Source organism: Narcine bancroftii, chromosome 12 (genome assembly GCF_036971445.1).
Source record: "Narcine bancroftii isolate sNarBan1 chromosome 12, sNarBan1.hap1, whole genome shotgun sequence".
Taxonomy (NCBI): Eukaryota; Metazoa; Chordata; class Chondrichthyes; order Torpediniformes; family Narcinidae; genus Narcine; species Narcine bancroftii.
Window position 1 is genome coordinate 11,550,900 of NC_091480.1, and position 121,896 is coordinate 11,672,795.

At 40.6% G+C, this 121,896-nt stretch overlaps 3 protein-coding genes, 1 long non-coding RNA gene and 1 other non-coding gene across 8 annotated transcripts; 2 read left to right on the forward strand and 3 right to left on the reverse strand.

The window, feature by feature from the left end:
• Positions 1-34,376: 34,376 nt before the first annotated feature.
• On the reverse strand, positions 34,377-34,448 carry trnat-cgu (transfer RNA threonine (anticodon CGU)). Its single transcript has one exon. It is a non-coding gene; the product is annotated as a tRNA-Thr (tRNA).
• Positions 34,449-45,793: 11,345 nt separating this feature from the next.
• LOC138747233 (uncharacterized) lies at positions 45,794-65,581 on the reverse strand. The gene is made up of 4 exons (XR_011347382.1): positions 65,376-65,581; positions 59,290-59,436; positions 49,917-50,045; positions 45,794-46,364 (listed from the first exon to the last, which is right to left on the reverse strand). It is a non-coding gene; the product is annotated as an uncharacterized lncRNA (long non-coding RNA).
• eri2 (ERI1 exoribonuclease family member 2) lies at positions 65,440-78,898 on the forward strand. 2 transcript variants are annotated; one of them, XM_069906264.1, is made up of 9 exons: positions 65,440-65,588; positions 69,313-69,377; positions 70,291-70,374; positions 70,692-70,819; positions 72,235-72,391; positions 73,774-73,874; positions 75,159-75,240; positions 76,583-76,671; positions 76,812-78,898. In XM_069906264.1, the coding sequence occupies exons 1-9, from the start codon at positions 65,563-65,565 to the stop codon at positions 78,183-78,185; spliced, it is 2,106 nt and encodes a 701-aa protein (XP_069762365.1). In that variant the 5' UTR covers positions 65,440-65,562; the 3' UTR covers positions 78,186-78,898. The 2 variants fall into 2 exon arrangements, with proteins under 2 accessions (XP_069762365.1, XP_069762366.1); XM_069906265.1 differs by lacking the exon at positions 70,291-70,374.
• A 1,584-nt stretch (positions 78,899-80,482) lies between these two features.
• acsm3 (acyl-CoA synthetase medium chain family member 3) lies at positions 80,483-98,529 on the reverse strand. Its single transcript, XM_069904862.1, is given in 12 exon segments — positions 80,483-80,579; positions 81,847-81,966; positions 84,206-84,232; positions 84,234-84,269; positions 84,272-84,305; positions 86,044-86,194; positions 89,974-90,163; positions 93,219-93,430; positions 94,955-95,165; positions 96,029-96,316; positions 97,035-97,191; positions 98,485-98,529. Coding segments are annotated over 10 exon segments (1,290 nt in total). The 5' UTR covers positions 96,284-96,316; positions 97,035-97,191; positions 98,485-98,529; the 3' UTR covers positions 80,483-80,525.
• Positions 98,530-98,858: 329 nt separating this feature from the next.
• thumpd1 (THUMP domain containing 1) lies at positions 98,859-120,178 on the forward strand. Of its 3 annotated transcripts, XM_069906267.1 has the most exons (5): positions 98,859-101,584; positions 109,020-109,227; positions 113,961-114,120; positions 114,792-115,040; positions 119,232-120,177. In XM_069906267.1, exons 2-5 carry the CDS (start codon positions 109,024-109,026, stop codon positions 119,612-119,614), a joined length of 996 nt encoding a protein of 331 aa, XP_069762368.1. In that variant the 5' UTR covers positions 98,859-101,584; positions 109,020-109,023; the 3' UTR covers positions 119,615-120,177. The 3 variants fall into 3 exon arrangements, with proteins under 3 accessions (XP_069762368.1, XP_069762367.1, XP_069762369.1); XM_069906266.1 differs by lacking the exon at positions 98,859-101,584 and having other exon boundaries at positions 108,790-109,227; XM_069906268.1 differs by lacking the exon at positions 98,859-101,584 and having other exon boundaries at positions 108,951-109,259; positions 119,232-120,178.
• The last annotated feature ends 1,718 nt before the right edge of the window (positions 120,179-121,896 follow it).

Sequence of the window (121,896 nt, forward strand, 5' to 3'; positions counted from 1 at the left end):
AGGGAAGTATGGAAGAAAACAACAAAACTTGGCTGCTTCACATGAGCAGGAACCACAACCATAAAACGTTTGGGGATGTCTGATTGACACTACCACATTAGTGCCACACTGGGGGAGTGCTGCATTGTCAGAGATACTAAACAGGACACTAAACGTAGACCCCACCTACCCACTCATGCGGTGCTCATCAGCACAAAAGAGAGAAGCTCTCCTGGTATCCTTCAACCATTACCATGAAACACGCTATCCTTTCCTATTCAGTAGAAGGGTCAGAGAGCATTTGGTCCATCCTTCACTATAGAATACAAATTCAGGGTTATAAGCCATCAGAACAACCCTTTGATGCTGTAGGATTATGCTGGACCACTCATCTCATTTGCCCACAATCGGACCAGATCCTTCTATGTATTGCCTGTAATGTCTGTCTGAGCATCATTTGAATGTCATAATTGTACCTGATACCACAACCCCACTGGTACCTTCTTCCTGATATTAACCCCTCTGTTTAAATAACTAACCACTCAGATCCTCTTCCTCTCACCTAAACCCTCTTTCTTTTGATATCCCTAATGAGGACTCTCTAACCTACCAATGCCTTTCATAATCTTACCTGCCTCTTTCAGATCACCCCAGAATCCATCCGTTCTCTCCCCAAATATAGGCCACATCCTGGTGAATCGCCTCTGCAACCTTTCCAATGCAATGAAGTCAGTGCTTTAATGAGCCATTCAGAACTGCCCCCAATGTGACCCAACTCATGTTTCTCTAGAACGGTCATTCTCAACCTTTTCCCAGCTATTCTGCAACCCCCACCCCCCACCAACACCCCATGACTCTGTTCAATATATATGGGTCCCCTTCCCTGTGACACAGTCATGTTTTGGTTTCTTCCGTACTTTTCTCCTACCAACATTAAAATACATTCTTTTGTTACGCGAGGTGAAAAGAAAACAGGGCTTTGACTTAAATGTGCTGCGGACCTCATTGAGAAAGGCTGCTCAACATCTCCATAAAAATTCAAATTATCTCTTTTTAGGTGTTGATCCACTATAAAAAATTTTTTTGAAGCTTAGTTGATTCGCATGTTTTGGGAGTGCCCCAAATTAGAAAAAAAATTGGGAAAATATTTTCCAAACTTTTTTTTTTTTTAAATCAAAATAGAACCCTGCCCTTTCAGTACTTTGTCGCGAACCAGATCCTTGTCTGTCTGCAACCCAGGAGAAAGTTTTAGCTTTTCTCACTTTGATAGCCAGACGAGCGATTTTAATGAAATGAAAAGATGACTCTTCACCTACTCATGCACAGTGGTTACATGATAGAATGTCCTATTTAAGCTTGGAGAAAATTAGATACAACATTAAAAATGGATTCAATTTGACTCGATCTGTTATGTGGAGGTCACTCTTTGATCCATATCTTTACAATTTTTACAAGTTAACCTTGGTTAGAGGGAGGGGTGAGGTTAGTCAGATCATTTTTTTTTCTAATTTTTTCTTTCTTTTTAAAAAGAATAAATACATAAATATGGGTTTATGCAATAGTTATCATGGATCACATCAACAAATAGTGAAAAATACCTTTATCTATATAAAGGATTTTCAATTTTGTTCCATTAATTTTTTTATTCAATATTACATTGGACACATTATGTGAACTGGATTAACTGCTAAATAATGCATAATAGAATCAGATATCTTAAGATGTGTGATGTGTAAATGGTACGATCTGTCGTACGCTAATTACTAAATGACGATGCATGTAGGTTTGTATTAAATCCAACAAAGATTTAAGAAAGAGAATGGCTGCTCTCGAACAACCAGTCTAAAACTCAGTGCAAATCTTCTTACATAAATTGAAACTTACAGCATTAATAGGATCGACTTGTTGATACACCGCTCTGTTTCAGCAGCGGATTTAATACTTTATGTTACACTAAAGAGACCAAGTTGCACTACACACGGCTACCAAAAATTGTACATGTATATTCCATGATGTAGTCCAATTACTTCTTTAAAAAATGTATTGCTACATGGATTTATCACATTTTATATGTCACACAAACTTTTGTCTCCATTAATCAAGAAAGGCACTTAGTTAGTTTTGTTCTTTAGCACTAGAAATTGTCTCAGTGACTTTGAATGTAATTATCATGTATGAGCATTTAGTTCTTTGAAAGCTACTTAATACTTTAGGAAGTTATTTTTAATCCCATATTTTCTCTGTGCATTTGCTAAGCAAATTATAAACAAGATGATGCCATGTTATCAGCATTTTCTGTATGAACTTTCCACTCCTCTGCTGGTCTTGTGTGCATGTACTGCACCCTTTGGAATGTCCTTTTGTTTAATTTTATCTCAACAGCACCTATTCACAACCTCATTTTTGGATATCCCTCTCTCCCCCTCTTCCCACCCCCCCCCCCCCCACCTTAGGACTCTGCTCAAAGTTTATGGTTCTCCTTCCCTCTGAAGCAGTCATTTTTAATTGGTTTCCTTCTATATATATATATATATGTAAATCTCTCCTTCTATATATATATAAATCTCTCCTTCTACATATATATAAATCTCTCCTACATATATATAAATCTCTCCTATATATATATAAATCTCTCCTATATATATATAAATCTCTCCTATATATATAAATCTCTCCTATATATATATAAATCTCTCCTATATATATATATATAAATCTCTCCTATATATATAAATCTCTCCTATATATATATAAATCTCTCCTATATATATATAAATCTCTCCTTCTATATATATATATAAATCTCTCCTTCTATATATATATATAAATCTCTCCTTCTATATATATATATATAAATCTCTCCTTCTATATATATATATATAAATCTCTCCTATATATATAAAAATCTCTCCTATAAAAATTTCTCCTTCTATATATATATAAATCTCTCCTATACATATATATATATATAAAATATCTCATATATATATATATAAATCTCTCCTTCTATATATATATATATATAAATCTCTCCTATATATATATATATATATATAAATCTCCTTCTATATATATATATAAATCTTTCCTTCTATATATATATATCTCCTATATATATCTCCCTTCTACATATATATGTATATATAAATCTCTCCTCTATATATATATATATAAATCTCTCCTATATATATATATAAAAATCTCTCCTATATATATATATATATAAATCTCTCCTATATATATATATATCTCCTATATATATATATATATATAAATCTCTCCTATATATTTATATATATATATAAATCTCTCCTATATATTTATATATATATATAAATCTCTCCTATATATTTATATATATATATAAATCTCTCCTTCTATATATATATATATAAATCTCTCCTTCTATATATATATATAAAAATCTCTCCTATATATATATAAATCTCTCCTATATATATATATAAATCTCTCCTTCTATATATATATATATATATATAAATCTCTCCTTCTATATATATATATAAATCTCTCCTATATATATAAAAATCTCTCCTATAAAAATTTCTCCTTCTATATATATATAAATCTCTCCTATACATATATATATAAAATATCTCATATATATATAAATCTCTCCTTCTATATATATATATATCTCTCCTATATATATATATATAAATCTCCTTCTATATATATATAAATCTTTCCTTCTATATATATATATATCTCCTATATATATCTCCCTTCTACATATATATATATATATATAAATCTCTCCTATATATATATAAATCTCTCCTATATATATATATATATATAAATCTCACCTATATATATATATATATATATAAATCTCTCCTATATATATATATATAAAAATCTCTCCTATATATATATATATATAAAAATCTCTCCTATATATATATATATCTCCTATATATATATATAAATCTCTCCTTCTATATATATATAAATCTCTCCTATATATTTATATATATATATATAAATCTCTCCTATATATTTATATATATATATAAATCTCTCCTATATATTTATATATATATATAAATCTCTCCTATATATATATAAAAATCTCTCCTTATATATATATATATAAAAATCTCTCCTATATATATATATAATCTCCTTATATATATATATATATAAATCTTTCCTTCTATATATATCTCTTCTATATATATAAATCTCTCCTATATATATATATATCTCCTTCTACATATATATAAATCATTCCTTCTATATATATCTCTTCTATATATATAAATCTCTCCTATATATATATATCTCCTTCTACATATATATAAATCTCTCCTATATATATATCTCCTTCTATATATATATATAAATCTCTCCTTCTATATATATATATATATATATATAAATCTCTCCTTCTATATATATATATATAAATCTCTCCTTCTATATATATATATATAAATCTCTCCTTCTATATATATATATATAAATCTCTCCATCTATATATATATATATATATAAATCTCTCCTTCTATATATATATATATATATAAATCTCTCCTTCTATATATATATAAATCTCTCCTATATATTTATATATATATATATATCTCTCCTATATATTTATATATATATATATATAAATCTCTCCTATATATTTATATATATATAAATCTCTCCTATATATATATATATCTCTCCTTATATATATATATAAAAATCTCTCCTATATATATAATCTCCTTATATATATATATATAAATCTTTCCTTCTATATATATCTCTTCTATATATATAAATCTCTCCTATATATATATATATCTCCTTCTACACATATATAAATCTTTCCTTCTATATATATCTCTTCTATATATATAAATCTCTCCTATATATATATCTCCTTCTACATATATATAAATCTCTCCTATATATATATCTCCTTCTATATATATATAAATCTCTCCTTCTATATATATATATATAAATCTCTCCTTCTATATATATATATATAAATCTCTCCTTCTATATATATATATATAAATCTCTCCTTCTATATATATATATATAAATCTCTCCTTCTATATATATATAAATCTCTCCTTCTATATATATATATATAAATCTCTCCTATATATATATATATAAATCTCTCCTTCTATATATATAAATCTCTCCTTCTATATATATATATATAAATCTCTCCTTCTATATATATATATAAATCTCTCCTTCTATATATATATATATATAAATCTCTCCTTCTATATATATATAAATCTCTCCTTCTATATATATATATATAAATCTCTCCTTCTATATATATATAAATCTCTCCTTCTATATATATATATAAATCTCTCCTTCTATATATATATATATAAATCTCTCCTTCTATATATATATATATAAATCTCTCCTTCTATATATATATATATATATAAATCTCTCCTTCTATATATATATATAAATCTCTCCTTCTATATATATATATAAATCTCTCCTATATATATATATATAAATCTCTCCTTCTATATATATATATAAATCTCTCCTTCTATATATATATATATAAATCTCTCCTTCTATATATATATATATAAATCTCTCCTTCTATATATATATATAAATCTCTCCTTCTATATATATATATAAATCTCTCCTTCTATATATATATATAAATCTCTCCTATATATATATATATAAATCTCTCCTATATATATATATAAATCTCTCCTATATATATATATATAAATCTCTCCTTCTATATATATATAAATCTCTCCTTCTATATATATATATATATAGAAATCTCTCCTTCTATATATATATATATAGAAATCTCTCCTTCTATATATATATATATAAATCTCTCCTTCTATATATATATAGAAATCTCTCCTTCTATATATATATAAATCTCTCCTTCTATATATATATATATAAATCTCTCCTATATATATATATATAAATCTCTCCTTCTATATATATAAATCTCTCCTTCTATATATATATATATAAATCTCTCCTTCTATATATATATATAAATCTCTCCTTCTATATATATATATATATAAATCTCTCCTTCTATATATATATATAAATCTCTCCTTCTATATATATATATAAATCTCTCCTTCTATATATATATATATAGAAATCTCTCCTTCTATATATATATAGAAATCTCTCCTTCTATATATATAGAAATCTCTCCTTCTATATATATATATATAAATCTCTCCTATATATATATATATAAATCTCTCCTTCTATATATATAAATCTCTCCTTCTATATATATATATATAAATCTCTCCTTCTATATATATATATAAATCTCTCCTTCTATATATATATATATATAAATCTCTCCTTCTATATATATATATAAATCTCTCCTTCTATATATATATATAAATCTCTCCTTCTATATATATATATATAGAAATCTCTCCTTCTATATATATATAGAAATCTCTCCTTCTAAATATATATATAGAAATCTCTCCTTCTAAATATATATAGAAATCTCTCCTTCTATATATATATAGAAATCTCTCCTTCTATATATATATAAATCTCTCCTTCTATATATATATATATAAATCTCTCCTATATATATATATATAAATCTCTCCTATATATATATAGAAATCTCTCCTTCTATATATATATAGAAATCTCTCCTTCTATATATATATAGAAATCTCTCCTTCTATATATATATATAGAAATCTCTCCTATATATATATAGAAATCTCTCCTATATATATATAGAAATCTCTTCTATATATATATAGAAATCTCTCCTTCTATATATATATAGAAATCTCTCCTATATATATAGAAATCTCTCCTTCTATATATATATATAGAAATCTCTCCTTCTATATATATATAGAAATCTCTCCTATATATATATAGAAATCTCTCCTATATATATATAGAAATCTCTCCTATATATATATAGAAATCTCTCCTATATATATAGAAATCTCTCCTATATATATATAGAAATCTCTCCTATATATATATAGAAATCTCTCCTATATATATATAGAAATCTCTCCTATATATATATAGAAATCTCTCCTATATATATAGAAATCTCTCCTTCTATATATATATAGAAATCTCTCCTTCTATATATATATATAGAAATCTCTCCTTCTATATATATATATAGAAATCTCTCCTTCTATATATATATATAGAAATCTCTCCTTCTATATATATATATAGAAATCTCTCCTTATATATATATATATATATAGAAATCTCTCCTATATATATATATATATCTCCTATATATATATATATATATATAAATCTCTCCTTCTATATATATATAGAAATCTCTCCTATATATATATGTAAATCTCTCCTATATATATATATGTAAATCTCTCCTATATATATATATATAAATCTCTCCTTCTATATATATATAGAAATCTCTCCTTCTATATATATATAGAAATCTCTCCTTCTATATATATATAGAAATCTCTCCTTCTATATATATATATAGAAATCTCTCCTATATATATATATATATATATCTCCTATATATATATATATATATATAAAAATCTCTCCTATATATATATAGAAATCTCTCCTATATATATATAGAAATCTCTCCTATATATATATGTAAATCTCTCCTATATATATATGTAAATCTCTCCTATATATATATATAAATCTCTCCTATATATATATAAATCTCTCCTTCTATATATATATATATAAATATAAATCTCTTCTTTTATATATATATATATATAAATCTCTCTCTCTTTCTCTCTCTCTCTCCCTCCCTCCCTCCCTCGCCTACCTACTGCATAAAAAACCATTAAAAATATTTACAATTTCAGTCATAAATTAACCTACAGCCCCAAGATTATGTACCGGGGGTGTAGGTTAATAGGGTGACATGGACATGTGGTCCACAATGGCCTGTTACCGTGCTGTATGTCTACATTAAAAATTAAAAGGTTGGCCACCCCTGCCTTAGATTCTTCATTAATCTCAGTTTCATTCAACCAAATGTAAAAGTATCAGAGGAACAGAACAGAAATTAACCTCCCACTAACGTCACACTCCTGGTCAGTTCGTAGATTGGAAATTGGAAAGTCACTTACAATAGCGTGGCTGCAACCCTCATCACTTGAACACAAATACTGCAATAATAGGACGAGAAAGCCCTCAAACAAAAACCCAAATAAAAGCAGAATGAATCCCTTCGAAGTAAAATGATGGAATCTTAGGACAATCAGCAGAGAAGAAACGGGACACCTGTGGGAACAATTACTGAATTATATTGACGCTTGACTGAGGGAGAAGGAGATTCAAGAAACAAAGCACGGATCAGTTTAAATTTTTGACAGGAGTCTAATTAGATTGACAGCAAAATTGGTTTTGGGCTCCTGATAGTAACTGTTTCTTAACTTATCTCCCTCAATAATCCAAAGGCATACATTGTTTCAAACTTCTTCAATTTGTGGTCTCCCTTCCATTGTCGCAAAGCAAGGTCATGATTTGCACAGAATTCTGTACCACACACAGTAATATTATCATTACATTTAATACAACTGGACTGAGAGAGCACTTTAAAATGAATTGTTCAGTGAACAAAAAAAGTGAAAGAAATAGAGGATAGCAATAACATGTTCAGACCAGAGTACAGCATGGACAGCTGAATCCAGCATCAATCTGCATTGTCTATTAATCCTCTTCACTGACAATTTAATTGATTCCCTGGTGCAAAGGTCATTTACTGCAAACTAAACTGGCATAATTTGCGACAACATCTGGGAACCTTCGCTTGGAAATGTACGCTTTCGTTTCTGCTTGTCGATGTTAAAAAAAGAGACAAGGTCTAATGATTATATTGGAAAATACAGAAGCGTTTAATTTCAAAGTTACCAAGAGGTACAAATTTGTAAACCATTCTGCTGCTTCTTTTATTAGCCTCAATGAATTTGCTAATATTTTAGTCTGCAGTTTTGCAATTAAGTATGAATACACCATTCATTGCAGAGTTCCACAAATTAACAAACTGCAGTCTCTTCCTGATGGATCGCCTATTTGAATTACACAATTTGATCACAGACCACATAGTATCAGCACATTTGGTACAAAGAGCCATTGGCAAAAATGGACCAATTTAATGGGCAGGGGATCCAAACAAAAAATAAAAGCTGCCATCTTGATTCAAATTTATTTACATTTTCTGTTCATTATATTTTGTGTTGAATTTTAAATAATTTGTAATATGTGCAGAGTCTCAAATGTAAAAATAATGACAACTCAAAACTTTGATCAAGTTGGTTTCTTAGTTTTGCAAAAAGTGGTAGGGTTAGGGTTAGGGTCAGGCAAAAGTTCAAAACGGCTGTAGGTCAATTTGGGCTTAATTTACAGCCGGTTACCGTGCTGTTGGTCTCAAGTTAAATTTTAAAAAGTTAAGACAAGGCAGAAAATTACTAAATATTAAAAGTCTGGTTCCTCAACAGGTCCTGCTTCGTTGGCGGGTGGCAGTAAATTGGGTGAAATTGTAAGTGTTATAAGTGATAATGTTTGGGTCATTATATTTAATTAATATGAACAAGTTATCAGTAATTGTTATCACCAGTAACATATTTTCCATGGAAATTACTGGCAACGTTTAATTTTACTTCTGGTTAATGATTGCACTTCTCTGACAACTATTGATAAACTATCTGGGCTGGAGGCAGCAACACTGACCCACCCTCTCCACAATCACACCAAGAAGCCCACACAACCCACTCTTCCCTCCAATTTTACTCTTAATGGAAATCACTGAACGGAGAACAGAATTCACTGACTAAAATAAATCTATGCAGCAACAACAAAACAAAATTCTACTTCCTTCCCACAATATTCTTATTAAATCCGGGTATTTAAATAAACAAATGCCTTGGCCCTAAACATTGACTGACCATGATGTTGCTTGACCTGCTCAGTTCCTCCAGTGGCAAGATTTTTAACATTTTGCATTTCTCTTGTATCTAAATGTATCTGTTTTACAAGTCCTATTTTGTTTTATTCCCAGATTCTCAAGTAGTTTAGGAAATAACACATCTTTGAGGGCAATCCCTTATCCTCGATAAAGGAGACTGCAGTAGTTTTGATTTCCTACATTTTAAACAGAAACACTGCATTATTTTTTTTGGCATTCCACAAATGCTGATTCATCAATTAAAACATTTTCAGTCGAGATAACCGACCAACTGAAACAGACACCCCCCCACTATTTCAGGACACAATCGGAGTTCAATGTGTCATTTGTAAAAAAAACACAAGTCCCTCGGCTGTTTAAAGGCGCTGTCGGATTTCTCCTGGTCCGACTGCAGAGCGAGCGAGAAGTTGGTGGAGTTTCTGCCCACTTTCACAGCACAGCCGATAACTGCAGGAACAATAAGGATTTTCAGGGGCATTATGATTGTGCAACGAAAAACACAACTGCCCCCAAAAGTCCCTGACTTTCCCTGCGGATTTGGGCTCCCGAGTTATCCCGACTGCTCGGGGATACTGTTAATCGGGATACATTGTATTTCAAAGGTTTGATCTGCTCCCGATGAGAGTTATTGAACCGCTGATGAGGGACTTAGTTCCAACCACACATTATAAACTATCTAATACAAGTTTGACCGGTTAAAGGGCTTGTTAATGTTCCAGTCTTCTGGCAAGATGACAGTTCCATCTTTCACCCCGCTTAATTAACAGAATTGGAAAAGGGGTTGCTTACCCCACACAGAAGTAGATCCGAATGACTAGAGGAAAACGCCGCACGGCGGGACCTTTTAAGAGGCGCAACAGAGCAACTTCCTCTTGCCGGGCTCGGGAAAAACCTACTCTCGGCGCTTCACGCCCCGAACTCCCTTTTAACCCTTTGCAGTCTGGAGATCTCGTCCACCTTCTGTCAACTCCCCGGTGGCCGAATGCGTGAGGTCTGGAAGCGGGACTTTGCGGGCCAGTTGGTTTGCGTTCAATCAATCTCATCTCGCCCTCAAAATCCCGCTTCTGGACTCACGGGCGAATCGTTCCCGGCTCGTCCTTCACAACTCCGACCGAGAGAGAGAGAGAGAGAGTCCTGCGGCGACCTCGGGCAACCTCGTCCCGCGCACGCCAAAGGGTCCGAAGCCAATCCTCCAAATCATCCCGCATGCGACACCCCTATTTCTGGAGATCCCTGGACAGAGCGGAACAAATCCACGTCGACTGAAGTCATTAAATCAGGCGAGCAGAAACCTCGATTGAACTTCGCCGGCGGTATTGCGAGCTCGATGCAGTTTGCACGCACGGATTATTTGTCAATGCTAAAGTCTTTTTGTTGGAAATATTTCATCAGTCTCCAATCATTTCAACCCCTTCCTTCCCAATCAAAATGGGCATCCAGCGGACCCGTTTCCAGTCTGGGATTGTCACGGGATTCTTCTGCTGGGGCAACAGCGGGGCGGCGAAGTAATTTCCCATGGAAAGGTCACATGTTGAATCTCACATGTTAATTTCACGTGTTAATTTCACAGCCACAGTTTTGTGCCCGGCGGTGCTTGGAACAGCGTTTAAGGTTTTTGAAAAATCAAATATTTCTGAACCAGCGGCGTTGGCCTCAGGGCAGTGTCTTCGTGTTTATAAGACTGGTTGAGAAATGGTGTTGCACCACAGAGCTGCTTTCGTAACTTCCCGAAGGTAGGAACTGAGCCACGCACGGGGATTGTGTCTGCTTGTTCAGTGCAACGATTGAAAGCGCACGCACACAACACCCACACGACAGTCCGACCGGGAAATGCGACCTGGAGAAGCTTTGACCCACGGCCAAAGGACCTCGAGAAGGCTGCTCCCTGGCTTCAAGAAATCTCACAGATTGGCATTACGGTCACGTCAATGTTCCCGTGTCTCCTGCAGCTCCTTCTCCGTCGCCAGTGGAACCACTTTGGCCCGACGACTTGAACGAATGCTTCCGTCTCTCCAGAAGACCACACCTGACCGTATCTCAGCCAAGGTCCTAAATGCACTTTCTTGAGCCTTTCGGGTTGTTATCATTCAAGGCAGATTTGACCCAAAAAAATAAAGCGAGCTCCTCACGACTTGAGAAGTTTGCGCTGTCATACCTCCCTCCCTGCCCCTCCCTCTTTCTCTCCCTTCCTCCCCTCTCCCCCTTCCTCCCCTCTCCCCCTTCCACCCCTCTCCCCCTTCCACCCCTCTCCCCCTTCCACCCCTCTCCCTCTCCCTTCCTCCTCTCCCCAACCCTCTCTCCCACCACTCTCCCTTCCTCCTCCCCCTCTCTCCCCTCCCCACCCCCTCTCTTCCCCCACTCCTTCCTCTCTCTCTCCCACCGCATCACACGAGTGATTCTCCAGCATGGTAACTCCAGACCGCGGTGCTTAAAGAACTCCTGGTTATTTCTTCGTGGTCTCAAAACGACCGGGGCCAAACACGGGTTAAAGAAAAAAGGGGGCGAGGGGAATGGAGATTAAAAATAAAACACCAAAAAACCTTAAATGCTGATGCTGAGATAATATCCTCCCTTCCAAGATCTGAACGGCTCGCCCTCTGCAATCCAGTAAAAACCTCCTGTTCTGCGAGGTCCTATGGGGATATTGTTGACTCGCTGTTGTCGCAAAAAAGAAGGAAATTTGGCAAAGTGTACAGAGGTGCCTTAAAGTCCGGATCGTACGAGAATGATGGGGTTTTTTTCTAGAAATCACCTCCAAATATAGTAACGCGGGAGGGGACATTCCTGGAAATGAGAAGACGTCAGGCAGAGTGGCAGAAGCTGCTCGTCCACTTCCCAAATGCGAAAGCCCCCTGTAGGTCAACTGCACTCTCCAAGCCACAACGCCCCTCTCTCTCCCAGACACATGCTGTACACACACAGCGTTATTTCCCGAATCGTCAATTGCGTCGCCACCCTTTACAGAAAATGTCCAGAGAAGACATGGATCCATCACCGCTATTATTTCTGAAAATGGAAACCATTTAAATATATGAAAACAACACAGGCACATCTAAACACCGTCAGCATTTGTAGAGAGAGAGAGAGAGAGAAGTGGAACAGTGTAAAATAAAAATCCGAAACGTTTGAGGTGTCGGCTTTTAAATAAAAGCAAAATACTGGAAATGCTAAGGTCTCACCAGAGGGAAAGGTTCTACAAAACTGTATTTTCCTCTTTGTGCCTGATTGGAACAAGTCGCAAGAAATCACAGCGTGTTCAAAATTAAAACTTTAAAGCTCTAGTGTTTATATTTTTCTGAGTTTGGAAAGTCCCCTCAGTATTTTTCGTGTGCGGTCACTATAGTGTGGAGACGGAGTGCAGGAACCATTGTGTACATTGTATGCTTCCAATTCCAGGATTTAAAGAGATGACCCAGCACGATCTTTTATTCAGACATTGGCGAAATAAAACAGGCCAGGGTTTTCTATCAAACAGTTGGAAGAGAACCCAGAGGACCCCAAAACCCAGCAGTAATAGATATTCACCAAGACAAATGGTTACTTCAACCAACATTGCTTTTAATTATCTTTAAATATCAAAACGGAATCACACTTTAACTTATCACGATTGACTTAACGAACCTAACTTAACCCCCTTCTAATTCTAAGCGAACATGTGTGTAATGTGTCCCAAGTTCAGGTCTCCACAGAGTTCCTTGATGTTTCTCTTATTTCAAGTGAAACATTAGACAGCCAGTCCTCTCCTCTTGCATGAACCACGAGGGCTTTGACCTTTGAACTAAGCACTCACAACCCGTCTTCCAAATGGGATTTTTCACAAGCTTGCCAGCTTGTCCTGTTCCAGTCCCAGCTGCTGCTGTTGACTGTAACACTGTAGAATTGATCTGTCTCTGAGAGAAAACCTGTTTGACTCTCTCTACTTGCAAAACCACATGACCCTCTGAGAACAGCAAGTTCCCCTCCAGACAATCTGCGGCTCCGACAAGTTCTTTTGTAAACAACAATCTATTAGTGAAGTCTCTTGGGCACTCTCCAAAGCTTTTGCAAAGGCTGTTGGCTCTGACATGTCTAGCATGAGCAGAGCTCCAGTATTTTAAATAAAATTTGTTTTAAAGACAGTGACCTACACTACAAAAACCTGCCCCAATTTATCTCCCAAAAACAAGATCACACTTTGATGTCTTTCGTTGATCTCATCGGATCTTTTCTGGACCCAACACACTAATGGCCTCACGTCAGCATCTTTACTTCCTCACTTATGTAAACTTCCTTGTGGAGGTTTGCATCACGGTCTGCTATGGGGACAGCAATACTCCTGAGCAGAAAGCCCTTCAAAAGGTAGTGGACACACCCCAGGCGAAACCCTTCCCATTATTGAGAGCATTTACAGGGAACGCTGCTGTCAGAGAGCAGCAGCAATCATCAAAGACCCACACCAACCAGCACACACTCTGTTCTCACTGCTGCCATCAGGAAAGAGGTCTGGGTGCCACAAGACTCACACCCACCAGGTTCAGGAACAGCTGCTACCTCTCCACCAACAGACTCCTCAATGACAAACTCAATCAGGGACATTTAAAAATTCTTCCTTATGCATTTGTTTTTTCTCTCCATATTGCACAGTCACTTTGTTTACATTTCTTTCTTTATTTTACATGTGTCTGTTTCTTCTTGAGTCCAGTTTTTTATACTATGAATAAGTGATTGAGAAGTTCAGTTTCCTCTGTGGGATGTGACTTGCTGAAAGAGGCAGAGATTGATGTTGATTTGTAGAATAGAGTCGTCATTTTTAATGGGAGCCATACAGCCCCCTGTATGTTGGGGGGAGGGAGCACGGACTGAAATCATAAAATATTTTGAATGTTTTTTTCTGCAGTCAGTAGGAGAGAAGTACGGAAGAAACCAACTAGACTGCTTCACAGGGAAGGGGCACGTAAACAGAGAAGAGTCCTCAGGAGGTCATAACCAAAAAAGATTTTGAGAATGGTTGGATTAGAGGAATTGTCACAAATAAAATCGATTTTACTCAAGGAGTGGAGGAACCCTCATCATATTTTTTTAAATGCCTGGATGAGGACTTGAGGAGCTGTGAACTTGCTGTTACGGACCAAGAGATGGGAGTCATGATGAGCCTGAAGACCTTTCCTGGTTTGCTTGGATGCATTGAGACAAATGACCACCATGTTTTTGTTTGTTTTTTTTTAGATTTAGACATACAGCAGGGTAACAGGAACTTCTGGCCCATGAGCCCACACTGCCCAATTGACCTGCAACCCCAGTTTGTTTTGGAGGGTGGAAGGAGACTAGAGCACCCGGAGGAAACCCATGCAGACACGGGGAGAATGTACAAACTCCTTAGAGGCAGCGCTGGATTCGAACCCGGGTCGCTGGTGCTTTAGTAGCATTGTACTAACATCTACGCCAGTGGTTCTCAACCTTGTTCTTTCCACTCACATACCACTTTAAGTATTCCCTCTCTGCAAATTGTATACTAGTTTTATTGCAAGTTAATTTGAACACAAGACTAAAGATTACACAAACATGCATTCTGGAGTTTAGGAAGACAATCTTATTAAAATGTACAAAATTATTTTGGGTCTTGACAGAGTAAATGCAGCATTAGTGTGTCTAGAACCAGACTCCTCAGTCTCAAGATGAAGGGTTGGATGAGAGAGAGTCGATGGTCCTTTTTCCACTGGTATCCCAGTTAATTGGCCGTGCAGTGTCCTGGGTTAGGAAGCCGCTTGTGCTGTTTCCACTGGGCCACCTTTAACCAGGACACTGGCTTGTTTTTCACTGAACACAACTCATCCCCGGGGACAGGAGAGTCTACCTTCAACCGCAAACTGGTGACTTTCTGCTGTCCTTTTTTCACTGGTTTAATTGGCATGCCAGCATCAACTGATGCCAGGGATATGAGTAGGGGTTGAGGCCATCAAATCCGGCATGATTTGATGCCAGCATGCCTACTGTTTTCTTTTTTCACTGGACCCTGTCCCAGTTAATTCCCCATTATTGAGAAGGTCAACAAAATATTACAGAAATACATTAATAAATTTGCAGGATGGTAAAATAATTGTTCAATGCAGATAAAAGTGATTCAATACATTCTGAAGGAAGATCATGGATGTCTCATATCCCAGGAAAAGTGGTAGAGAAATAATTTTGGCATGGTTAGGGTAGCGGTTAGCACAACACTGTTGAGACCAGCATCCAAGACCGAGGATTGAATTCTGCAGTGTCTTTAAGGAATTTATACATTCTGCCCATGTATGTGTAGGATTCCTCCTGGTGCTCCGGTTTCCTCCCATGCTTCAAAATGTACCAATTGAATTGGGTGCAATTGGGCGGCACGGGCTCGTGGGGCAAAAGGGCCTGTTACCATGCTGTATGTTAAATTTAAAATTTCAAACAAATTATTAAGAATTGTGACACATGTTGGGAAACTCATTTCAAAAAAAGATGTACCAATATTTGGGGTGATATCTCCAGGGATCAAATTGAAATGGAGGGAAGTAAAACTGAACCTGTATCAAACCTTAGATAGACCACTCTTAAACCATGTGACCTGCCCTGCTGGTTGAGCTGCAAAAAGGATAAAGATGCACCAGGGAGAAGGCTTACAAGGATGATACCAAGAATGTAAAAGAATGAACTGACAGGCTCTGTTTTCTCTTCAGAAAAGAAATTATTTGGCAAATCTTAAAAATGTTAAGGAGCAAACAGAATGTGTACGGAGAGAATGTGTTCTCACTTGGGAAAGGGCATAACTAGAGGCCATCGACATAAAGGTAGTCACTAAGAAATTAAAATTCAGAAAAATCTGAGAGGTAGAAATGTAGAGCTCTCTGGCACAGCAGATGCTTGAACAAAGCACAAAGCTCCACTGAAGACCACTTGGACAAGCACACAATGGGGAGGAGGGAATGGAGGGTGAGAGAAGAAAGCTTCAATGGAGTCCAATCCCAACACTGAGAAGGTAAAATGAATGGCCTCTGTCTCTTCCATTTGACCCATGCAATCTTCAGGGATGATGCTTCCCCTGAATTCCACATCTAAAATAAAATATATGCTCAAGTAAGAAGATTTCTCCAACAAGCATAATTGGATGAAGTCCAATTTGTAAATCGATGCCCACTATAAAGGAAGGTTGTCACAATTCTTTCACTGTCTCAGTGGTGATCTTATTTCAATTTCCTTACAGAAGTTTTTCCACATTGAAGCAGCCCTCAGGTAAAATTTGCTTTTAATCATATCCTGGTGCCACACTCTGGTACTGACATCACACCAGTCCATACCACTGCTCAGTTACGGAACGATGCACACTTCACCCAAATGCTTTGCAACTGTTTACATGCATTAAATAAAAGATCTGTTGCAAATACATTTTTTAGAATGACAAATATGTATTTTAACAAAAATATTATTTTTAAATCTCCCAGAATCTGCACTTTCCCAGTAAAATGTAGCATTGCTGCTCAAGGCTATTACATTTTATTTATTTCCAACTCCAGGAAATAAGTACCACCTCTTCTAAGAATATAAAGGAACAGCTCTGACAGTCTGTGGTCCCCTCAACACACAATTTGACAGTTTCATAGGAAGGCTAGTTGTTATCTATCGGACACTGGTAAATGAGGAATCTTTTTTTTATATTGGCATCCTGAGGGTGCAACATTTTACTGATATGGGGATTTTGAAGTCAGTATTCCCGGAAGAAAATTCACAAGCTAATCACAAGCCCGATAAACAAGAGGGACTCCACCAAGCGCGTGGGGTTTGGATCTCAGATAGTATGGACTGAGCCATGTTCCAAAGTTCGAAGTTCAGATTTATTGTCAAGAGTAAACTCGTGACATCACACAAAACCCTGACGTTCCTTTACCTGCGAGCCAGGCAGAATTTCTACTGATTCCTAGCTGTACATTGTTCTCAAGAAAAAGATACACATGCAAAAGTGAGAAATGTAAACAAAGAAAGAAATTGACTGTGTAATACAGAAAAAAAAAATTCAGTAATAAATAATGTGCAAAGAAAGTAAGGGTGAGCATCATGGGGGGAGGGCATTCATGGGTCATGCCCACCCACCTCCCCAAATAAGTTATTGTGCCCTCCACTCACCCACCTGCAGCACTGGATGATGCCATCAGAGGGGGTATCACCTAAATGACAGGGTTTCATCTTCACAAGCTATAAGCACACATTGGAGGGAGGGGGAAGTGTGACGGTGGCACGGAGGAGGTTCATGGCAGGTATACAGGTAAGGCACCCGCATTCTCCCCTCCACACTGCTGAGTGAGTTCTCAAATGTCAGTCTTGTACCCCCTGCCGGTCCCTAATGCCCGCCCCTTCCCCCCGCAATTAGACATTCTGATGCCGACTCTGCGAGTCCCTGATTGAGTTTGTTGTTGAGGAGGGGGAGCTGCTGTTCCTGAACCTGGTGGTGCGAGTCTTGTGGCACCTATGCCTCTATCCTGGTGGTAGCAGCGAGATCAGAACGTGGTGAATCCTTAATGATTGCTGCTGCTCTCTGACAGCATGGTTTCATGTAGATTTTCTTAATGATAGGGAGAGGTTTGCTTGTGATGTTCTGGGCTGTGTCCATTACCTTTTTTCAGGGCTTTCTGCTCAGGGCTATTGGTGCCCCCATACCAGGCTATGATGCAGCTGGTCAGCACACTTTCCACCACACATCTGTAGAAATTTGACAATGTTTCCAATGTCATACTAATCCTCCACAAACTCCTGAGGAAGTAGAGGCGCTGATGAGCTTTCTTCATGATGACATTAACATGTTGGTCCAGGAAAGGTCCTCTGAGATAGTGACTCCCAGGAATTTAAATTTGCTCACCCTCTCCACCCCTGGCTCCCACAATGGTCACTGGATCATACACTTCAAGTTTTCTCTTCCTGAAGTCAACAATCAGCTCCTTGGTTTTGGTGGCATTGAGTGCAAGGTTGTTGTTGGTGCACCATCCTGCCAAGGTTTCAATCTCTCTCTACTGTGGTATCATCAGCGTGAACTTCGGTTCTGAACATGCACAGTGTTCCTGACCTCCCAGAGACCATTTACACCAGTTAATTGTATTCAAGGAATGACTTTCTTTAGGACTGCAGCATTTTTTGTCAAAACATTTATTTTTCTTCAACCTGGATAGATTGTGTGGGCCGGGATAGAGAAAAGGAAAACTGACCTCAGTGGGAAAAGAAAATCCAGACAGATTATAACAGTGGTCACAAAATTTTTTTTGCATTGTTGTACATTGCCACCATCAGGGCTTGAGATACAAGGGAGGGTAAATAGAATGCGAAATAAGAGTAGGCCATCTGGCCTACATCATTTAATAAGATCTTGGCTGATCTGGCCTTGGACTCAACTTCACCTACCCGCTCCTTCCCCATAACCCTTAACTCCCCCTATATGTATCGATGAACGAACTCCGAAGATTGGGTCGTGTGTGTGCGCGCGCATACAGGGATATATAATACTGTATGTACAGTATATGTGTGTGCAACTACATATTGTAACAGATTATGTTATATTTTATATTGAATATAGATATGTTTTAAAGGAGATAAATTGTGTGGGGTTTTTAGTTAGGTCAAACACATCAAACCAGATCTTATTAAAAATGCTGGAGCTCTGCTCAAGCCAGACAGTCCAGGCTCCGAGTGCCTTTGCAAAAACTTTGAAGAATGCCCGTAAGGACTTCACAAGTAGGTGTTAATTGGACATGCTGTGGAGTAATGGATTATTGTTTTGGAAAGCAACAGATGAACGAACTCAGAAGATTGGGTCCGGTTCCGCAGTCTGAGTGCAGTTTGCTGTTCTAAGAGGGTCATGTGGTTTTCTCTGAGAGAGAGAGAGAGAGAGAGAGAGAGAGAGAGAGAATTCAGTTCTACAGTTCAGCAGCAGCAGGGACTGGAACAGGACAATCTAGAAAACTTGTGGGAAAACCCCATTTGGAAGACAGGTTGTGATTTTTTAGCTCAGCCTGGCCCCTGGTCAAAGCCCTTGTGGTCCATGCAAGAGGAGAGGACTGGTTGAATAATGTTTCACTTGAAATAAGGGAAACAGAAAAGGAACTCTATGAAAGAAAGAGGTCGTCATCTGGAAAACCCTGATGAGGCAAGTTTCTTTGGAAAGACACTGACGAGCTGAGTCCAATGAGCAACAAACCTCTCTCTGAAAACCGACAAGAACCTTACTGAACAGTAACCATTTACGTTTCAAGCATCAAAGCCTGGTGAAATTCATAAATGTTAAATTCCGTGCACAGTATAAGAATTGGCTGATACCAGTGAACTTGGAGGAGCGAGTAGTGAGATTGGACTGTGAATCAAATAACTTTTCTGAACTTAAACACATTACATACACGTGCGCTTCGAATTAGAAGGGGGTTAAGTTAGGTTAAGTTAATAGTAATAGGTTAGAGTTTTGTCCTGTTTTCATGTTTAAAGATAATTAAAAGTAACTTTTGTTTAAGTAACCATTTGTCTTGGTGAATTTCTATTGCTGCTGGGTTTTGGGGTCCACTGGGCCCACAACAGTTTGTATATATGTTTTTGTGTATATATGTACATTTATACAGTATATGTGTATAAAGCCATGTGACCATCTGCTCTCTCTCTCCCTCTCTCTCTCTCTCTCTCTCTAAATTGAATGAGGTGGAAGGAAACACCCAGGAAAGAAATCCTTTCCTGGAGATACACCTATTACTTCATTGAGTGAGAATGTCTTCATGCATAACTGTTAGGAAGGTGGCTCATTCACCTGTTCCTATTCAGGGTGAATAAAGCCCACTAATTTCAGTTGGGGCTGAACTGATACAAACGAGCAATTTATTAATCCATTGGTCTCTTACGTTTTTTGCATTCAAATTATACCAACGTAATTCTCTATTCCCATCTCTCTCTGGTTTTAATTAAAAAAAAAACAACAAAAAAAATTACTGATGCAAATCATCTACTTAAGTTTCTTCCAAGATATTGACATATCTCCAATTCCATTTACTCGATCAGCTACAGATTTTAACCCCTTCGTGGCTGCCGCTGTTTCAGGTCTGGAATGCCCTCCCTAACTCCTTCCTTCCTCTTTCGTTCTCCTCTTTTCTGAGGAATTCCTAAAAGCCTTTTTGCCTTGAAGAAGTTTTTTGGACATTGCCCTAATATCTCCTGTTCTTTTTGAAAGTAGTCCTGAGAAGTGCCTTGGGATTATTTTTCCACATCGAAGGTGCTAACAGTAAAATCCCTGCTATCTGGAATTCAAGCAACAGGCCAAAAAATAAAAAATAAACAGATTTAAAAAAAACAACATTTTTTTCACCAACCACACAACACACAATCTCAAGCAACTGGAAAATTCACTTATCCAGCATCTACCAGTCCCTGTACTGTATGTAAATGCATGCTTTTGCTTTTGAGAAGAGATGTCACCAAGTGGGCTGTTGCAGTGGGCTCCTGCGTCTTGGTGGGGAGGTTGGAAGATGGAGGTTGCAAGTGCACTTGTTAATGTTTGTGGCAGATGAAAATCCTTCTTGTCAGCAAGTCTGGTGTTTGTGGGAGGGGAGGAATGTCAGCCCAACATGTGGCTATTCTTGTCCTTGGCTGGGATGTTGATTTGGAAGCTGAATATTTTAGCTTGGCTTTTCCTGGAAGTAACCTAGGACTGCTTACGGTAAGCAAAAAGGCTGTATGCCATATGCAGAACTGCACCTCCCCCCACCCCCCCCCCCATCAACTCTCCGCCACATTTGTCGACCCGTACCCATTCTGCGAACATTCATTAGGCATGTAATTTTTAATCTCTTCCCACATCGTAGTATGTCCCAACCCAGTTTCATTCTGTGGAGCTGCATAAATGATGCTAAGTGTCATCTTCTCATAACCAAGGACCTCATGATCCCAAATCATGTGCCCAGCATGAAGTGCATTGAAATGAGTTCTTTAATGCAAGTTTATTTAAAGCTTTCAGAATTTGTCTGCAGTACGTTCAACACACCCAAACTGTGTAATTTCATCCCTTGGCTTTCAAGTGACAACTTAACCCTATCCAAGTTTGCTCTCGTGATCCATGACATTACTTGACCCCTCAAACAGCTTATGTTTGAAATGCAAGCAATTAATTATCAACTCACAAACAACATTTCAGTGATGATCTAATTGCAACTGTTATTGTACTAATGAGTGTAGCATTCCATTGAGCAGCAAAGGGTTAACATCAACTACTGACATTATTGGAAGCTGCTGAGTTAAGATTAAACAACATATTCCTGGGAAGTGATGCAATGTGACTATAGATTGTGAACATTTCCTTGACAAAAATACAACTTAGAAGTGACAGAGTGCCAGCAATGCTTATTTATGTAAGCATGGAATCCTGTGGCAATACCCCGATGTGGATCATTTACTTTTTATGAGAGCCCCTCTGGAATTAAAGGTAGCTTCACGTTTCACTGAGAATAAGAAATCATTCAAAGATTAACATGCAGTTAGAATGATTTTGAAACGTTCAAGTGGTGAAACACTTTACAGGTAGTGGATAGGATTATAAATGAAACAAACGTTAGCCCCTTTTATACCGCAGTGTTCCCGTAGACATGACCCGTCTTAGGAAGCCGGCTGAAGACAGGTAATCCACCTTGTGATTCTTTCACACAGCGCTTGAAAGGCAGATAAAACCCGACTATCAAGGGGCTATATAAATTATGCAGTGCCCATTATCATGAGATGTCCTGAATGTGGACATGGTTGCAGACTTCTGTTACTTTGTATCATGTTTACTCTTTGTGAGCATTCACAGAAATCACGGAAATAGGAATGGGAGTAGTCCATCCGGCCCGTCTTGCCTGCTCCATGATTCAATGACTGATCTGAGGAAAGGCTCATCTCATGATGCACAGAGGGTCTTAACTATACCGTCAGCACCAGACTGACCCTGTAGCTCAACACAACCCCTAGCCACATTGAGAGCCAACCTTGCTTCAATGCTATGATGTCTCAGGGTGTGAGGCTCCTAGATTTAAACACTTACTTTCTACACAGAGGTAACAGCAGGTTTGGACAATGCTAATTCCACAGCCAAAGGATCAGAAGAAAGTTGACATCCTACAAACCATGGGGTGAAAGATAATGAATGATTTTCCGAATGGAGATTCCACCAACAATCCCATCCTCAACCATTGAAGATCCCTGCACATCCAGCCTATGAGGATGAAGTATTTTCTATTTCATGGGATTGTTACCACCATGGACACTAATGACCAGCCATTCAAGATGTCATTAAGACATAGCTGTGCGGATATAACAGCATGAAAGTTATGCAGACTGGCACACAACATGTTGAAACCAACACACAGGAACCAGCTGCTCAGCCAGGGACACATACCAAAACAAACAACTTTGGTGATGGACGCCCATTGATCTGCCTGAAACATGTTGGATTTCCAGTGTAAGGAGATGTGTGAAAGTGAATGTGCCCCACTGGCCCATCCAAGGTTGAGGAGGACATGCTGAAAAACGCCATGAAGCTTGTTGCAGCCTCGGCAAAGGTTCAGTGGAAGGTCCACAATCTGGAGTCTTCTGGCGTTGAATACTGAGGGGCTGGGCCCAGGATGACAACCTCTTGAATATTTAACGGGCTTGTTGTTTAAGGAAATGTTGGCATGGAGAATATTGTGGTAAGAAGGTAGAGTGAATGTAGAGGGAGACGTGCACTGATTATACTTACTGTATCATCAATAAAGTTTAATTTTGAAATAAAAAATAGCTGTCCATCTTAGAAGGGTGCTCTAGTGCTAATCTAATCTAAAGTATCCCTGAGCAACTCTTAACCTAACTCCTGAGCTACCACATACCATTCTCATCATCCTTCTAAGTGTTATTGCTCTCTCGACCACAATTGCACCTTTTGGGAACTGGGCAGTTGCCCTAAACCCCTGTGAGGGATGGATGATATCATCATATACAAGCAGAAGAGATTTAGTTTAAGTTGGCACTGTGATCAGGACATTGGGGGGCTGAAGGACCTCTTCCTGTGCTGTCCTGTTCTCTGTTCCATGTTCTAATGACAAGTAAAACTTTCAGAGCTGTAAGGCTCTAAAACTGGGTCAAAAATAAATAAGAATTGCAAGTCAAATAAAAATATCAGCTCTCAATGAAGTACAGAGATTCAGGAGATGTAAATAACAAGAGAGCAATGGACCTGAAAACTCAAATCAAAACTTGAAAAAGCACTGGCAAAATATTTCCAACCCACAACACAACCAATTACCACTGCATTAACTGCCTCGCAATCATCAACAGGGAACCATCAATCTTGCCAATGAGCACTGGCCGACAGAACCAACATTACTGGTCAGCTAGTTCTATGATCAATGATTGACTCTCAGAGATAAAAATGAAAGAAGATGTCCTGACATTAAGGCATAGTAAATGTTTAAGTTTATTATAATATGACTGTATAAATACAACCAGATAAAACAGCATTTATCAGAATCACATGTACACACACACCACCCTCACTGGTGGACAGCAGCAACAGTTGGAAACATTTACATTTAGACATACATCAAAGTGACGGTCCCTCAGTCCCTTTTGACCCACGAGCCTGTGCCGCCCATTACACCCAATCGACCTATAAACACGGTACGTTTTGAACAGTGGGAGGAAACCAGAGCACCCGGAGGAAACACACACAGACACGGGGAGATCGTACAAACTCATTATAAGCAGCGCCAGATTCGAACCCTGGTGGTTGGCGCTGTAACAGTATTGTGCGAACCGCTACACTAACCATGCCGCCTTTTAGACATACAGGACGGTTACAGGCCCTCTCGGCTTCCAAGCCCGTGCCGCCCAATTACACCCAACTGACCTACAACCTGATGCGTTTTGAAGGGTGGCAGAACCCAGAGGAAACCCACGCAGATGGGTGGGTGGGGCGGGGAACATGCATGTTTTTTTTACATATAAATAATGTTATTTTTTCCATCATCAATTTTCATACTTACCTTCTGGAGTAGCTGTTCACACAGAACAAAATGTGTATAGACACCGCCACATGTTTAGATTAGGTATCTTACATGCAGTATTTACGTAGGCTGGACATGGGTCAACCTCGCCCATTACATTGTATTCATTAGCCCATTGTTGTGGGCCACCTGCAGGCAGTCCACAATAATGTCTGGGCGGGGTGGGGGGGGGGGGGGGCGAAGGTAAAATTTTGTACGGAAATTAGTCTCTCATTTCCATTCCGATCTTTTTACACAGACTGCATTCCAGGAATTTGGGAATAATTTCCCAGAATGCAGCGGCTGTGTAAAAAAATATAATAGAAAATCTTTAGCAGGATTTGAACCCTGGTCACTGGTGTTGGAACAGCATTGCACTAACCACTACCCTAACTGTGCCACCCAGATACATTTCTCATACATATTCATGTGGCTGTTTGGTGGAGGTCTATAATCAATGGAAAGTAGATGGATAAAGTTCACTTATCTACAAATTTTCAAGATCTTTATCCAGACCAAGCCAGTGAATAAAATGTCCTGCGTCTTGCAATCACCTTCATATTCACAAGCACAGAATATTCAGTGTGAATGTCTTCTAAAGCTTAAAGCTTGTCTTCTCAACACACAAGGGGTGTGAAAATTCTGTGCCTTCATTCAGCACTATTTGTTTCCTCAACAGCCCATATTGTATTATCCCAGGAAAACACCATTAAGTTGCTTCATTGATGCCCACCAACATAATGGGGCTGTCTTCAACTAATTCCAGCACTCTGCCCCATTTGCATCTCATCCCGTGGAAGTCCACAGCAGGACAAAAGGTCATAAGAAGTAACAACCACGTTCCAGAAAGTCAGAGATCATCTCAAACAGGAGACATGTCAGCCATCTCTTAAGATTTAGACAAATACTGTATGTTAACATGCCATTTCAGCCCATGAGTCCGTGCCATCCAATTTACACCCAGAGGACATCTGTACAAGGTGAAGGGATGAAAGTTTTGGGGAGGCTTCAGGGGGAAGTTTTTTTTTAATGCAGAGAATAGTGGGTGTCTGGAATGTTTTGCCAGAGGTGGTGGTGGAGGCTGGTACATAAGGATGATGTAAAAGACTTAGATGGGCACATGCATGCAAGCAAATTTAATTTTAGACATTCACCCAATTAACCTACAACCCGTACATTTTGAACAGTGGGAGGAAACTGGAGCCCCTGGGGAAACCCCACGCAGACACGAGGAGAACGTGCAAGCTCCTTACAGACAGCGCGGGATCCAAACCCCGGCCCAGTAAAGGCATTGTGTTAACCGCTACACCAACTGTGGCGCCCTCTAATGGTTCATCAACATCATGGAATCTCTGATCAGCCCAAATAATCTTGATGAGCAAAACACTTATTGAAATAAAGTGAGCTAACTACACTGGACGATGACGATTTTGCTTCCAGAACACTTGTGGGTCTATTTTAACGATTTGGGGCTGCTGATCATGAAAATCACTTAAAATTTTTCCTATCACATACTGTTTTTAGATATAACCTATTTTTGTGATGGCCTATCATATTTTAGTTCTACTTCAAGCATATGAAACCATAAAGTGCAACATGTCATTGAAAATTTATTTTCTGCATTTGCACTTGGACTTCTTTCCTGCCAATCTTGGTGCCGTCACGAACATGGTGAATAGTTTCATCAGGACATTGCAACCATGGAAAAGCAGTATCAGGGCAACTGGAATCCATCAGTGCTGGATGACTATTGCAGGACACTGACACAAGAGGCATCAGATGCTGAGTGCAAATGAAAGACAGCGGAAAAACATTTTTAGGTCAATTGAACTAATGTAATGTGTCAACATCATTATGCAATTAAACATGCTAAATTCAATTAAAGTTAATTTAATGTTTCTACTGCTTCCAATGTGATACAGCAAACTGGAAATTATCTTTATGTTCATCCTAAAGTTGTCTATCATAATCCCTGATTTTTTTTCAAGAAGCAAATGTTTTGAAAAGATTTGGACATTTAGACATAACAGCATGGTAACAGGCCATTTTGGCACAAGAGTCCATGCCACCCAATTTACACCCAATTAACCTACACCCCTGGTACGTTTTGAATGGTGGGAGGAAACTGGAGACCCCAGGGAAAACCAATGCAGACATAAAGAGAATATACAAACTCCTTACAGGAAGCGCCGGATTTGAACACCGGTCCCGATCACTGGCGCTGTAAAAGTATTCCGCTAACCGCTACACCAACCGTGCACCCCAGTGGCAGTACATCAATGGTATTAGCTGTGGCATACAGATTTCTTCAGCAAAAAGATTCAAGGACATCACTTTTCAATTTTTTTTTCCTGGAAAAATGGATGGAACAGAAACAATCTTCCTGGAACGTTGCAACTTCTTAAAATTTCATGTAATGAAACATAAATTAAATTCATTGTATCCAGTTCTAGTTCTTCAGTATTCTTGTCTAAAATGACACAAATTCTTAAGATTTTGCATCAATTTTAAAATCTTTTATTCACACTTAAAATATTAAAGAAACAGAAATTGGAACCTTGAGTAAAAAGAAAGAAGCTGGAGGGACTCAGTAGAGAAAAATGATCGGTCATCTCTTCCGGAAAGGACAGTCAAATGAAAATCTGGATCAAGGGTTGAGGCATTAACATAGATGTCAATATGGGTTGATGATGAAACAAGGTTGTATTGAATGAGGGGATTCACAATGAATATCCTGGTCTTGTGAACATGAAGGTGATTCCCAGACATTTTATTTATTGGCCTGGACTGGATAAAGATCGTGAAACATTGTAGATAAGTGAACTTCATCCATCAGGATGACTTTACAGTGATGGACATGGCTAAGGAGACCTTTCCATATGACCAGAAGACAGAGGAGTAGAAATAGGCTATTCAGCCCATCAAGCCTGCCCTGCCATTCAATCATGAGCTGATCCATTTTCCCACACAGCCTCACGACCCAGAATTCTCCCCATAACCTTTAATGCCTAGGCTAATCAAAAACCTATCAACCTCTGCCTTAAAAACACAGCTATCTCTGGCTACATATTTCACAGATTTACCATCCTCTGACTAAAGAAATTCCTCTGCATCTCTGTTCTAATCAGACGCCCTTCAATCCTGAAGTTGTGCCCTCTTGGCCTAGAAAAGTGGTTCTCAACCTTTTTCTTTCCACTCACAAACTCATTGAGTTTCCCAGGATGGTGAAAGATATCGTAATTGTAGGTGGATAGTTCAATTCTCCACCTCAATATCTTGTCATTCTTCATTTTACCTCCACTGCTGACTACTGAACATGAATGCAACTTCATATTGGTCAGTTAGCAGGGTAAATAGTTTATCAGCCAGGTAGCGTCTTCAGTGTTGCGCTGCTTTGACAATGGCTTGGGTCTCCTTCTCGACAGAGGTGTGTCAAATTTCGGGGCCCTGGAGGGTATGGGAAAAGAAAACAACCGGTCTGCCTGCCTGGTTAAGGGTAGCAGCCAGAGTGAAGTCTGACACATCCCTTTCCACCTGGAACGGGGAGGATTCATCCACAATGTGCATGGTGGCCTTGGCAATATCTGGCTTGATGTGGCTGAAGGCTGCATGGGCCTCTGGGATCAGAGGAAAAGAGGTGGATTTGGCGAGGGGCAGGCCTTGCCTGCATAGTTAGGGACCCACTGAGCAGAGTAAGAGAACAAGCCGAGAAACCTCCTCAGGGCCTTAAGGTTGTGGGGGAGGGGAAGTTCCAGGACTGGGCGCATGTGGTCAGGGTCTGGACCGATGACTCCGTTCTCAATGACACAGCCAAGGAAGGCAAGGCGGATTGTGCAAAATATGCCTTATTGTACATGACATTGAGAAGCTTGGCAGTTTGGAGGAGTTTGTGAAGGTTGGTGTCATGGTCCTGCAGGTCGTGGCTGCAGATGGTGACATTTTCGAGATATGGGAAGGTGGCCTACAGCTTCTACTGACCTATCTTGTGGTTCATCTCCTGCTGGAAGACCGAGAACCCGTTGGTGATGCCGAAGGGGATCCGCAGAAAGTGATTGAGTCGGCCATCCTCCGGGCAGAGAGAGAGCTGTTGATATGCAAACTTCAGGTTGATGGAAGAAAAGACCCGATGCTGTGTGATTTGGTTCACCATATCAAATACACAGGGGAGGGGGTACGCATCTAGTGTTAATCTATTAATGGTGTGTCTGTAGTTGATGACCATCCTGTTCTTCTCCCTGTTCCTCACGACCACCACGTGCTCTCGTGCTGGCTTCAATGATCCCCTCATTAAGTAGCTGCTGCACCTCCACCTGAATAAAGGCCCTGTCCCAAGATGGTGGTGCCTGGGGCAAACATGAGGCGGCTGCATTGTCGGCTGAGTTGCCCTTCGTATTCTGAAGGGCCATCTCCAGCGTACCTGCCAGCATGACTGCTCTCCACAGGCTGAGCTCCCCTTGCCCCAATAATCTTTGGTGGATGTAATTTGACTGAACATAGGCATCCCTGATAAGGTCCTCCGTGTACTCTGTAGTCGTCACGGCCTTACATTCACAGGCCCTTCCAAGTTCATAGGGCCCGGAGGTACTCAGCGTTTGACTCCACGGGTCATTGTTTTTGGGTCACCAGGAGATGCCGGCCATTAATCTTTCACAGGTACTGATCATCCAGTACACCAGGGTGCTGACTCAGGAGTGCAGTACCTGTAATTTGTTGGTCTCTGACCACCTGATGGCTGAAATGCCTGTAGGAATTCCTCAAAACAGAGTTGGTAGATGCCTCCGGTGATTGTAGGTTGATTTCCACCTTCTCTGGCTTCAGGATCTGCTCCATTATAGCAAATAAAATTGATGCAAATAATGTCTCCAAAAGTCTGAATTTGAGCAAACTGAAGGGCTTTTATTTGTTATAGAACCCATACTGCTCGACTGTCCTGCACTGGGGAAAGGGCTGTGGAACAGTCACCCTTATTCAGGAGCTTGTAAGAGGAGCCACAGGTACAGTTGGCCAATGCGTGTGCCCCAACAGATAAATATATACATACAGTGGTTTACCACAAAGGGATATATTGTGATAATAGAAGATAAATTTCAAACTGTCCATAAAAATCACTAAATTCTTGAAAGTGCCATACCATAAAATATTGAAGAGGGATGAGGTTAAGAGTATATTCCATAAATTGATCGAAGGAGAATGCGACCTGTAACAATACAAGATTCGACTGACTGGAGCCAACGACTCAAGTGAGAATATCAAAGCTACTCAGTAAAACCACAGACAGTTTACAAATCCATCAATAATATGACTGCATGAATCTTTCCTTTCCAGAAAAGAGAGAGCAAGTGTATTATATGCTTAACATATGCACATGTGCGTAGGGTGTATGAAGTGTGTGGATTAAACAAGCTGCATGGATTTTAGTCGTTCTGCATGAATCTTGGTGATTCATTATACTTTCTCCATTAGTTGCCATGAGAATACAGTGAAACGTAATTCCCTCTGACGAATGACCCATGACCCAATCAAAAACCAGTGAGAAGAGATGACAGAAACATAGAAAACCTACAGCACAATACAGGCCCTTCGGCCCACAAAGTTGTGCATGACATGTCCCAACCTTAGAAATTTCTGGGCTTACCCATAGCCCTCTATTTTACTAAGCCCCATGTACCTATCCAAAAGTCTCTTAAAAGTCCCTATCATATCCGCCTTCACTACCGGCTTCCCATTCCGTGCACCCACAACTCTGCGGGAAAAAAAACCTGACCCTTGACCTCCCTTCTGAACCCAGTCCCCATCACCTTAAGCCCTGGGAAAAAAGCCTCTGACTACCCCCACGATCAATGGCTCCCATCATCTTATACACCTCTATCGGGTCTCCACTCATCCTCCACTGCTCCAATTTCAAGTAACTTGCTCCCTTTCTACCCCTTTCTCTTTCCTTCCCATCCATTCAGGTCCTCTCACACACACCCTTCTTTCAGCCCGAACCCAGCCCCCTTTTTTACTCTTTTCCTTGATCCTTCCTCACCTCTATCTGCCCATCACCCGCACCCTTTCTCTTTCCATCCAGCCACCTTCTCTCCTTCCCTTGCTTCCACCAATCACCTTCCTTTCACCACCTTTGCTCTCCTCCCCCACTCTCCTGGCTCCCCTTGCCCTTCATCCCCATTTACTTCCACCTATTATTCTTCTACCTCTGTCTCCCAACTCTACCCCACCTAGCTTCATCAGTCCATCATTCTTCACGTCTCCCTTCTGGTCTACTCATCACCAACTGTCCTTTCCCCCCTTGCTTTAAAACTGCCCTCAGAGTCTTGAAGTGGGGTTTCAACCCATTACATTGACTGTCCATTTCCCTGTCCGATTTTCTGGGTTCATCCCACAGTTTGTTTTATTTTAATTTAATTTAGACATTCAGCATGGTAACAGGGAATTTCAGCCCACGAGCCCTGATTAACCTACACGAGCCCTAATTAACCTACACGAGCCCTAATTAACCTACAGCCCGATACGTTTTGAACGATGGGAGGAAACCGGAGCCCCCGGGGAAAATCCACGCAGACACGGGGAGAACATACCAACACTTACAGACAGTGCGGGATTTGACACTGTAACAGCATTGCACTAACCACTACGCCAACTATGCTCCCCATATGACTTCTGGGAAGAATACAGAGGAAATTCACCATGATATTGCTGGGATGGATTGCCTCAGTTACTGGGAGACATTGGATATGCTGGATATATTTTCCATGAAGAAGGAGGAACTGTACCTCATGATGAGGGGAAAATCTCTAACACTCAGAAGTAAACTGTCCCCTTCTACAGAGGTATCTATAAACAGAAGGCTTGGGTTTAAAGTGAAGAATAAAAGGTTTGGAAAGGATATAAATAATGTTTCTCACCCAGAGGGTGGTTGGAATCTGGAACATACAGCTTCAGAGGGGTTAAACGAGATCCTGGGGTTAAGTGCAATACAGAAATATGCTGGAGAACCTCAACGGGTCACATAAGCCTCCAAACCTGAGGAAGAGTCAAGGCCCTATACGTTGGTTACCCTTCACTTCCTGTAGATAGTGGAGTTCATTGTGTATTGTAACTTCAGAAGGGTTTCTGGCAGAAATTCACACAACATAGATTTCAGATTTATTGTCAGAGTACATACATGACATCACATACAACACTGAGATTCTTTTTCCTGAGGGCGAAAAAAAATATCCTCAACTTATACATGTAGACAAATAAAGGTAAACAAACTAACTGTGCAATACAGAGAGGATTTTAAAAAGTGCAACAGTAAGAAGGGCTCAAGCGCTTGAATTGACTCTGCATTGAAGGTTACAGACTAAATGCTGGTCAATAGGATAAGTCCATCTGCATGGATAGGAAGAGCCAAAGGGTCCATTTCTATGCACGACTCCAGTTAAGCGCAAGGAAAAAAAAACTGCATGGACGAATATTAAAAATTTAATAAATCACATGCGAAAAAAACAGAAATAAAGTTAAAAATTGGAAAGTGCTATGCCAAAATTTAATTTAATGCACTGGATTGGAGATTTAGAAATATAAGAGTGTATGTTCTATAGGACTGCATGTAATATTTTCGCATTTAAGCAAAAAATACTAGTTTTCGCTTACTTCTTCGTGGCGGTCAGATGCAGTGTAGTGTCTACTTTCTGAAATTAAAGGATCTATTTCTACCACCTGTAATATGGAGGAACAATTTCCCGTCTGGGCACTCTCCAACCCAATGGCACTAACATCGACTTCTTCGGTTTTTGCTCGCCGACCCTCCGTTCTCCATCCCTTCCCTTTGTCTCGGGCTTCTTTCCTCTTGCTCCCCAAACCCTTCCCTCTGCATTCACAGAGCCGACCCTCCTGCTCCTGTTTGCCCTCCTGCTCCTGCTTGCCCTCCTGCTCTTGCTTGCCCTCCTGCTCCTGCTTGCCCTCCTGCTCCTGCTTGCCCTCCTGCTCCTGCTTGCCCTCCTGCTCCTGCTTGCCCTCCTGCTCCTGCTTGCCCTCCTGCTCCTGCTTGCCCTCCTGCTCCTGCTTGCCCTCCTGCTCCTGTTTGCCCTCCTGCTCCTGCTTGCCCTCCTGCTCCTGTTTGTTTGCCCTCCTGCTCCTGTTTGCTTGCCCTCCTGCTCCTGCTTGCCCTCCTGCTCCTGCTTGCCCTCCTGCTCCTGTTTGCCCTCCTGCTCCTGTTTGCCCTCCTGCTCCTGCTTGCCCTCCTGCTCCTGTTTGTTTGCCCTCTTGCTCCTGCTTGCCCTCCTGCTCCTGCTTGCCCTCCTGCTCCTGTTTGCCCTCCTGCTTGCCTTCCTGCTCCTGCTTGCCCTCCTGCTCCTGCTTGCCCTCCTGCTCCTGCTTGCCCTCCTGCTCCTGTTTGCCCTCCTGCTCCTGCTTGCCCTCCTGCTCCTGTTTGCTCTCCTGCTCCTGTTCGCCCTCCCTCCCTTATCCACCGATTGCCTCCCGCCTGTGGGGAGTGTGTCCCGTCCCTCCCCCCCCACCCCCCACCCCAGTTCGTTCCGGGAGCCTACCCACACTTGGTCCTCATCGCTGGTGAGGGACCTTTACCCCGTTTGACCTGCTGAGTTCCTCCAGCGTTGAAAAATATTTCTAGCCTTGCAGAGCTCAGTCGTTCAGGTGCGTCGAATGCGGTCTCCAACAGCTTCAGACCGGTGGCTCGAAGTTCCAATTGCCAAAGTTTAGCAGGGCTGGCGCGCGCTTTCGACCCTCTCTGAGGGTGCCCACCTGAACTGACAGATCACCACGAGCAGAGCCAATGGTCCCGAGAAAGATTTCTTTTAAAAACGGTGAAACATCGACTTGCACAAAGGAGAATTGCACAGTGCAAAAGGTGCTCCCAAGAATGTTTTGTCCGAAGCTCCACCCCAAGTCATTCGATAATGTGCCAGCGGAACACGTTTTGTGAAGGAATTCCAGATCACTTTCATGAAGTGGCGGAGAATATTCAAATCTCTATGTTGACCAGCACATCCCGCTCAGCCCCTGTCCCAGTCCCAGATCGGATCAGGAGGTTTTCATGGCTCATGTTCATCGTTCAACCCCACCTCGAATATTTTCTACTCTCTGAAGTCAATAAATTAGTACTTTGTGTGATTAGTCAAACAAAGAGGAAAGTTTAAAAGCCAAATCACAAGTTGGGAAACTTTCAAAAGTTTGGAGAACTTGGCTTCTCTCTCTCTCTCGAAACGATAAACTTGTCTAATTAGCGTTGGGCCGGATTGGCAATAGTTGAATTCTTCACTCGTCCGGATGCCCGAGTTTATGATCTGCCGTGAGACTAAAAATCAATTTAATTCCACGCTCCGGAGGCGACCCCCACAACGGGCGGACGCTGCAGCAACTTTGCTGGGCTTTAAAATGATCGCTGGTGAGTCCTCAGGCACGGACGGGGTTCGAACCCGCGATCTTCGGTTTACGAGACCGACGCCTTACCACTTGGCCACCGCGCCTGCGCTTTAAAAAAATTAGAGCGTCTCACTTCTTTCCAGAGCGCAGTGCGAAACGTCACCTCTAGGGTGCAAATTTATTCACTGAGTTACTGGGCATGCGCCTAGGAGCTCCCATGAATAATAGCCACACATCAGGAAGGAGATCTTGTTTATCCTGTCTGTTCAGTGCAGGAACTGAGGTTTCAGCCCCACTTTTGGTGCAAGCCTCATCCTTGTTGTCAATGACATGCCACCTCTCTTCCAACCCCCAACATGAACTAGAAGGCAGAACAGGAGGGGGTGAGGGGGGGTTCAGTCATCCTCTCCAGTCCAACACAACCATTTTTTTTCCCTCAAAGTCCTTCCCATGCATCCAATAGGCTTTAAATGCAAAACTTTCTTGATGCACTTTAAAAAAAAACCAACCCCACAGAAGAAAGAGCAGCAGGACCATGTCCTTGGGACTCACAAGCTTGCACTGCTATTAAACGAGTTGGTGGATGACCTTCTCCCACAACACTACTTTCCTGACATATCTCAATCTCCCTTGATGATGAATGTCCAGAAACCTATTGACCTCCACTATGAATGATCCCCCCCCCCCCACCCCACCCCCGAAAGCACCTAATAGCCTGAATCTCAGAAGATAAGCAGGCGCAGGACTAGTCAGTATCTCAATATCCCTTGATGACTAATGTCCAGAAACCTATTGACCTCCGCTATGAATAATCCTTGGAGGGGGAGACCGGCAGGTGCTGTAGGTTTCTGTGAGGGGCGCTGGACAAAGGTGGCGACTCTGTCCACCTTACAGTAGACAAAAATGAATGAATTTCATGTATGTTACAATAATGGAACCTTCATGTTTAGCTGGGTCACTGGGAATTCCAAACATGCACCCCCCCACCGAGCGCAGAACTTTCTCCTCCATTCAGTAAGTGTTTTGAGAGGGTGATTCCTAATCAAAACACCTTAGCCAGAGGAAGCATTAGCCGCTTTCAGGTGCTTGGACGCAGATAATGCGCCGGTAGACGCGGCTAGGGAAGAGCAGCTGGGACGTTCAGGTGGCCGCGGAGAAGACGCCTTTCTTTCACCTGAACATGCCAGCTGAAGGTGAGCCATGTTTGAGCAAACGCCGGCTCCTGTGGACCGTGACTGTAGTCCCACTGCTGCTTTCAGGTGCAACGGGGGATTCTCCGAGCTGGAGAATATACCTACAGGAGGAGGGTGCTCCTCCTGGTAGGGTTCTCTACTTTCAGGTGGCCACTCAACAGCTGCATTGGGGTAACATAGGCAGCTTTACAGTTCAGTATTCTGGCCACCTGAAAGAGGTTATTGTCTGTGTACCTTGCATGTTCAGCCTTCAAAATTGTTTGTTTCAAATGAGGTCACCTCTCATTTTTCTAAACTCCACATAAAGACCCCATTTATGTAATCCCTTCTCACAACTTTGCACTTCCAAGTATATCCACTTGAAAAAGGAGATCGGAATCCTGGTGTGAGAAGGTGCATAAAGGGGGAGAGGAGGGAAGATTTAAGTAAGGTTTGGCCATGTACCATGATTGATAGAACCCAAAGAAATATTGAAGAATAAAATGTACAAATGCATCGATCGCTGAAGGTGGCAGCACGGGTATTTTGGGTGGCAAAGAAAGCACTCAGGATAGTTGCCTCCATCAGCTGGTGCGTAAAAAATGTGTGCAGTTTTGGTCACCCCTCTATAGAGAGAACAATATTGCACTGCAGGGGGAACAGAGGAGACTTCACAGGATATAAACACACAGAAATGCTGGAGAAACTCTACCGGTCTCACAGCGTCAATAGGAGGTAATATATATTACTGACATTTCAGGAATGAGCCCTTCTTCAAGGTATAAGCAAAGAGAAGGTAGGTATCTTGTGGACTCCTCTACATCGGAGAGACTGGGTGCAGACTGGGAGATCATTTGTTGAGCACCTGGGCTCTGTCCTCCGCAAATTCGTGGATCTCCCAGTGGCAATCCATTTCAATTCCCCATCCTATTCTTTGCTGACATGTCTGTCTGTGGGCTCATGCAGTGCCAGACTGAGACCACCTGCAAATTGGAGGAACAATTGATGGGGACCCTCCAACCAGATGGCATTAATATCGACTTATCCCGTTTCCATTAAACCACTTCCCCCATTTTCTTCTCCCTGTCTCCTACTTCTCTCTTTCTCTCTCTTCCCTTTTCCTTCTGTCTCCTTTCACATAATGCAGACATAATTTTTAAGATGAGTTATGTGACAAATAGAATGCTCACAATTCATTTCATGCGAACATATATACTTATATCTGAAAGCAGCCTCAAGGACCCCCACCACTTGCCCTCTTCACTCAGAAAGGAAATAGAGATCCTTGATCAGAAATATCATCTCCTTCTCCCCGTAGATGACAGGTGATCTGCTGAACATTTCTGGTCTTCTGGTCTTGGTTTGATAACGAGCGTTCTGCGAGCAGATGAGGCACAACTGACCGTGAGGTTTCATCTTTGTGAAGATACAACTGTGGGTTGTGTATGAGGTCAAAGCTCTCAGCCTATTTACAAATCAAATACAAGGACGTATTTTGAGCACGTGTTAGGGTGGCACAGTTAGCATAGCCGCTAGCATAACACTACAGTGCCAGTGGTATGTGTTCGAATCCAGCAGCGCTCTCTGTAAGGAGTTTCTACATTCTACATCCCCGTGTCTGTGTGGGTTTCCTCTGGGTGCTCTGGTTCCCTCCCACCTTTCAAAACAGTTATAGGTTAATTTGGGCAGCATGGCCTCATGGAAGGGCCCTGTTACCTATGTTGCGCCCATGCAACAGGCGAACTGGCTCACAGAGTCGCGGGCAAGTCCGTGGCAGATCTGACTGTGAGAGCTCCAGGTGCAGGGCAAGCCCACAGCCTGGCGGCTGATGTCATAAAGGTCCCGGAGTCGCAAACATCATGGGGTTCTAAGGGATTTAAGTGCACACGAGAGTTCTATTAAAGTCAGTTGGTTCAACTCACTTTCGACTTTGCGTGGTTTTTTTCTTGTTGCGTACCTTGTGCAACTACAAAGCCTAAATTTAAAAATTTAGATTTTCCATGTGTCTATATCAATGGTTCTCAACCTTTTTCTTTCCACTCACATCCCACTTTAAGTAATCCCTATGCCATTAGTGCTCTGTGATTAGTAAGGGATTGCTTAAGGTGGGATGTGAGTGGGAAGGGAAGATTACGAATCACTGCTCTAGACCCAATTATTACTGAAATTTTTTGCTTGAGAAAAATGGTCATTGGACCATTTCCTTTGGAGTGATGAAACCGTGCACATAATGAGTCAATTAGGTGTAATTAAAACGAAGTACTCGAGATGGCAGAGGCCGACAGCATCGAGTCCACGCTGATGAAGATCCAGCTGCGCTGGGTGGGTCACGTCTCCAGAATGGAGGACCATCGCCTTCCCAAGATCGTGTTATATGGCGAGCTCTCCACTGGCCACCGTGACTGAGGTGCACCAAAGAAGAGGTACAAGGACTGCCTAAAGAAATCTCTTGGTGCCTGCCCCATTGACCCCCGCCAGTGGGCTGATCTCTCCTCCAACCGTGCATCTTGGCACCTCACAGTTTGGCGGGCAGCAACCTCCTTTGAAGAAGACCGCAGAGCCCACCTCACTGACAAAAGGCAAAGGAGGGAAAACCCAACACCCAACCCCAACCCACCAATTTTCCCTTGCAACCATGTCTGCCTGTCCCGCATCGGACTTGTCAGCCACAATCGAGCCTGCAGCTGACGTGGACTTTTACCCCCTCCATAAATCTTCGTCCGCGAAGCCAAGCCAAAGATAGTGTTATAGATAGAGATACAAGAGCAGACAAAGGGATACCAAACTGCCAATTCTAAAATGTTCAGTTAGATTGGACTGAAGCTGATCATCCTCTTTCTCTTTTCAAAATGTACTTTTCTTAGCAGATGAATGACTGCATATTTTCACAGATATGCTTTTTTCAAACTCTAATGAACTGTGAACATGTTGCAAACATGCAGCAACATGATACAAAGCAGTTGACAATGGGAGAGGGGTAGTTTATTGAGATCTGCTCAAATACAGTCAATATTGGCAGCAAATTGGAATATTTTCTGCACAACATAACCTAAAATTGGCAAGATGTGGACTCTAGGCCATTGGAATTTCTGACTTCTGACCAAGAGAACATGGTGTCACAATTTAATCCAAATGCACTTGGATTATTTTCAAACTTGAAACATTTCTTTATACATTTTTAAAATATATATACCTTTAAGCAGCTTCCTTGGCTCAGTCGCAGTTGTTGGCAGAATTCAAGTGTTCTTGAAAGGAATGTGGTGCAGGAACGATGCTCAGTTCCGAACCATTCATTAAGGGTCAGTCCAATGGTATCAAAGCATCAGCATCTTGAGACCACATTGATCTTAAGAATGTTGATGAAACAGAATCCAGATCACTATATTAAATTTATAAAAATCCCACAAAGATAGAAATAAAGCTCCAATACAAGGACCTTGTTAAGTTTATTTTCACAAAATACCTAGTACAGTGAGCAGGTCCAAATCCAAGGTGGCATGTTTCCTTGTAGGTTCAGTATCATGCTTTTCAAGAAACCCAGCATATTCTATGAAATTTTCCTCAAGGTTGTGAAGCTATCAGAACTTTTCCTTAATGACTTGATTGTTTTATTGTCATCAATAGAGGATGAGCAAATGTAGGTTCTTGGGAGTCACTATCTCAGAAGATCTTTCCTGGAACCAACACTCCAATGGCATCACGAAGAAAGCCTCTACTTCCTCAGGAGTTTGCGGAGGAGTTAGTGGAGTTGTTCAAGTGAACCAGTACGGACTTGAAGGGCCGACATGGCCTGTTTCCGTGCTGTAAATGGTTATATGGTTATAAGGGTTTTAAAAATCTCAACTATTCTATCATTTTACAGACTGCCTTTTCTTAAAAGATCCTTCACCAATATAATCCAAGAAACCGATCTGCTTTGAATGTGTACATCTGTAGTGGCAAAAGGCAGGGGAGGAGCAGTAAACCAATATCACTGCCCTCTCCCACAACAATATCTCCATCACTGAGGAATAGCTCCATATGGCAGGCCATTCTGGGGATGAGAGAGTTAATAAATGAGGAGTGTTTGATGCCTCTGGGCCTGTACATGCTGGAGTTTAGAAAGATGGTGGCGACGGGGAGAAATCTCATTGAAACCTATCGAATGTTGATAGGGCTGGATAGAGTGAATGTGGAGGAGATGCTTATGTAGTGGGAGAGATGAAGACCGGATGATGCAGTCTCAGGAAGGGTGACCCTTGAGGACAGAGATGAGGAGAGATTTCTTCAGCCAGAGGCTGATATGTGGGAATTTGTTGCCACAGACGGGTATGGAGGCTCAGTAATTGGGTATATTGAAGTAGAGATTGATGGGTTCTTGGTTAGGAAGGGTGCCAAATGTTAAGGGGAAAGGCAGGAAAATGAGGTTGAGAGGATAAATACATCAGCCATGACCTGAATGGCAGAGCCGATGTGACGGCCAAATGGCCCAATTCTACTCGCACATCTGACACCAGAATCTCATAACCAACCCAAGTAAAGAGGGCACGTCACATAGTGATGTGGGGTTAGGACGTTAAATCCTGACCCTCCTGAAAATCTGGTAAAAAAATACTTTAAAAGTTATGAAACTTATATAAAAACACCTTTAAACATTCTCTGAATACCTTCTATGTACTCACAACTATGGGAAAAAGGAGGAAACTGCTGGAGGCCTACAACGCAAAGAAGACAAGATAAAATGGACAACAAGGCCTGCACCAACTCTGGAGCTGGGGACTAGCACCTCAGTTGTCCCCGAGATGAGTGGGCAGCTTCTGCTGCCACCACGAAGCACACTGCACCCGCTCAAATGCTAAAGTATTCTCTTCTTCTGGTGGTGGAGCAGGGCAAATATCTGGGCTTGCAGCAGTAGATTGTAAGGATAATGTAATCTAAAAAAAAGTCCATCTCTATAAAGAGCAGAGTAAATGAGATTTACTCTGAGCAAGGTATTTTCCACTAGGAATGCAAGAGTGGAGGAGTCAAACAACTCATAGGCTCTGAGTGAAACTTACAATCATGTAATAACCAAATTTGATTGTTAATATAATATTGCTACTAACCTGGATTTGGCTTGTCACTATATATAGGCTTGTTGATATGCACCAATACTCTTTGTCGTCAAATTGGATCAATTATAATTATTATATCATGTAAGTTTCTATTACAGCAACTACCAAACCTATGACCCGATAGCTGAACAGGACAAGGGCAGCAAATGAATGGAGGAACCACCATTTGCAAATTTGCGTCCAAATTTGAAAATATACCAGTGTACCTCTATTGTCATTAGACTAAAATCTTGGAACATTGAGACTCAGGTTGTTATTCTCGCACCATATCATGAGATTTTCCACCTCTTCTCACGTATTGAGAAAGTTTCTCTTTATTTATCTCAGAGGACTGAGTGCTTGGTGACAACTCATCAACTATGCAGGGCTCATGACAGTGTACAATCTCTGAGCAGCCCAGGCTTGAAGATAGTGAGGAGTTGACTGCTCTTTGAACATTTAGATGTCTTTTCCTCATTTATTTTCCATTTAGAACATTCTCAAATTTTCCATACATACAGTAAGACATCTAGTATCCGGCACCTCTGGGGATTGGTAGATGCCAGATAAGTGAATTTTCCGGTTGCTTGAGATTGTGAGCTGCATGGTTGACATACTGACAGTTAGGGCCGCCAATTTTAAACTTTTGTATTTTTTACCTATTTATTTTCCGCGATTATTTTGCTGGTTGCTTGAATTCTGGTTAATGGGGATTTTACTGTCATAATTACATGGCATTTGTGTCACTAAATGAGGCCATTATACTCTGCGTCTCTGATCCACACAAGCTCCTTCTGCTCTCCTTCATCCCAACAGCAAGAGTCTGGGTTGAGTGGCTGAATAACATCCCTCTTCCTACAAATATAATCCTATCATAATATCATAACTTTCTGCCAGATGCATTCATCCAACTTTCCCTTGATTGCAGCAATGACTTAAACTAACAGAAAAAATGATTTTTGTAAGATTAAAAAAATTCCAATGCAAAAAAAATGTCTGGGTGGTTCCCAAGATACACAACAGGCAAATTGGGGCCCTTGTTATCGAACTCAACAATGGAAAGTGGCAAACAAGGCTTGAGTTACAATTCAGATTCCTGGAAGGATAATTTCAAGCATTTATCCCTACAACCTATAAAATTTGAACTCTTTAAAGTAAAATTAATATCCATTTATATAAGGTCTTACTTTGTAAACTAAACAACCAAGTTTTTCCTAGAATACTATTCTCCATGACTTGGAGAGCTTTCCAGTTTTTCTGCCAATTTTACTTTTTTAAAATTTTAGACATACAGCATGGTAGTAAAACATGAAGGTAAGAGGTGAAGGTCACGTAATACTACATTTAGAAAGTAACATACATGAAATTCCTTAACTTTTGTCTGCAACGAGGCAGACAGAGGGTCGTCACTTTGTGCAGCCCCCCCCCCACTCACACCTGGGAGACTGCCTAGGAATACGTCTGTAGACACCGTGGTTGAAGTAAAAACACAATGCTGGAGAAACTCAGCAGGTCACTGTATTTTATATAGCAAAGATCAAGGTACATAACCAATGTTTCAGGCTTGAGCCCTTCATCAAGGTATGGAGGAATACACAGTAACAGGCCTTTCCGGCCCACAAGCCCATGCTGCCCATTTACTCCCAATTGACCTTCAACCCCCATACATTGAAGGGTTGGAGGAAACACATTGCGACACATGGAGAACTCTCAAACTCCTTGCACTAACTGCTACACTAATCGTGCCACCTTGTGCATGCGAGCTAATTCTCTGCAAATAGTGAATCTGCAAGTGGTGAAACCACTACTGTGCATATTTGTCATATGTAAATCACATGACCTTTCCTGGTTGACCCTGCTCTCACTGACCGGCTCATGTCTCTTCCCCTTTCTTCCCCATAGAGGTGGTCATGCTACAAGCCTGCCCCCAGTTCAAGTCCAGGTCAGTGTGAGCGACCAAGGGATGATGTCCAGCTCTTGCAAATAAAAGCCTTCCGTTTCAGCAATTTCAGTCTTTTTGTAATTGATCGTGCATCGCAGCAATCAAGATAGATGGAAGAAATAAATGAGCTAAATGCCACATCTTTTTGGGTTGCTCTTGCAAGGTAACTGGATAGAAACCTGCCATTTAGAGAAAGCTGAGTATGACCCAATACTCTGCAACTCCAACACAGCATTTTTAAGTATGAGTACACTTATGTATTAATCTAATCTAATAAACTAGTTTTATGGCTCCTTCAGTGTTTGAGAAAACTTTCAATATAAATGCACAGAAAAATGTCTGTGTGTTATTCAGAAATATATGGCTTAATTGCAATGATTTATGATAGAATTCAAGAATACTTTAACAAACTTGATTTGCTTATCTATTCACTGATAAAAAAAATTCCTTATTCTTTGCATCTTTTTATTACCCACAGAAATTACAGCTTCAATGTGTCTAAATGAGCTAAATTTCTCAGTAAGCTCTCCCAATGACAGGTGTTGCTGAATTCCAGCCACACAAACAACAGTCTGATTTGTAATGTTTTTCTCCAATTTTTTTTTAGGGTTCTGTCACAATCCAGGGATTTTTCTCCAAGAAGTCTTTGAATTTGAAAAGGTAGAATAAACTAGTTTTAATTATCTGTTATGTTATTTGGAACTATGGGAGATTTGCCAAATTTGGAGTATTGTGTACAGTTTTGGTCACCTAACTACAGGAAAGATATCAATAAGATTGAAAGAGGGCAGAGATTTACTTGAATGTTGCCCAGACTTCAGGAGCTGAGTGACAGGGAAAGATTAAACAGTTTAGGACTTTTTTCCTTGGAGTGTAGAAGAATGAGGGGAGATTTAATAGAGGTATTTAAAATTATGAAGGGTATAGGCAGTTAGGCTTTTTCCACTGAGGGTGGGTGAGATACAAACCAGAGGATATGGATTAAGGGTGAAAGGGGAAATGTGTAGGGGGAACTTCTTGACACAAAGACTGGTGGAACAAGCTGCCAGCTGAAGTGGTGAATGCAGGCTCAATGTTAACATTTAAGAAAAATTTGACAAGTACATGGATGGGACAGGTATGGAAGGCTATGGACCAGGTACAGGTCAATGGGATCAGGCAGAAAAATAAATCGGCACAGACTGGAAGGGCCAAAGGGCCTGGTTCTGTGCTGTAAAGTTCTATGGAAAATGAGCTGTACTCTTCAATTAAGTTTAAACAGATGGGAAGACCATTCCTTTTAGTCCACATTCTTAGTGTTTTGGAGAAAGTGATCGAGATCGAGAGCACTAATTCTACAACTGAAAACTCCCTCTTTCATCTTAATCAGAGATAAGTAGATTATTTGTGTGGTAAGAAACAACGCTTGATGGAAAAAGTACATTTATCATGATTCTAATTAAAGCGTGGGTCCTTTGGAAGTTCATCAAAGAATCCAGTTAAATACAAGGATCAGAAAACCATGCTGAGGGGTGAGGTAACACAAGCATCATTAGATTCATGTCAGAAGCATAGAGAGAGGAAGAAAAAAAAAACTTGTACCCAAGAAATTAACTTTTTTTTAAAAAAACAAAAGTTTACTCAAACTGCAACTACACTACAAAACTACAAAAACTCTACTCAGGACTGGATCTAAACATACTATTTGCACAGATGGAATTCACAAGAAGCCGTAAATCACGTTAACTGCCTTCATGGAGGCTGCCTGACTTGCTGGAGCTTTATCAGCATTTTCTGGTTTTCATTGAGATTTTCAGCATCCCGTTTTAAATTTTAATATATATCCTACAATGGCCGATATTTTCCTCCTCAATTCCCATAAAAAAACGCAAGACAGTTAGAAATGATTAATTAATTAACGTGTCTACTCATCAATTTGAAATTTTAGCAATAATAAGTTTTAACTCCTAGTTCAAATTTTATAGAGAACAGATGCAGTGAAAAAAGTGATCATATGCTTATGTTAAGTATAAAACTAGACAACATTTGAACTACTGTGCACAAGATAATTGATTCCTGTTCCCTTCATGTCCCGGGATTGTAGGTCAATTGGGTACAATTGGGTGGCAAGAGCTCGTGGGCTGAATGGGTCGAATGTATGTCTACATGAAATTAAATGAATGAGAAATCCAGCTACAATGTTTCCATTTAATGCTGTCACTTTCGGGAACTCTGTATTGAATCCGCATGCAAGGTTACAAAGGGAATGAAAAAGAAAAAGTCACAGAACAGCTTGATGTCCTTTTAAATCACTTCCTCATAATTTCATTCCCTTTGTTCTGGGCTAATAGGTATTGCTGGAAAATTATTATTTACAGAGCTCATTTCATTCTCAAGTTTTAAGTTGTATTTAGCAAATGAGGTCTTCTTTGGCTTGGCTTTGTAGACGAAGATTTATGGAGGGGTAATGTCCACGTCAGCTGCAGGCTCATTTGTGGCTGACAAGTCCGATGCGGGACAGGCAGACACGGTTGCAAGGGAAAATTGGTGGGTTGGGTGTTGGGCTTTTCCTCCTTTGTCTTTTGTCAGAGAGGTGGGCTCTGCAGTATTCTTCAAAGGAGGTTGCTGCCCGCCGAACTGTGAGGCGCCAAGATGCACGGTTGGAGGTGATATCAGCCCACTGGCGGTGGTCAATGTGGCAGGCACCAAGAGATTTCTTTAGGCAGTCCTTGTACATTAAGTTTAATACAGAAAACAGCAAGTTCTTACAAAAAGATAAAATTCAATGGATTTGACGAATCCTTTTCCCATAAAATTGCCCAAGGAACAAATGTTGGCCAAGAGATCAACACATTTTTCCTGCTCTCTTTTAAATAAACCTTTCCATAACGAACCGAGAGTGAAACCTTGTTTACTGTTTCATCAAAAAGATTGCACCCTCAACAATGTCGCACTATACCAGCCTAGGTTTTGTACACCTGACTCAGACAAGAATGCCTTTCCCGGGAAATCAAATTAGCACCAGTAACATGAAGGGTGAATTCTGGGTAATGAATGCGATATGGACTAGCAGATCAGCTGCAACCTATTTGAGAAGATGACATTTTGGATCTAGTACGTTGCCACAGAAAAGGGTTGAATAATAATCTTTCTGTGAAGGGATCCCAAGGAAATGGTGACTATCTTGTATGATAGGATTGTAAATTATGTTCATAAGTGATGCAGTTCAATCCAGAGTTTTTAATCTCAAGAAATAAAAATTGATAAACTGAAAAACTACACGAAGACAGCATGTCAGCTGACAGTCAATAATGATCACAAAGTGAAAATACAGCATTAGCAACAAGTACAGAAATATTTTAAGGCATGAAAATAAACCAGGAAAAGTTTTCCAACCATATTATATTTAAGGAAAATGTTTACGATTCCACTGCAGCCCTGAGAACTTTCCACTATTCAGCAAATGATGAACAACAACAAACAAGAGGAAAATAGAGAACAAGGCATCAACTGACAAGAAACAAAAGAAATCAGACTTTAAAAGCATCTGTCAGAAGGTACAAAGGAAAAGATTAATGAGACAAGCATGGGTTTGTTACAGCTGGGAGACAAGATAATTTATGGCAGACAGCGGCAGAACAATTAAACAATTCTTCAGGTCTGATTTCACAGAGGATACAAAAAAACTCGCAAGGGCAGTGGGATCTTGGTGCAGTGGTTGGTGCTGGTACTGCCTCAGAGACTTGGGTGCTCACAGTGTAGAGTTTTCATGCCCTACCCGTGGGCGTGTTCTGGTGCTTCAGTTTCTTCCGAAATCCTGAAGTTCTGCTGGTAGGTAGGTCGGTAAATTGGCTACTATAAATGTTCCCAAGTGCAGGCAGGTGAAAGGAGAAATGGAAATGAGGAGAGGGGGGTGATGATGATCCAGATGCAAAAGAAGAATGGGATTAGAGAGCAGGCAACACTAAAAAAATTTTACAGTACACAATGCACTAGAAAGAATTACGGCTCCCAATACACATCATTACCCGAATTGGTCCCGGAATGCCAGAAGTACAGTTTAGACTGCAGGCATTCTGGGAATTTTAGTAGGTCCTTTTAAGGAAAAAAGACAGGACTGGAACGACCCCACACCCCACCCAATTCCGTCTCCGTGCTTTTTCGGGAAAAAGGAGAAAATGTCCTAGAATGAAGTGGCTGTGTAAAAAACATAATTAATAAATATGTCTAATGCCTTCTAAAATACTAACGTTTCTGATATGATTCCTGCAGATTGGAGAGTGGTAAATGTGAATTCACTATTTTAGAAAGGAGAGAGTTAGAAAACAGGAAACATGGACCTGTTAGCAACCAACAGCATTAGGGAAAACGCTACAAACAAAAAAATGTGATATCAAAACACTTTGCAAATAATATGATTGAGCAAAGTCAAATAGATTTATTGACACCCATCTACAGTAATCCCATTTTTCTTTTGCTTCCCAATCACCAACACCCCTCCCCTCATTTCCATTTCTCCTTTCATGCTTGAATGCTTTGACGATATATCTGATAGATGATGGGAAACCAGTGGATGTGGAGCACTGGATTTTTCGGGCATCTTCCAATAAGGTTCCACACAGGAGGATGGTGAACAAGATTCAAGCACATGGAATTAACGACAGTATAATAGTGTGGGTTGAGAATTGGTCAATATTGCTAGAAAACAGGTTCCTCTCAGACTGATCTTTGGGGTTCCACTGGGTCAGCCCTTAGACTCCAACTGTTTAAAATATTAATGATTAATTTTGCTGAGAGGACTAAATGTAATATTTCTAAGTTTATTGATGGTTTGAAACAAAGTCTGAGCTGCAAGGAGGATGCAAATAGCCGGTCCATATTTCTTGCAACTCACAAGTATTTCCTGATGATAAGAGACGAGTTACCGTGAATATTTATTATCTATATTTTGTATTTATTCTTTTTGTAATTTATCATATACCACTATAGTTTTTTTCTTATGAAATACCTGTTTGGCTGCAACAAAAATTTTTGTACATATGTACATTGTTCAATGCATATGACAATAAACTCATTATCAGACTGGGAAACAATATTTATAAGAAACTTGTTGTCCTTGTTTATCTCATTCAAAGCTAGCATACAATTATGAAGGTGAAAGCCATGTTGGTCTTTATTAGAAGTGGATTTGAAGACAAGGGTAAGGATCCTTATTACAATTATATAAGCACTCGTGAGACCACAACTGGAGTACTGTGTACAATTTGGGTCTATTTGCCTACAAATGGCTTTACAGAGCAGGTACATCAGCTCAGGAAGGATGCTGTGGACTTAAGAGCATCAACAGAACCACACTACCTGGCAAGTTGAAGCTCTGGTGTACGCATTTTGGGTTCTTTCCACACCTCATGTGGTCATTAACCCTGTATGAAGTTCCAGTCTCGAACATGGAAAAGCTGGAAAGACTGATCAACTCATACATAAGGAAGTGACTTGGTCTTCCCAGGAGCCTTAGCAGCATAGGGCTTTAGGCAAAGGAGTCCTAGAGCTACCCATTTCCAGTCTTTCAGTGCGCAAAGGTAAGACTGGAGATGATGTTAACAGAGGTGAGTGATCCATTTGTAGCTCAAGTTGCCGTCATCCTGGATAATGGAAGGAAATGTTCAAGCATAGGGATATCGTGGGGGGAGTGCAGCAAGGGAGGAACGGTTTTGGTCTTGGGGCAAGTACATCAGCCTGGAACAAGGCAGCTCCATCTCAGAAACAGAGGTTTGTGACGGAGGAGATATGTCGGCAGGAGGAGGCAGCAAGCTATGCAAAGGCTGTTGCTCAGGCAAGGCAAGGGCAATGGACAAGATGGGAGGTGGTGGAGAAAAGGAAGATCTCCTGGAAAGAGCTGTGGGAGATGGAGACAGAGCGAACTTTACTATCATGGCTCAGACAACGTCTTGCCATCGGCCATGAATCCTAGCCAGTGATGTGGAGAGGACCGTACATGCTCCCTCTGCCTGACACTAAAACATATCTTGATGGGCTGCAAGACCAGCCTCATTCAAGGCCGAAACATCTGGCATCACAACCAGGTGCTATGGTGCCTTGTAGCAGTGCTGGAAAATTGGCAGATGGGTGTCAATGCTCTCCCTCCCCCTTCATCCCACTGGCCATTAACAGCATTTGTCCGGGAAGTTGAGGGTTAAGCCAGAATCGCCATGTCAAGATTAGACTCCAGGAAGTTAGATGGAGCACATGATTGGAAGATGGCAGCAGACTTAGACCAGAGGCTCTGGTTCCAAAATGAAATCATGGAAACCAGTTTCAGACTTTTAGCAGACCTTGAGCTGTGGTCGGCCTCACTCCATCTCATTTACATCATTGAACTTACAATGCCCTGGGAGGATGAAGTGGAGAAGGCCTATAAGCGCAAGAAACTGAGGAACGCTGAGCTTGCAGCTGATGTGCAGCAACATGGCTGGAAGGCAAGGGTCCGACCGGTTGAAGTAGGCTGCAGGGCTGCAGAGGATTTGTAGCCACGTTGACATCAAGGCTACTCCAGAAGTTGGGAGTGTGATGAAAGATACACCGACAAGCAGTCAAAGATCTCTCCAGAGCTGTTGAAAAGGATAGTCAGTGTCTCTGGATGAGGAGAAAGGATTCTATCTGGGCCCCTGAGAGAGTGAACGGCATCTAGGATGTGAGGCTGGGATGCCGGAATTCACTGCTGAACCCTCCGGAGGTGTCGTGGGTCTATCAGCGAAACACTGAGGAAGGAGAACTTGATAACCCAGAAGATGCCACCACTCACATGGCTTTGCTGTAGAATCCAGGCAGCAAGTCTCAGGAGTGCAATAATGGATATTAACATCTAGTCCTACATAACATACCATATCTCTGGGGGAAATAATGTGAAGATTTACTAGACTTGTTCATGAGATACTAATTATGGCATATACAAAATACATATTAGGGCTCTCCAAGGTCAATCTGGAGAGTTTGTATCCCTTGGCTAAAGTCTCCAGAACTAGGAGACCATAATTCAAAGTAAGAAATGAACAATGAGGACAAATTTCTTGATTAAGAAGGTGATGAATCTTTGGAATTATTTTCCTTCAAGGACAATAGAGACTCAGTCAATTATTACATTCAGTGGACTGCAGCAACACACTGTCAAAGACTGCCCCCTTTGATCTGTTCCAAGGCAGGTGGCCAATATTCATGTGACCATCTGTCATTGCCAGGCAATTGCATTAACATCTAAGTACTTATAAACTGTAGTTCTTGAGAGAAGATTAATGTCTAAGCGACAGATATTTTAATCCAAGCAATCCTTTAGTTTAATATATTGGCTACAATTATTACATGAATTACTAATGCACAAGAGGCTACTCTTGCTTTAATTACTGTATGTACCTTGTATGTTTCCATGGCAACGCTGAAGGAATTGATGGAACCACAATTTCTGAATGCTCTTTCAACAGACTTTCAACGGAAATCCTTACAGACCGGCCCAGCAAACACGTCTGACAATTTTTGTTTCATCTGTAAGAGAAATTTGAAAATGGAAAATAGATAAGACGTGTCAAGGAAGCTTCTTTGATGAAAGGCAGTGATCTCTGAACAAATGTCATCAAATACTTTGATGAAGGGCTCAAGCCTGGAACATCGGTGATGTATCTTTATCTTTGCTACATAAAGGACACTGTTTGACCTGTTGAACTTCTCCAGCATCGTGAGTTTTTTACTTCATCCGCGGTGTCTACAGAATTTTGTGATTTACTTCTGAACAAATGACAATCACAATGTTAACTTGCCTACCAAGAATTTTGGATTTGATGACAAAATTAGCATTTAACATCCATCATCAACTTCTCAATCAGTAAAGTTCTTCTGGTGAATGAGAGGTGACACAGTAAATGCAGATGTAGATAGATCTCCTGTCTTGGAGTCAAGAACCAGGGATCACAATTTCAATATAAATAAGCTAGCCTTTCTGGACAGAACTAAGAAGAAATACAGTAAAACCCCTGTTATCTGGAATTCAAGCAACCAGCAGCCTCAAGCAACTAGCCAATCCATGCAACTGGCAAATACCCTAGACATACCATTGACCAATTCCCTTAGGTGCTGGATACTGGAGGTTTTACTGCATCTTCATCCAGAAGGTGGCCAATATTCAAAATTCACCACTCAACAGATCTGTAAAGACTCAGTCATTGAGTAAATTCAAAACATCTAAAAAAAGGTCTATTAAGGAAACCAATGGATAAGTACAAGAAAGTGCCTTGAGGGTAGAAGATCAGCCATAATCTTATCAAATGGCAGATGAGCCACCAAGGGCTCAATGAACTCCTCATGCTTCAACTTATGCTCTTACCAGTGAAACAAAGATTATTTTGTCCAAAGCAGGACTTAGGGGTATTTTTCCATTTTTAAAAATCAGTTAAAAGCTAAAACATTCAATAATATTCTTTGAGGTAAAGGAATACCTATACAGCTTCAAGATATTCAAAATGACATTATGGTCAAAGAAACACAGTAAGTGCTGTAAAATAGATAATATGGTAACATTTTATGCACAGCAAGTTCCCACATAACCAGAACATTAAAATGCATTGCAATGACTTGCCCTACATATTTCAACAGCACTTCTCAAGCACATGATCTCAACCAAGAACAAGGGCATGCAGTGAACAAAAGCATTACCTGTACTTTCCCCTTCAACTCGCACCATATCCAAACTTTGAATTACATCACAGATCTTTCATCATTGCATGGTCCATGTCCTGATCTAATAGTGTGTTGGGAGTACCTTCACCATAATGACTTCAGCGATTCTGGGTGGCAGCTCACCACCACTATTTTAGAACAGAGAACATTACAGCACAGTACAGGCCCCCAGCCCATGATATTGTGCCGACATATGGAAGCCTAGTCAACAATCTAATCTTATCCTAATTCATACCTATGATTTTCTCCATGTGCCTGAGTATTTTGAATGCTCTCATTGTACCAGCCTCCACCACTAACCCCAGCAAAGCATTCGAGACACTTACCACTTCCTGAGTAAAAGACTTAGCCCTGACATCTCTCCTGAATGTTCCTCCACTCACCTTAAACCTACATACTCTGGTATTTGCTACAATACCAGAGGGCATTCCAAATGATTGTCAATTGGGGATGGACAATAAATCCTGGCTTTGCCTGACTCTTCAGATTCCAAAGTCCTTACAGATCGGCCCAACATACACAATGCACATCTCCACCAACTTCTGTTTCAACTGCAGAGAAATCTGAAAATATTATGAATAAGTGTCATTGGTATTGAGAAAGAAAGTGGATACGAGGCCAACCATCAGTTTAGAATGACTTTAATGGATGGTGGAGTTGGCTCAAAGTACTACACGAGTAACTCCTGCCCTTCATTTCTTATGTTTTTCCACATCATACTCCCACAGTGCTTCAGGGAAAGTGTTTCACTTCTTCCTATCAGTGATGATGAAGGCATGTCAATATAATTTATGTCAGGATGGTGTTGGAAGAGGAACTTGCTGTCATCCTGTGTGTCTATTGTAAATGAAACAAGTTGCTCCAGTAGTGATCAGTAGTTCATTGTAGTCCACTTCAGAACTCCGATTGTGGATACATAACACCTCCTCACTTGCCAGGAAGGCACAACAGCGACTGAACTTCCCGAGAAGACTGAAGTGGGCAAGGCCACCATCCTGTCAAGTTTCTACAGGAGCTCTATCAAGAGTGTCCTGGCCAGCTGCATCACAGTGTGGTACGGTTTTTGCAAAGCATCGGATCAGAGGTCTATCACAGGACCATAAGAGCACCATAGAAGATTACTGAAATCTCCCTCCACCACCACCCCCCCTACCCCCAATATCAATGAGATTTACTGGGATCATTGTTTTAAGAGAGCTTGCAAAATCTGTAAGGACTCCTACCACTCCGCACACAGGATCTTTCAGCGACTCCTGATGGGAAAGAGATGTAAAGTATTAGAGCCAGATCCAACAGGCGAAAGAACAGCTTCTTCCCATGGGCAGTGAGACTGCTGAATGACTAAAACAACTCCCCATGACTCTATTATAATTTTAATAATATTAATGTTTAATATATGTATATAAGACATGCATATAAGTTTTGTGAATCTGTATTATTTGTCTGTATGTGTGAATGTACGATGGACCAGAGAACACTGTTTTGTCAAGTTGTACTGTTACAATCAGATGACATATAATCATGAACTTTTATTTGTAGCCACAATGGGTTGGCAATTAATTATATTTATCTATTTCTATTGTGAATGCAGAAGGTACAATCTGTGGTGTAGGTTATAATAGTGCATTGAATTAATTGGACAGTATCCCCATTCCTTGATACATTGAACACTGAGTCAGACAGGAGAGCCAGTGGGATGGCATCATTGCCAATTAACACCCAATATTGTCATACCTTTGTTCCCATATATCAATACACCGGAATTCTCTTCCCGATAGTGTTGTGGGAGAAGTATCATTACAAAGCTGAAATAAAGAGGCCCATACTGCCACTGCCAATGAGGGGAAAGACCCAGACTTCCAATGAGGGGAAAGGCCCAGACTTCCAATGAGGGGAAAGGCCCAGACTTCCAATGAGGGGAAAGGCCCAGACTTCCAATGAGGGGAAAAGCCCAGACTGCCAATGGGGGGGAAAGGCCCAGACTTCCAATGAGGGGAAAGGCCCAGACTTCCAATGAGGGGAAAGACCCAGACTTCCAATGAGGGGAAAGGGCCTGACTTCCAATGAGGGGAAAACAAATCCCACACACAACTTTTATTAAAAATGTTATTAAAATCATGCAAGCAGCCAATAAATCTTTTCTGTACTGGGATGATGAAGATCACTTTAACATCTACTTACTTTGCTAATAACATAATTGAAAGCTGGAGTGGCCTCTTGAGGTTCAATAGTGAAAGCATATTGCTGTTCATAGCCAGATTAGACCATCTGGCTCTATATATTTGATTCTGGAAGTCTTGTGAATAAAGAAAGGATGTAAATTATAAGAAAGTCACTCCATTCACTATTTAATAGACAAATTATTTCTCATAATTGACTGATATGTTTATGCACATAATTTCTCAAAAAGTGGTCTGATGGATTTCTACTACTAAACAATGACTGCACTGCTATTTCTGTCTGTCATACCCTTTCATGCAGTTGTCTTATGTTGACTTTCATATATAGATCATTTTCAAATCTAGTCCACATAAGATGCGAAGTGAATTACACTTAAGGCAGTTGCTGGGATGTTGGCCTGAGTATACTGAACAACCTGCAGAAAACATATTCCATGTATGTTCAGAGACAAAGTGTTACATCTTAAATTTTTTTTTATTAGCAAGGAGTAAAATCTTCTGATGGATGATCACAATCTAGTCCAATGTTTGAGACAGATTGTGATCATCTCAACTTTGCTCTACATTAATGTGAAAAACTATATGAAAAGGCAACCCTTCACTAAAGATTTCAATTGGCTTCATTTCTGAGGGAAGTTTCCTTGCCATAATTGTTTCATTTTATAGATGGAAAAAACAATGTGTTGGAGGCACTCAGTGGATTGAGTATCATTAGTGAGAGAAAAAGAAGTATCATATTTCAAGTTAGAATCCTTCAAGATCTGAAACGTCAACAATTATTTTTCTTCCACTGACACCACCAGCCCATTGAGTTCTTCCAGCAGATTGTGCTTTGATCCCGATTCCTACATCTGCAGTTTCCTGAGTCGCGGTTTGTAGGTCTGCTACGCAGGGCTTCACAAGATGAGGAAACAGTAAACTAAATGCAACATAAAAACAAACTAATAGCATCCGTCAAATTAACGGAATGGCAATTTAGCAATCTATCTAATCAAAGAAACATTCACTCAGCACCAGTTCTCTGGACTCAGGCTAGTTGCTTGGAACCCTTTTGATTACTTCGCTTGGAAAACAGTGTATATTTCCCTAATCAAGTTTCTCCCATCCCACAGAATGTATATTTGTATAAGGATTGCTATTTTGCCCTCCTGACATTGAGTTTTTCAGCTTCCACACTGGGGTGGTTTAGTGCTTTCCTCTTCCCAACTCTGCCTACATATCTCTGATATCTTGGTTCTCTTCTTTGAGGTCATCTGGTCATCAACCTCTCCTGTTCCAATCATTGCTTTCCATTCTCTTCTTCAATTCTAGTTCCTGGCTTGGTCTATTAGCCCCTCCTTCCTTTTAACCCCTTTTACTCTCAGTATAGAACATGCCCAAGATGATTATGCAATGCCACAAAAATGTGACTATAAAACATTATGCAAAACTTATTTTTACATAAGAAATGCTTTGTTTTTGAATGGAAAGGTATAAATTATACAGGCACAATTCCAATGCCATCTACGAGTTTGCTGACGACACCACAATTCTCGGCAGAATCACAAACAGAAATGAGGAAGCGAACAGGAGGGAGGTAGATCAGCTCACTGAATGGTGTAACAACAACAACTTTGCGCTCAGTGCCAGCAAAACCAAGATGATTATGTACTTCAGGAGGAAGTCAGGGGAACTCATTGAGGGCTCAGTAGAGGGTAAAGAACTTCAAATTCCTCGGTGTCAACATCTCTGAGCATCTGTCCTGGAGTGTCCACGTTGTTGCAATCACAAAGAAGGCTCTCCAGCGGCTATACTTTGTGAGGTGTCTGAGGAGATTTGGTAGGTCACCGAAGATTCCGAAAACTTCTACAGGTGCACTGGGGAGAGCACTCTGGCTGGTTGCATCACTGCCTGGTATGGAGGTGCCAACTCTCAGGACAAGAATAAATTCCAGAGGGATGTTAACTTCTCCTGCAACATCACAGGCACCAGACTTCACCCCATCGAGGACGTCTACATGAAGCAGTGTCTTAAAAAAAGCAGCCTCTATCCTCAAAGACCCCCACCACCCAGGCCATGCCCACTTCACTCTGCTACCATCGGGGAAAAGATACAGGACCCTGAAGTCGAGCACTCAGCGGCACAAGGACAGCTTCTTTCCCACTGCCATCAGATTCCTGAATGATCAATGAATCAAAGACACTGCCTTACTTTTCATGCAATTTTATTGTTAATATTATTTTATCTTTTATAGTTATGTCAAAAGATGGTTACATGTATGTTTACCCTATGATTCTGCCACAAAACACCTAACCCTAACCCTAAACCTGTTCGTAACAATAAATCCTAATTCTGTCCTAGCTGAATGTTAATCGTGCCAGTGGTATGAATGAAGGCTCAAAGCGAAGAAAAATTTAAACTTGAGCTCCCAAGAGTCAACTATTTTAACTCCCCCCCCAACCATTTCCACAATTACATGTCTGTCCTCAGGCTCATCATTGTTAGGGTGAGGCTAAGTATAAACTGGAGGACTGCCTTAAATCTAATGGCATTAACAATGTTTCCTAATTTTATGTCACCTCCACCTAATTTCTCTGTTTCCATCTCTTCTTCACCTACTTCTGTACTCATTTTTCCCCTCAAACTTTTCTCTTCCACCCTCTTCCTAATGATCTCTTCCTCTTTCTGTCTTTCCTCCTCTCACATCTTCTGTCCTATCACCTCTGGGCCATTCCCCCAGTTTCATTCCTCCTTTATATATGTGATTTTAAAAATCTAATGTTGATCAAGGGCTTAGACTAAAAACAATGATTGACCATTTTGATCGATGGATGCGTTCTGACCTACTGAGTTCCTTCAGCAATTCTTTGACCGCTTCAACGAATTGTAGAGGGTTTAATTTGTTCCTTGTTTCCATGTCGAGAGCCAATATATCTTGGCTAATTATGATGGATGGAATGAACTTTTCTTGTGCGCAGAAATTGGAACAAATATGGCTTCACATTCTTTACCTCCTTGTTGGTTTTACATTTAATTTTATGCCAAGCTTCACAGCTTTCTTTGTTCCTATCAGTATTACCTATTGATCACTTAGATACACTTGTTTCAGCAAACTAGAGGGAAAAAATTACAGACCTACGGCTCCTAGAACGCTTCCACCAGCGTTGTCTCCGCTCCATCCTCAACGTTCATTGGAGCGCTTACATCCCTAACGTCGAAGTACTCGAGATGGCAGAGGCCGACAGCATCGAATCCACGCTGTTGAACATCCAGCTGCGCTGGGTGGGTCACGTCTCCAGAATGGAGGACCATCGCCTTCCCAAGATCTTGTTATATGGCGAGCTCTCCACTGGCCACCGTGACAGAGGTGGACCAAAGAAGAGGTACAAGGACTGCCTAAAGAAATCTCTTGGTGCCTGCCACATTGACCACCGCCAGTGGGCTGATATCACCTCAAACCGTGCATCTTCGCACCTCACAGTTCGGCGGGCAGCAACCTCCTTTGAAGAAGACTGCAGAGCCCACCTCACTGACAAAAGACAAAGGAGGAAAAACCCAACACCCAACCCCAACCCACCAATTTTCCCTTGCAACCGCGTCTGCCTGTCCCGCATCGGACTTGTCAGCCACAAACAAGCCTGCAGCTGACGTGGACATTCACCCCCTCCATAAATCTTCGTCCGCGAAGCCAAGCCAAAGAAAAACATGAGAACACAAGAAATACTGGAGGAACTCAGCAGGTCACACAGCACCCATAGGAGGTAAAGATATATCACCAATGTTTTGGGCCTATTGGTACCTTGAAGAAGGGCTGGGGCCTGAAACATTGTAAATAAATCTTTACCTCCTATGGGCGCTGTGTGACCTGCTGAGTTCCTCCAGCATTTCTGTGTCTTTACTGCAATCACTGCAGACTTTTATGTATCATTCCATAAGAAGACAAGTTTTTTTACTGAAGTCAAACATTTGCCTTGAGATATAAGCTTTTGTCTCAACAAAACTGCATCCACATTGAATAATATGCCCATTTATCTTCTCAAATTTCATTAATATATTTTTATGTCATTAATAATCAATGCAGGTACATCCATCACAAATATCAACCAAATAGAATGAACATATAGCAGCCAAGGTATTTAGATCTTTTTCAAGCCATAGTGTCAATAATGTTGGGTACAATACACTCTTTCCCTCACTGTTCTTACTCAAACATTGCTTTCTAGTATTAATGTGGCAGAAATAGCAATAAAATAATTTCTTAAATAATTTAGACATACAGGCCATTTGGGCCCACAAGCCCAAGCTGCCCAATTACATCCAGTTGGCCTACAACTCCCAGTATGCTTTGAATGGTGGGAGGAAACTGAAGCACCTGGAGGAAATCAACGCAGGAGAACATACAACCTCCTTACAGGTAGCAGACAGCGCTGGATACGAACCTAAGTCACTGGCGCTGTAACAGTGTTGCGTTAACCTTGCCGCCCCTTATAAAGACTAATAAAATAAAACAGATATTTTGTTGAAATATTAAATTATAATTTCTAATTAGAACACAATGTTCCTGTTAGATTTTAAATGTAATTAATTAATACCACCACTGTTTATTATTAAGCACCAAAGCTAAAAAAACCCAAAATGCAACCTGTCAGCATTTATTAGTTTTTAAGATGCAAAATATCTATTCTACTGGGAGATGATGGGGGACAAAGTAACAGGATCATGTTTCTGACAATAAATGATTAGAAATCCTATTTGGCAGATTCAGTAATTAGATGCACAATTAAGTAAATTGGCAGAAGTTCAGCTTCGACAACTGACCTGGATGGACAAGATTCTGTTTGGGATTTTGTCCATGAAGCCCCCAGAGGACATTGCATCAGTCTTTTATCACTATAATGGTTCTGGTTAGATAATTAGCCAAACAAAAACAATGTCATTAGTTCTCTCATGGGTAGCTTTATCTGGTTAAAATCCAATCATAACTCTGTACAATTTCAAGGTATTATTGGCCCTTGGCAACCAATATCTAAGATCTTTGGACTTTGGAAGAAAGAACATGTTCAGTTTACCCATGGGTTCAAAGTGCACATTCTATCAGCTGAGCCCAAGACATGGAATTCTTGGTACTGCTGCTCAGGGAATTACTGAATCTGCCAAACAGGATATAATAAATAATTTTCATATAAGAACTTGTCATATTAAAAACTAATATATGCTAAATGAATAATAAATGCTGAGAGGTTGCATTTTGTCGTTTCCACCCCCCCCCCTCCCCGACCAATGTTAGGGCAGGTAGCTATCCAAAAGAAATGAGATGGTCTGTTTTTGAGGGCTAACCAGTGAGTAGTCTGCACTGAAGAATTTGCATTTCTTTTCACCTTGTTTAAAAATGATCCAACATTTACAGTAAACCTCCGTTATCTTGAATTCAAGCAACCAGCAAACAAAAAATCATGGTAAATAAAGAGGCAAAAATGTGGAAGTTTCAAATTGGCACACCCTAGTGGTTTGTTCACCAATCACACAGCACGCAACCTCAAGCAACCAGAAATTCACTTATCCGGCATCTACCAATCCCCATAAGTGGTGGATATCGGACCGGGGTTTTTTACTGTATTTGGAAGTAACAGAAGAGACTTGTGTTGGTGAAAGAATGGGTTTAGCAGAAATGTATTATCCAAAGTTCCTCCTCTCAGAGCTGAGACCAATGAATTGAGGACCACGCTTTCCCATTAGGTGGTATATTCATGCAGAGGTAATAGAATTAAACACAGGAAAACAATATGAAATCGTACTAGGCTTTGCAATGTCATGTGACCTGGAAAGCTGATGAGGTTCTCAGAAGAAAGTAACAAAAGTGTGAATGCTATTAGAATTGATAAATGTCATGAACTAACTTGTCATGGTGCATCCATCCATCCTTCTGCAACTTGTGCTCAGCTTGCTTGACCTTTTCCCCTGACTTCTGGTTTCAGGCTGTGGTATGATATCATCTCCCATTGGCTGCCAAGCTTGGAAATTTTCCAGGCTCTGCTCTCTGCTATCTGTAAGCAAAGTGTTTGCTGAATTCTTTATTCATAACAGATGAAAACAAACTGTGCTCTGAAAATAAAGATATACAAAGAAAAAAAGCCCCGTCTTTTTATCCAGTGGAGTTGTTTTGTGAAAACTGAGCTTATCAAATCGACGACATTCCCTCAAATTTATTTAACAAAGCTATCAGTCTCCCAGCATCTGCTGCCAAATGCAATGACATAGAGTTCAACAAAAACGTGACAGTTTTAAGCAGCTACACATGAAGGTTCTGGAAGAGCAGATTTCACTTAGAGACATTTTATGGTATAAGCAGAATCAAAATTTATTGTCATGAACATGTCACAAAATTCATTGCTTTAGGGCAGCATTAGAATGCAAACATTTATATAAACCACCTTACAGAATAAGTAAAAATAGTGTAAGAAAAAGAAACAGACGAAGTAATGCAGTGCCTATAGTTCATTGTGCCTTCAGGAATCTGACGGCAGAGGGGAAGAAGCTGTCCTTGTGCTGCTGAGTGGTCGTTTTCAGGCTCCTGTACTTTTTTCCCGATGGTAGCAGAGTGAAGATGGCATGGCCTGGATGGTACAGTTACTTGAGGATACAGGTTGCTTTCTTAAGACACTGCGTCAAGTAGATGTCCTCGAAGGAATGAAGACCAGTGCCTGTGATGTCACAGGCCAAATGAACAATGCTCTGGAGTTTTTTCTTGTCCTGAGCAATACTTGAAGCACAATGTTAGCAGCAGTTGTGTCTGTGGAACACCTTGACAGTCGTCGGACCAGAACAGAGAATGCTGGGGTCACCCAAGTTGTTATAAATTGCAATTCGCAGTTGGTTAAAATTATTCTAGCCAATCAATAGCATGACTTCTTGCAAAGGAGTTCTGATAATGGAGAAAACATAACAAACTCCACATTGCTTGAATGATCTATACACACTTGTGCTCTCTAACCAGCCTCACTTTTGTGCTGTATAATTCTTTGATCAAGTAAAACAGGACACTTACATTATGGTCTGCATTTTTAAGATTAAGAGAACACGTGGCACGGCTAGCACCATGCCATCAAAGCGCCAATGACTCTGGTTCAAATCAGCGTTGTCTGTAAGGAGTTTGTACGCTCTCCATGTTGTGTGTGGGTTTCCTCCAGGCGTTCTGGGTTCCTTCCACCCGTCAAAATGCATGGGACTTGTGGGTTAATTGGGTGGCACAGGCTCGTGGGCCGGAAGGGCCTGTTACCGTGCTGTATGTCTGAATTTAAATTTATTCATGTAACGTTGAGAAACACTGAGGATGATGTGGGGTGGAGGGGATTACTGTGGAGATATTAAATATATCTTTACTTCAGTCTTCAGACAAAAACATTACTCCGTAACACTACACCAACCATTAAAAATCTGTCTGCACTACTGAATTAGCACATTTTTGCACTACTGCAATTGTGAATATATATCTATCTTTATATTGATTACCATTTTTTCCCTCATGATGTGTTAATTTAATTTATATGTATTGTTTGTACATTTTACAAACCAGTGTAGCTGTAGCATAAAAGAATTTTGTAGCTTCTGAAGATTGTATTGATGTCAGAATCAGAATTTATTGTCATGAAATTCTGTGCAAATGTACATGTTATAACCATCTAACAACATTACGATAAGAAAAGTAGTGCATGAAACGTAAGTCAGTGTCTTTGCTTCAGGATTCTGATGGCTGAAGCTGTTCTTGAGCCGTTCAGTGCTCGTCTTTAGGCTCCTGTACCTTTTTCCCAATGGTAGCAGAGTGAAAAGGGCATGGCCTGGATGGTGGGGTCCTTGTGGAAAGAGGCTGCTTTTTTAAGACACCATGTCCTTGATGGAGTGAACTCTGGTGCCTGCTATGTCACAGGCCATTAATGACCCTCTGGAGTTTATTCTTGTCCTGAGAGTTGGCACCTCCATACCAGGTAGTGATGCAACCAGCCAGAATGGTCCACCTGTAGAGGTTTACGAGAGTCTTCGGTGACATACCAAATCTCTGGCGAGCCTTGTTTGTGATTGCATCAACGTGGAGACAACAGGACAGATCCTCAGAGATGTTAACATCCAGGAATTTGAAGTTCTTAACCCTCTCCATTACTGAGCTCTCAATGAGGACTGGGTTGTTTTCCAAACTTCCTCCTGAAGTCCACAATCATCTCGATTTTGCTGGCATCGAGCGCAAGGTGGTTGTTGTTACACCATTTAATAAGCTGATCTCTCTCCCTCTTTAAGTCTCCTCATTCCCAATGGAGATTCTGTGGGTGATTTTTAACATCATAAGCTTTAATCAAAACTTTTCTGACAATTTCGCTGAATGTTAAGTTTAATTATCAGAAACTATTTCCCAGTTTTTATAAAATTACACTATTTTTGGGCAATACTAATATTAAAATTTCTGATACTGATATGCTTTACTGTTACTTGAAATTACTGAAATAACCTGGCATTTTTAAGTACATTTGTGGTTCTATTACTCTAATACCAATGGCTTTAGAGTCAGTCATATGGCACAGAACAGGCCCTTCAGCCCATCTGATCCATGCTGTTCAACTTGGCATTCTGGGCTTGTACTTGCTTGCATTTGGTCCACATCCTTCCGATCCTTTCCTAGCGATTTATCTCTCCAAACGTGTTTTTTATCATCACTTTGACCCTTTGCCAAAACCTGACCTGAAATGTTAACTCTGTTTCTCTTTTAACAGATGCTGCCTCACCTGCTGAATGTTTTCTGTTTTACTTCAGATTTTCGTCCTCTGCAGACATTTGAATTTTATTAAAGTAAAATACAATGCTGGAGAAACTCAGCAGGTCAAATAGTGTACTTGATTTGACAAAGATAGATACATAACCATAGTTCAGGCTTAAGCCCTTCATCGAGGTACGAGCAAAATGTAGCCAAGTGCCTACAGGGGAGGGAGGGGCACATCACCAAACAAGGGGAGGGGGGATGGATCTGTGAATGGAGAGGGACGGGGGTGGAGAGGAAGAGGAAATGAGACAGAGGGATAGGGAAGAGAGGAAGAATGGGGAATGATCTGGCAGAACATCCATCTGGCTGGAGAGTGGTAAGATAGAAAATTAGGTATATGGCCATGGACAGACATGTCAGCACAGGTGTGGGGTGTAGAATTGAAATGGTTGAACACTGGGAGATCCCTGTCATTGATGTGGACAAAGGTGCTCAGTGAAGCGATCTCCGAGTCTGTGTCCAGTTTCTCCGACGTAGAGAAGGCCACAGCAGGAGTACCGGATGTAATAATGACTCCCGCAGATACGCAAGTGAAATGTTGGGACTGGGAGACCACTTGATTAAGGGCTCAGTCCTGAAATGTTGGTTATGTATCTTTATCTTTGCTATATAAACGGTTGGATGTGCTGAGTACCTCCAGCATTGTGTTTTTACTTCAATCACAGTGTCTGCAGGCTTTCGTGTTTTACTTCCATTTGAATCATATTCCCAGCCTGGAAGACTGTGTGCATCCGATCCTCGAATATCAGCAGGAGGAGCGAGGGCCAGAACACCAACATCGGGGAACTGGGGATGAGGGCAAAGACATGAGGCTTCAGATGTTGAAATTTGGAGCAAAAAAAAATCCAAACTGCTGGAGGAACTCAGGGGGTCAATCAGCATCCAATCAACCAAGATGAGAAACCCAACAATTGCTGACCTGCCAGGTAGATTGTAAGACGGTTATCTGGTTTCCCCATTCAGGAAGAGGGAAAAGTTAAAGAAAATCTGGAAATCTAAAATAAAAACAGAATAAGCTGCAAATCAGACACCAGGTTCTTCAGATGCTGAAATCTCAGCAGGTCCTACAAGTCCACAGTAATGGAGAAAATTGATTCCCACACACCCCGAGCCAGTGATAGGAGAAAGATTTGGCCACTCAGCCCTTCAATATGATCATGTCTGATTGGTCTTAGCCTCATTTCCAGTTTTGTGACTCTTCTTTCAAGTCACGAGGTTTTAAAAATGGATTTTGCTCCTTTTAATTACCGGCAAGATAGAGAGATGTAATTTTCAGGTCAATGGCTTCCAATGGTTTGAACACGAGTCTGTGTGACTGCAGAGGCTCCAGGAGTGCTGGAGGTGAACCTACGGACAGTTGTTGACTCTGAAGGGATTCTCTTCATCATTAGGGGTGCCGGGCAATGCTCATTGTGACTTTTTATTTGCCCGACAGCAGACCAAAGTTGAAATACATTCTTACGTTTGTATTACATGACAATAACAGGAACCTTAAACACTGGTACCCATGCAAGAGAGAGTAATGAAGTGGTACAGTCAGCAATGTCTCTTCAAAAAACCAACCTGAATACTCCCCTCTCGGATTAAACCCCTCACTCCTCCTCCCTTCACAACTCCCCACCCCCCCCCACTCATACACTCTCAAGTCAAGTCACCTTTATTTGTCATTCATACCACGCTCACACAATAAAGACGTGTTAGCATTTCTCCACGATCACGGAGCATATTTACAAAAATATAAGTTAAGATTAAAGTTAAACACATTAAAATATTAAGATGTATATTGTAAGAATCCCAGTACCAAGGTCCTCTATGCAGAGAATTCAGGAATCTGATGGCCTGGAAAAACTGTTGCCCAATCTAGTTGTATGGGTCCTGGTGCTGCAGTAGTTCGTACTAGATGGCAGAAGGGTGATCAGTTTACTTGAGGGGGTATGGGGAGTCCTTCACAATGCTTATTGCCTTTTGCCTATATCAAGCATTGTAGATGTCCCTCATGGGAGGAAGGGAAGCCTTTTCCTCTGACTTCACTATCCTCTGCAGTGTTTTGCTCTCCAAGGTGGCACAACTTCCAAACCAGGAGATGATGCAGTTGCACAGGATACTCTCGATACATCCTCTGTAGAACGTAGTGAGGATGAGAGTGGGAGATGAACTTTCCTCAGCCTTCGCAGGGCTTTCTTGGATATGGAGCTGATGTTAAGGGACCAGGTAACATTCTCCACCAGGTGCATTAATGCACCCCCAGGAATTTGATCCTCCTGACGACCTCAACTGTGGAGCCATCAATGGTCAGCGGAGTGGCCTGTTGAGGTTGAAAACCATCTTTTTTTTTTAAACATTCAGATACAGGTTGTTGGCTCTGCACCAGTCCACTACTCACTCCTCATTCTTACTAATCAGGCCCACATGTTTGTGTTGTCAGCAAACTTGATGATGTGGTTCGAGCTGCGTTTAACTGCACAGTTGTGGGTTAGGAGAGTGAACAACAGTGGACCAAGTATTTAGCCCTGGGCCCCCCACTGAGCTCAGCATGACGGTCTTGGAGGTGCAGTTTCCGATCTGGAATGCCTGAAGTCTCCCCGACAGCAAGTCTAGAATCCAATTGCAGAGGGACGGGTTTAGACCCAGTAGGTTCAACTATTGATGTATGATTGTGTTGAGGGCCGAGCTGAAGTCAATAAACAGTATTTGAACATATGAGTCTTTGTTTTCCAGCTGGGTGAGGGCTAGGTGTTGGGCTAGGTGAGGGCTAGGTGCACCCCCAGTGCACTCCCCTTCCCTCAGCTTTCCCCTTCTCCCTGCGCACAACCCCCTCCCTGTGTACCCCCTCCTCCCCATTCACAAACCTCTCCCTGCACACCCCCCCTTCCCTGCACACCCCCCTTCCCTGCACACCCCCCCTTTCCCTGTATACCCCCCTCTCCCTGCACACCCCCCCTCTCCCTGCACACTCCCCCTCCCTGCACACTCCCCCCCTCCCTGCACCCCCCTTGCACACCTCCCTCTACTCCCCCCTCCCTGCACCCCCCTTGCACACCTCCCTCTACTCCCCCCTCCCTGCACACACCCCCCTTGCACACCTCCCTCCACCCTCCCTCTCCCTCCACTCCCTCCCTGCACACACTCCCTCCCCAACGAAGCCGCGCGCCAAGCCACCCAGCCCCTCACACTCACCCTGGCTCCCCGGTTACGTCACCGCCTGACGTCCCGCCTCCTGCCTCTCCCAGTCATCAACGAATCACCGCCGAGCGCGGCCACGGTGACGTCACGGCGGGCGGCGGTTTGAAATCCCAGCGTCGCCCTCACCCAGAGTGAAGGGAGGGGGTCGGTTCCCAGCGTTTCCGCCCTGCGGCTGAAGTGCATGATGAACACGAAGCAACTGGCCGAGTACGTGCGGCGTCCAGCGCGCCGGGGCCGCGTGGTCAAGCCCGGCAATGCGCTGCTGGGCCTCAACTCCCGGACGAAGGGCCGGGCCGGGCCGGGCCAGGCCAGACCAGACCAGACCAGACCGGGACGGGCCGGGCAGGGCCGGGGTGGGGCGGGCCAGACCAGACCAGGACGGGCTGGGCCGGACCAGGACAGGACAGGACAGGACAGGACGGGCCGGGCCGGGGTGGGCCTGACCAGACCAGCACGGGCTGGGCTGGGCCGGGGTGGGGCGGGCCAGACCAGACCAGGACGGGCTGGGCTGGGCTGGGCCGGGCCGGGCCGGGCCAGACCAGACCAGACCATGCCATGCCATGCCAGGCTGGGCTGGGATGCAGGTGTCTGCAACTAGGACAGAAGTGCCATCAGATCAGTGAAAGCATATTGCTGGAGACTCTCAGCAGCTCCAATGGTGCAGCTCAGGTGCAACCAAGGTTTTGGGCAGGAGTCCAACACTTTCCCCTGCCAAAGGCCGAAGCGTTGCTTGGGTTTGGACCCTCAAGGTTGAAACATTGGCCATCATGTATCTCCCTCTACCATTTGCGTTTTTGCTTCAACCACGGTGTCTGCACAACAAAACGGGTGCTTGGATCGGGAGCCGGACCCTCCATAATATGCTGGAATAGCTTCTTGATGAAGGGCCCAGGACCGAATTGTTGGTTTGCGACCTGCCTCCTCTCCCTGGAGATGCTGTGTGACCTGCTGAGCTTCTTCAGCACTTTCCGGTCCAGTGCGAGCCGGTTGACTCTCACTCAATGGGTCGATGAGCATCAGAAGTAAAACACAAAAGTCTGTGGGCACTGTGGTTGAAGTAAAAATTGCAGTGCCTGTGTGGTGCGCTGTTAGCTAGAATCAGACACACACACACACGCACAAGGTAAAGACTGTACAACAGGCTTTAAACCACAAAGACTTCCACAGAGCCAGGCTGCCAGTGGGTGCAGCAACTCTGAGTGAGGCCGGTGCAGGCTTAGATCCCAGAGGGTGATTGACACCCGACAGGGTGGGGCTTGATCCCTTCAGGCCGACTGATTGACAGCCGGCCAGGTGCTGTCCTGTCCCCTTACACTCCTGCAGGTACAGAGGTTGCCCCCTGCAGTAGGCCGGTGGTGTACCACCACAGCTTGAGAAACTCAGCAACTTGACGTAGCAAAGTACGTAACCAATGTTTCGGGCTTGAGCCCTTCATCAAGTTGGCCATTCTTGAAGAAAGGTTATTTTCTTTTCCCAACTGATGCTACTGAGTTCCTCGACCAGATTTATTTTTGCACAAAACTGATGGTGATTATTCAGATTCAGGATTGTTTTTTTTTTAAAAAGTGGTCATTAGATTGCATTTGGGAAGGATTTTGCTGTCCTTAGCAAGGCTGTCTTTGTGTGATTGGAGCAGGTTAGCAGTGTTGGGTTTTGCAAGCCTCGCCATTCAAAAAAGGTTTCCTTGCCAGTGATGTTCTCATCCTGTGGATAGATTGGATTTGTGGAGATGTGACCCTGGCTCCTCACTTTTGGAAGTGTGCAAGGGTAATAGTGTTAGATTGTTACTATTTATTAAATATGGAATATATTTGATTTAATGATTTATGCTTTGTGCTGAGTGAGGGACACACGCAGAAGGGAAAGAAATATCTGTTGCCTTCCGTGGCTGCTGCCTGACCCACTGAGTTTCCCCAACATCATCTGTGTTGCTAAACAAATATCTTGATCTTCATTAACGTCCATTAACTTTCATTTCGTTTCCTGGGCTGCTGAAGTTTTGCATATTCTTCCACAGGTGGGGTAGAAGCTCGACGGGATGGTTAGATGACTAGTTAGTCATTTATGATGAGTTCTGGACCTGAGGTATCCTATGTCGATCAAAAGTGTGTAGCTACTGGAAATCAGAAATTAAGGAAATCAGAAATAAAGGTGAAAATACTCAGTTGATCAGGTAGCATATGTGAAAAAAGAAGCAAGGTCCATGTTTTGGGTTGAAGGCACTTTGTTACAGGGTTCTCAATGCCATTGGTTTGAGTTGTTGCAGCTAATGTTATTGAATCAAGCTTTGAGAGTATTGTTGCATTGTTTCCTCTGTCTGCCTCATATTGCTGTCATCTTGTGCTGTGACAGTACTTTTAGTTGGGCTTCAGTTTCAACACTGGTGACCAGCATGTGAACAAGATGTCCTCCCCATTAAAGCCTCTAGGGGATGTTGGCCTCGGAAATGTCAACAAGCCCTTTTCACACTGACTTACCAGTAAATTGGCTATTTGACGAACTGGTTAAAGAAGCTGTTTTTCTGTTCACACTGGACTACTGTTAATCAGTTCTCTGTGCCCTATCACACTCACCACCAGGCATCTCATGGCAGAGGGGTGCCTATCCTCCACTAATTGGTTCCAGGAGAACCCCCCACCATCCCTTTCACATTGGACTGACCAGTACACAGGTGTCAAATCACCCTAGGGGTGATTCACCCTACCCAGGCAGTCCAACCCTGGGGTGATCCATGAAAGTTACATTGGCACTTTAACCTGTACATTGGCAGTTACTTACTGAGATAAAGTGCCAGTGTGAATGGGACTAATTGGCTTATTTGTCCTGCCAATGGATTTGGAGGGTTTTGCAGAAATATTCTGGGTGATATCTTTTTAGTGCTTTGAGCTGCCTATTGTTGGTTATCCATGTCTTAAACAAGGATCCCTGCTGCCTGGTCGACCATCAATTTTGTGGAATTTTTGATCATTAAATAATCTTGCTTGAACAAAAAGGCTGTGCTGCTACATTGAAAATGTGCTTTGAGTGGTGGCTGCTGATGTATGGGAGTTGGTACATGTTTTTCAGTGTCAGGTAGGTTCTGGACTTGTGTTGTAGATCTGGAGCTGGTTGGTACTTTTTGTATCATGAATATTAGATGCAAGACCCAAACTGTTGTGCCTCAGTGACTTGGATAATGAATGTTATATACAAGGCGCATTCTCTCGCTACAGTGACTTGGGGGTTGAATATGAATATCTTAGCATCATTTGTGTACTGTGAATCGACAACTGGAGTTGAGCAATGTTCCTGCCTCTTTCAGATTTTGAAAGAGGTAAACACAAAATTTTGAAGTTGAATTTACTATGGAACCAAAGATGAACAAAAATACAAAGTACATTGTACATTTTTTGTTTTGATATTTCCTTGGAGGAAAAAATACTAAATGGTAGTATGAGAAATCTAGAAATTGCCTTTGTGTGCTTAAAAAGCTGTCCTGTACTTTGAGAACCATATGCCTTATCTAGTGTCACTATCAGCTCAAAGCGTTATATGTTTTCAATTGTTTACAATTTTATTTCCTTCTGAGACAGTCTTCCGGTATTGATTAATTGCCCAATTTTGTGTTTAACTAGTCCTGTGTCAATCCTTGGAACTGTGGAAGAGAAAGTTCTGTACCAGATGCTCCGTTCTCTTCATGTTCATTGTTTACTTTCTTTTGTCAAAGTGATTCCATATCTCTCTAAGAAATGTTCATATGGCAGGGAATGGCAATGGCATCATATTCTATAATCCCACCTGGAGTAAAATTATGATTGCATTAACATTTAAATGTGTAAAAACCTGAGTTATAAATTTGTTGAAATTAATCTACCACTTTGGCGCTTTTTTTCTCTCTTTCCCCCCAATTTTATTTGTACAAGTACGTAATCTTTTACTATATTTTCTCTAGGCAACTTGGCTTAATAAGAAAACAGTCATCAACGTCTGTTGAAGGCAACAAAAATCCGAAGTCTAGTAAGTGTGGAAATGTGTATTCTGTTGTAGAAAGTCCAGATAAAGCATAATCCTAAATTGAAGTTAAACAGGAAAGTCTGCAGATGCTGTGATTGTAGTTTAACATATAAAAGTGCTGGAGAAACTCACCAGGTCACACAGTGTTCTTTATGGCAAAGATACATCACCAGCACTCACCCTGAGTCTGAAATGTTGCTAAAGTGGTTAAAGTTAATGTACCTTTTCCTTTAAGAATGCACATTGACCTGCTGAGTTTCTCAACATTTTTATCCAAAATTGAAGACCAGTTAGTATATGATGGGAAAAACTAGATCGAGATGAGCAGATGTGATTTAATTGTCTTTTGAATTTGTGTATTATATTCTTAATTTTGGCAATAAAAGTTCATGAGTGTATTTATAAATAGAAATGGCCTGCAGAAACATGGTGCTTTCTGTTCTCCCCCACCTGCATTGTGTGCTGATGACAATTTTGTAAGAATGATGTGTACATAAATAATATAATTGAGGGCAAGGGAATTTAAAATAGTGGAATTGATGATGTATGTGTTTTAGAATTTTTTTGTTCTATATGTATTGTTCTCTATATGTAGTCATAATCACAGAACAGGTCCTTTTGGTCCAACTTGTCCATGAATTTGAATTTTGAATTTGATCATATAGATTGTGCTAGCAAGATGGAGACAAAACTTGTGCCAATGTCAGTTATTTGAAAGTTCTTTTAATATAAAATTATTATTTTGACTTTTTTTGCCAATTGGAAGTATCTATGCAAACTACTTAAAGGAACTGCCATTGGTGAAAGCTGTTCCATTTTATAAACTAATATTGCAGATATATAACTGATCCCTGAATACTGGGCAAATCAGATAGTAGATTACACACACTAATCTGGAATTATTTGCTCTTTGCAGATCAGTATTTTTCATACCTAATTATCATTGATTTTGAGTCCACCTGTTGGAAAAATGGCAGGTCTCATTATCGTCCAGAAATAAGTGAGTATATATCCAAACAGACACCCATTCTCTTGTCATGGGGCTTTGCACGTTGGGGAGAATTCTTTAGAGTTTCTAAATTCTTAAATTTTTCAATGCAGAAAATTGCAGTGATTTTAATTTCTCCAGTGTCGATGGCTATGCCTTTAGATGTTTCTTAATCTTTCTCTGACCAAGTTTGGCTACCTGTCCTTTGAAGCTTCATATTAAAATGTGATTAATTGTGTCAGTTTTGTGCTAACTAAATGTATCTGATTTTGATGAGGCTTGCTTAAATTTGGAGCAAAATATTTACTTCCATTCTTTATGCAATCTAGTTGAATTTCCTGCAGTATTGCTCAACACTTCCAGTGGAGAGATTGAAGTTGAATTTCACCAATATGTTCAGCCTCAGGAACATCCAATCCTATCGGAGTTTTGCATGGAACTAACTGGCATTAAGCAGGTATTGTGTTCAATTCTCATCTTTTCTCTCCTGCCCTCCTAACCACGTCCCCTCGTGGCCACTTGGTTGTTGGTCTGTGCTCCTGCCCCTTCTTATCTCCTCTCCCCACCTTTATATTCATGCACCTGCCTGGTTTTTACTCAGGCCTTGACTGAGGGCTCAGGGCCGAAATGTTGGTGATGCATCTTTGGCTGCAATGGATGCTGCAGGACCTGCTGAGTTTCTCCAGTTTGTGTATTAACTTTTTTGTGCAATACTTGGTTATGTTATCTGAGATGCATAGAACGATTTTAAAAGTGGTGTCTGGCCCAATAAAACTTGGTGTTTCTTCAGTGTGGGCCATGAACTTTAGTAGCTTGGGTCAGCAAAGAGGTCATTTATGGGAATTTGAATTTAAAAAAAACCTAATCAGTTCATTATTTTGGTGGCTTGTATTTGGACTGACTGGTTGGCTGAATGGTTTGAGAAATTGCATCATTGCCCGGTAAGAGTCAATTGGAATATTAAATTCTTATTCAGAGATATAGCATGGTAATAGGCCCTTCCGGCCCACTCTGCCGAAATACATTTCTGTGATCAATTAACCTCCTAACCCTATACATCTTTAAAGGTGGGAGGAAACTGAGCACCCAGAGGAAACTCATGTGGTCATGGGAAAGCATAGAAACTCCTTGCAGTTGGTAGCAGATTCGAAGCTGGGTTTCTGGCGCTTTTGTAGCATTGAGCTAACTGCAACAGTTACCGTGTCACCACTTTAGCATAGGAGAAGGCCACTCCGATATAAAACCTACGACTCAAGGACCTCGCTGCCACGTCCCAGCTTGCTTGGCCACGGCACACGAACCATGGGTGTAAAGGGTGGGGCCAATACTGTGCACACTGCACTCCACCTAAAAGCTCCTTTGCGCAGGCCCGAGGACATGTCCACGTCCTCCCCCTCCACTTTAGCAGAATCACAGAAAGGTTACACCAGTGGTTCTCAACCTTTTTCTTTCAACTTGCATACTACTTTAAGTAATCCCTCTGCCATAGGTGCTCTGTGTAAGGGTTTGCTTAAGGTGGTATGTGGGTGGAAAGAAAGAGTTTGAAAACCACTGTTTTAGTTGCACTTAATGGACTCATGTGCACAGTTTCATAACTCCAAAGGAAATGGGCCAGTGACAATTTTTATCAGGCTAAATATTTCGGTAACAATTGGGTCTAGAGCAGTGGTTCTCAACCTTCCCACTCACATTCCACCTTAAGGAATCCCTTACTAATCACAGAGTACCTATGGCATAGGGAATACTTAAAGTGGGATGTGGAAGAAGGTTTAAACTTGATGAAATATCTCCCTCTAGTGTGCATTTGTGGAATTGAATAGAGCCTACATAGGAATTAGCAAGTTCACTATTATCACCTTTCAACATTTTCAGTGGCAGGTTGAAGCTGGAATTCCTCTTGCAATATGTCTTTCACAATTTTCCCGCTGGATTTGGAAACTGCAGCAGGAGAAGAACATTGTTTTTGTGGAGGAGCGATCTCAACACTGCCATCCTGGCTTGAAACCCTGCGCTTTTGTTACTTGGTCAGGTACTCTCTGCTTTTGTTACTTGGTCAGGTACTCTCTGCTTTTGTTACTTGGTCAGGTACTCTCTGTTTTGTTACTTGGTCAGGTACTCTCTGCTTTTGTTACTTGGTCAGGTACTCTCTGCTTTTGTTACTTGGTCAGGTACTCTCTGCTTTTGTTACTTGGTCAGGTACTCTCTGCTTTTGTTACTTGGTCAGGTACTCTCTGCTTTTGTTACTTGGTCAGGTACTCTCTGCTTTTGTTACTTGGTCAGGTACTCTCTGCTTTTGTTACTTGGTCAGGTACTCTCTGCTTTGTTACTTGGTCTGGTACTCTCTGCTTTTGTTGGTGAGTTTAAGCCATTTAGCTAATTGAACAAAGAAAAGCTGCACTGAAATTTTAGTCAACTAAATTATAAACACCAAACATAGTTTGGTTGATTGGAATAAAAATAGAAAATTCTGAAGATATCCATCAGGTCAGGGAGCATCTGTGGAGAGAGAGAAAAACATAGATAATGTTTCGGGTTAATGAGCCTATACTAGATTTTCAGTATTTGGCATTTTTATTTAATTTTAGCTGCTTTGGTTATAGTTTAAAAACTAACTTCTTGACCATTAACCTACTATAGGTACAATAGTTTGCATTCAGCTTTGATTCATTTGGAGAATTTTTGCTCTGTAGAAGGTGTAATTTCAAGCTTCAACCCAAAGACTGGCATCTAAGCTGACAATACAGTGAGGTATCTTGTTTTCAAATTGTATTAAATGAAGGGTTGATTTGTTTTCCGAGGTCATAAACAATTCCATGACACCATTTCAAAGAAATTATCCTGTTGAATGGCTGGATCCCTGTAGCTTTCCACCACTTTTTTTAAAAAATAGCTTGTTCCTCCTTTTTGCCCATCAGTTTTCACTACCTGTCTGCATTACCCTCACAATCTTTTGCACCTCTATGTGAGACCATATCATTTTGTGACATCTTGAGATCTTAAGTGATTCAACAAGAATACATTTTTTTTATTTTCCCCTCTTTTATTATTTTTATGTTTTGGTCTAGGAAGAGCACAGAAGTGTGAAAAATTCTTTGCATCTTTTTCCAGTAAGGTTCTGTGAAAATCAAAATATTGTCGAAGCTGGAAATCAAAAATGCAGCTATCTGCTCTTTGATCTGAAATGCTAACACTAAGTCTTTTCACAGCTCCTTCTTGACCTGCTGAGTGTTTCCAATATTTTCTTTTATTTAACACTAATGTTGTGGTTTAATTTTAGACATGAAATGATTTCTTCCATGCTGGTGTTTTTTTTGCGTCATAAGATTTGTTGAGTTGGCAATACTTCTGCAGGGATAGCCAGCAGGTTGTGAACTGGACTTGTGACTACAGTGTATGTTATTCTCTCACCAGATTGGGATCTGGGAGTGTGCCTGCACTATGAATGTAAAAGGAAACAACTCCTAAAACCAAATATTTTGAACAGTTGGATTGATCTCCGAGCAACTTACAAGGTACGCCATCAAGACGGGAAATTGTTTTAGCCATTGTTGGAATTTCCAGCAGAAATGTATAGGGTAGTCAGCATCCACACAGAGAAGGCTGGTTACTGATTGGTTATAACCTCTGAATTGAAGGCTGATTGATAATCTGGATTTTCGATGAAAGTTGGGAAAGAAAATTGGGATAAAATTAGAAGAATGGTTAAACAGCTACTTCAGCATTTGCAAGTAGGTAAATTGGGTTTAATGACCTACAAACATTATCACTGACAATTAAAAGATGACTTTAATGATCACTGGTAAAATAACTGGAGCAACATTAAAAGAATACAAGAAGAGCAGTGTGAAATATTTCTGAGAGGTTCCATAAACAAAAAGGAAAAACCTGTAAAGGGGAAAGGAAATTGCAAATTTTACTGATCTGAACTTGCGACCAAAATATACCAGAGAAACTCACCAGGAGGGAAAGAAGGCCAAAACACAGCCTTCAGTTTCAATCAGTATTGTTTTGCTGATTGACTTCAACTCAAAATAACAAAACACTTCCTTTTCTAGAACACAGGTGGATCTTGTTACATTTATATTGGGAGAAATGGCTGAATTCTGAGGTCATCAAGTCAATGTTCTTATCATACCTTAATTTTATGTGTGTTTATGTTAAAACTTATTGAGAAGTGTGAAAAATCAAAAATTGAAGCTGTTGCAACAGGAAAGATGAGGGAAATGTGGAAGTGAATCTCCGAAGGAGTCTTGGCTTTTTATAGTTCTCTCCATTTATGCTTTTTTAATTGTCTTGCACAATTACATGTGGTACTTGTAATCCCTGAAACATCTACAATGAGCTTGGTGCATTTTAGAAATAATTTTCAGTCAAAGGGTGTCTAATGTGCAGTATTTGAGGGCCAACCCTAGCTGATGGGTGTGCATTTATTTTCACTGCCATTTGTACAGATTTTAAATGTTTAGACATACAGCATGGTAACAGGCCCACGAGTCTGTGCTGTCCAATTATACCCAATTGACCTATTGCCACTAGAAAGTTTTGAATGTTGGGAGGAAACCCACCAGACATGGGAAGAACATACAAACTTCTTGCTGGCAGCACAGAATTTGAACCTCTGTCCTGATCGTTGGTGCTGTAACAGCGTTACGCTAACCGTGTGGCCCTGTTTGTTCAAATTGTATCTTCATAAATAAATTATGATGAGTTGTGCATTTGTTTTTTTTGTTTGCACCTTCAGTGGTATCGAGTTTTCTGTGGGGAATTATTCTAAATGACTTGTGTTTGTGTAACAGACATTCTATAACCGAAAGCCAAAAGGTTTAAATGGAGCTTTGCAAGATCTGGGCATTGTCTTTTCAGGACGTGAACACTCTGGTAGGTGATGCACATTGCATTGCTGTAAGCTTTTACTAGTTGTGTTTAAGTGGAACAGAGTGACTGGATTTGGTGTTCTGTTCCTGAGTATGTTGGGCTACTATCCTAACTTGATTGACCTACCTTGGTAATATCAGACCTTATCTTTTCCAATAAAAATAATTCAATCTAACTTTGTTTTCCCACCCTCAACAGCTTTTTGAGGACAAGTATTCCAAATGTACAGTACATTTGCTGTGAAGAAGAGCTTCATGAATGGCTTAGATATAATTTTAAAGTCGTACCCTTTCATTCTGAAACACTAAAGACTGAAGACACTGTGATTGTAGTAAAAACACAGAAATGCTGGAGGAACTCAGCAGGTCTTGCAGCATTCATAGGAGGTAAAGATGCAGTATATAGCTTACATTTCAGGCCTGAGCCCTTTTAAGAAGCAAGTTAAAAAGGAGACAGGCATACCATGAAGAAGGCCTCAGGCCCGAAATGTTGGTTTAATATCTTTAACTCCTGTGGATGCTGTGAGACCTGCTGAGGCTGGGGTGGGCAACCTTTTAATTTTTTAATTTAAACATACAGCACAGTAACAGGCCATTTCAGCCTACATGTATGTACTGGGGGGGAGTATGTTAATTGGCCAGCACAGACTCATGGGCTGAAATGGCCTGTTACAGTGATGTATGTATATTTTAAAAATTAAATTTTATGTTAAAACTTATTGAGAAGTGTGAAAAATCCAAGTGTGAAAAATACCAATTTTTTTTTTTGGTACCCCTTCCATTCAATTCACTGCACCAGTAGAATTGTGCCTCTTTTGCTATCCTAACCAAATTCTCTGTCATCTTAAAAACTGTACCTCCCACTTCATCGCTGAATGAAAATTCAAACTTCTGCTGTTTTTTAAAAAAAAAAACAACACTTCAAGGTCGAGCAGTATCGGAGGGGAAAAGAATTGTTGGTGTTTCTGGTCAAGCACTTGCCATCAGGAGTGGAGAGGAAATGTAATTTTGTGAGATCAACAGCCTCCAGATGTATGGTAAAGCAGCAGACAGTAGTCGGGTTTTCCAGGAAAATAAAATGTATAAATAAATGTAAAATATATTGGAACAAGCAGGACACATTTTCATCCAATACGTTTTAATTGCCTGAAATTCAGTAACAAATACATGTTGTATATTTCTGTAAACCTAGCCAAAGTATTTTCCTGTAAAGGTTACCACTTGGCTTCATAAAATGAGTAATTCTTCTTGACATGTATTTAAGAAAGTCTTAATTGATGTAAAGTAGAATAGAATGTTTTGAGTTCTCATTTTCTGGTAATCGTTTGAAAATGTGACTGTTCAAGGCTTAGATGATGCCCGGAACACTGCTAATCTTGCCTGGCAAATGATGAGTGATGGCTGTACCATGCAAGTCACTAAATCATTGGACAGGGTGAGTGACAATTGGTGAGTGCTGCACTTTCATCTGACAGATCTTTTGTGATAACATCTGAGGATGTTGCATGAGATTCTATCAATGTTCAGAATCAGAGAATCTCAGGATAATTCCCACTTTTGTGGTATTTTTTCCAGGTTGCTCCCGTGAGAAATCAAAACACAGGCTTATCGACTGTAAACTCTCTTCCAAGTGGCAAAACCTCACAAGTTGGTCTCTCTTCTAAAGACCCTGACAATGGGACAAGAGCAAGCTTAATTTCTGAAAATGGTTATCATAGAAGACAGATCTCTGAAAACAACCAGATGAACACTCGCCGTGGGCACGAAATCACAGTTGAACAACAGAAACCAGTTTTGCCAACTTTGACTAAATCTGCAAGGCAACACTTGGGGACCATTGATTGTAGAAAAGGCTGTGATGCAAATGGTCATTATCAGAGTATTCTATCTCCCAGGACTCTAATCAATGGGCTTTGTACTTCCACTGATCATGCTAAAGGACAGAATCCGCAAGTTTATGTGAACAACAGTATTAAAAATCTAATTTCACTTGGTGTTGAAGAATCTAAACCCAACGAGAGTGTAGGCAACCTGTTGCTTGTGTCCACCACTATTGACTCGGTCACTAGTCCCTCTGATTTGGATGTTAGTTGTTCAGAGTCTGAAGTGCCCTGGGAATACTGGGATGATTCTGCCATCTTACCGCTATCAGGTAATGATTGCGCAGAAGACTGCGGAGAACAATGGCAAAACTGTAAAGAATCAAGTTTCGTTGAAGTGGAGTACACGCCACTTCGAGATTCATCTCCAGACAGAAAGGATGACAAATTGACAGAAGCCAAAAAGCATCAGGAAGTGGTGCATAGGAGCTTTCAAACACTATGTGATACAGCTGAAGTTGGGAAGCAAGCAAAAGATTGGCCTATCTTAAAAGTATCTCGGGTGGAAGTTCCCAATGCCCAGTCCAGTCTTTTCAATGTTGGCACTAAATCTTTGCTGCCTTCTGTTCTGTCCTTCCAACCAAATAACTATTTGCATGTTGGTTTTAAAAGAAAAGAAAGCCATTCAAGTCCCTTTAAAAAACCTATTTCCAAGAAGCAATCATTCACTATATTTTCAGACGAAAACTCATCATGTAATTGTTCTGTATCCTCAGTTGATAAGGCAGATTCGAGAGTTGTTCTTTCAACCAAGTGTTCCTACTTACCACAGTGGAAATTGAATGGTGACAAGATTACTCCTCCACTGTGTGACTGTGGTCTTAGAACTAAGAGGCTTACTGTGTCTAAACCAGGGCCAAATCAAGGGAAAGTCTTCTATTCCTGTGTGATGGGGAAAAGAAAAGCTGACAGTACCAAGGGTTGTGGATACTTCAAGTGGGAGTGGGCATTGAAGAAGGAGAAAGCCACTTCAGCCCCCTCTGCTATTAATTTTGGTACAGGCTCATCTGGAGTCTTTCCTCCTTCCCAAAGGAAACATTTAGGCCTCCGATTTTCTTTCCGGAATTAACAATGTAATTTTATTTCTGCATTGATTTCTATTTATAAAGCAGCAAATTATTTTGGACTGAAGAAAGGTTGATGTAGAGCAGTGCAATGATTTTAAAAATTCACTCAAACTATCTTGATTAGACTTTTTCTCCTCTGAATGTATATAAATTTTAAACAATCTTTCATGGGAACCTGTCAAAGATTTCCATCCAGTTTCCTTTGGACCTTTTTTCTGAAGCCATGAGAGTGTTTAGATTTATTTCATGGCCATTAAATGTGCCATCCACATGTCAAAATGAGGAAGTGCTAATTAATTTGGAGTAGAAATTGCAATTGTCCACATTCTGGTTTGTGTGTGTATATCTTCTATATCATCTCACTTTCATTTCCTACCACTATCTTTTTTAGTAATTTTCACTATCTTTGTACTCTGTGACTCTTAATAAAACTAAACTTTCAAGAATATAATTTTTTAATAAAAACAGCATACAAAGAAACATCAGTGTAAACAATTTGAAATTCTCATGCATGTCGTTTTTCTGCTGTGTAATGTTCCAATGGTGGAAAATGATTGGCAACTAAAAATCATGAGCAAGTTCAGTTGTGGTGAATCTAAATTTGTACTTTTGATTATCACTGGCTTATTAAATCTAACGGTAACCAAGTTCTTGATTATTGTTATCCAAAATGCCAACTTTTTTTTTGAGGGAAGTAAAATAATGTTCAATAGAATGTCTCATTCCATGATTCTCATTTTGTCTGCTTTTAAATGTTTTAATATTTCAATGTCATTATTATACTCTTATTTGTGCATTCCTTAAAGTAACTGCATTGCAAAAATTGTCAAGTTATTTGCAACACTGGAACTTGTTCAAGTGGTTTATAATAAATTACTATACAAGTAGTTATAGAAGAAGCATTTGATTATACAGATGCCTTTTTATGCAAGCCTTTAGCTGAATCAGTCTCACAAATTAAGCCTGCTGGAGCTCTGCTCATATTAGGAGTACAGGGTTTGCTGAATTTTTTTTAAAAAAAAAGGTAGTTTACTGCATAATGTATCGATTCCTGAAGCACAGATGGGCATGTAGCAGTCTTGAGTTCATGCCATTTATTCATTTAGTGGTGTTGCTTGTATGTCTGTTGACAGCCTTTAAAAGGAAAGCTCTCTTTGTATGCCAGAAAGAAAACTATCTCCTATCACAAAAGGAGAAATATGGGCAGCCAAAATTTGCACTGGCAAAACTTTCTGTGGAGAGATGTTTGATAAATTTGGATTATCTGCAGATGTCTGTTCAGGTTAAGTGGTGCATCTTTTATTTCTGCATAACCACATTTTCTTGTAGGAAATGGGAGCCAGTTGTGTGGTCTGGAGAAGCAGGCCTCAGAAGGGCAACATGCTTTTGATACCTAGGTCAAGCACACCTGTATAATTTCTCTTCAATTGATACCAAAAGTTTACTAATTCATGCATCAAATGCACACAGAAGCTTGTGGAAGGTGTACCTGTGGAAATTGGCCTCCTTCGCCACTTCGGAACCCACACAACTGGTTAAACATATCATCCTTTTTTCCAAGAAAACAATCAGTGATTGCTCACAGAATACTAAATGTACAGAATTAATTTTCACAATTTGCAATAAGAGAATTGGAATATGGACTGTTTGCATAACTAGTTATAGTACTTTTGGATATTGGTACATTTTTCCTTTGAGTACATTATGTAAATGCATTTGCAGTGTAAGATGAAAGCATTTGGGAAAACCTGTTTGCTTTGACTCTTCCAGCCACATCACATCTTTGGTGTACATTGTGTGACTGATGTCTGTCTTACATGGGAATGGAATTCAGTCTTTTTTAATCTCTCCTGTGAGACAAGAATCCATTTGCAACATTTCACAACTTATCAGAGTTGGACTGAAATTTAACTTTTTAAATATTACAAAAAAAGTATATGAATCTCTTTCAGTTAGATTTAACAAAGCCAATGTGTCATTTCCTAGATTGTACTGATTACAACATGAGCTGTTCAATATTTTGAACTTGAATAATGGGACATACTTAAAGACTTTTATCTACTTCATACAGAGTATGAGAATGTCACTTTCGACACAGAAGGTAAAAGCAGTAGCTGCATCATTCTTCAGCGAGATGCCACAGCAGGTAAAAGGACACCAAAAACTATAACTCTTTCTTTTTGAATAAAGCTGTTGCACTTTATAAGACTGGGCAAAAACTCTGCTAAAACCTACAAGATGGTGTTCAAATTATTGGTTGAATACAAAAGCAAAAATTGATTCCATTCTATGATGTAAAAAGAAAATGATTTAAATCTTAATGTTTTCCCATTCTTTCTTTCTTAATTCTTCGGATTTTTCCACTCAGTTTTCGGTAGTTGCTTCACAAATTCAATCTGAAGAAACAAAAATAGTCAATATGTCACTAGTAAAATTTTGACACATTGTACAGTACAACTCCAATGATCTAAAATCCTCATTTATCAGCTGAACTGACCTCAGGTTGGAAAAATAAATTCACTTGACGTGAAATTAGAATGAAAATGGTCCTTGTTTCAGTTAACTTCTGCCCCTCTTTCCATTTTTTCTTTACCTTCCCTTATTGACTCTTCTCTCCAACTTGACATGAAATTAGAATGAAAATGGTCCTTGTTTCAGTTAACTTCCGCCCCTCTTTCCATTTTTTCTTTACCTTCCCTTATTGACTCTTCTCTCCAACTCTCCCTCTCAAACTGCGTGCCACTGTCTCCAGCCACAAGTGGTTGGAAGAATCCCTTATCCCAGCAGAATCACTTGTCCTGGGACCATCATGGAGAATGGCCTCCCGGGCAGCAGAGGGGACCTCAGGGTCAGTGACATTCATTTCCCTTCCCTCCCTCCACAGCACACGAACTCCAAATCCTCTCATCAGCCTACTACCATACGCACACCAGACTCCTCAGTGTGTGTAGGCCTAGGGGAGGATTCGCGGTTGGGAGCTCTAGTGACTGGAGAGACGGGAACTTGCCAGTGAGTGTTCCACCGGCCCGGGAAGACTCCATAGGAATTAATGGCAGCGTTGGGGACATGTTGGGGATTGACTTTAGCCAGCATTTTTTTTTGGTGAGAATTAAACATTTTAATGGTTAAAAAGCCTTCCCTTGTTGCTTAAGCATGTCATTTGCTGTTGCGATTGTGCTGTTTTTTTTTAAAAAATGACCAGTTCTCCAAAAAAAATCATTTATCTAACATAGGCATGGTCCCGACCATTTCACAATAAAGTTAAATATTTGAAATAAAGCAAATTCCAATAATTTTTTTCCATTCAATTACATAATTTCAGCCCTTGCATATCTAGATGAAAGAATCTGAATTAAATTTCAAGAGAGCCCCAAATATTTTCTCATGTGTAAATGCTTCTGTTGCAAAGATAACATTACAAAACTGCCTCTTCCATCCACATCTGATGGAGATGGATCCATGATGTGCATACCATGAGTGTTTTGGGTTTTTAATACACAAATATGGCAGTATCTAAAAACTAATTTAGAATAAAAGTGCATAATATTACGACAACTTGTGGTCATTCACTACTCCATCTTGATTACTATACTTGAGAACTATGGATCAGCTATTGGTTAAACTGCCATTCCGAATAAGAAAGCTAAGAGGCAGAATATAGACCTTCCTTGGATATTTATATGGTGCTGTGATTTTCTTAACATAGTCCTGTAATTCTTTAATTAACTTGTCAGGATCGTGTGAAGTGTAAGTAGGAGTTAGAATGACAAATGCCTTCACAATCTTAAAAGAAAAAAAGTTATTTTAAAAAGGAAATATTAAAAATATATCAAGTACAGCTATGGGAATCATAAATAGATGCATCAATGAAAAGTAATTTTGCATTTGATTTTAAATTACAGTGAAACCCCTGGTATCCAGAATGCAAGCAACTGGTAAAAAAAGGAAATTACATTTAAAAAAAAATTAAAATAAGAATAAAATAGGTTAAAAATATGCAAGTTTAAAATTGTAAATGTTCTCTGAAGTATCTATATAAAAAAAAAAAAAAATTGCAGTTACAATGACTTGTAGTCATTCACTACTCTATTTAGATTTCTATCCTGATGAACTATATATTGGATATTAGTGAAGATGGGAGCAAGTATTCAGCCAGTGGAGGGCCTTGGTCTTGCTTTGCTCATCGCAGCTGTTTGAATAAAGTTGTGTAAAACAGCAAATGGTATCGCCCAGGATGAACAGCTGGTTGATACCGTTCGCTGTTTGGGTAACTCTCAAAGTGTCTCCTTATCCCTGCTTAGTAAGAGTTGCCCTGGTTGGAAGATTTATCTGTAAACTTTGGAGTGAGGTTAATTATCTATATATAATGTCATTGTTTGTCTTTTGGGTGGCTCTGTAGAAGGGAAGGATCCTGCAGATGCAGTGATGATCAAATGTTTTCCAATAATGTGAATGAAAATAAAGTGAACTGTTTTAGGTTTATATATTCATGCAAGTGCAGTTTGTTCAGTGTATGTATAGGACAGTGTTTTTGGTCTTTTAAATTGTTTATTCTTAATACAGGTGTATTAGTTGAGTGTTTTCAGAGGAAGTCTCAAGCAACCGGAAAGTACACTTATCCAGCATTTACCAATCCCCACAGATGCCAGAAACAAGGGGTTTTAATGTAGTTATATTAAAGGAGATGAAAGACAAAGTAGCAGGTTTTTAACCCAAAAGTGTCCTTGGAATTAAACCAAAAACACTCTTATAAACTCTCTCTCTGTGCCCAAGAGTGTGTGGGAGCTAAAAGACGAGTTGACATGCATTAAGAGTGAAATGAGTTTAACAAGTGTGACCAGAAGTTACCCACTCAGGAAATAAACAAGTAAACATTTTACTCAATGTTCAATGCGTTATTGTTAAGACTTAGAAAAAGTAAGCCACGGGTTCTTCATTCTGTAAGATCTAGACCTTGGTCCTACTTTCCTGGCTTTAATTCTGCCTCTGCATGCAAAATGCCAAAGATTGACAAGCCAAAGAATAAATTCCTCTTCTTCGCTGTCTTAAATAAAATTTTAAGATTGCCCCATAAGGAGAAATATCGTCTCAGCATCTACCCTATTAAGATGCTTGGAATATGAATGAAGTAAGATCATCACTTGCTGTTCAAAGCTCTAAGAAGCAGCGGCTCAAACTTTTCCTTTCAAGACTGCTTCATTCCAGGAATCAATCTTTTCTGAATACCCACAAATACACATCTTCAGCTCATCAATGTCCTTCAGCAAAACTTCCCCTTGTTTCTACTCCATCCTCTGCAGTTAACGGTAACATTCTTTTTGCTTTCTTCATTACTTGTTCCTTCTGTTTGCATGCTTTCCACATTTTGTTCATTCACGTACACCCAGATTTTTGTGTTGTGCAGAATTTGCCTATTTAAAAAATGTTCCGTTTTACTTGTTCATTTCAATTTCCCCAGTGGCTTCTTTCTTTTTTGTTGCCTCCCAATCCTTGCAGCCTCCTGGTACTGTTCACAAAACTTGTTTTCCCACCCATCTTTGTACTATCTTCAAATGTAGTTATAAAATACTTGATTTCTTCTTTTGAGTGAATAATATTGATTGTAAATAACTGAAACTTCAACTCTGATGCCAATGCCAACTGAAAAATGACCAAGTTATCGCCACTCTCTGGTTTCTGTGGGATAGCCAATCCTCTAGTAAGGCTAACCTATCTCCACTTGTTCAATAACCTACTGTATATGGCACGGTACTGAAACCAAACCGTTTGTATCTACTGGTTTTCATTTAATTATCCCTGTTTGTTACTTGCTCAAACACTCTAATACATTTGTCCAACATTATTTCCTTTTAATTAAACCACAAAGAATGCTTAATTGTATTTTAATTTTCTGAAATTTCTGCCATGACTTTCTTAATGGAATGCATTAGCAACTCCTGCTAATTATCATTTAAGCTTGGCAAAACAAAACTATTTAGTAAATGATGAGCTGTTGATTAAATGAGTAGATTTCATGACTCACTTCTCTAATGGGATCAGGACCTGCTAAACGCAGCAGACTCCGCCACTGCTGGATGTTCTATTAAAATGTATTTTCTAACTCAAATGGTCCAATACGGTACCTTAAGCGTAATTTAAAAAAAAAAATTAAGGGGTCACAAAAGTTTAATTATTCAACATTTCTTAAGATTTTTTCTTCTAACCACTTATATAGAACTTGTTTTTGGAAGCTGCAAAGATCCTGCTGTAAATTAAATCTCCAGCTCTTAATGTTGATTTTGTTTTGAATATTTATTGTTTTTTTAAAAATTCAATTAAGTATTTAGGATGTAATTATTTTGTAGTTTTAAAACAAAGTATCTCTTCAGGCTGCAGCAAAACATTTTGCAGCGTGTACATTGTTCTTCTTTGGCTTGGCTTCGCGGACGAAGATTTATGGAGGGGGTAAAAAGTCCACGTCAGCTGCAGGCTCGTTTGTGGCTGACCAGTCCGATGCGGGACAGGCAGACACGATTGCAGCGGTTGCAAGGGAAAATTTTGGTTGGTTGGGGTTGGGTGTTGGGTTTTTCCTCCTTTGCCTTTTGTCAGTGAGGTGGGCTCTGCGGTCTTCTTCAAAGGAGGCTGCTGCCCGCCAAACTGTGAGGCGCCAAGATGCACGGTTTGAGGCGTTATCAGCCCACTGGCGGTGGTCAATGTGGCAGGCATCAAGAGATTTCTTTAGGCAGTCCTTGTACCTTTTCTTTGGTGCACCTCTGTCACGGTGGCCAGTGGAGAGCTCGCCATATAATACGATCTTGGGAAGGCGATGGTCCTCCATTCTGGAGACGTGACCCATCCAGCGCAGCTGGATCTTCAGCAGCGTGGACTCGATGCTGTCGACCTCTGCCATCTCGAGTACCTCGACGTTAGGGGTGTGAGCGCTCCAATGGATGTTGAGGATATTGTACATTGTACAATATGACAATAAAACCCATTTTACAGTGTGTGTACATTGTACAATATGACAATAAAACCCATTTTACAGCGTGTGTACATTGTACAATATGACAATAAAACCCATTTTACAGCGTGTGTACATTGTACAATATGACAATAAAACCCATTTTACAGCGTGTGTACATTGTACAATATGACAATAAACCCCATTTTACAGCGTGTGTACATTGTACAATATGACAATAAACCCCATTTTACAGCGTGTGTACATTGTACAATATGACATTAAACCCCATTTTACAGCGTGTGTACATTGTACAATATGACAATAAACCCCATTTTACAGCGTGTGTACATTGTACAATATGACAATAAACCCCATTATCATTCAGTTAACAAAATTCCTTCAATTCGTCTTTCTGATAAAAATGTAATGACTACAAAACTAACTTCCAATAATTGTCTGATAATTACTGTTCTAAATGTTTTGCTATTTGATTTTATATTTTTATTCTTGCTATATTAACTAATGGAGAACATCATATTTACTATCCAGTTCAAAATAGCTCCAAAATAACTATTCCATGGAATAATAATTTGAGTTACCCAAATAATGAATTGTCAACTGTACAAGCAATTTCCAGTTATTAGTTTCTTCTTACCCTTTCTACATATATTTTGTATCCAACTAGACATCTGACTAGACCAAGCAAGGATGGAAATTATCATCTTTGGTTAATGTGATTCATTTTGTTTGGAACTTGGTTGTTTGATTTTTGTTGTTGTGGGGAAAAAATATTTTAGAATATTTTGTAAAATCAAATGCATAAGGATTCTCTTGTATTGTAAAGTACAATACAACTGTCAAACCTCAAATACACAACAGTGGAACTGATTATATAGGGTAATATTGGATAACTGTACCCAGATGATAAAATTATATCATCTGCTCTTCCCATAAACCAGATGTATCCATCCTCATCCACTTGACCACGGTCTCCAGTCAGATAGTAGTCTCCTCGAATGGTTGCAGCAGTTTGTTTTGGCTGATCATGGCAACACATAAATAAGGCAGCTCAAAAGTTCAAAAGCAATTCAATAATTATTTAAAACAATTCTCTAGTTGTTTAAAAAAACAACAAGCCCCTTTCAGATGACTTATTATTACAAATGTAGAGCAAAAAGTGTGCTTAAGATGGTGTTCAGTCAATTTAAAAGTTTGAATTTGAGCAAAATTTAATACTCAATGAAGCAGAGGAAAGTTTAGGGGAGATGTCAGAGGGTGGTGGGTGCCTGGAATGCACTGCTCGAGGTGGAAGAAGAGGGTCATACAAAAGGGATATTTAAAAGACTTGGATGCAAAAGTAAAATGGACAGATGAGCTATGAGGGTGGGAAGGGTTAGGTCGATAGTAGATTGGGTACACAGGTATACCCCACTTTATGAAGGTGGAGCATTCTTGAGAAACAGTTGTAAATTGAAAATTCGTAAAGCAAAGACCCATTGGAGGCAATTTTTGTAAAAGCGAAAATCCATTATAATTTCTTAGTAAAAGCAAACACAGGTTTCTTTGTTTAAGCAAATGTTCAAAGTGGGGTTGATCTATATATAGGTTGACACAACAGCATTGGCTGAAGGACCTGCACTGTTCTCTGTACTAAAGACCATCTCAAATCTATTATTTACCATAATTTAGATATGTATCGTGGTAACAGGCCATTTAGGCCCATGAGGTTGTGCTGCCCAATTTAAACCTAATTAATCTTCAACACCCAATTAATCTACACCCCTGGTACGTTTCAAATGGTGGGAGGAATCCAGTGCCCCCAAAGAAAACCCAAATAGACTCTGGGAGAACGTACAAACTCCTTGGACAGTGCAGGATTCGAACCCTGGTCCCAAATCACTGGTGCCGTAAAGGCCTTTATCTTTGTTGTTTATGATACTCTGGATACTTCATGTTCCTTTTCTTTTGCGCAACTATTTCACACAAGTATATTTTAGTTCTTGTAATCTTCCCCGCACATATCCTCACATTCACAAAAGGTTCTTTAGCACCCTTCTATCCCCTGCTTAAAAAAAAAAGAGCCTGGTCAAATTTTTAAATATTGAACTAGTCGCAAGAATTCTTTTGAGATTACAACATGGTAGGCATGTGTTAAATGCACAAGATCTCTTTCTTGTCTAATCTGTGTCCCAACAATAACTCTGTCAGGTCAGGTTGGCTTCTTGATAGGATTCAATTGTCAATTCAATGCAAATCGAAAGAGTTCATTTTCCTAGATTCAATATTTCAATTGAGTGTGTTGCCTAAATATTATTATAGGTCCACTGCATTATCCATCATTGTTTAAATTGGTTTGCTAAATCAAAACATATTGCATTAATCAATCAATAAAAGGTATGATACAATAAAATAAGACTGGGACAATTGGAATATTTTAAAATAATACTTGGAATAGGATTACCGTACAATGTATTATGAAAATAGGCAGAAGGGTTTAACAGACTTCATGTTCACCTTCCAGGAGGAAGCACATTGCAATTCTCATCTATGACCTGAAATGAAAATGACAAATATTCTGAAAAGGTATGATTGATTCAGAAATAATCTGTTATGGGATCACCAATAAAATTTGTTTGATCTTTCAAGTTGAAATGTACTGTAGAGAATTGTACTTTTATTCTTGCCCTGATCCCTATTACTGTTCCAAGATAAAAAAATTTTTTTTTGTACATGGAAGTTTTTCATTTATTTGCTCTGTCAAGGCAGGCAAAGAGGTACCGCATATACTGCACCACTACCAAGAAAGAGAAGAAAATGAGAGTCCCAACAGAGACATCTAGAGTCCATGGATCCTGCCACCTCCTGCGCTCCCATAATCCCTAAAGATGTAATTTCCTGACCAGCGGAGAATGCAAGCTTGAGGCACCTCAGATATCTCCTTGACCTCCTAGTTCTGAACTCCGAAAACTATTAGAAAGTCATCAATGCCTGAGGCTCTTCAGGAGTCGTGCTTGCCATGGGAACCTTCAAGAATCATGGACCCGATACCTAGCTTCCACAGGCTGTTCACTGACAATCTGCAGCCTGGTGTGAATCCTTCATTTGCCAAGCCCTGCTGCTGTCATCCCTATCTGGCAAGGCCCCCTCTCAGTGAATCCAGACAGAAATTTTAAAAATATAATTTACCTTAGCCTTTTTTTTTTAAATACCCACTCTTGTTTCTCAGGTTCTCTGGAAAATTTGGTACCTTGTGGGATTTCTCTAGTTCAGGGGTGGCCAACCTTTTAATTTCGACATCCACCATGGTAACAGGCCATTTCGGCCCACAAGTACATTCCAGGGGTGTACGTATGAACTACCTACGACATAACCCTCTATTTTTTGCTCAGCTCAATGTCCCTATCTAATAGTCTCTTAAAGATCCTGTTGTACTTTCCTCCATCACCGTTGTCAACTGAGCATCCTCTGCTCCCACCACTGATTGTGTGAAGCAAAGTTTATCCTTTCTTTAACATAAAATAAAACCTGTCAATCAAGTTAAGTACATACAGTTTCTGTCTGTCCATATCCTTCATAGATGTCCAAGCCAGTCTACTCTTTCCACATTTCCATCACCTCAGGGTTAATGGGTTCACCAGCACTCGCGCAGTGCTGGAGATTTTTTAATTTATACCTAATTTGGAGAAATAAAAGTCAGGCCAAGCGATGTAGACTTCATTTTTACATCAGTCTAATTGTCTCTGAGATCAGTCTAAAGAGACCTGACAAGGAAAAGAGAATAAATCCACAATTTCTTTTCAGTACATTATGAACCTGAAGGCACCCATAACTGCATTGGAAAATGGCAGCGCTGTCACTAGTGCGGACCCAAGGGGAGCGAGGAGCAGACATTCAGTGCTCCCGCAAGGTCCAACTGCCATCAGCTCTGTACAGTCTTTGAAAGGAGCTGACAGTAGTTTTATTTAAAATCCCGTGACCACGGGGCCTGCACCCAAGATGGCAGGGCCTATGATCAACAGTCATGGGGTTTCAGATTCCAGGGGAGCGGAGGACTGGCGCAGGGCACCAGAAAATGGGGAGTCTATCCCCTGTCTGAAAAGGAGAAGCAGAGGAGACGACCCAGGGGGCACTGACCACGGTGGCAGACCCGTGAGGGGGGTCTGCGGCCCAAAGACCAATGGAGGCTGTGGGCTGCTGGAGACTGCCGTCAGGAGATTCGCGCTGGACTGCTGGAGACCAGCTGGAAACTGGGTGAAGGGGTATCAGTTATCAGAAATTAATGATAGAATAATGAAAAACGATAGGTAAAATATTTTATCTACAGCAATACGAGTATACGAGCTTTTATTGACAACAGAACCAGAATCATTTAATTCACATCTCAGATTTCAAATGTATTGTCAAAGAGTACATACACGACATCACATACAACCCAGAGATTCTTTTTCCTGTGGGCGAGGCAGAATTATCACTTATTGCTAGTGCAGTAAAACAACTGTTACACAACATACACATGCAAATAAAGAAAGAAATGCAAACAAAGTGACTGTGCAATACAGAGAGGAGAAATCAAATCAATGAAGTGCAAAGATAAGAATCCCTAAATGGCCTATAAAAAGGTTTCTGGCCATGATTCAAGCGTGTCACCATGTGAGTGGCAAGCTCATCAGTATGGAGACAATAAATAGACGGTAAATACAAGAAAAATAGCTTATGAACCAATTATTTGGAACAAGAAAACATTTAATATTTGTCATTTAGGCTTAAGCTTTAATTAAAACTACAACAATTTTTTTTGTGATTAAGTTACTCTTAGATTTCAGATTTTATATTGCTTAATGATTTTTATTCTCCACACAAATAGTACACAAATTTGTTTTCTGACCTTCCGTTCACTGACAGGCCTATTTCTAAGCTTCCATGGGTGTGAAGTGTCATTTTAGGAGCACCAGAGGTTCCACAAGTGAAGAAAATCGTCAATGGATCTGAGCTCTTGGTCTTTGCACATTTGTGATCAGATGATGCATTTCTTAAGAACTGAAATTAAGACTCTTGTCAAACATAACTTTTCCCCAAACAAATTTACAGTTTAATCTATAAAGTGCATCTAAAGTGGTCAAATATTCCTATGCTCTGAAACAAAGTATAATCAACCAAAGAATAATGATATACAGACTTAGAATGTGATACCAGGCCAGATGATGGAAGAATTAGTGAAAGACATACATCAGAAGAAGCATCTTAAGAAGGAGAGACAAGTAAGAGGCGGATACCTCAGAGACAGGAATCCACAGCCACAGGGCAATGAAGCTGAAATCAGAGCTGCAATGCAGTGATTAAGATCTTGAATGCCCAAAAAGCTAGAATCAGTGGTAAGATTTATTGAACACGTCTTATTTAACTTTAGATGTGACCATTCCAGTGAACTCATATGCACGACATCAAATTATGGGCATCAAAACATTTGGATAACGATGTTTTTGATGACCATAATTTTGTGTCGTGCATTGGAGTTCACTGGAATGGTCAAAATTAGAGTCAAATAAGACATGAAGATTTTAGCAGAAGATGAGCTGAAGCAGGAGTGGAGAGTGTTTATATTATGGAGTTGAGAATAAGGTTAAGAAAGACTGCAGACGCTGAGGTCAAGTGCAATACACAAAATGATGGAGATACTCAGCAGGTCAAGCAACATCTATAGGAAGTAACCAACATTGCCCAAGAGCTGGAAATAGGTCCTGTTTGTAAATGAAAATATATAGGGACAAAAATATAGTTGTGCCAAAACCATGTTTGAAAATGGCCTAGCTCAACTTCACACAATATTTTCAAATTCAGATTTATTGTCAGAGTACATACATGACATCACATTCTTTTTCCTGTGGGCGAGGCACTTATTGGTAATCCAAATAAAAACTTGTATTGGGAAGGGCTGTGGCTTTCATATGACAGCACTGCCCCAACCGAGTTGCCAATCAAGGTTTGGTTCCGCCCCACCCATTAGTGCACACCTTTTTGTTGGCCACATGTAAATTACCTGGACTCCACTCTCCAGTCTGCCTGTACTTAGCCTTGGGTCATTGGCTGTCATAATTAGATTAACCCTCCTGCCACTGAGCTATTGGCCCCCAGTAAATGATGTAGGCTTGTCCCTCCAGCACTATAAAGGTGCCATGTGCTGCTTGTTCTCTCTTTTGCCAGTTTGGGACCACCCTGCTTCACTTCAGGCCTAGAAATGTGGAAGGGTGCTGGAGAAACTGTTGGTAAGATGTGCACTGTTAAAAGGGTTGGGAGCATTTAATTAGTGTCCCTTGTAGCAAGAGCCGTGTCTGCACTGAGTCAGGGGGCGGGGGGCGGGGGTCATAGTGATTTTTACCAGTTCATTGTGTGAGTGTGTAGAGAGGTTTGCCTAACGTATCGATCCTGTTGTCCCATTTCCATCCCTACAATGAACTTGTGCTTTGCACTTTGATCTGGTTCTTAACCTGTGGGACCCACACAAACCCGAACAACAAAACTGTACATAATGTACACATGTAACTACATAAAGATATTTAAATATAAAGAAATATAAATAAACTGTGCAACACCGAGAATCATTTTAAAAAATCAATAAAGTGCCAAAGTAAGAGTCCTTAAATAAGTTGGGAATGATCGTCAAGGAACTAAAGCTAATAATTAAAGTCATTACTTCGAGAAAATTTCTGCTGAAGCTCTGTTGAATAAGCAGCGTGACAAATTTGAAATAATGTAGTGCAGAGAGCTGTCTGAAAGAAAGAATTGAGTATCCTCAGAGCACATATGGCACCTGACACTGCAATGTCATATAAATGAAAAATAGAAAGGAGCTGTGTATTATTCTCCTGGGAATTCCATACTTGGCAAGATTGGAAGGGTAGAAAAATTATGACAAGTGATTCTCTAGGTATCATTGGATTTATAAAAGGCATCAAATTTTTTTAAAAACTCTATAAAACAAAATACTCTATCCAATTTATTAGTTTGCAATTGATAAGTACTTTAGGTCTATTGTGCAGAGTTCTTTGATTCCCCCAATTAAGAAAGAACACAAATATAAGCAGAAATTCAAACTTATAAAAGAGAAGGCTTTAAGCTTTTTGAGTGAAACAAAAATTAGAAATGCTAGAAGAAAATAAGTTGACCATAAGTATGAGGTGTGACAAGCTTTGTTTTACTCCACCAAGTAAATGGTATGAATTAAATTATTTTGGGGGCATGGTGCACAGGATTAAATTTATCAAAGTGGAGCAGACCTCTCGCCAGAGTGCAGGCACTGATGGCTTCAGGGGTGGGGGGGGGGGGTTGTTTAGGAAGTTTAAAGGAGAGCAGGCAGCTGGATATGGGGAGTCAAGTAGAGGTGACTTCATTGAAGGAAATGTCATGATACTTGACCACTCCCTGTCTCTGAAAGGACTTTCTTACCCTTGATTTCTCTTTTTACATGATGCCAGATCATGGCAACTCTTTGCTAGCATTTAAGTAGCACATAAATAGCAATGTATTTCAGTCACATGACAGTAATAAATCACATCTAAATCCAGTATCAGTTGCAAGGAATATACCAATTTCTGGTTCAGTATAATTCTACCACAAGCAATCCCTCTATTTTCATCCTCACAAACCTCTTTGGTCTTATCTGAAGCCTTCTATTCCCGGAATTTCTTTCCTACAACAGGCCAGCTCTCTGGAGAGTAAGCTTCATAAGAGGTCTTGCTTTATCATGTTTCCCAACATTTCTAGGCTGATGAAAGTCATCCACATTTCCCTTTCTATTTTCTAAATATATAAACTTCGTAAATAAGTTTTGTATTGTGAAATAAGGCAAATTGTTGGTTCAATTTTGTCCAGTTTTTGCACAATATTATTTTTATCACGTTTTCTAAATCTTTAAGGAGATTGATTCATAATGATGTTCTAATTAATGAAAATGACTTTACTAATAACCAATTTGTAATTAGTGGACTGTTTTATAGCTATTGTTTTAATTTGTAATATTCATACATATATGTGAAATGCATTTCTTCTGAGGTCATGAAGCTCAACTCATTTTAAAATGGACACATGCAAGTACAAATCCGTAAAGTTCACGGAAGCTCATCTATCCTTCTTTGTATTTATTTGTTTTGGTCACCTTTGATTTGAGAGATGGACACTTAGACATCACTGACTCTACTGAGTCTGCCAGCATGTCATTTGTAATGATGCATTTTGCTTTGGAGTCCTGCAACCTGTGTAAAATGTCTCTGGCAGGAAGCTGACTTGTTCCAGGGATCAATACAGTACCTGGAAAAATAACACAAAGGTTGATGCCTTATTATTTGTAGCATGTAATGAAAAGTTATTTAATAACTCACATTTGAAATGATTTATGGAAACAAGCTTGCACATGTATGATCAGGAGGAAAAATGATACAGATGTTGGAAAGAAGATACTAGACCTACTCAGCAACATCAGTGGTTTGAGACAGAGACAGTTAATGTTTCAAATCTATTGCTTGAAAAAGTTATAGATGTGATGTTTTCAACAAATATAAATGTAGGGAAGAGGAAAGGGGCGCAATACACTACTAATTTAATCAACAACAAAATAAATATTGCCTTTTATCCCTGAAAATAAAATGGGAACCTGGGCTATGATTAATTGTTGATAATTATTTAATTGGTGATGACAGGCCATTTTTTGTTATTTTGTTAATGAAAAATATTATTTCCATTGGTCATTTCAATTCAAGATATCTTTTCCTGGCAGTCCTTTGTACTGAGAAAAGAAAAGTCCTTTGAGAAAAGAAATATTTTCTGGGATTTTCCATTGTGCCAATACTGAACAATTGCATTACAGATTAAAAGTCTACTATGTTCTAGAGTGGATTAAAGTCAACCATTTGAGATTACTTTTGCATTGTCCACTCTAGTCAATGTCCTTTCCATGCTGTTCCTAGCCATTTCACAAATAGACTGGCCTGGTCAGTCTTTCCAATTGATTAAAATTCTCTAGCCATGACAGAATCCTTGTCAATCTTCTCTGCACCCTCTAGTACAACTACATTCTTCCTGCAGTGTTATATTCAGAATAGAGTGGTGGTACTCATTTTATGCAGATCTGACATGATCTCTTTATTCTTGCATTTCATGCCTTATCCAGTGAAGGTTAGTATCCCACATCCCTTCCAAACAATCTTATTTATATATCCTACTTTCTTCATAGAATAATAAACACGCTCTTCAAGATCCCCCTTGAATTTATTTGTCTGTTTGTCGTCAAACGTGTTATTCTTGAAATTAAATTTAATTTGCCATTTTGTGCCTTTGTAGTTTTCCTGCCATCTACAACTTTTTCCTCATCATTAACCACACGGCCATTTTTGTGTCATAATTAAAGTTCTTAATCATGACCCTTAACTGTGTGTGTAAGACACTCTCTTCATTCTAATCTGCAAATTGAACTGTGGATTGCATGAGTGTGCCTGCTGTGGACTAAATAGTTGCATAAGGCTATACATTTGGGAGCTAAAACTCTAAGTGTGAAAGCAGTAAACATGACAAAGTTCATGATGTCATGGAATTTCTTTATGCATTGCTCTCGGTTGTGAGGATACTCACTTCAAGTGCCAATTTCTGCTGTAACCTCCTTTTCATTTACAAATTAGATGCTTCATCATTGACCTTTTTTCAATTGCAAGTCAGAAGTATAAATGTTCACCAATTATTACAAATGGTTTAAATCAATCATCCTAGGTCTTAATGCAGCCAACAAGTATCTTTTAAAAGATATTTGTCTTAATGCACTATCCAGTTTGATGCACTTGCCTGTTCTCATGCATGCCACGTTCAGAAGCCACCATTCTGGAATGGTGGACGGGATAACCATAACTCAATCATTTAATTGTAGACTACATGCATCAGACAAGATGTTGGCCACCTTCTTAGAGTGCAGTCCAAGGTCTTGGAAGCTCCATTTCACTTCTTGTCCCCTTCAACCACACCACCACAAAGCAGGGGTTGAACCTCGGCTCCCAGCCTATTAGTAGATGCACAATGAATGCACAAGCAAAATCTTAAGATTGAGAAGGACAAGAACTGCAGACGTTGGAATCGATGCAATGATGAGAAGCTGGGCCGGATGAACTCAGTGGGCCGGACAGTATCCATGGAGAGAAATGGTCAGTTTTGGCTTGCGCTCTTTACCAACAAAGTGGGATATCAAGCATTACAAAGTTGGGAGAGGTGGGGGAAAGAGGCCAAGAGGTGATATGATGCCAGGCAAAAAACAGTGGGAGAAGTGAAGAAAAAAAAAATAAGGGGAGGAGACCACTGCTGTTGGTGCTGGGGGAAGTTTGAAAGAAAAGTGAGAATGGGAACAAATACCTCCCTATACCACTCCTCCCCCTGCCCCCACTCCTTTTCCATGCTTGCCATCTCCCCTTCTCACTTTAGTCTCGATAAAGAAACATTGACGAACCATTTTTCTCTGGATGGTGCCTTACCTGCTCAGCTTCCCCAGTTTCTCAATGTTTGCTCAAAATCTTATGGTTGTCTGATGAACAGGAAATCTCAGTGATACATTTGATCAAAAACATGTTTAGAGGGTTCGTCCTTTAAACAAACTTTCTAATTATCGACATTGCAAAACTTGTGGATTTTGTCCTGAAATTCGGTGCAGCAATGTGTCATCACTTTCACTGTTTTAACAGAATGTGAATTAACTTGTGTTTTCTGTAACATTTTGTAAATAGGAAAATTACATTTGTCTCCGCTGCTAGTTATCACATGATGTCTCAGCCAGTTATCAAACCTTTAAAAATATTACACCAACAATCTAATTTGACGAATTTAATGGAATATTCAAATCTTGGATCACGTATCATGTATGAACTACGATACCTTTTCCATTTCACTCCACTTACCAAAGACATCACTTACAAAATTGAAATATTCTGGTACTTGTGTTTTGTACTCCTGTTTCATCGATTCATAGTCTGTGAAATTTTTAGGGTCATTCTTATTGTTTGAGAAGAATAGTTTTACTTGCATCTTCAGTGTGCCGAAAACTCCTCAGCTGCAACTGGACATGCGAGATGAATTGACACTTCTTGCTGGTAAATTCAGCATGTGAAATGAAATGTATAGGACACTCATTTTGTACCAGGACAGCCAATGGACACAATAAAGCTAGAACAACAGACATAAACCAATGATAAGCAATGATGATTTGTAAGAACATAGAGGTTGAACAAGAAATTTATACATTAATTATTAAATCAATCAGGCCACTGATGTACAATATTGGGTGCCACTCCAAAATTCAAATTCCGTATGTGCACGTCATTTGTACTTTGGTTCAAACATGCTTATCTCAGTAAGTAATCCTTTACTAACTACAAGATGCCATAGATGCTCTGTGGTTAGTTAGGGATTACTTAACGTGGTATGTGAATGGGGAAAAAAAGGCTGAGAAACACTGTCCCATTCACTTCTATCCCCCATAAAGCAGAACTCGAGACTCTCCACTTCTTCCTGGTCAACAGACCTAACCAGTCCCCCTCTGCTATCTCCCTCCTCCGACTGGCTGAACCCTCAATAACTTCTCCTTTGGCTCACCCACTTCCTCCACGTGGGTCGCATTATTGTTTTATATTCAGAAGTCACATTTGTAGTTGCACTAGAGGGTGGAGCAAACCGTGCTGCAAGCCTACACAGGCAAAGTTCCTCATTGATCACAGGGACGCCTCAAGGATGTTGGCTTAGTTCCTTGCTCTACTACCTATACATATGATTCGCACCCAAGTTGATCTCCAATGCTAAGGACACCACCATTGGTGGCCAAATGAGTTAGAATACATGATGGAGGTCAAGAATCTGACCGTGTGGTGCTAGAACATTATCTTACCCTTGATGTTGGTCAACAAGATTAAGGAGTTTATTGTGGATTTTCGGTTGGCAAAACTGAGGTACCACACACTTGTCTGCATTGACGAGAGCATTGAAGAGGGTTGGAGTACAGAAGTATCAGAGCCACCACCCCCAGGCTGAGGAACAGCTTCTTCCTATGGGCAGTGAGAATACTGAATGACCAAAAGGAACTGCTCATCCTAAATGTCCAAGACTCTCATATACTTGAAACAATATTTATTTATTTACCTATTTGTCTTGATGAAATACATATCCTGCTTATGTATTGCTTGTCTTGGTTGTGTGCCTACGTGTTTTGCCCCAAGTCCAGAGAACTTGGGTTGTACTTGTACAATCAGATGACAATAACCTTGACTTGAGAATCTTCAAGTGCATGGGAGTCCACTATCAGAAAGGTCCTCCTGGAGCCAGCACATTGAGGCAACCAAGAAGACACACTAACACCTCTACCTTCTGAGGAGACTTGGCAAACATCTCAAAGTGCACTGTCGAAAGGATAGTGACTGTAACATTACAGCCTGGTTTGGTTATTTGAGGGTCCAGGAACACAGGCTACAGAAAACATTGGCAAGTTCATTGCATGCTCCAATCTCCCATTCTTGATCCTTGTGAGATGCTGCCTCAAGAAGGCAGCCAACATCATATATGACCCCCAACCACCTTGTCACAACCTCTTCTCACTGCTCTCTTTCGGAAGAAGGTCCAGAAAGCTGAAGTCCCATGGGAGGCTGCAGCATGTAATGCTTTCATTGCATCTGTAACTTGTGCATAGGTCTATGAAAATAAAATTAATTCTTGCCACCTATTGTGGGTGTTGATCCGTTGTGAGTGAGGGCGCGACATTAGAACTCCAATGTCATTCTGCCAGTTGACATTAGCCGTGTCCTAAACTTCTAAATGTGAACGATTTGACTGAAACAGATGGTAAATTCTAGGCAACGGACTTTGGGGGAAACAGCAAGGTTTCGTAGAGTGGGTAGAACAAGAAAGTCTGCAGCTGCTGGGGTCGAGCGCAAACGTGCTGCAGAAGCTCAGCAGGTCTGTGCACAAAGTGGATTGGGGACGCAGTCCTTCGGAGAGGGACACCTCTCGAACAAGGTGGGAGCGTCTTCTTCTCGTCAGATTGGAACAGGATTGCCTAGTTTTGTGGAGAATGCAGTGCGAGAAATAAGCCAGATTTAGTTGACGAACCAGCCAGATGATCTGGCGCCTGAAGCAAAGAAGGTGTTCTCTCTGTGGGATAGCACGCAGTCGGTGGGCTGAACGGTCGGATCGATCGTCTGCGAGCACTCGGGTCTGCCACTTCTTCCCTTTGTGAGAACGTTTGGATTATTTAACGATGTAATTGCTTTAACACCCTTCCTGCCCAAGAATCCCGTGCCGCCCCAACTCAGACAGCGACCATCCCCGCCCCCCTTCACCTTCACCTTCACCTGCGCTGCTTCTGGCCAGTCTCCGCCTTGCTCGACGTGACCTGGCGTGACGTCGCCGCTCGGAGCCTGCGCCAACCGCCGATCTCGCGGGGCGCATGCGCACTGGCGGCGGCAGCTCGAGCGCGGGACCTGGCGAGTTGCGATGGCGTCGGACGCTGCCCTGGCTGCACGAAGAGCCTGAGAATGGGATGGGGGGGGGGGGGGGGGATATGGGAGGATATGGGATGGGGGTATTTGGGATGGGGATATGGGATGGGGGATATAGGATTGGGGGGGATGGGGGATATAGGATTGGGGGGGATGGGGGATATGGGATGGGGGGATTTCCACCTTCTCCACTCCAGCAAACAGTATAAAAGCTAGTCAGGCAGCATTGGTGGAGGGAAGTGAAGGTGTTCACTGCAAAAGAAAAGGAATGTCTTCTTATCATTGCACAGACTGCACTTGGGGCAAAAACTCTTTCCTTCCACCCACTTTAAGTCATCCCTCTGCCATAGGTGCTCTGTCATTAGTTAGGGATGACTTAAAGTGGTATGGGTGGGGGGAAAAAAGGTTGATAACCACTGCTCTAGACCCAATAGTTACTGAAATATTTTGCTTGAGAAAAATTGTCACTGGCCTATTTCCTTTGGAGTTACAAATTTTTAAGACCATCCAGACTCCTCAATGACAAACTCCGACTCATTTAAGGATTCTTACTGATTTTCTTTTTGTTCTCTCTGTATTGCACAGTCAGTTTATTTATATTTCTTTATCTGTTTAAATTTCTTTACAGTTTATATATTTTTTGGCACTACCAATAAGTGGTAATACTGCTAGACCTCCAGGGATAAAGAGAAGTTATCTCAGGGTTGTATGTGATGCTGTAGCTAGCTGCCACAGGCTACGGCTCCGCGGAGCCTATAGCGCAGGGGAAGTAATAGCTGTATGCAGGTTGGCCCAGAAAGAACGGCACGAACCCCTGTTGAGTAGAGTTACCACTGAGCTTTATTGGGCTCACAGCCCTGCTTGTATTCTCAAGATAAGAGGCACGGTCAAAGCCCCCTCAGTGCTGATTGGTGAATTTACGATCCGCTATCCAGTTAGGTGCCTTTAGTTGTGGCCCATTGGAGGGCAGTGCTTGCAGGCCTCGTGCAGCCTGCTGGATCATCATGCTTGTGTGGCACTGCGAGGGGCCGCCACACTGTCACATATGTACTCTGATAATAAATCTGATGAAACCGTGCACATAACAAATCAATTAGATACACTTAAAACAGTGGTTTTCAAAACTTTTCTTTCCACTCACATACTACCTTAAGTAATCCCTTACTAATCACAGAGCACCTATGGCATAGGGATTATTTAAGGTGGTATGTGAATGGAAAGAAAAAGTTGGAAAACCACTGAGCTCGAGGAATTAGTGGGTTGAGCAGCATTTGTGGAAGGAAGAGATAGGGTCCATGTGTTACCCCGTTCCTGCATCAGGATTTTGGGTGTAAAGGGGAGATGTTTTCTCTTGCAGTTCGTTATGCTCCCATCCCCTCCCACCAGACAGAAAAGGAATTGAATTACTCATTAGTATCAATGAGATTGTCATCTCATTAGTCTCTGTGGCCAACCACATCATCCTTTGTCATCGCTCCCAACTGAAATAGAATCTCACCATTAACCAAATCTACACTGTCCCATGTATCCTCCTCTGCCATTTCTGCCACCTACTACTACATGATCCCACACCAAGACATATTCTCCTCTCCACCTTCTACAGGGATCACTCCTTCCATGACTCCCTCGTCCACGCCTCCCTCCTGCTGCCTTTCTCCTAGCTCTGACCCCCTTTTCTCTCTGTCTCATTTCACAGAATGAAACTCAATTCTCAGGTCTCCCCTTATCAGATCGTCCTCCTTGGCAACCACCCTGTGACCGCAGGAGCTACTCCACTTGCGCCCACACAATTTCAAAGCCCCAAACAGTCTTTCCAAGTGAAACAACACGTCATTTGTGAGTCTGCAAGGTATTCTACTACATCTGGTGCTCCCATTATGGTGTCCGTACATCGGACAGACTGGAGCTTTGAGGAACATCTCGGTTCTGTCTACCATAATAGTATGGATCTCCCAGTGGCCATTCCATTTCAATTCCCTGTCTCACCTCTTGCTGACATGTCTATCCATGGTCTCATGCACTGCCAGACTGAGACCACAAATTGGAGGAACAACACCTCATCTTCAGTCTGGGCACTCTTCAACTGGATGGCATTAACATCAACTTCTCTGGTTTCAGTTAAACCACCCCCCCCCCCCCACTTTGCCTTTCTTCCATCTCTGACCCTCTATCTCCTTTCACAGAGCCAAACTCAATTCTCATCTCTCCTCTTATCAGATCCAATTAACACCTTTTGTTGGTCTGGACTTCTCCCCCAGCCAGCCTTCAGTCTCTTCTGATGCCTTCCTGTTCTTTGCTTGTTCCTTGAAGAAGGGCTTGGGCCCGAAATGTCAGTAATACCTCCTTTACCTCTAGCTGAGTTCCTCCAGCATTTCTGTGTGTTTTTATAAATCTTCCCTTCTGGACCCATTTCTGCTCAATGAAGGGACTATGCTTGACCTGGCACTCTCCCTACAACTGCAGAAGGTGCGACATTTTTTGTTACACCACCCTACCCACTCCTTTGTATCAACCATCTTCTCTCTCCATTTTCAGTCCTGATGCAGTTTTTGACCTAAAATGTCAATACTACTTCCCCCTCCCTGCCCCCACCCAAATAAATGCTGTTTAATTCTACTTGGGTTCCTATGACAGTTTGCTTTTTTATGCAGAGGCCACTCAGAAACAAGGGTTCTATTTTGTGGGTTCTAAGTTGATTCTATTATGTACCCTATCCACCCATGACTGCGTGATCAAACATAGCTCCCACTCCAGGGTGTCTAAAAATGATGAAACAGAGAACAGGAGATGTGGAAGAACTTGAATTTGGTTCCAGGATAACCAACTCCTTCAATGATACCAAGACCAAATTGCTGCTATCGACTTCAGGAAGAAGAGCGGAGCCCAGTCCCTAGTCCAAATCATTGATGCTGATCTGAAGATAGTGGACAGATTTAAGTTCCTGGAGGTAAACATCTCCGTTTGTATTGATCTGCCCACGTCGAAGCAATGGTCAAGAAAGTGTACAGGGGACTTGACTTCCCCTGATGCCTGAGGAAATTTGTCATGTCATTAGCCTCCCTTAACCAACTTCCAACATTGAAAGCATCAGATCAGGATGCATCACTGTATGGTCTAGGAACTTCTCAGTCCATGACCACAAGAAACTGCAGTGGGATGTGAATGTGGCTCAGTCCATCATACATCCCATCAACTCTAGTTGTAACTCCAGCTGTCTTGGAAAAGCAGCCAACATATTAAAAGACCTTCCCTGAACAGACTTTCATTCCCACCCCCACTTTCTCCCCCAACCCCATCACAAAGAAGATTCACATTCGTAAGTATGAGATGACACACGACCACATTGAAGAACAATTTATTTCCTGCCATTATCAGACTCCTGAATGAATAGTAAAATTATGTTGCCTTTGCTTTGTACCAACTGATTTTCCTCAGTAACTCCAGTACAATCCTTGAGATGTTTCCTTTGCAAAACACCCCCTTTCACTGCATTCTTGATACATGTGACCATAAACTTGAACACCAACTTACCATGACCAATGTGGGTTCACTGCAGATGAGGTGGACATGCCCAATGGGACTGATGGACCAAAAGGGTGGGTAGGTATGGGATGTCCTCTTTTTGCTGTTCAAGACTTCCATGTATACAGGACGTATGGACTCAACATCCTTGGTACCTCACCAATTATTCTGCTGGCAAAATTTGTAAAAATAGAATCAGCAGTGTGACAAACCACGAGGAGGACACAAATGATTTATAAAGAGTTGGAGATCGATTAAGAGAGAGGTCAAAAATGTGCGAGTATAGTGTCGATAAATGTAAAAAGCCACAAGAATTTGTAGCAAAATGAGATTTGGGAAGTCCTCTTACATGAAATGTGTAAAAATGACCATACAGGCACAGCAATCATTGCAAAGACAAATAAGAGTGATGGCTTTTATTTCCAGGGTTTTTGAATATAAAGATTGGCAAGTCTTAATAAATTTTACAAGGGGCAAGTGAGACCAGATCCAAAGCACAGTAAAGCCGGCACCTTTATGGATTGGTAGATGTTGCGTATTTGTATTTTCCAGTGCCTTGAATCTTATTCTTACAATGCTTAACTGATACCCCTGCATTAAGAATAAACAGTTTTAAAGACAAAAATACTACACTTGACTTGCTTTGAACAGACTTAAGTTGCATGAATATATAAACTTTAAGTCATTTTGCAGGGAATGTAATCTGTCCTCTTCATGTCGATCCATTCTCATCCAGAGTCCCACACTGCTCTTCCAGGTAAAGCAGTGGTTCACTTGCACTTTTTCCGATTCAGTGTAATGCATTTGATGTTGACATGACTGGGGGAAATCCAATACAGATTGTCCCCAATTTGTGAACCATCTGCATGCAGTTAATAGGGTAACCCTGACCTTCCAGTTATTAGTTATTTTAATTCTTCAAGTCAATCCCAATCTGACCCTCTGCCCTGTTATCATTTTCTATCTTGGCATATTGCAGCCTTTCAGACTCTTTCAAATTAATTAGTTTTTGAGATGACACTTTGCATCACAACTTTGTTGTCTTTCTGTCTTGTGATTCTCGTTTTCCTTCTGAATCATTACTCCATTTCTCTTTTTCATGGCCTGCTGAGTGTGTTAAACATATTTTATTCGGTAACTTGCCTTATGGGGTGCTCGTCAAAATCCAACAAGCAGAGAAAGGGCATGAAACCAATTTGGATGATAATTTACACGACTGTGAAGAATGAATGGGTTGGTGAGCCGCCGGGGGCAGAGGGTGGGATTGCCCTCCAGGTCACTGGCAGATTCTCATTGGGCTGAAATGTTTTGGGATTGACTGAAAGCTGGGAAGGTCAGATCTATATTTTCAATGCAGATTCTTCATCGGACTGACTACGTGGGGAATGAAAGACAGTTTTTAGTTTTCAATGGAATAATTGGGTACAACTTGTCATGATAATGAATATGCATGAGATGTATGCAGATAGAGGTTGAGGTATTAACCTGACCGGAAGTGAGAGGGCATGCAAGCGTTGTATGCAGGCGCGAAATGGTGGAATAATGGAAGCAGAGAAATAAAGACACGCTGATGTTCAACAGGTAAATCATGTGTTGATGGTGTTATCAATTTCACATTTCAGGCCATAAATGTGACATTGGCGATGAGGAGAAACATTTTGGATTTTGAATCCGTGGCTTTGAGCTGGAACGTTTCATCATGGCAGTCACTGGAGCTGAATTTCTAGCACTTCGCGGTGTTCCTCATTTTGACACGACAGGCGATGCAAGCACTGTAAGTGTGAAGTGGAAGGCATGGCTTGAAGAGTTCGAAGCTTACACCGACAGTCATGGCCTATTCCTCGATGGGAGTACGGCAGAGCAGAAAACGCAGTGGAGGGCGTTACTTCTCTTCACCGCAGGACCTGCAGTTTGGGAAACTTTTAAGACGCTTTTGAATACTGGAAGGAAGGAGGAATACCAGAAAGCTGTAGATGCATTGAATGCACACTGAATGCCACATTTCAACACCATTTGTTTCGCAAAACAAAACAGGAAGATGGGGAAACGGTCGCCCAGTACGTGACGAGATTGCAAGAACTGGCTGTTGGATGGAATTACGTGGCAGCTGATTTGGACAACCAGTTATTGGATCAAGTCGTGCAGCACTGCAGATCAGACAAACTCAGAAGGCGATTGCTGGAAAAAGGGGGTGAGTTGAAACTTACCAATGCTTAGCAATTGCTGCTGCATTAGAAGCTGTTGAGGGGCAATTTCATACCATGAAATTGAAAGACAACTCAAGCCAGCCCAGTAAGGACAAAGTTGGTCAAAAAGTAAATAGGCTCTCGCATAGCCATAGCCAGCCAAGAAATATGCTGACACGTGACTTGGAGTGTTACAGATGTGGAGACAGAGGTCATTTTGGAAAAGACCCATGCTGCCCAGCAAAAGGCAAAGTTTGTAGAAAGTGTGGAGGGAAAGACCACTTTGCAAAGAAGTGCAAAAACAAGTCAAATGCAAACCAGAATGGGAAGAGTACAGCTTCTCAGGGCAAAGCTTGGGGGAAAGGAAAGTCTCTGAAAAGAAAGGCAATTATGGACAGAGAAAGCAAGGCACTTTTCGCCATGTAGAAGGTGACCCAGAAAGTGACGATGATGACGACAACCAGGATGGGCAGAAATACTATCAGTTTACATTGAATGATGACCATCATGAGAAAGTCCTGGTGATAATTGGTGGTGTGACAGTTCCGGTCATTGTAGACTCAGGCAGTGACAGTAATGTAATTGACCAACACTTATGGGAGAAATTGAAAAAAAAAAGATAATTTGTACATCAAAGAAGTGTTCAAAGAAACTGTATCCATACACAGCAACCAAGCCATTGCAGACCATTGAATGTTTCACTGCGACTGTTGAAGTTGTCATAGACGAGAGGGGAGAACCATTGCTGAGTAGACGCACGGCGCAAGATCTGGCAATACTTCATATTGGAGCTCATGTCAATTCAGTTCAGTCATACGAGGATATGAAGCAAGAATTCCCCGCAGTTTTCCAGGGAGTAGGAAAGCTGAAAGGTCGACAACTAAAGCTAGCAGTGGACAAAACGGTCAAACCCAAGGCGCAACCAGTGCGCAGAACCCCATTTGGACTTCGTGGGAAAGTTGAGGCCAAAATCAAAGAGTTGATTGAGCAAGACATTATTGAACCTGTAGAACATTCAATGCAATGTGTCAGCCCAGTAGTGAACGTGCCCAAACCAAATGGTGACATGAGACTGTGTGTTGATATGAGGATGACCAATGAAGCTATAATTCAAGAACGACACCTCATACCAACAGTAGAAGAAGTACTCCAGGAGTTAACAACCAGTCAGGTGTTCTCAAAAATCGCTTTAAAATGGGGCTATCATCAACTAGAGCTGGACCCAGATTCCAGGGACGTGACAACATTTGTGACTCACTGTGGATTGTACTGGTACAAGAGGCTATCGTTTGGCATCAATGCAGCTCCTGAGATCTACCAGTACGAAATCCATTGAGTGATTCAAGGCATTCCTGGAGTCGCCAACATTTCTGATGACATCATAGTCCATGTGGCTACACAGGAAGAGCATGACAGATGGTTGAGGATTGTGCTATCCAGAGTACAGGGGACAGGCCTTGCGGTGAATGGAGACAAGTGCCAGTTCGGTGTCTCAGAGATGGACTTCATGGGACACAGGCTTACACGGGAAGGACTGAACCCAGCTGATGCTAAGGTGAAAGCTGTTGCCGATGCACGTGAACCTCAGAATGCAACGGAGATGAGGAGTTTCTTGGGATTGGTCAATTATTGCGCAAAGTTCATCCCTAACTTTGCTACACTGGGAGAACCACTGAGGAAATTAACCAGGGAAGGTGTACCATTCCATTTTGGCCCTGAGCAGAAGGAAGCATTCACAGCTCTGAAATAAAATCTGATGAATGCCGATACTCTTGGGTATTATGATCCAGATGCACCAACCAAAGTCATAGCGGATGCTAGCCCTGTTGGTTTAGGAGCCATGTTGGTCCAGACGCATGATGAGGGACCAAGAATCATTGCCTTTGCCAGCAGATCTTTGACAGACGTTGAAAGGAGATATTCTCAGACAGAGAAAGAAGCACTCTGACTTGTATGGGCCTGCGAGAGATTCCATGCATATTTGTATGGCATTGAATTTGAATTCATCACGGACCATAAACCATTGGAGGTGATCTACACCGCCAGGTCCAAACCGTGTGCCAGGATAGAATGATGGGTGCTCAGACTCCAACCGTATAAGTACGGAGTAGTCCACATTGCTGGAAAAGCGAACATTGCTGATCCGCTGTCCAGATTGTTGAAAGATGGATGCCCACAATCCAAGTCAGAACTGGGGACAGAAGCAGAGAGCTTTGTACACTTCGTAGCTGTCCAGTCGACACCGGGAGCTGTGACAATGAGGGAAGTCGAGAGAGAGTCCGAACATGACCCAGAACTCATGGAAGTTAGAGAATGTATCCAAAGTGGACAATGGGACAAGTGCACTCACAAGGCATATGTTCCCATTAGAGACGAACTTTGTTGCATCAGGCAGTGTGTGTTGAGGGGTTGTAGATTGGTGATACCACAGAGGTTGAGACTGAAGATCGTATCATTAGCTCATGAAGGACACCTAGATATTGTGGGTACCAAGCAAAACCTCAGGAGTAAAGTATGGTGGCCAGGTTGTGATAAAGATGTGGAGAAATTCGTCAAAACCTGCCATGGGTGTCATCTCACAAGTAGGAGTAATCCCCCAGAGCTGATCTGGAGTACGCAACTCCCGACAGGACCGTGGATCGATGTAGCTGTTGATTTTCTCGGACCTTTACCAACAGGCGAGTTAATCATGGTAGTGGTGGATTACTACAGCAGATACTATGAGTACTCTGTGATGAGGTCAACGACCACAGAAAAAATGATACAAGCATTGGCAGAGATCTTCGCGAGACATGGATTGCCTGTTACGCTATACTCTGACAATGGTCCACAGTTCATCTCAGAGACATTTGCTGAATATATGAGGACCACAGGCATCCACCATCACAAAGTAACTCCTAAATGGCCGCAAGCCAACAGAGAAGTAGAGAGACAAAATCAATCCATCGAAAAACAACTACGGATCGCTCATGCAGAAGGACAGAACTGGAGAGAAGCCTTGCTATCCTATGTAGCTGTCTATCGGGCAATCCCTCATGCAATCACAGGAAAAAGTCCAGCAGAAGTACTCCTCGGGAGGAAAATCCGCACAAAAATGCCCGAACTGAAGGAAATCAGGGATGACCAGGAGATGAGGGACCACGATGCTGAAAAGAAGGGGGCAGCAAAGCTGGATGCAGACTCGAGAGGTGGGGCCAAGTACTCAGACATCATGCCTGGAGATAATGTTCTTGTGAGGCAAGAGAGTGGTGGTAAGCTAGACACACCTTATTACCATCATCCCTACACTGTTGTATCCAGAAGCGGCAGTATGGTGACAATCAGGTCTCCAGCTGGAGTCCTCTACAAAAGAAACGTGACTGGTGTCAAAAAGTACCAATCCAGAGCGGCACCAAGTGAAGTGGTTGGAAATACAGTACGAGTTGCTCTACCTGAGGGACCAGACGACGTTCCAGAGGCAGTTAACAGTTTTCCCGATGAAGTGGCCAGAGTACCAGAAACACCAGAGGCCGTAGCGAGCAGTTTTTCCGGTGCTGAGGGTGAGCAACCAAGTCGTGACAGTAGCATTGCAGGAAGGCTGAGATGGGACAGGAAACCACCTAAGCGATATGAAGATTTTGTGCCATATTTCTAATCGTGCCCGCATTATCATGAAAGTGAAAGTTTGTGATAGTTGGAATGAGTTTCAATGAAGAAAAAAAAGTGCATTGATTCGGTGGAAGTGCAGTAATGATACACGTCAAGGAAAAGTAGAAATGTGTGATGATTGTGGAAAAAAAAAGAGAAATAATGAAAAGGGTGTACGCCGAATGGTGCCCTCCGAAATCCGAGAAAGAGACCTTTGCGAAGTTGTGCTATGATTACCTGGATCATCGCTGTTTTGTTGTGTTTAGCATTATTAGAAAAAGAAAACTGTACACCCAACATTTATTTTATACTTGATGTGGTTTGACTTTGGACCATCAGTAGCAGTAACCAACAATCAGAAGTATTTTGATGCAGGAAGAGGAATAATAAGGGGAACATTTGGACAGTGATTTTGATAAATACATCATAAAGTACATGTATGAGTGCTTAAGAATTGCATTTTTGTTTTGGTCGACTATTTGGTATTAAATGAAAAAAAAAGTATAATTTTAAACGTGTACATTTTGCATATGAGGTGACCATTGTATTATAACTACAGAAGAAATGTTGAGCCATTCTATTACATTTGGTTATCACATGGTTACGTTACATTTTGTGAAGAGGGAATTTGATGTTGCTTTTGTTGGTTTGAAGGCAGAAAAATGCTATTGATAGTGTTAAAATGTTTGCATTTAAACAGAAAGAAACACAGCAATGTATTATGTTCGGTGAGATTCATATGAGATATACACATGTGTTGATGGTGTTATCAATTTCACATTTCGGGCCATAAATGTGACACAACTGAGCAAAAATAAAGCCACCCCCTTGATCAGGTGTCAATTTGCAATGACCAGGCAGTAGGACCCTGTTCAGTCGAGTCTGGCGGTGTCGCAGTTTAATGATGCGAAAGGGAGGAGTTTCTGCAGAGTCGACTCAGGATTCGGTCGGGAAACGTTTGTCGCTGGTTTGCACAATAATTTCTTGTTTGTCCCTTTGCATTGAAACCCCCCCCCCCCCCCCCGCTCCTCCCCGCGTGTTTTCAAGAGCCATGACAACAGCCGACCCGAAAGCAAAGAGGAAAACCAAGAGCTCATACTTGCGCCACGCGGCCAAGAAGCCCCGCGGGCATCGAGAGTTGGACGCGGGGATGCAGGGGCTGCTCATCACCTGCAACATGAACGAGAGGAAATGTACAGCAGAAGCGTACAGCCTGTTGAACGAGTATGCAGACCAACTCTACGGCCCAGAGAAGGTGCAGTGCGATCAGAGTATGCCCGTACGGCAGTGAGTTGGGACATTGCAGACCACTCGAAACCCAAACAATGCATTTATTGATCGTGCTGATAAGTATTGCCGAATTATCCTTCCTTGGGACTGGAGTGGGGGAAGCCCCTCATCAAAAAAAAGGAAATGGGATGTCCTGGAGGTGTGCACACACACACACACCGTTCTGCTCTGCCAACTAAAAAGCCGAGTGAGATACATGAAGATAGTAGTTCAAAGTAGGTCAAGGGGTGATTGAATGAGCAATTTGGATAGTGAGACACCGGGAGTAGAACAGGAAAGTCTGCAGGCAATGCTGGAGTAACTCAGCAGGCCCTTCAGATAGTAAAGATACATAACATTTCAGGCTTGAGCCTTTCATCAAAATATAATTTAGCCCAGCAATGAGGAAATTTAAATTTAGGGAATCGAACTGACGAGTGCAAGGTGGTAGATTTTCTTGAGACTTTGGACAAATATGATGGGCTGGTCTGGAGGGTGATATCACATGGGATCCAGGTGAGCTTGCTAATTTGATAGAAAATTGATGAACAGAACAGTATGGCCCATGATGTAATTCTTATCTCTATAATCCTACTCCATGATTACTTTAACCCTTCCCTCCCTCACAGCCTATACCCCTTCATTTTTCTTCCAACCTTGTGGCTCTCTAAGAGTATAAGTCGCAATCACCACCCTAGCAGTGCATTCTGAGCAGCTGCCACTCTGTAAATGAAAACCTTTGGCATTTCTCCTAAACATTCTTCTGCTAACCTTAAACGAATGCTCCCTGGTATTGGCCATTGCTGTCCTGGGCTGATTGTCTACTCTGTCTCTACCTCTTGTAGTCTTAGAAACCCATATTGAGTCACTTCTCATCCTCTCACACCAAAGGAAAAAGCTCGAGCTCACTCAATCTTTGCTCAGAAGACATTCTCTGAACCTGACAGCATCCTGATAAACCTCTGCACCCTCTCTAAAGCTTGTTTGGAGATTGTGGTAGAGTGGAATTTTTCATTTTGAAAGCCTGTTACTCGTGGTGTGCTAGAGAGATTGTTCTCATACATATTAATGATTTGGATCTGAGTGACATTCAAGTTTATTTATTGTCACATGCTGAGATGCAGTGATGGAAGTTGCCCAGAAGGGCACTGAAGAAAAGAACACATGAATGGAGAGAGATCAGTTGATATGAAGCAGAAGCAACCTAATTTTACCATTTTGGGGTTCATTCTGGATTCTGAAAATGGAGGGACCAAAACTCCTTGAATCTGCAGTGCACGATCTCTTGTTTGTGAAGTTTTTTAGATATATAAATTTAGATATGCAGCAAGGTGACAGGTTCTTCCAGCCCACGAGCCCTTGCTGCTCAATTGAACTAACTTGCAAACCCCCCCCTTTTCCACCGAACAATTTCCAGGCTGGGAGGAAACACAGCAGACATTAGAGAGAATGTACAAACTCACAGACCAATATGCTAATTGTGCCACCCCTGTCAGAATCTTCTTGACAGCAGGAAGTTGAAGAGTTTGGGGATGCAATGGGATGAGTCTTTTTGTATGTTGTTTGCTTTTCCAAAGCAGTGGGTGTGGCATGATTAATAAAATTTGTAGTTGACTTCCAAATTAGTTCTCTGGTGAATGGTGAAGAAGGTGACAACAGGATCTAGATCAGCTGGGAAATTGGAGGAAGGAATGGCCGATGGAATATAACTGAGACTAGTGTGAAGTGATCTATTTTGGAAAGCTAAAATTGGTCAGGACATTTGCAGTGAATGACAGGGACGTGGGGAATGTTGTTGAACAGAGACACCAAGGGGTACAAATACATGTCTACCTGCATCACCACAGGAAACTAAGGTGGTGAATGAAGTATTTGGCATGCTTGCCTCATTGGGGATTGGGCAGGGGATTGAGTATAAGAATTGGACTGCCCTGTTACAGCTGCTCGAGACGTTGATGAATCCACACCTGGCCATTGTGTTCAGTTATGGTGACTGTACTGCAGGAAGGATGTGATTAGAGAGAAGGCTGAGAAGTTTCACAAGTATGTTGCTATGTGTTATGGGGGAGATGGGGTAAATAGGCTGTTTTATTTGGAGAAAAGGAGGCTGAGGGGTGATTTCATGAAAGGTTTACAAAATCATGTGTGGAATAGATAAGGTGGATGATCACAGTCTCCCAGCGTAGAGGAGTACTAAACTAGAGAAAATGGGTTTAAGGAGAAAGGTGTAAATGGGACCTGAGAAACAAGTTTTACACACAAATGGTCATGGTTTAAGGAGAAGGGTGTAAATGGGACCTGAGAAACAAGTTTTACACACAAATGGTCGTGGTTTAAGGAGAAGGGTGTAAATGGGACCTGAGAAACAAGTTTTACACACAAATGGTCATGGTTTAAGGAGAAGGGTGTAAATGGGACCTGGATATATGGAATGAGCTGGTAGAGAAAGTAATAGAGGTGAAAATTACACATGTGAAAATCATTTGGACAGGTCTATGGAAACACTTTAGAACTGATACACAGCACGTAAAAAAAAAAGAATCTTGTATTAGATGTAAATACAATACTTGCAAGGCTACAGCATATATTTTTGGTCATCACTTGGCTACAAAAGAAAATTACATCAAGAAGGTGCAGAGGAGATTTATAGAAAGGTTGGCAGTTATGAAGAAAATTGGGTAGTCTACAGTTTTTTTTCCTTTGAAATCAAGCAGGATGAGGGTAATCTTAATTTGAGGTTTGTAAAAGTACAAGATGCATAGAGTAAACACAACTATTAGCAAAGGGGAGTTTAAAAATTGTAATCAGAAGGACTAGAGGGGAGATGAATAAAATCTTTCTCAACCATTTTTTGTTTGAAACTTGCTGCCTGGAAGAGGAGATACCCTCATTCCTTTTAAATTGTACTTGCAGGTCATGGCCAGCAAGGTAATGGTTTTACTTTCAGAGATTGAGATGGATAGGCTTTATTTTTACTGACACCTATTGATGGGACAAATGGTCTGCTTCTGTGTCATAAATTTTCTATGATTAATGAATCCGTTGAGATGATTTGATAGTTTTAAGTTTCACCATTTTTGAAAGCCACTCTTCAGCAGGTTTTATTTAATTGACTACATTTAGATTAAGATTCATTGTGCCAAATACAGATACAAAACCAATGAAATGCTATTAGCATTTAACCAGAAGTACAAAGAACAGTGCTATTTACAAGTAAATCTGAACTGCTCCAACAAACAAACAAGTATAAAAGTACTGACAGTGCCATACTACTCAGTGCTGTTTCCTCCTCATGATTAGTTTTTAGATAGTCTCAGAGCAGTTAATCTATGACTCTGAATTATGTCAGATAACATAACCCCTCTCCCATGACTGTCTTCTGTCTTATTCTTATTTGGAGTTTTCAACTGAGAAATGTATAAAGATACACAAACGGTTAATATTTATACTGTTTGTACTTCATAACCACAGCTTTGATGCGATGGGCAAGGCAGAAGGTGGATTGTCAGGTTGACATAATTGTTTTTATGAACCTCATTTAAAATTTCAAGCTTTGATTGCAAATATTACCGCTTAGCTTTGATTTGACAGACTTCGAGCAGTTAATAGTGCTATTGGAGCTAATTGATACCAAGACATTTTGCACTTGTGTCATGGTTTTAATATGGTAAAAAGACCTCTCCTACATTCTTATTATGATAACCAATACGATAAAGGTATCCAGGGGTACAAGTACATCTCTACCTGTGTCTAACTAAGGGTCCCCAATCCAAAGTGTAGGCAACCATTCTGCTCATTGAGGCTTCCTGAACTGCTGAGTGCTTCCAGCTTCTCATGTTAGCTCAATTACAGCTGCAATTTTTGTATTTTTCTAACCAATACTTTGAGGCTGAGCACTTAGAAACATGTATGTTTATATTTGGAGCCACAGTAATTAACTGAAATACTTTCGATAACTTCATGGACAGTTTGTCCTGGTATCAATGTTATTCTGGTGTCCAATATCTAAATAGTCAAAGTTGTCTTTTGTTGTTGACAGCACCTGCAATTGCACAGTTATTTTACAATCTCCAAGTGAACAAAATAAGGAGTTGGTAGATCATAAGTTTTACCAGAGAATGTAAGATCTGGTGATTTTATTACTTTCCTGTAATTTTGAATACATTTTTATGACCAAGTAGTATGGCTTAAGAACATAAGAAATGGAATATGGGGGAGTAGGGGGGGGGGGGGGGAAGAAAAAAAGAACATAAGAAATGGAAGCAAAATAGAACATTTGGTCTCTTGAACTGCTCTACCATTCAAAAGAATATCTTTTGCCCCATGCCACTCGATTCCATTAATATACAAAATGTTTTAATAGAAGGGAAAATGGGTTTGATTTTTAAAGTATTTTTAAGAAGCAAGGATATTCAGTGAATTTTGGAATGTTTAAATTATTGTTTAAAATCTTTTTAATAGTGCAGCGTATGTGAAAGATAGTGAATAATTTCTTTTGGCACAGCCAATTGAGTTGTTGATAGAAACCTCAACTGCTTTCCAAATTGGAGAAGTGAGTATTCAGGCATGATTCTGGCTGTGAAAACAACACAATCTGCATAGTGAAACGTTTTTTTTCCTGTAATTGAGTTCTAAACTTTGGAAAAAGATAAGTTTGTATAGAAGTGCATTTCTGTTTTGAAAATATTCAGATTTTATTGGTGTATTTCTCTTTCATAGTTTGTGGAGGAATCTAATAGTGAGAATGAGGACGATGTTGAAGCTGCTCTGAAGAAGGAAGTAAAACAGATCAATGTGTCGACACAGAAGCAACTTTGCCGATTCCAGGCTTTGGACAGTGGAGCCAACAATGTTGTCTTCATTAAAACTCATAATATTGGTGATGTGATTTTTTTTTCATTTCTGGATTGATTTGTGTTCAGGGATGCTACCATAGTGATAGAAGTTGCTTCTAATTTACATTAACAATTTAACTTTTGCAAAAGTTGATTTCTTAGGGAAGCCTAGTATTGGGTTTAATAGTTTATATGATGGAATTGGATTTGAAGTAAAGTTTGCTTTTTACAATTAAGAATTGCCTCTGCGTTAATGTTCTTTCATCTTTTTGTAGATAAAATTGCTGATTGGGATGTTGGCTCTGCTTTTTTTTTGTGCTTTAATTCAGGGACTGTCTCTAAATGTACTCCGTGCTGCTGGTGGCATTAATTGATCATCTGACTCCAGATATTCCATTGAGAGTATGTCATGCAAATGATGTTCATTTGACTTGTATGTGATTCACCTGAAATCAGCACTTGGGACAGACAAGAACTCTTGCAAATTGATGTGATTTGAAAACACGAGCTCAAGTGATTTTGTGAATCTAAATCAGTGGTTCGCAACCTTTTTCCATTCACCTACCACCTTAAGTAATCCCTTATTAACCACAGAGCACCTATGGCATCCAATGGATTGGATTACTTAAGGTGATATGTGAAAGGCTGGGTGGGAGGGAAGAAAGGGGTGAAAACCACTGATCTAAATGCACTTTCTTTTCTCTCTTTTTCTCAGAACCAGATAAGTTAGTGCATCACATTTTGAAAGACTTACATACAACCAAGAAAAAGAAAACCCGAGCTATTCTGCGGATGCTGCCAGTTTCGGGATCATGCAAGGCTTTCATGGAGGAGATCCCAAAGTACTTTGAGACCTTCCTGGAACCCTGGTTCAAAGTTCCAAAAAAAGCTACTTTCCAGATTGTGTATAAAGCTCGGAATAACAATCACATGAGCAGAGATGATGTCATTAAGGCTCTGGCAGGTAAATATCTTTTTTCTACCTACCTTAACCTGCTTTTGAATAAGGAACAAATCTAAATTTAGAGTAGACTTTGCAGACAAATGTGGATATAATAAGGGAAGTCTTATAACAGTGGTTCTCAAAACTTTTTTTTCCCCACTCACCATCATAAGTAATCCCTTACTAACCACAGAGGACCTATGTCTTATAACTTGTAGTATAGATATTGTTTGAATATATTTAGCTTTAATTTTAAATAAATATTCAGCCATTGCAATTTTCTGGATAAATTCCTTTTGCTTTTTTAAGCTGTAGATTCTTTTGTACATGGATAGGGATACGCCGTCTGTTCCATTCTCTGCCAGTATTGCTGTATTTTGTAGGGTCTTTCTTAAGAGGACTATCATGTATCCAGTATCTCAGTTTTAACTCCTGTGCTGGACACTCCAGCAGCATCTTCCTTGACAAAGTTTGATGTAACTTTCTCATTTAGTACCTCAGCTATATCTTTTGCCTCCATTAATGAATTTCCATTCTGGTCTCTGGTTTAACTTGCTTAGAGTGTATTTTTGGATTCCCTCTTTGTATCTGCTGTCAGTCTTATGCTCTCTCTATGCTTCTTTTACTTTATATCTGAACATTTGTATTATTTTGGTTCTTGCCTGTTGAAAGCCTAGGAATTTTTATATTTGCTTAATTTTCCTTTTCCCTCTCGTCACACAGGACGGACAGATTTTAATTTCTTGATATCTTGATGAAGGGCTCAAGCCTGAAACTTTGTTATGTGTCTTTATCTTTGCTGTATAAAGTCACTGTTTGGCCTTCTGAGTTTCTGCAGAATTGTGCTTTTACTTCAACCATGGTGTCTGCAGACTTTCATTTTTTTACTTTAGGTTTTAATTTTTCTTTTGTCCTTCACAGAAAAGTACTTAAACTGTAGCTGAAAAGACTTCCACTTAAAAGGCCTCCTATTGTGAAATTCTAATTTTGTATGCCAAATTCTGATTAACCAAAGTCAGACTTGTTCTTATCTCATTGGAACTTACCGTTCTGCTATTCATCACTTTTCCCTGGAGTTGCCTTGAATCCTCTTCAATGGATATGATTTTTCTGGATGTGGCCCCACAAACACTTATTCCAGTCAGTAAGTCTCGTTTCCCAGAATCAAATCTCTGATTGCTGCCTTGTGACCGAAGCAAACATGTAGAAAGTTGTGTTTAGCAAATCCTCCATCTTTATTTACATAGTTAAAGTCATACATTGTCACTGCTCTGTGGCTTTTTCTGATCTTCTGCAATTTCCCTGGAAACATGCTTCTTACTATCCTTCCCATGAATTAGAATAGTTGTAATATATAATTACACTTTTTCTGAATATTTTATTTTTTCAAAAATATACGTAGTAATATTTTACAGAAACAATATATTAAATGTTTTCTTACAAACAAAGCAAAAACAAAACAGTCCCTCCCTCCCCCCCTACCCCCACACATACAGATCCGTTCACCATCAGAGCTTACATATATTTTTAAGTATATAGAGTGCAGTTGGGGAAACTATGTTTTTTTTGTTTGCGTTCAAAAACTTCTATAACTTTTTTTCCTTTTTATTACTATATCTGGGTCCCTGTCTGATCCAGGTCTGGCTGCCAGACCTTTACAAAAGTTTCATGTTTGTTCTTTGTTCTGTGATTTTTTTTTTCTTTTCCAGAGGTGTTGTGCTAAAAATAGAGGGGAGTCGGACTTTCAATTGATTGCAATACATTTTTCATTACCGCCAGTGCTATTTTTATAAATGAGTGATATTTGGTCTACATGTTGTTTATTTTCATATAATTATCTAGTAGATGTAGATCTGGGTTGCTTGTGAAGGCCACTCCTGTTATTCTGGTTAATTTTTCTGCAATTTCTTGCCAAAATGGCCTCATCTTCACACACGACCATGTGGCATGTGGAAAAGTTTCTGTCTCAATCTGAAACACCTCTCTGAAATTTGAGCTTTTGATCTGTGTAACTTTTGTGGGGTAAGATATAATTGGTGTAAAAAAAATGGTACATACCTGGCCTTTGGTCACTGAAGTCACCTGAACCAAAACCTCAAATTCCCACTCCTACACTAGATCACTCTTACACTGGGTGTTCCATACTGGCTGCTCCTCTTGAGCTTCCCTTTTTATTGGCTGCAGCTAATTGGCCAAAGGAGAGATTTAAATGAGCTCCTACCTCCTCCACTACTTTTAAACCACTTTGCTTGTTCGCAACCTGTTCTCGCAGTCCAAGACGAGATTTAAACCTGTTGTTTAATTCTGAACAGATGGGCTATCCTGGAATGGACAAGGACCGAATTTGCTTTTCCAACATTACAATATTCTTAATCATTTATTTATTCCCATTTCAGGATCTGGGTATGACTGGCAGGGCTAACATGTATTGGCCATCCCCAATTTCCTTTGAAGTGTGTTACTTGTTGCACTATTTCAGAGGGCATTTAAAAGTCAATCACACTTTTAGGAATCACATTTGAGCAGTTACAAAGACCATTACTGAGCAAAATGGGATTTTTAAGACTGTCCTGTGGCATTGTTGTTGGGAGAGTGTGCAAAAACCAAATAGATGGTTCCAGAGATTGGGTTTGAACTGTGATGTAGCAGCTCTGTAGTTGTGTCACTGTAGCACGCATACAGTACAGCTCAGATTATCAAAATAGTCAGGACTGGGCCTGTGTTGGATAAACATTTTTTGCAGAGAATGGTAATTTTTAAAAACAGCCCAGTAGCAACAGCAAATCATGTCTAATTGTTTTGTGGTTATTCCCTTGGGGTCGAGGATGATGGACATTTTCCACAGAGTGAAGATACCTGTGCGTATATTTGTTTAACATGTATTTAATGTTGCACTCCAAGAAGCACACGATACTTCACAAATCAATCAACTAATTCCATTGGCTTGGAAACTACGATGATTGGAGATGATGGATTTGTTGCAGCCTTCGTCCGCCTTTACAGCTGTTGAGTTTGAAGCAACTTTGTCCATCTGTTCTACCGTTGAGGTCTTTGTTAGATTGTTCTTTGTCAGGGACCTCACCCTCGACCTTACTGCCAAGGGTGGCACTACTAGGAGCATAGCTCCAGACAGCATCACAAGCTACACAAGCTTCTCCACCACAACAAGGTGACAATCTAAGGAGAAGGTATCAATGTTTAAACAACAACAAACAATAAGTGAAGGTTTTTTAAGCATTAAAATAATGTTTCGTTCTCACCCAAAAAATGGTGGCCACTGCTGATCACCGAGACCTCCCAACCGCTGCTACCGATTCCCCCTGACACGTTGCCATGGTGCCACTAACTCCTGGGGAGGCATCCCGGGCTGTGGAATACTCACTGGTGAGTTGGCAGGTTCCTGTCTCCCCGGTCACCAGAGCTCCCGACACTGGAGTCCCAACTTCGAATCTTCCCCTAGGCCTATCGCACACGCACACTGGGGAGTCTGGTGGGCATGTGCAGTAGTAGGCCAAGGGGAGGGTTCGGAGTCGGTGCCAGTGTTTAGTAGGGGGAGGAGGGAACATCGCTGAGCCAAAGTTCCAACTCCTGCCTAGGAGACTGCTCTCCTTGACGACGCAGGGGCAAGGGATTCTTCTGACCGCTCGCGGCAGAGACACAGTAGTTTGAGGGGGAGAGTTGGAGCAAAAAGTTGATAGGAGAAGGTAAAGAAGAAATGGAATGAAGGAGGGGAGGGAGTTAACTGAAACGAGGATGATTATTCTAATTTCATGTCGAGAATTTTTTTCAACATGTGAGGTCAGTTCAGTGTCAAAAAAAATTCAGTAAATGAGGATTTTGGATAATCGGAGTTGTACTGTATAAAGTGGCTTTAAATTTAGACATGCAGCATGGTAATAGGCCATTCCGATTCTCAAGCTCATACCCTCCAAATAGACAAATTAACCTATAATCTCAATCAAGTGTGAAAGAAAGTCACAGGGAGATGGTACAAACTCCTTACAGTCAGAGCCAGATTTGAAATTGGGTCACCGGCACTAAGAGCATTGTGCTAACCTTTCTACCCAACCTGGAACCGCATTGCTGAATTAAAGGTGCTTTATCAACGGAATTTGTTCCAAATCTTACAAGATCTCTAACCTTAGAGAACGGCAGATATTTTTTCCATTTCTTGTATGTTTGGAAGGAATACTGACTCGTGTTTTTTTCCAGGAGTGGTAGTAAATCTGAATGCTGAAAACAAAGTTGATCTTCGTAATCCCGAATATACCATCATAGTGGAGATAATCAAAGGCGTGTGCTGCGTGAGCGTAGTCCGGGACTACATTCTTTTCCGCAAGTACAATCTGCAAGAGGTTACAAAAATGGACAATGAAGAGAAATTGAAAAAAAATACTTGCTTCCCTCCCTCGAAGATTGATGGCTCTATTGGCTCAGAAGAGAGGCTGGAAGAAAAGGACTCGACCAAGAAAGCTGAACAAGCGGAACCACCTGCCACAGGTGCACAAGATGCATTTCAAACACAGGAGAGCACGGAACAGGGAGCTGAAAAGGAGACCAACGTTTACAGAGAGAGTAAGCAGTCTGAATCATAGTCTGGTGGATTGTGACTGTTATACAAACATTTTGTTTGTTGTTTTGGACACCAAATCTTTGATAAGTTACACTTTTGAACCTGTTAAGGAATAGTGTGTTGCTTCTGATTACTGCCCTTCATATATTGTAAATGAGCAAGGAAGAAAGTTTTAACTTTTGAAAGCAAACATGCTGTGATTTTTTTTGTTTTGGTCTTCTCTCCTATTACAGACTGTTCCTGTTGAAAGTAAAATAGATAATTGGATCATTTTTTTAAAACAGGAAAATTGTTCAAGACAAGTTTCAATTAAAACATTGATTTTTGCCTTCAATTTTATTTTAATATGATATTTACAACGATTAAAGATACTCTGATTTAATCTCATTGTCATTCTCATCGACATCAGAATATAAGATCAATGTTCATGGTGGTGACTTCTGGGAAGATGAAAAAGATCATTTGAGTGGTTGGTTTGTTGGATATCTGGCAAATTAAACTCTCAATCACATTTTAGTATCTTGTGAATGTGATTAACTTTTTCTAAGTTGTGACGCTTTGGAGATTTGAAGATTAAACTACCATTCTAGAGGCTGAAATAATTATTTTTGAGTTGTGAGTTCAAACCAAGCAAGGCAGCAGAAATTTAATTAATTATGGAACTGGAATGCTCTCGTCGGTAATGAATTGTTGTAAAAATCCATAATGGTTTCTGTTTTGAGAAAGCAAGTGCTTCCCTTCTCAGGTTCGGACCCCTTTAACACCAAACCAGTGTGGTTAGCTCTAAACTGTTTGCTGAAATAGCTGGTTGTTCTCTGGTTCAATGGCAAAAAGGAAATGAGGTACAAACTGACCTTGCCTTCAACACCATGTGAATTGAGGAAAAAATGGCAAATTGAACCTTGGTTAAACATTTTTAAAAACTGAAAGAGATAACGTTAAATCTCACCGTAAGAACAGATTGTCAACATTTATGAATCTTGATCCTTTAAAGTGGAAAGGGCAACCTGGGATCTCCAAACTAGTTACGTGTCCACTTGAGAGGATGCCTGTTCGATATCTCCCAGTCTCCAACTCCTTCCAGCTAGAGAAGGTTGGTCTCTTGTGGATTCCTCGCGGAAATTCACCGCAACGAGATCACGTGGCTTCTAAACATCAAAAGTCTGTTTCTCAACCTCCCTCTAGGATTTTTCCTCATTCTGCACATCAGGAATTCTCTCCCAAGACGCAGCCGTTGGCCTTTAAGTATGTTGAAAAAGTCAAATCCGATTTCGTCAAATCTCAGCAAGACCTCGTTGCCCTTGTTCTTCAACACCCTTGCAACAAAGGCTAAGAAACATCTGTCTTTCTAAATTGGGTTGTGCTGGATAAATATTTGTTTTGTGAAAAAGCAGGAAAAGATCTAACTCTAGATGCCAGCATCTACTATAGAGTTTTTATTAAATCATCTGTTCTTTGTAGCAAAGGGCATAATGTTCCTCACCTAGTGCTCCATCTGCCACTAATTGCTTAACCTATTCATTATTATCTTTGTGGGCTTTTTGTCTTATTACTTTCCAACCCATTTTAGTGCATTATGTTTGTAAACTGAGAGAACCTTACCTTGTTCTAGCTTGTTTGTGTGTAACTCAAGTACTTTAATGCTTTGTTTTAAAGCAAAAATGAGCCTGGCTCCCTACCCTTTCAGTCCATGCTCATTGCTATTGGAGGCTGATCGCTAACATACTAGGATAGAATTCATCCAACGTTCTGGAGATGTTTTTTTCTTTAATGTCTTGATTATTTCACTGAAGCTGTAAAAGTTTATTAATCTAGTTTGAAGCTGGGTGGATATATTTCTGTGTAAGAGGCCGCAGATCTTCAGAATGATTGCATTTTCGCATGATTATTGAAATTCAGTTTTATCAGGACTTTGGCTCTCAGAATATTGGATCCTTATTTTTAAATAATTTGTCATAAGATCTTTGTGCTTCAATAATTACATTTGATAGTGACCTCACCCAAGTGATAATTGAGGGTATCTGCTCCAATTCATCATTGAGTTTAGGATGATGAAGCTCCCCTTCTGCGGGTCAATCTATAGGGAATCTGACGACTTGAGGGTTTTTTAAGCTTGGGGTCTATTTTTAAGCTGTATCTTTTGTTTCATGTCTCCTCGACAAACTTCAATTTCAATTCAGTGCTTGCTGATCTCTTGTGGATTCCTTGCGGAAATTCACCGGAACGAGATCACGAGAACGAGATTTCTCAACCTCCTTCCAGGACTTTTCCTCATTCTGCACATCAGGAATTCTCTCCCAAGAA

What these genes read in the sequence shown, in the direction of transcription:
- thumpd1 (XM_069906266.1), top strand. Translation starts at nt 108,874, where the DNA reads ATGATGCGAAAGGGAGGAGTTTCTGCAGAGTCGACTCAGGATTCGGTC. An exon ending in AACTCTACGGCCCAGAGAAG is followed by an intron (nt 109,228 to 113,960) that starts GTGCAGTGCGAT and finishes TCTCTTTCATAG; the next exon opens with TTTGTGGAGGAATCTAATAG. An exon ending in TGTCATTAAGGCTCTGGCAG is followed by an intron (nt 115,041 to 119,231) that starts GTAAATATCTTT and finishes GTTTTTTTCCAG; the next exon opens with GAGTGGTAGTAAATCTGAAT.
- eri2 (XM_069906264.1), top strand. Translation starts at nt 65,563, where the DNA reads ATGATGAACACGAAGCAACTGGCCGA. An exon ending in CAACAAAAATCCGAAGTCTA is followed by an intron (nt 69,378 to 70,290) that starts GTAAGTGTGGAA and finishes TGCTCTTTGCAG; the next exon opens with ATCAGTATTTTTCATACCTA. An exon ending in AACTAACTGGCATTAAGCAG is followed by an intron (nt 70,820 to 72,234) that starts GTATTGTGTTCA and finishes CAACATTTTCAG; the next exon opens with TGGCAGGTTGAAGCTGGAAT.